Genomic DNA, 143,822 nt, shown 5'->3' with positions numbered 1-143,822 from the left:
TGTAATCCTATAAAACTGGACCAAGACTGTAATGTCCCCAGCCTTCGCTGAAATAGTTTAATCTGTCATTTCAAGATGTCAGTGCTAGAAGTTTCCCTCTAGATTTTTGCCAAGGCTTTTTCCTCTTTAAGGATAGTGGAAGCGTTGTTTTGAAATACAGTTTAAAAACAGGTTGTAAAATGTTTTCAAGTTCTGAACATAGATGAAGCACTTGCAATTTGGCAGATTCATTTTTCCCTCAAGATGAGTGTGCTACATCATCGAGATTAAATATAGTTAAGCTGTCATGGTTCTTAGCTTATTGCTTTGTTTCTCTAAGTTCTCACTTCTACAGGTAGTCTTTAAAAATGAATTAGCACAGAGTGTCAGTAAGAAATCCGAGTCTACTGGAATCCATTTTAAAAGATTAGCTCTGACTATTCTCAATTTCATCATCACATCTTAATGATCCATAAAGTGATAAGGGAATGGATTACTCAATTCACACAAATGCACATAAATAATCTCCACCTAGCAAGGACGAAGAAAGCTCTTCTCTGTACCAGAAACAAACCAATTCCCAGATAAAATTCTTGAAAGCCATCACTATGCTTACCTTCTAGCAGAAAAGCCGAAACAGAAGAGAAATTGTCATCCACCTTTAAAGACAAAATGATTGCTTTACTATTGACTCAAATGCCCACTATCCTCACTTTAACTTTGAAGCTTGACTTTGAAAAATGACCCTGCAGTTTGCTCATATGTTGGCATAGATGCCTGATTCGGTGTCATAATCTCACGGATCCTGCAGTTCTGAACAAGTAAATGCTCCTAGTTAGCATGAGAAATGGCTGACTTCTAAAATGTAGAGGCCAATGGACAGCAACCACTTGCCCAGAAACAGCCCTTTGAGCTTCACAAAATAATTCCACTGCTAGACAACTATATTTTTTCAAAATTCCTCATTCTTTTTACTGACCTGTAAAACCTATTCTGATTTGTCTTTATGTGTGCTTTTCCTTGGGCATCCACAGTTGACCCTTGTTTCTGACAAGTGTAGTCCCTGAGCTGTGGGGATTATGGGCAACCACCCAGGGCTCTCACCAGCACAGACAATCAGCCAAGACGCTGGCCGTGAGCTTTGCCTCCAACCAGTTCTCTCTGTTTATCTCCACTGAGATCTCCAAGCTGAAGATGCACACAGTGGCTAGCAGACTGTGAAGTATTCAGTTATGTTGATGCCATAATGTGCACTACAGAAGCTGTTGTCAATTGCTGGCTCTGGGAAGGGACAAAAGGTCTAGAGACCTTCCCAGACAAGAGTTTCATCTTTCTGGAGGAACTAGCTCAAATTCACAACCAACCATTGGATGACCTCTGCTCCACTTAGGGTCTATGCAGATCCCTCAGTGATCAATATCATGCACATTTTGGACCCCAGTGAGAGGAAATGTACAGAGACCTTGTCACGAAAATTAGAAAACTAACTTCTGTTCTTTGTAAAGCTTTTCTTAACCACACTAATCTCCATGACATGTGAGTGACTCTAAACAGAAGACTAGGCAACATGCTTCTCACCTTTTACATGTCTGCTCTGCATCTTCTCTTTGGATGAAAAGTGCAGCACAGAGTAGTAGATGGGATGCTTTTGATGAGCCTTAATTAATGATTTTTGGGTAAGCACCAAGCAACAAAGGTCCTGGTCATCTGTGCATGTGACATATGATGGCATGAGATGAAGAAACACACAAGAGCAAAGAAGTGAAGGAAAAGTTGTTTTGAGCAGTTAAAAATTAAACAGTCTATATTTAAATGGACATATGAAGAGAAGGAAGGTAGTATGGGATGCAAGAAGAGGTCAACCTTAAATATTCATTAAGCAGGGCTCCTGCTTAACACTCATGAAAAATAAATTCATGTGGGCATGCATGTGGACACTATTTGTTTTCTGTTTGGTGTTGTTCAGAGATTTGTGATGTGTACTCTGTTCACAAATTTCTAGTGCTTCTCTATAACCTTGACAGCTAGAGATAGGCCTTAAAAAAGGGAAGGAAAAGTGAGCAAAGGCAAGAAGAGGAGGGGAGAGAGAGGAGACAGATGAGGACAAGAGGGGGAGACGGAAGATTCCTTCTCTCTGGAAACTGGGGCTTTCCATCAAACATTAAGTAATAGTTTCAATAAAACTTAAGTCCTCATGACACTTTATGAATGAAAACAATAACATAAAAATAGCTTCATTAAACTCACAAAAGTCTTGTTTTGGTATTTTATATTACAGATACTGAAACATTCAGTTGTAGACGTAATGATTAAACAGTCTTGTTGGATGGAGACCCTAAAAGGATAATCTCTAGAAGGATTAACTAGTTTTCTTTATTAAAATCACAGTGAAGTTTGCTTCCCAGTGCTTACAAGCCTTTCTTTTTAATAGAACTTCATTTTAGTAATTAGTGTCAAAAGTGTCTATCAGCTGCTAAGTGATTTGGTTTAATTGTCATTCTATTCTCTATAACCTAGTTCTGGATAAAGCAGTATTTGTCAGAAGTATTTTAATGAAAACTGTTAAAACTGTTGTCTAAACAAACACTTGTGTTATTAAAACAGAATATAATAAAACAAACTTATGAAATATAAGCTGGTGAGACAAATATTTTACCCTAAAATAACCTCTTTAAACATAAATACTGGTATTTCTGTATTCCTCCTTCTCTCAGCAGTAGCTAAAGCTTTCTGGAGAAGTCTTATTTTGTTGAAAGTTAGTAACGTAATGCCTCAGGCCTAGATTCTAGTGTGGTTTATGCACAAAATATATTTAATTCATGTTCACTTGACCAATACAATACAACAGACATGAAGCATATGTGGGGTAACATCCTGGACACATTTAAGTCATTGTTCTCATTATTTACTGGCATTTACAAACTTGCAGTGTTTTTTTAAACGTGTGCAACTTCTATTAAATATTGAATATACTCCGATTTATGATAAAATAGACACTAGTCATTATCACATAGTTTATCATATGTCTAGCTAATAATATCAGATTATCAGTTCTTTTCAAAATTAAACAGTAAATCCCAGTAAGAATACCTAGGAAGTTAAGAGAAAGCAAGCTGATCCTTTTGCTTTAAAGTCATATTGGCTGTTTACTGCTAAGAGACTTGAGGAGTTATTCAGTGGTCTGTAGGCTTCTAAAGGAAACCAAAAGTTGATAAAACTACTTCTGTCACAGTAAATTATGTACTGTATACATTCTCCATACATGAAAGACCATTTATCCAAATGAAGAATCCTCCTGTACCCAAGGCAATAAAGTAGTGAATGTACTTAACATTAGAGCTGAATCCTGATAAATGCCCTTATCAAAATTAGAATGCCAAAAGTGTTCTTGTAATTAGGTAATTTTACCAGTCGTCAGCTACCCGTAAGGAGTCTTATCATGTATCCTAAAATAGACCAGTACATTCCTCCAGATGCCTGGCCAGTTTGTGAAAGACAAACAGCACCAGCTAATGTGCATATTCTGTGTCATTGGGACTGAGGCTTCTGGTCTCTGGCATGGGACAGCACAGAGCCTGATGCTCAGCCAGAGTCTGGCCTGATACCAAGTCAGGATTGGGCCAGTATGTGCACTTGGATATAGGCATTTCAAAGTCCCTTATGATCTGTCAGCCAGGACATAGCCAGAGAATGACAAGAAGGAAATGGCTAATGAAATGCTCTGCTTGATTCAAAAGAAGAAACAGATCCTTCCATCCACCACTATTTTGACAATGATGTAAAAATCAGTGGCTACTAGTCCCTAGATTTCCAAAGGTCTCTCAGGATAGTAACTTTGATTAACATGCGTTGCGGTTGCTTTAACTGAGTAGCATCTTATTCCACAAGGGATACTACTGAAGTCAACAGATAATCATGGAGTAAGATGTTACTGTGAGAGAAAGATGTCAGCATTTGGCCCCTGGTCAAAATCAACATATTTTCAAAAATATTGTCATGAGCAGGGGACTGGTGGAAGGGAATTGTTTAAAAAGAAGATCTGCATTCCTTTCTCTGAGGGAGTGGTGGAGACAGGTGGGCAGAGTATGATGTTCCTGCCTCCTTGCAGAGTGGGGAACTAAGGAAAAGAGTCTCCACAATTCCACCCAAGCACTCAACCAACCTCTGGAGATGAGGAACAGATAATCCCTCAAACTGAGTGTGAAGATCAAGGCAGGGCACCTTAACCGTCCTGTCTAATCAAGGCCACTGTGAGTTATGAAGCTTTCTGCTTGCTGTCTTCTGCTTGGCTTTCAAATTCCTGTGACATTCAAAGAGAGGAATGCAAATTCCCTCCCCCCTTGCTCCTCTTCCATCTTCTATCTGCTTTCTGGTCTGTTAGGAAACACAGGGGAAAGCTGTGAAAGAGGATATCTTCACCTTGGATTTGTGTCAACACTGTTGAGATACAGGAAGAAACAGGTGACCAGCTGCTTATGCCAGGAAGAAAAAAATCTAATTCTTAAAAGGCCTCCAACTAAAATCTAAAGCTACTGTAGAGCTGACAATGAGCCATGTTTATGGAGACAGCATTAGTGATACCTCTGGGCCCTAAATTTGTCGTGTTCACTGTAAAAAGTGTTGTTTTATGCTTAGGGAATATGACAAAAAGTTTAAGGAGGTTGAAAGGATGAATAAACCAATGAATGAAAGAAATATACCATTTGATGTAAATGCCAGGTTGAGTGCTTTATTTTCAACTTTTGAGGGAATAGTATTGATGATTTAATATCAGGAACTGATTATTTAATATTGCTGATTTAATACCTGGCATTAAAAACATATTCACCCATAGTAAAAGATGAAAGCCTTGTGTAGTCATTACCTTGAGCACTGAGTTTTTATATAAACTCACATCCTGGGACCATAATGTTACTGCCAATTATAATTCTTTTTCATTCATTACTCTGAGGAAAGTAAAACATGATGTGGATTTTTTTAGAGTTGTGGAATTATTTGGGAAACTAGAGTTAACAGTGAATCACCCTCCTCGATGGCTTTAACTGAAGATAGTTAATTAAGCAAGCAAGCATTGTCTTGATAACCGAGTAAGATAAAAGATTACATGTGCCATAATGGCCTTAGAATTTTCAAAATAGCATCTTAGAATATTTTTTCTAACTTTTTTTTTCGGAGATAACTTGTGTTGCAACTATTTTATTTATTTTTTCCTTTATAACTGTTCTGTGGCACAAATCTTTTGGAACAGTGTATACATTTACTGTTATTAACTGCTACTTTCCATAGTGACTTTAACTCATCTAGCCTACTGCGATGAAAGTTGCCCAAACTTGATCAAGTTAGAACAGCTAGAACCTTTCAAATCGTAATCCTTTGCAGCTACATAACGTGAAGTTCATGCTGGGCACATCTGTCTCACAACTTCAGGTTCCGTTCTTCTGGTCTTTCCCCTTGGTGGCCACTTGGATGGATTTGAAGGACAGGACCATATGCTGTTAGCAATGAATGCCCTGTATTGCTGCAAGTTATGTCATAGGCATGGGAAAAATGTTGGCTGTGTGACTTGATGAGCATTCCTTCAGAGAAGCCAGAAAGGATAGGGACAATACTTCTCCAAGGGAGCTTCCATCCACCCAGAAAGAGGACTGAGGGTAGTTGTAGCTCCCCTACTGAAGACTGGTAATGGGAGGCATGTGGCTTGGATGCAAATGATATCACATACAGGGGCTAAAGGTTGGCATAGAGCCAAATGAAGGAGTCCATAATGAACAGAGAGAAAAGTGGGACATAGAGTTTGTCTTTATTTGAAGGGTGCTGGGACTCTTTACATTGGCCACCCCGACCATGGCAGCAGTCCTAGGGGCTCTGACATGGCACTTGATTTCTGGTCTCTCCACACACAACAAAAGTGTGAGGGCATCAGTGGTGGACCTGACGGCATCAAAGAGGTTGAGAAATCACTGGAAACCACTGCCAGCCTGTGGAGATGCCAGAAGCTGTTAAGCAAGAGTTGCTGTCAGTAGAGCCAGGCAGATTACAGGAACTTGGTGCACTTGTGACAAAGATCTTTCCTCACACAATGATGAGCTGCACAGCAACAGGCTTCGTACCTGGCATATCGCTTCCTGGGCCACCACCACCGGGACCAACTTCTCCTAACAGCACTGACTGAAGACACAGGTACCTTACCTAAATCAATAAAAGGGAGTTCATTCAAAATCAAACATGGGAGAGGAAGATGTGCATTTTCTTCCAGACAGTCTGAAAAATCCCATGATCTTTTTTTTATAAGGAGTTTCCTTTCCAAATGTTGTTCTGGCTTTTTCTAGTACTTTTGAAAGTACAAGCCAATTCTTGGCAAAACGAGCCTTTGAATTATAAAGATTAAATCAAGTTTCAGGAGAAAAGGAGACCTATAAAAGTGCAGAAAAGCAGATATGAAGTTCTTTCACAGAGGAATAACTGAAGTTAAAATCCTGAAGACAACAGCTAAAGCTGAGAGCAGAGGTGCCCAGAGGGCTGAACTTGGCCTGCAAGAACACTGCATACAGAGCAGGATTAGAAACGAAAGCTGCATGATGCTTTTGCAAACTGAATTCATGAAAAAATATAGCAGTACTAAATACAAACCCTGCCAGTCATTGGGAGGTTTGCCATTTATTGCAAAAGCTTATTACACTTCATTATCTCTTCTTTATCAAGTGATTTGGCATGCTTTTCAGTCGTGAATGCCTTGGCTAGATAGGATCCAAGCTTGGTAATGCAAAAAACCCAGATTTTCCATGCACCAAAATGACAGGATGTAGCGGATCTCTGAAAGCTGTAAAATAGCATTAGTCAGAGATAATAAACAGAAATTTTCCTTTGTGTTCATTAATAACATGGGGAATGGGAATAGTGCTTGCTTTTTCAGAGCTGGAAAATATAAATCAGATGAAGCAAACTACCTTGAAATGCAAAATTTCTTGCCAGATTCCAGAGTGCTTGTGGTATCAGAAGAAAACTGACAGACAAAATACCAAGGTGTGTTTTCATTGCATACTCGTTAATCCGTGTCATGGACGCACTTCAGTGAATATTTAATGAGTTATTGGAAGTTATTCTACACAGCTATTTTGATAATGCAAAACAAGAGGTAATTATTTCACTGGTAAATCTTTTTGGCAGACATATTTGATAGCTTTGAGCAACAGCTGAGAGTAATGCATTTTCAACTTAAAAGAGCAAGATGGTGTCATGAAACACGATCTATAACAAAGATTTTGGGAGACGAGCTATGAGTGAAAAACTCTAGTATAAAGTGTTAAAATAAAAAGTAATTTAAAAGAGGAACACTTTTTTTTTTTTTTTGAAAAAAAAAAAAACAAAACACCAAAAAAACCAAACTCACAACCCATGCTTATTAAGGCTGTTAACAATATGACTTTTTGCCAACTGTTTCTTGTTTGTTCCTCCACTGAGAAATCTAGAAATAATAATAGCAAAGAAACAACTATATCTCAAAAGCAAATTTTAGAAAAGAACATGCATTTTATTATACCAAACTAAATTAATCTCTCAATGAAAATGCCTTATTCACTTTTCAGCAGAAAAACACAGTTTTGTACTTTTACAAGAAACACACCCTCCTTCTAAAAGACAAAGGCAAAAAATATACCTGAAAGATGGCTTCTACATCCAAAATTTGTTTGTTATTTTATCGGCTTGATTAAAGGTACTACTCCTCACTTCAGATCTTTCCTCATCTGCATGCTCAGAATACCATGGTAGCAAAAACTTGATCACTAACAGTACACCACACATCTTGAAGACCACTTTTCCAGTGCAAAACTGTAATTGACAGCTGTGACATTTATTTGTAGAAGAAAACTATATGCCTGCATACATGCCTGGATTTGCCTTTTAGTGTAGAGCATAGCTTAAATGGATTTTTCTATCTATAAATTATTTCTGTTAAAGAAAATCCAATCATTATTTGGTGCATTTTGCCCATAGCCACTACTGTGCTACTACTGTAATGATGCAAAACCATTCCTGGGTCCTTTAAATCACGGCCACAGAGCTAAAACTTTCCGTGACAGGGTGTGAATAGTGAGATTGAGAAGAGACTTGAAGCTTGTGTGACACCGGTATGGGCACAACATACTGGAAACTTACTGGTTTGAGTCATATAACTGAGACAGCTTTGACCACTTCTTAAGAGCCAATCCCTAAATGGTTATCACCAGATGCCTCCTTCTCCACATTAAACACAGTCATACATAAAGACCCATCTGCAAGGCAGGTGTCTGACCTAGGACAAATACATAGTCCTCCTCTGAGAGAGACCTTGATTTATCCCAGAGGTCTTAGTCCCCTGATTTCTGGAGGCGTTTATCCCTCATCAACATTAAAGAAAGGGCCTACCAACATGTCAAATACTGGCCCAGAGACATTTACCATGTAAAAGTTAGGTGAAATTAATCCCACCCATAGACAGTTGCATATACTAGGTACACGTGACCTGGGGAATCATGGCAGTAGTTAATCCGATTTTAGTCATTCACTTCAGAATGAAAAAAGAAAAAAAAAAAAAAGCAAACAACAAACAAGCAAACAAAAATCCCAACAGCCTCTATTAGCAAGGGAAGCTTGACACACACATAGAAAAATAAATTCCAGTGAAGAAAAGTGATGGAAAATACTACTAGGTGACAAAGTTCATTAAATTATTTTAATACTTTAAGCAAGATATTTCAGTCATCTCTACTAGCACAAAAATTACATAAAAAGAATGCAAATAACCAGCCAGTATTGCGTACATGTTACATTAGTAGAGCAGCTGGATGCAACATTAAAGCCCTCATAAACGAGAGGAATTATTGTTGTTATGCTACAGTATGAGACTTGAATAAGAGTTTAAAAGTAGCATTAATTTTCTTGATTAAAGTTTAACAAGGTTAAGTGCTTAATTGGTATTTTGACTGGATAGCAAGGAAAGAAATTCTGAAAGGATTTTGTGGAACATGCGAACACAGTTCTTTGTCTAACTTTAAACAGCTAACTCGAATTTGTTTAGGAACATATTGGTCCAGATTTAGGGAAATGAGGGGATCTGATAAAACTGTATTTTGATTCGTATGCTTTGTTTCTGTCTCAACTGTTTTTCTGCTTCACAGACAGTAAATCTTGTTTAACTAATCTCAGAAGTTTAATGACCTTTCAAGTTTGACTCAAGAAGTTAATGATGCTGATATAACATTATTTCATCCATGCAATGGTGTCCTCTTAAGAACCCTAAAATATCTCTTCACTTGACAACTGTCCTTCTCTCAATGCAGCAACAAATTTCTGGACCTAGATTTTTGTTCATATAATTACAAGAATTTTTTTCTTCTGTTTATGATATAGGTTTTATCCCTTTCCATAGACTTACGCTGCTCCATCTGTAACTTTTTTTAAAATAGGTTTTTCCTTCTTTAGCTGTAGTTTCCTTCTAATTTAGGTGTTTCATTTTGCCTAGATCATAAACAAACAAACAAACAAAAAAAAAAAAAGAAACAAGTAAAAACCAAACCAAACCAAAAAAAAAAAAAAAAACAAAAAAACCAACGCAAAACCTTGTCCATCTCTGAGCTGGATGCCATGCTTCCTCTGGCTTCCTTGTGCAGTGTCTGCTAATTTTACCCTGTTCCATAATTCAGCTTAGTCCAGAAAGTAGCTAACAGGCTTGTTCATTGTCCTGAGGTGTTTCTGTCGCCACCTTTGCTCATTATATTGGAATGAGATGTTAAAAAATTTCTGGCTACGTGAGTGGGAAATACAGTGGCAGTGATTCTTGAGAAACATTTTTTATAACAGCAAGATAAGCATTTCCCTAATCTCAACAATAATTCATACTTTGTATGAATTCATACTTTGTATGAATTATTGCAGATAATTGTCCAGATTTTCATTCCTGCTATCCAAGTAAGATTAGACGAACACAGCTGTGTTTTTCTGACTCACTGGTTTGTGACTATTTAAATCTGTGAAACATGCTAATATTTGGTATTTGTCAAAAGGCTGTTTAATGCAATATCTATTGATTGATAATGTCACTATGTTTAGAGAAGTTGCCTGATTTTCAAACTTTACTGCATAGTAAGAATGATTTGAAAGATGAGGCTATGCAATACATGTCATAATGTATAGGGACTGGCTAAAATTCAGCTGTTGGATAAAGACAAACCAAACAAAACTCATAGGCAACAGTAAGAACCTTCCATTTTTAGTATCAGCATCTGCAGTAGCAGATGCTGATCAAACAACATGTCTTAATAACTTGACTATGAAATGTTATTGGATGCAGACCAGATTCTCACTCCCAAATCTATTTAAGGTAGATCCTTCTTGGTAAGCTCAGAGTTCACTTTCAGTAATGAGTGGAACAGAGAGAGCTACTTTCCTTGGAATAGGTGAATCCAGATTATGTTCCCACACTACTTTTGTGTGTTCAGAGACATCCAGCACAACTCAGACTTTTTCCAGACGAGTCAAGAGAAGAAAAACAAGGGAATTCCATTGTTGAAAATATGTATCTCCTTCTGAAGGTTGTTTTAAAAGTCCTCAGATTTGCAGTGGTACCATCAGCTCCTCTTTAAACAAAACAAAACTGTAAGAGGGCAGAAGGAGTAGAATTGTTTGACTTAGTTTTTGATACTGCAGTAGTGTTCAAATGAGTAAACCTCATAAGAGTCACCTTTAGCAATACAGAGTGATGATGTATAGAGCATTGGCAGCTGTGGTGGCATGCTGACTAGAGCTAAAACCATTTTGGCCCATCTGGGTTTTTAAACCATGCACTGGAGAAAAGGAGATGTCTTTCTCCAAAGGGAAATGCATTACTCCACGTGATGTGTACAAGACACATCTGTCATATGTGCATAACCAGCATACCTATGCAGATGGGTACGCAGTGGGACCAACAGATACAAACAGACCATCTACCATAATTAAATCTTGTTCAACTCCAATAAAGATGTTTGGCAGCAACTAGGACCATAAAGAGTAAGGAACGGGTGGTTTCAAGTGAAACATTCCTTTAGCTACAGAAACTGTAGGTAGCCTGCAAACTTTTTCATATGCAATGACAGCGATAACATTATGTGTTACAAAATAATTTTTTAAAGACTTACTGAGAAGCTGCATGCAGTTTTATTTAATAAACATAAAAGCAATATTTACAAATCATGTGACTTAGCAGAGATTCTAAAATCATCACAATCTGAATTCAGTTTCTGTAAAATGTGTTCTATGGACATCCAGGAAAAAACGCTCCAAGTAGTCCTGATTGTAAAGGGAAATCAAAAAAGTCCAGAAGATAACAAGAGCACTTATCTTTACCTGTCTTGATACACTTCTCTTTGATCCTTGGTAGCTCAGTTATTTTGCTTTGTTGAAGGTGTTTGTGGGATCTCCGTGCAATACAAGAAAACTTTCCAGTCTGGCATTTCAAGTGGGAAAGAACTGCTGCTGGAAAAAATAAATAAACAAATAAATTTTAAAATAGCCATTCTCTATAAACTTTATAATAATACCTTATTAATAATTATATTAACCTATATAATAATATCCTCTATAAACTTTATAACTTCACCCAGAACCTCGTGATAGTATTTTAATATTTTATTTGCAATATACTAAGAGGTACCTTTATCTTTTGCATTAAAACTTAATTGGCTGTTTACATTTGCTGTCTCAACTGGACAGGAAGAAAGATTTCTCCTTGGATTAGATTTTCTTCCAGAAGTTGGACATGCACTCACATCTAGCTAAAAATGTTGATCCTTTGTGGAACTGCAAACTTCAACATGGTCACAACTGTGATAATGGTCATGATATTAATGGTCCCTAATCTCTTATGTCACTTTGATATATCCAAAAATATCAAGTTGTCTCCCATTTAATTTCCTGGTTTTTCTCTACCTTTTCCAACAGACTAAAAATTGACAAATACTGTTTTATGGGAATATACTTTTCAGTGGACATCTTCTTCTTGCAAAACCCAAATCTAAAAACTGACTGACTAATTCATTCTTTGCAACCATCTCATTTAAAATGCACTGACAAAAGGCCAGCTGCAAAAGCAACTACATTAAACTGCTTCTTTCACACAGTAAAGAAACCAGATATTTATTATTCAGATTTGATTGTTCACATCTGGTGCTTTCATCGGCCAAGCATAAATATTGGTTGTTGGACCCATGCCACAAAATTTGTCTTCAAATTGTAATGCCCTAAAACAAATTTTGTGGGGTTCAGATGTAGAAATTTTTTTTCTTAATAAAATAAAAAGGACGATTTGTAAATTGGGCTCTGAGGTCAAACTCCAGCCTTTCCCAGATCTGTAATTAGTTATAGTGACTTAATCTGAGCATTTCTGTAGTCAGTACACTTACAGGCTAACAATGCAAGAAAGGTTAACCTCATCAACTTAGAATCATAGAATAGTTTGAGTTAGAAGTGACTTGAAGCATTTGTTTTTTAAACATACATATGGAGCTATTGAGTGAAATATTTACATAGTCACCTGCTTCATCTCTGAAAGAACCATCTCTCTAAATCTATCCCCTAGTCTGAACCTTTAGGTGTACAGCACAACACAGAAGCAGCCACAGAGATTTTAAGAAGAAAAAAATATTTCACTTAGGAACCTATAAAAATCTGGTTCCTCATTTAAGTCACACTTCATTGAGGTTAATTATCTCTATTTCCATTTTTTTTGTGTATGTGAAAGGGCACTGACGTAAAAAACAATATAGGTCAGAATTCATTTAATCAACATTTTGGCAAAGGAAAAGGCCAATCTATATTGTAGTACTGGCTGTTTGCCTTATGTTATCAATCTTTTCAAACATGGGAATTCAAGCTAAAGCAATAAAATATGAACTTCCAATCTTTTTATTTTTTTCCAAAAGAATACTGAAAAGGCCACATTAGTCAGAAGAAACACTGAATAAACTGAAAGGTAGGATGAATATGAGTTTCTACCTGTGTACCCTCCATCTTTTTTTAATTTAATGTGATAAAAAATTTCAAAGGAAAGTATCTGGTCTCATACCAGTTTGGGTAATCTCCAGAGATGTATTCTGCTATGTACAAGTTCTAGTCAACTTAGCAGTACCTTTGAGCTGGTCAAATCAAAAAGTAGTGTTTATCCAGGCCAGCAAATATATTACTTACAGCATAGCACTTTCAGCATGAAAGATCCCCAGCTGCTTTTACAAACTGTATGTTTACTCATGTTTAGTCATATTATTTTCTAGTGAAATACATCCACTGTTTTGATGGATCATATCATCAACTTAAGAGCACATTGACAACACAACAGTAGAGGATGGGAACTGAAGTATTCTGGATTTACATCAAATGACAGAAAGATTTCAGTAGATTTGCTACATATCAAGAAAGTGGGTATGAGCTGAAAGAACAGTGCCAGTCTTGACAACCATCCAAACAAAATTGCTCTGATTAAAGTTGACATGTGAAGAAGGGTACATTCAAATTTTAATATTCAGTCATGTTTCTAATTACAGTTATTTCTGGCTGTTGTGTGCAACTCATTGTTGATCTAGATGATGTGAGCCTCCATGAAAAGTCAAAAACATTGTAGCATGTCTTTAAACACTAAAGGCAACCTACACCATTGCACATAACAAGGACCAGCTTTTGTCTCTGAGAGAACCACTGTTTCTCTTGGAGAGTCAACTCAGACAAGAACAATCCTGGAGCTTTCCAGGCATGGCAGAGTGACATCTGCAACACACCAGCAAGTATCTTCACAAAACATATGGGATTTTTTTGCGCTGAAGCATGAGACTTGAAATCAAGACCAAAGATGGGGGAGAATCTGAGTGATATTCATCTATACGTTGTTTCACATCAATTTCATGCTGACACTTGTTAAAAGAGAGGATACCAGAGTGAATAGAAAAATTAAAATAAAAAATAATATTTTTTTCCTTGTCATTGTTGTCCTATTCTTTGATCAATTCACTGATTTTTAGACAGCAATATGTCTAATAAATATGTATGCTTTTCCTTAAAATGTATCTACAAACACTTTTACAGCTCTAAAATACTTGTTAAACTATCACCATCTGATATTATGAATGAGTTACCTAGAAAAAGGAAGTTAGATGTGTGATGCAAAACTGAATTTAGCTGTTATTCATAATGAAATGTAAACATGTGATGTGCTTTGAAATTATGACTACAGTTTTATCATATTTGAACTTTAATGTGGGAAGGATTTTGCCCTTACTTGAACAGGTTTAAAGAATATATATGTATATGTAAGCAAATTCTTGGTATTCGATTGATGTGATGTTATAAATACAATAGCTTTGATTTCTCACCATATAAAACAGTTGATATAATTGCCTTTCACTTATTGCTGGAGTTTGATGCTGAATTTACCAATCTTTTACTCTTCCTATCATAATTGTACCAAATGTAATGTATCTATCTTCCCTAGGTGTCATTCCACTGGGAGAAAACTCCTTGACTTACAGGAAAAAAAAAAATATATGAAGTCCAGGAGTCAGCATCATCACAAGTGAAATAAGAATCTGGCCAAACTCATGAAAAGAAAATCATATAATCTGCTGCTTCTATCATATTCACATTTTCACATAAATTCCACCCCAAGCCCACAATCTTTTTTAACACTTATGTTTGCTGAATCCAGTCTTTTGCTCTGGATAATGATACTGTAGATGAATCCAAGAAAAGCATTGCAATTACAGTTATTCTTGCAAAAAAAGATTAGAACCACTTAGGTATGAAATAGACAATTTGAGAGCAGAAAGTCTTTATAATTGCAAACAGAAGTAGATAGAGTATGTGGCTGCCAAAGAAATTCAAAAACCTGAGGAGGGCAGGGTCCCTTGCTGCCTGCACAACCTCTACTACTGCCCACCCTGGGTGTAGGGGCTCCTTTGGGAGATGAAGAAGGGCAGGTCCCAGCCCTGCCCTCCCCTTGCAGTGGGGGAATGAACTGCCTGCTGCCAAGGCTCAGTGGAGAAGGTAATGTCTTAGTGAGGGGAGACACAAAGACCTCCTTCCTCCCTGGGGATCTGCAAGTGCAGCCCACCTCCACGCTCTGCCACTTTACGGTTGCCACCCACCACCCCCCAAATACCCCCCTTGCCATCCTGTCCTCCCTCCCGCAGCCCCTCCTGCGATTCGCTCTCTGCTTCCACACCCTGAGCGGTGCTGTCCGCAGAGGTGAAGGACAAGGTCACTAACACCATCATCTTCAGGCAGAACTTCCATTCGGTCTGTGCCACTACAAAACCGTGAGCTGGCTCAGGGGAGAAAGCCTGCTTTGAAGTTGAAATCGCTTTGAGCATTGTGGTTTCTAAAGGCCCATGTTGGCCAGCTTTTCCTCTTGCTTAAACTTACAGTTAATTTAAATGAATCCTGCTTAAATTGCAGTGACACAAGTGAACGATTAATCAAACTTAATGGTTCCCTATTTGAAGTTGTTTCTGAAGAGGTTTCACAGTGCATCAAGTGGCAAATCTTTTTTATTCACACAGTTTTTGTGTTAAGTAAAGAATACCGAATGGCATGCTGTGCAATCCTCGGACCTTGTGAATTTACTGCCAAAAGAGAAGGAACAGGAATTTTCAGACTAAAATGATAAAAAAAAAAAAAAAAAATCTAGGCATGTATACCTTATCTAGCTTGCATTACTGCAGCTTTGAATTTTGAACATGGAGTGTTCATATGGAATTAGACTAGAAAATAAACCCAAGCTTCAAAGTTTTTGTCTGCATGAAAAAAATAGCATTACCAAGAATACAGTTATTATTTCCTCCTTGGTCATTGCTGGCATTGTGCAACAGAGTTTACTAATGCATATTTCAGAGAGGCACAGTGGATATGGCATACTGAGAGTCTTTGTGCTTACTTTGAACTCAAGGCTATGCAATGAGTATGAACCCACCATTCCTCAGCTCCTTTTATTTACATCCAGCTTTGGAAACTTTCTCCTCTCCCGCTTCTCTAAAGGAGGCATCCTAGACAGAAGTAAGGTATGAATTTGCACCACAAAACCTGACCACAGCTTTGCCATCTGTGCAGTACAGAAACATGTTTTCTTCTTAGGAAGTCAGAAATTGATAGGAAATGCACAGGACTCTTAATGCACTATTTCCACATCCTACTAATTTATCTCTGAAAACATTCAAAGCAGTTTCCTCTTGTGCCTAGTAATAGAAATTCATTGTCTCTCTGAGAATTCTGCCTTTGTTCAGATACTCCTATCACGAGTCACCATGTTCTCTAAAACTGGTTATGTATTCACAGTTTTATAACGAGATAAATTGCTTTTGGTTGTTCTGTCTTCTTATTAAGGTCAGAGATTATATAGGAGATTACATATTTGTCCCCAAAGAGAAAGTGATTTATAGCCTTTGCCAGAGAGGTGTAAAAAGCTGAAATATATTTTCTTTATTCTTTCCAATCCAAAGTATTAGAGGAAAGTTTTAAAAAGTGATATTGAATGTGTGGATGTGAACAATATTTAAGCACTAACAGCAGTATAATAATATTACTACACTACAGATCTTCTATATGACAGGTTCAGGTTTGCACAGCTGAAATTCAAAGTTTAATAATGTCTTTTCTGCTCTTCACTGTTTTTTTTTTCTTTTTATTTTTCAATGGTAGTTATAAGAGCCCAGGATTGCATTTTAAAAACAAAACATCTGTTCTTCAAGTAGTTATGGATAGGTTGCTGTCAATTTTTTTCTTTAAATTCTAGCACCATTCCAAAGTCCGTGTTGCATGGTGACAGCGCTGAGCAAGCACACATGTGGGCGTATTCAGTGGGGAGGGCATGATCTGCAAACAGACTGCTTGAGGATGAGGGAGCCAAAGCTGTAGAACACTAACCAACCCATCCATACGAACAACCCTGCAAGACCTAAGAGATGGCTCTCTCCACCTGGGTCTCTCTGGACCGACACCCCCACACAGCAGCAGCACTGTGAAGCTCGGCGCCGGCACTGGAGACGCGGCAGGCTGGATTTCACCCCATGGCCCAGCAGCTCGAGGTCTGGAAAGACTCATCCATGATGCTCAGCAGTGGTTGTTCCAGGCACGTTAACTGCTGCATTTAGATGGGTCTGGCCAGCCCAGGAAGGCACAAAGTCACGGTAGTTCCCATCTGCCTTGGAAGCCAAATACATGAAACTAAGAAGCACCCATTAGCAAAAAGGTTAAAACTTCTGCATTAAAAGCATGCTCATGGAAGAGCAAGAGCTGTGAACACCCACACACATGACAGAAGCTGCAAAATGGGCTAAAAGTGCATTTCACTGATTCTAGAGGGCTTAATTTCATCCCACAATTAGTTTGGATACAAAGTCCTTTGACGTTAAATAGGCAGTTCCTCAAGAACTTCAGTGGCTTTTGATCCTGGCCACAGAAAGGAAAAAACTATGGGACTCTCTAAATCCTGATTCAGCTTTTGTTTAGTATTCTCTAAGAGTATGGCTTCATATGCGTAAGTTAATTGAAAGCACAGTGTTTGCATAATGTCTTCAAGTTGCCTTTTCAAACTGCCTCTGGTACTTTTATTTAGTAGTTTTCACAGAAAGGCAAGGGAAAAACTGTCTTGCCATTGTATTGATAGCACAAAAGAAATCACTTTCATAGTATTGAAGGGGACTATGGGTGATGTAAAAATTGAAGCATGTATTGACCTTTAGGAAGAACACTGTCATTTTCAGAATCAGAAACACAGTGTCCCCAGAAAGTCTTTTCCAGCCCCAGAAAAGCTGTCACCAGCTATTTTGAAGCCTTTCTTCTAAGTTGATAGAGCTCATAAGTTAAAAGTCTGTATGTGGAAGGGGAAACTTTTGCTAATTGAGAACAACAATACTCATAGCACAAAGGCTAGAGAGCTTTTTTAATAATTATTATACTTCCCTACAGAAGAGGTTTCAGGGGGATTAAGATATGACAAATATTTGCAGGGTAGTGAATTCCTTTTCCAAATCACCTGTTTCTCACTTAGCATATCCCCACTGGACTTTATAATAAAGTCAGCTCACATCTTTCCATTCACACCACTGGACTTATGAGGTGGACTGGTGTTAACAGGACAGAAGTGCTGTTTCTGTGGATGATTTTAAAACCTATGTATTGTGGTCTTTTCAATTTAATAAAAAAAATAATATTGTAAATATGATTTTTATAAGAACACAAGACATACATATCAAACAGCTGTACTGGATCACCAAAGGATATTCTATGTCCTAGCATCCTCCAACACTAGCCAGTGGCAAATGCTTAATAAAAGTATAGGGCAAGCACATTGTGAATATTTTCCCAGTCTACTTTCTTAGCTTCTAGCAATATGTAGCACTAATGCTTACTAAACTAGAGATACAATTTCTAATAATACACAGTGGATTTTCCTTTGTTGATTTCTCCAGATTTTTTTGAATCATGGCAAAATTCCAGCATTCACAGCTTCTAGTGATAAGAAATTCCACAGATTAACTATTAATCATGTGAAAAACATCTTCACTTTTCCTTTTGCTGCCAACTGGTAATATAATTTGATATCTACTAGTTATCATCTTGAAAAATACAGAGAAAAAAAAATTTCCCTCTTCACTTTGTCTATGCCATTCACAATTTTACAAACATCTTTTTGCATTTTCACTCAGTTGTCTCTTTTCCAGTCTAAACTGCTTATTATCTATGACTACTAAGGAGCCAGTCTTTCTTCACCCTTGCAACCCTGGTATCTTCTCTGCTTTTAGCATGTACTTCTGAAATTGAAGTGAAACTGCACATACTGGTTTTAACTTACAAAAGGGTATGGTGCTGTGCTCTGTTTTTTTCTCTGTTCCTTTTCTGATCGTTCCTCTGGAATGGTATTTGCTTCATTCTGTTACTTCTACTGGGCTCGGAGTGGATATTTTCATCAAAAGGACCTGCTTTAACCCCAAGGTCACCTTCTGGAGCCTGCTCATATCCCATTGTTTCCCAACATTTTAAAATAAGGATAATTTTTTTCAAGTGCGCACCATTTTATTATTCTCATCATATATAAGGCAAGCTGCATACTGGACTCCTTTATGAAGACCATGGCCAGAAGATCAAGGAAAGTTGCTGTGCTCCTCAGCACCAGGATCTAGTTTGGGGCTCTCAGTTTCAGAGTGCTGAGAAAGGGACAAGGCAGGGGAGATCTGCCAAGGGACCAAGAACACCATGGGAAGGGGCTGCAGGAGCTGGGCAATGAGAAGACATTGCAAGAGCAACCAGCACAATTACTTGAAGAGTAGTTGCAAAGGTGACAAAGCCAATAGCTCCTCAGTAGTGGCAAATGATGTAACAAGGGGCCACACACTGCAGCAAGGGAGACAGTTCTAACATCAGGAAAAAACTTTTCACTGGGAACAGTGCAAGTTTCCCAGAAAGTCCATGAAATCTCCATCCTTGGAAGCTTTTAAGATTTGTGCCCTGACATCAGCACAGATGACTTAGTCTAGTGTTGGTGACAGTCCCGCTTTGAGCAGCAGATTGGACTGGATGACTGCCAGAGGTTCTCCCACCAGTGTTCCTGTGAATATGCGAATGAATGACTTTACAGTTTTTACACTGGGTACGATATTTGCTGATCTGTTTCTTGCATTAATGATGTAGCAAAGCTATCTGAATACCTTAATGAGTATTCAGCTTAATTAGATGTTTGTAGTTGTGCATCTTGGTTTTAAAAAGACAAATCCCTGATCTTTAGAGGATGGTAGATGCAGAAGTGAAAATCTCAGTGAAATACCATATTACTTCATAGAGCTTGTATAGTTGCAGTAAAAATTTGTTTGAATTGACGGTGATTAATCCCTAAGGTTTTATATCTTTTAAAAATATTAATGTAAAAGCATTTGTGATTTTGCACCTTCAAAAAGGAGAGCTCTTAAAAGAAAGTGTCTTTAGCACTTAACCACTGGGATTGATCAACGTAATTCATACAATGTGATTTAGGCAGCCAACCAGGCAGATCAAGGGATCTTGATCCCCTTCATTTCCTGTTTCAGTGAATTACAAGCATGGGAGACACTAAAGACTTTGAAACCTTCAGAGAGAGATGAAATGGAAGTAAGCAGGTCTCAAATGTTTTATATATTAGAATATTTTTCCAACACCTCTTTCCCAAGAGTTTACATTGCATTTATTAAGGTTCACGGACCCATGATTTTAAAACAGCTGTTTTCTCTCAGTACTAAAGAAAAGAGACAGTAATATATCAGGTTTATTGCCAGTAATCAGACTTCACAATCAGTTTTATTTTGTCTTATTCACAAAATAAAATTTACTAATTTACTTTTCTGTCTTCTCCTTAATGCTTTTATTCTAATTCCCATTGCAGTAAAGAAGTGACTAGAAAAGCATTTCTAGCATAAATTCAACTGTGAATGCAAAAAAATCTTTGTTCTGGTTTATAATAGTGAAAAATAACTTCTCTAAACATCGGTATGAAGAAAGGAAATTTTACAGAAAATACTGCAAAGTGTATATTTGAAGATAACTACATTTAAGTGTGTAAGACAAATTTAATGTGTGCAGCTTTATTAATATGCAATCAAAAGTGTTTCATAAGTATAAAAATGTTTATATTATGTTAAGGAAAAAATAAATATTGTACTGACTGGGACAGATAAATATTTTTCAAGAAAAATAACCACAGTATAGGCCATGTGCCTGTTTGCACTGAGTAACACTTCACTCTTAGGAATAGAATTCATTGTTAATAACACAGGATGTAAGTTTTGCTTTCTTATTGTTGAATTTTTTCTTGGCTTCTTTTTTCACACTAGTTTCCAAAGTTTTTGCAAATATTGCTCTTTAACCTGCTCTTCAGGGAGAGTAAAAAATTGACCATACTAATGCTTTGATTGCGCACAGTATATTGTTGATACTGACTTGATTATTGTAACCTTTAAAATTAGGTTCATGGTGTGAACAGCAGTAGAAAATTCAAAATTCATTTATTGAATGAATGTATCAAATACTGCAATGTTTGCTTAAAATTAGATGTTTACCAGATAGTTCACTTGCCAGATATACATAGGAAATGCAAAAGAGGTACAGATAGGAACAAGACAAAATAATTTCAAGTTAAAATATTTGATGCTATTCTGTTTTGACCTTGGACTCTTAGACTTTTTTCAAATAAAAGCAAATACTTCAGCAAGTATATAATCATAGAATCATAAAATCCCAGATTTGAAGGGACCTTGAGGATCATCTGGTCCAACCTTTCTCGGCAAAAGCATGGTCTAGACAAGATGTCACAGCACCCTGTCCAGCTGAGTCTTAAAAGTGTCCAGTTGAGGAATCCACCACTTCCATGAGGAGATTACTGCAATGACTGATTGTTCCCATTGTGAAAAATTTTTCTCTTTTGCCCAGTCGGAATCTCCCCAGGAGTAACTTGTACCCATTACACCTTGTATTTTCCATGTGACTCCCTGTAAAAAGGGAGTCTTCATCTTCCTTGTAGCCACCCTTTAAAATAATAGGTGGCACTGGCAAGAATGAATATTTTACTGACATGTTATGCTTTCATACTTCTGAAAAATGGAGGAAAGTTATTGCAAAAAGATGCATCTGAATGATAAATTCTACCATTTCTCATGTAATAGGGGTTGAAATGGCCCTCAGCATAATTTTCACTAGTTTAAGCTTTACTGTAACTGCATTATCTCACATAGTTGTGAGATTATGTGGAAGCCCATGTCAGCATACTTCGGCAGCCAATGATTTGATTAAGGCGGGAGCAACACTTCTCCATCTCTACACACATTGAAAGAGAAATGAGTGATTCCCTGCTTTGTTTCTTGTCAAGTCGATGAGCCAGAAATGTGGAGATTTAACAGGCCAGTCATCTCGCTCTGAGTCCTTGGATGTGTCATTTTCTCCACCTCCTCTACCCCTTAAAAAAAAACATTCTCTTAGGCATCAGTTACCAGCGACACAAATCAAGCCTGGACCCTGTTAGAGGACACCACTACAGCTTCAAGGGTGACACTGATAAAGGGGATGGGGATAAAGCTTTGGAAGCTAGGAAAAGCTAGGAAAGCTTTGACAAATGTGTTGCAAGTATTTCTGGAAGAGCTCCAGTGTCGGGCATCCCCAGGGCAGCAGCCTTGGGACTGACCTAGGAGTGTGTATGGGGCCATCAGAGCCACACCAAAGCTTTCTGCTCCACTCTCTCCTCCAGAATACCCTGTACACAGAGACAGCGGGTGAATGACACAAAACTAGTGAAGTTGGATTTTTCACCAGAGGCTCCCTGAATGTCAGTAGAAGTGGCAGCTGCCTTAGCAGTAGATTTCCAGCTGGCTTCCAGCAACAAAGCGGTGCAATGTGCCTGCAATGGGCAGTTAAAGGGCTAAAGGGACACCAAATTCCGGGAGAAAGGAAATCTCAGTTAAAGCTGCTGCTCCATCTCAGGCTGCTGAAACAGTAAGAGAGGCCACATGGAAAAAAGGGGCTCATTCCTGTGTTGATCAATGTGTTTGTGTCACAGGCTTTCAGTCTGTCTTTCTGAGAATCCTACACTGTCATGTATTTCCTTTGTTTTGGGAACACATGCAGAATGTTTGCAAACTCCCAGTATTTACCCAGAAGAGCAGATTACAGCAGCTACCAATTGCATGAGGATGTGCAAGAACAGTGGTGGAGTACTAAATACTCCAGCAGTTACTATGGGTCTTCAGTGCACAAAGGGACTGTAAAGAAGAGATGTTACATGCAAGTACACTAAGAGTCCTAAGAAAAATTTCAAGAGACAAATTCTGGTGTCAAAAGAGACTACTGCAATAGATTAATTTTAAACAATGTCATTTGGATTACTGCAATATGAGGGGCAAATTATCCTTTTTAATATATGAAAATGTTCTAAGAGATGCATTTTAATAAATTTAATGAGAATGTTTTAGAAACTTAAGAAAACATCCTCAAAGGGTCTTCAAGGAGTTCAAATGTAGGCAGGGAGTTATTAAATGCATTAACATTTATGTGGAATGAAAGTTCAAACAAGATCCTTCCATTCTATATACAATTCTAGCCAATAAAGAAATAAAACCCTGCTGTGTTAATGGGAGACTATCCATTGGTTTCACTGGGATTTCACCCCAGCAAGCCTCAGATACAGTATAATTTAAAGTTGGATTTGCAAACTCAGATCACTACTTTTTATTTGAGGAAGATTTCTTAAACTGTATTAGAACACAGCAGACAAAGATAAATGCTGCTTTCCTGCCTGTCTCCCAGTTTCTTGCTTTTTACGTGCTTCAGATCAGCTCACAGCCAGCTGCTCACTGATCAACATCACTCTCTGGTTGCCTGCAGGTTTATTTCTGCCCGTTTCTCTGCCAGAACACTGATCTCTGTTTTGTAGTGTTAGCTTACACTAAATTCACCTTACCCCAGCTTGGATCTGTAGCAGAAAAGCCTTCTGGCTCTGAGGCCATTTGTCAACCTGTTTGACCACCTCAGCTGGTGTTAGATCACAAACAGGGAAATTGTGCTTCTGTGCTGGCTTTGGCTGGGATAGAGTCCATTTCTTCACAGCAACTGTTATGGGGCTATATTTTGAATTTGTGACGAAAACAGTGTTGATAATGCAGAGATGTTTTTGTCATTGCTGAGCAGTGCTTACACAGAGTCAAGGCCTTTCCTGCTTCTCACGCCACCCCAGCACAACAGCTTCTTGTAACTGCACGGACGATGGGGTCAGACACTGTGGCTGTGGTGAGGGCTGATGGTTCCTGACACCTCCACTGGTCCCAGAAAACCTCCTCTCAGAGGCCTTCACTGCCATGTCAGTGCAGATGAAGGCTGACTGGCCCTCACACAAAGTCTCAGACAAGGAAGGTGCAAGTACCGATATCCACCCAGCCTACAGCTGAAGTGGTTGGAAAGGTTTGGAGAGGCTGGAGAAGTAGTACATTTGTCCTTTAACTCTATATTAAGTAAATTCACTGGCTTTAAGGATATATACGTGTTTTTCTAATTACTGTCTAGAGCACTTGGAAAGCACAGCTAAAATCTGCAACACTAATATATAAATCAGTGAGCTTTCCAACCAGTCAAGTAATGGATCAGAGAGGGACAGAGGCTCCTCTGTCTCCAGTGCTGCTTAAAAGGGCTTTTCTGCCCTCACCTTGCGGTTAATGGATTTCACTGATGAAAGACCTTCATCATTTAACTGAAGACTGTTATGTTAACCCTGGGTGAAGGGAGATGCTTCCACTAGACCAGACAAAGGGAACTGAGATCTGACCCTTGTCTTCGAGGGTTGCTGCTGACATCTCCTACCTGATAGTGCTGGTTTATGTGGCTCTTAGTCCAAGATGGCTAAGTTGCACAATTGGCCATAGAGAAATCATGGTGGCATGTAAAACTTTTTCAGACATCACCAAATGATGCTGAGATCTCAACATACCTTTCCAAAAACTCACTCCCAGCTCTGCATTACCTGATCAAGATTTTCAGAAGAAATATTATGACATGATCAAGGACTGGATGCATTTAAACTAGGTCCCAGTTAAGGTTATGAACCTGGTATCACCTTTATACCGGCCCTGCCACATACTTGATCACAGGAATATTTTTTTATGACTTACTGAAATATCTAGCCAGTATTGTTATATACGTAAGTTCTGAAAACAAAGAACAAAATCAAAATGAGTCCTTAATTTAGGCTTCAAATTACGTGTCTGATTTAGAATAGTTGAGTAGGAACCACAAGTTGCCAGGCATTTTAGGAAATGAGGATTTATGAGACTAAATGATCAGTTTAAAAGCTGGTGTTTAGGTTCTTTTTTTAACCTTAAGGAAAAGCCTCATTTCTAGGGGTTAATGTTGGTATTGATTATATGTAAAATCCCAAAGATCAATTATGCTCATAGTGATGATGCCCCAAATATTGATTCTTCCACTTGTGCAGTTTTTTGAAAGGCTGTAAGGCTAAAGTTATCAAGGCTGAAGTTAGTACTAAGCAGGGAATGTGTCTGTGGGTTTCAGCTCCAGAAAATATTTAGTGTTTCAACCAACTAAAACGGAGGCAATATCTGGATTACAGGAAGAAGGCTAAAAAAAGCCCATATCAAAGTATCTGGATGACACTAAGAGAATCAAGAAGAAGCAGAGTTTTTCTCCAAAATATATAAAGTCAGATTATTGCAACCATGATCAGGTACCACAAATGCAGAGTACTCTTCTGTTGAATTGGGAAAGTGATCATGAACTATGCTAAATGTACTAATGACAATGAAATAACATTTTAATTTTTTAAGGTATTTGGCTTGGTCTTACTTTACTTTTTGGTATTTAAATACCAAAACCAGGAATTACACAAAACTAACACACCATATGTTAAATGGATTAAAACCCAGAAAATCACAAAATGTAATCATGAACAAGAATGCATTGTGGTGGTGCAACTCCCCCCACTCCTGGGCCACTTGATGCATGGTGAGACTCTCCCTCTCTGGGCCACATATCAACATTAAATGGATTGTGCAAGGCAGTTTCAGATTGCGAATGGGAACGGTAATGACAATCAATCACCTCCTGACAGGCCAGTACGTCCATACCCAGGTCGTGGCTCAAAAGTGGTGATACCAGAACTTCAAAGTCTAGCAACTTCTGGGCCTGCGCAACTGGTGGAAGGCACTAGAGTATTTCATCATCTGCGCTGGGCGTAAATGGAAGCGTACCTGTCACAAGTCAATCATCTCAGACCCTATCAATAGCAATCCCAAGCGAGGCCCTTTGAGATCTCCTGGATCTCAGCTGGGATGCCACTCAAGCATAGGCTCCTCGAGGTTTAAAGACCATCTGCTGACAAAGGGCCAGGGTGAACTCAGACTTCTCGAGTCTCAATTACCATCCGTTAAGGAATGCCAATGTTTTGTGAGTATTTACTCTAAACTCAGGAGGACAGAAATTTTAACTATAGTCTAGCCTCTTCCATCCACCTCTCTACCTACCTATGTGTTTGAATACACACGTTTGCCTTCATGAACGTTCAAGTCTACATATTCCACTGGATCCAAATATTTCTATTAGTGTCTATGTATGTTTTGTGTTTACAGATACATACATATACACACTTTGATTTAGGGTACCTTGTAGTAAGTTATTGTGAGTCTCATCATTCTCAAATCTGTAATTAAGTCACTGTTTTAATTATAACATGTTCTACCAAATCACCTTGTTAATCTTTAAATTGGTCAATCATTCAGTGCTGCTAAAATTCCACCTTTTGATCCACCTCATGCCATTAATAAATCCTGAATTGCTGCTAAATCATAACCATCTAAAATATTTTGTCTGCAACATGCATCCTCCACCAGTCATATTCCATGTGGAATCTCTTATTATCACCTTTTGTCCTTAAACTACCTTATTCAAACTAGAGAAAACCCACAAAGCTATCCCTGACATGCTGTGGGTTTGATAGAGCTCAGGAAAATCATAGGTAATGAAATGGCAAGCTACTGCTACAAGGCATGCTGACCAATCTGGACACAGACACTGAAATAAGAATTTCTCTATCACCCATCCAAAAAAGAAATACAAGTCATGTTTCCAGGACATGGGAGCCACTCCTTGGAATGACTGCTTCGGAGCAGACATTAGAAGCCTTGGCAAATATCTCACTAAGAATAACTCCTTAAAATGAAACTGTGCTCAGACTTGGAATATAATTTATACAGTCCAAGTGAAAGTTCCTCTGTTTCACCCTACAAGAACTCCACATTACATCATTTATGGGAGTTCTTCTCAGACACTAAGCCTAGTTTTAGTGTCCTCAGAGTATGTTGATCAAGTTCACTTGAGAGAAAATGAAGAAAGAATCACATAATCAATCTCATTAAATAAACTGAAATCCCCCCTAATTTTAGTGAAGATTTCCTCCTGTGAACAGGGAAAGTTCTGTAATGACTTGGTCAGTCTAATAAAATCTATACAGTGAACAGAAATTCAATAACAGCAAAGAGCTAAAATCAAACCAGAAAGTCAAAGGAGACAAATTCAGAAGGAAAATACGTTCAGCAATGCATTTTTTTACACATCAGAACAATTACCCACGCTTGAGCATTGTTGGAACCAAAAACTTAATCAACCAGCAAGTCTAAGATAAAAGGCAGTAAACTTGCATGGCAATGAATGCACAGAGGAGATGCCATATCTAACAACGAATTTAAAATCTTCTTATGCTGGAGACAAAGTTCAAGACCACTATTCAATGTCCTGCATGTTTTCACATTTAGGTGACTTTTTGAGTATTTCACATGCACTTGCTGCAGCAGTTCTGCCAAACTAGTTCAACCACTGCAACGAGGATAAACTGCAGATCAGAAAGGTGTCTTTTACAAAGACTGAAATACTTATGATCAAATTCAGCTGACATGTTTTGGCAGATGTCATGTTTATCCTCGGCAGCTTTTGAAAGTAAATTCAAAACAATGCCATAGCCTTTTTGACTTAGAATGAGCTCAAGACCACAAAGTGAAATGATTAGACAATTTAGGAAAAAAAAAAAAAATAGAGCTGTCAAAATGTGCTGCATAAGAGAAACTTCTAAACATTGATAGGAATGGTTTTGACAGAAATTTCTGCTGGAAAGTATGTCAAAGGCTGCAACTTAATTGTTGCAAAAAGGGATTAAGAAGAAATAGGAGAAATAAAAATTATTCTCATGTTTCCTGCATATGTTTTTAAACAAGGTCTGAATGAACATATTGAGCCCAGCAAAATAATGTATACATGTACTTCAAATTTAGTCTACATTGCTTCAACTTTCAGGTCCAGGATCTTGCTCTATCTTTATCTGCTAAATTGAAAAGCAAATTAGTAATATTTTGCTCTGCATCAAGTCAAACAATTTTTATTTGGCTAAGCTAAAATATCCAAGTTCCAGCTATTGTTCATGGCTGGTTGTGTGTCATTAACTGCCTGCTGTTGAAAAGGATTTGGGGAGAAATCACAGACTCATCTCCCATTGTGGTGGGAGAACTGGAACCAGTTCTTCAGAGGAGATCTAAGCATTGCTGCCAATGCAACACAAAGAAGCAGGATCTTACTGAAGGTCAGTTCAGTTGACCTTTCACGACTGTGGACCACTTCTCATAGATATGGACAACAAAACTGATCTAATTGTGTGTTGCCACCAGAAAGGGGGCAGTGGTTTTGGCTATTACACATATTACCGTAACTTTTTCAGAGCACATTGTTCGCTTCTGCCCAGCTGATCACAGAATCCTGATATTTTTGGCTCTGTGCTCTCTCCTTTTTTTTTTTTTTTTTTTTTTTTTTTTTTTTCATTTTCCATTTCAGTCACATACAAACTTTTTCAGCAATAGTTCCATTTTTACAGACCACTGACAGGCACATGAAAGAGGGTAGAATCAAGGTCTGATCTCTGTGGGGCTGCTTTGGAGACTTCTTTTCACAGCTTAAACTGAGACCTCATTTGCCAGTTTCTAAAGCATTTAATGTGTGTCATGTTGATTTTCTCATCTTCCAGATATTTCATAAGACTTTTCTCATCTCATTGCAAGTAAAGAAGTTTGAGTATTATACATCAATATTATTACCCTTTAATCAACCAAAAATACAGAAAATATAATGTGAAGCTGGTTTGATAGGATTATTTTCCATAAACACAAATGAACTAGCATTAATTATGCTACTCTCTTTTAATTCTTTATTAATTCAGATCATATTAGCTGTTCCATTATTTTTCCAAGGATTTATGTCACACTGACAAGCCTATAATTACTTGGGTCATCTCTTTTATTCTTTTTAAATATTGGCATGTTAACTTTCTTTTGCTCTCCTGAAACTTCCCCTGTGTTGCAAGAGTTATTGAAAATCGACATAAATAGTCAAGCTCCTCAACAGTGCCTTTAAACCTGTCGGATACAGGTTATCCAAACCTGCTAATGTAGAAATGTTTAATTTCCTGTTCCAAAGCAGAATAGAAACAGCTTTAAAGTTCCTGGAGCACATACAGCTCTTACCCCTCCAAATCAAGCCAGCAAGAATTGGGAATGCTCAGGGTCCCCCACCACTTGGAATAAGACATAGAGGGCAATGACAAGAATAATTTCTAACCATGATCCAGAAGAGAAGGTGACAAGTGAATACTCTTTCATTCTTACTCTGTAAGTTGTTAAAACACAATTGTTTCTGGTTTAGCAGATGTGGAAACTGAGACGGGTGGAACCTTAGCAATGCCCACAGTGCACATACCAAACCTAATACTAGAAGTCAGAAGGTCTGAGACCCTCCATGCCTAAAGCTATAGGCACCTCCTCACACATCCTCCCCTGTGTAAACCAGAGGTTTCAACCAAAAATCACCACGTCAAAGCACAAACAAAAATGTACAACTCTTTATTATCTTTTTATTGGAATCACAGTTAACAGCAACTATGAAAAAGGAAGTAAATAAATTCTGATTTTTTAATTTATTCTGTGTAATCGCTGGTTTTTGCCTCAGAGTGAAATGGTTTTGTAAAGCAATCAGCACACATGGAATTAGCATGGTGTATAACTACAAGTAATTTTTAAAATAAGGCTGATTATCAATTAATTTTTTACATTGTCTTTTTACGGAGATAATGGCCAAAACAAAAGTAATGCAGACATACAAATACTGTGTTAGGAACCTAGAAAAACAGTGAGGGATGTTACATGTCAAACTGGACCAGCACAGAATTGAAAAACAAATACCACATTTTATTTGTTGTGAGGCTGAACTTCTGAAACACACAAGTATGCATGAGCTTAAAAGAATTATGAAGTCAAAGGTAAAAAAATAAATTAAAGATTTAAATAAATATCTGATAGAGTCTAGTACTAAAACAGTCACACTTCTTTATAGCATTTTCTGAGGTATGTTCAAGTAGGAAAGCAGCTGAGACCAACTAGTGTCACTGAAAACAAGCTATAATGTTAAAATATTGAATTGCTTTTGGCCAGAGTAGCTAATACGGGTAATAAATTTGAATTCTGCTCCTTTATGCTTAGTGCTTGGAAATGTGGAATTAACCAGCAACAATAAGAAATCTATATAAATTGAATACTGTATTTGCTTCTTTGTGATTTAGCATTCTAAAATACTCAGGCAAAAGAAAGGCTGCATTAAGAGAACATCAAGTGACTCATACTCAGAAGATAGGCAATACCATATCTGAGATTGCTTTTATAATGTTAATTCAGCTCAGCTGTACGAGTCCCTTTCCAAACAGCAGGTCATTTAATGTAAGCATTCTTTTTCAGAAGACCTCTGTCTCATTCAGATCTGGAAATAAGTCAACAGTTTGTTTTGAAGAAGATGCTAAATGTGAGATAGCAAATCCCTCATTTGCTGTAGAAATGGAATTTGATGTAGTGAGAGAGGTGGCACTTGCAGAAGGGTTGCTGGATTAAAGAATGTGAATATAGCCCAGAAGAATTCAAACTTCTCTTTCCCTATAAAATTCCAAGGTTATACCGAAATCATTTAAACCACTATTTTTAAAAAATGTCATTAATTCTGTTTTCCTCATTTTCTATACCCCATCTTAAATCCACATGGCTTGATTTGGTGGAATTTTAAACTCTCATAGTTGTAATTTAACATTTCATAGACTGTATGTCTTAAAAGAATTGCAGCTACCCACCGTTAGTCAGAAGTTGAGTTATAGGATACCTGCTATTCATCTAAACCAAAGTGACTGGGATAATTTGTCCTTCTTTCCTTTTTCACTATCCTTGGAACTTAAATCCAGGAGATGATAGGCACTCTGAACTTACTAATTACTATGAAAAATCAGGTCAAAGGTACCTCAGTTTAGGCATCCAAAGTTAGTGAATAATTTTGGCCATACTTCCTTCATCTCCATCTAAAAGATGTGGAAGAACTGAAATCTGTATACAGTGGCGGAATATCCATACAAGGTTCATCAACAATTCCCCAGCTCTTTGCCCTGATTCCTAAGATAAAGCAACATCCATAGTTGAATCTGAATCTCCATCAGACGTTCTCCATCAAGGTGCTTTATCTGAATTGAAGGATCTCAGGGAACATCACAAAATGCATTTGTTCTGCAACCTACACATCAGCTTAATTCATTTTCCGCAAAGCAAAGATGATACCAGTGATGCAGCTCATGAGAGTAAAGATAAATTAGTGGTTGTTTGTGAAGTGCTCAGATGCTGTCATGAGGAACACCATAGAAAAGTCTGTAAGAAATTAATAATGTCTATCAAGAACAGCATCTAGGCAGATAGTGATAAATAAAGTGCAAGGTCACACACTGAAATGGGAAGAAAATAATGGTGAATTACCTGAGCACCATCCTTTCTATCCAATAAATTAGGTAAGGGTATAGTGAAAGAATAGTTTATGATCTGATAATATATTATTATCATCTGATATAATCTGGTAAGAATAGTTTATGATCTGATAATCAATCTGCCTTCATAGAGGGGACAGGTTAAGTTTGCATGGGCAGTTTTAATTCTGACCTTTTCTAACTGTTCTCATCTTTGCTGATCCTTTGGCAACAACGACTGAAACTGTGGGGTATGTACGTGCCTGCTTATGTGCCATTTCCTAGAATTTTGTTAAAAGTATCTACTTTGTATTACAAAAAGATACATAGATGTAATTTATTTCATATTACATTTTGTTGGGACTTTTGAGTTCCCTAATTTGTTGAAACTGCCAAACTTCTAAATTTGAAGTCTGTATCATTAACAGATACATGCTCCAACTACCCAGACATATCTTGACATAGGTACTCACTAAATACCCAACTCCTCATGGATTTCAAGTGTATAAATCAAGTAGATCTACTGACAAGAAATTACATAGAAATTATGCATCCAATTGAGCAATATCCCCCTGATGCCTACTTTTTCTAACCATGCAGTCTACAATACAGTATTACTGCCCCACACACTCATGATTTCCATTTTTATTTACATAAGAAAACATGGGTTTGAATAAGTGACTTGATCAAGATCAGCTGAAAACCTGTGGCACTGCCAGGCACTACACCTGCAATTAGAAATACCTGGTTGGTGCTTAGTCACAGTAAAATCCTTCCTTGCTTTTAAAACTCACAAGAACTCAGTTCTTAAAGTATTACTCCTATAAAATTTTGTCAGGTCTTGTGATTTTTTAAATTTAAATTGCAAGAGAAATGTTTTTCCGATAGCACTGGTGAGATAAATTAACATTGATTCCTGTCTTGCTTTCAGCAGGATCCAGCCTCCAGCTCAACTATATTTACTTCACTGCTCACTTGCACAGACTCTTCTTCCTACAGCATTTGAAAAGGTCTAATTTTAATTAAAAATATCTTACTTTAAGTTTTCATTCTGTGTACATCACCATCTGTGAGAAAAGTCACTTTCTTTATGTACTTGTTTTCATTTGGGGGCTGTTCCAGTGTAATGTCAAATCCTCTTAAACATTTAATTGGTTCCCAGCATTGTTGATGGGTACCCTGTACTTTGGGTAGCTATGTAGAAAGTATCTATCATTCTGACCTCTAAATTTTTGATATATCAGAGAATTGAATCTTCTAGCAGGAAATTTTTCATTCCACTGTGTTATAAAACAATGCTCTCTAAAACTGTTTCTCTCACCAATACAACATCCAGCAGCCCAGAGTATCACGCTGTAAGAGAGATGTTAGTCTGGAGCCATCTACTGGTTGGATCGCTGAGCTCTAATAGATTTGAAAAGACACTTTACGCATGTAATTTTATCGTAATTATAAAAATAACAGCATATGTATTAATAGATTAATCACCTAAGTATGTGACATTTCTTGTGCACTGGTTCTTTGTTTTTAATTTTAAATACACAGTAAGCTTAATATGGCCCAATTATCAAAATTAAAAAATAATTTATTTATCTTGCTTTGATTAAATAAGTAATAATGGAGGGGAGGGGGGCCTAAAAAAGCTCTTATTTCTCAATAACACTGAAAAGAAACCAAAGAATAAGGTAATATTAATGCTAAAATGCAAAAAAATTAGTAAAATAATCCACGTATCTGTAGTTTTATTGCTGTGATAAAAAGGAGAGATAATTCTTATTGCCTTATCTCATGCTTTCTAAGATTGTACCCTGAATTTGTATGCGCTGTTCTAAACCTAAGATGCACCACGTACGGTTTTCTTTGGACTAAAAAAAAAGTCTTAGCCAGTTTTATGGCATTCTTCAAAGGTTTTTATTAAAAATAAATTCAGACAAAAAAAGGTAGCAGATGAACACAAGTATAAAGCCTTTAAAACCAGAAGTTCTAATTAACAAGCTACTAGTAACTAAAAATAATTCAAACAATTTAGTCTGGAGACCAAAACTATATATAATGATGCTGCTAAGTATGTACTTACTCATCTATTATATGATAATATCGATAACAATTTGTGCTGTAATTTAGTCTTATTTCTATTATTGCAAGAATATTTGAAACTTTAACTGTGTTTTCAAGGGGCAAGAGTGAGCATTTTACAGATTTTAACAGTTTAAGAGAGATTCTTTCCATTTATTAAATAAGTATACATACACATCTACATATACGTATGTATACACAGACACATATATATATAAACTCATGCTAACGTCTATATACACATATGCATATATGTATATATACATATAAGTGTATATATGTATATACATGTATATATGTATGCAATATAAGTATATTCATCTATGTATGTATATACATATACACATATGGATGCACATGAATGCATGCCTATATGTCACATCTAACATCTAACTTGTATCTTAAAAAAAAATTCTCTGTTGGCTGTTAGTTGTACTGGGATAAATATTTGCCATTATTCACATTTGCCCTCAGCAGATACATCAGCAGGAGAGACTTCCAACAGCAGTTGTAAGTGGCAAGTAATTTTATCAAGAAATGCAAAATGCAATTTAAAATGTATAAAAGGCAGATAAACAATAAGACTTCCCAGTATAAACAGAAAAGCATAAACATATTGCAGGTTTGGAGACCAGACTATGGGAGCTAGAACTAAGAAGAAAGACATTGCCACCATCACAAATGGAACTGGTAGAAACACCTGCAAGAGAAAGAAAAAAAAAAGTTGCTTTAGGAAATAAACTGAGCAACTATGATTTTAGGCCTCATTCATAAGAGTAATAATGTGTTCTTTGCCACACTACAGTACCATTTCTCACACTACCGCATCTCATCCAGGATGAGATTCATCTGACCTCAAATTGCTTACAAAATAGGCATCTTTTCTAAAATACTCATTCAGGCTCCTTCTATCATCAAGGGGGAGAGATAGGCAGTACCCGAAAACCATTTGTCCACATATGAACTTATGGGCTCCTAAGAGAAACTCGGCGTTGGGTGCATAGAAGAAGCCTTCACAGTAATCATACACTTCTAGCTTCCAGCTTTCTGACAGCTAGATTGGAGGAAATTAAACCTATCCTTAATGTCTGTGGTTGTGTCAGGGAAGATGAGAGTAGATCAGGGTTTAATTAACTGTGAATTGCCAGCCTGGATCCCACACTGTTTGGGTTACTGCTCCACACTAGTATGGAGACATGTTGTTTGCACATCTCCCCTACTCTGCATACGTCCATCTCTTTCAAGTGCAAGCTCCCCAGGGCAGACACCATCTGCTTTTTTCTTTTCCTACTACAGTGAAGGAAAGTTTTTGAATAAGGCTCTAAACATTGTGATTATTATTTGTATTTTTTTAGTGACTGCGCACTTCTGACTTGCACTTGTTCTGCAAGTTCTGCATGCTATCAATGACTCAAAAAAAATTGTAAAAATATATTGCAACTTATTTCCATTTACTTTATATGGCCGATGTAGATGAGGTTCACGGTATCGAAGTACAATCAGGCTTGCACAAGTCAATCCAATCATAAGCCAGGCAGAAAATCCGAAGTAATTTGTTAACGTAATAAGGTCAGAGGGGATGATAAAAATGGATGCAATGGTGGTTGAAAAAATCATGGCTGGTGCTGGAGTACAGGAGTGGACATTAAGCATGGATATTAAAACAGGTAAATGTCCTGATTGACTTCCAGCATAGCTTAATCGACCTAGAGTGAACATGCTGCTGTTGAGGGCACCAAATATTGAGATAGCAACAGAGAGAGGAATGATCCAGGCAACAGAGGGGATCACTCGATCAGCCCACGTGACTGCCACAGCAACTGCAAGAAAGCAAAGCATTAGGGTAGTGTCAGTACCATGTTCTGAGTTACTGACAGACTCAACAGAAACAAAGCTTAAAATAGAATAAACACCTATTATTTACCAGCAACACGTTTTTTTGTTACATTAGTCAAACATGACTAATTTAATCCTAAGAGCATTTAATTCAGGAGCTAAATTTTTCAGTGGGGGCATGACAGCAGGAAGGAGTGCTGCCTGCCAGAGCAAGCCAGCTAAACCTGCTGGGGCCAATACAGCAGTAATGGACTGCCTGGCAGGAGAAAGCTGCATCTCACCTCCATAAATCAAACGTACTTGCATGGGCAAGGCCGTGCGGGAAAAGAAAATGAATGCATTAGTCCCCAGCATGACCACAGTGGTGACATGATCTACTGTTATGAGCAAACTGCCAACATGAGCACACGTATGTGCAGAGATGAGTCAGCGAGCGTGTTATTAATGAGGTTTTGCTTTGGGTGGAACTGGGAAAGGGGAGAGATTAATTCTGAATAAGAGATATTCAATATTGCTTGGAAATTAGCTATAGCCCATACTGTAGCAAGGAGTAATATTTAGTGGGTCTATAACCAGCTGCCATGAGGAATATAGGACTTACAGTGACCTGCACAGCATAGGAAGTTATCAGAGATGGGAAAACAACCCCACCACCCTAAAAAAAATGTAGTGAAAGAACAAGAACCACAGGAATGCATAGCAAAGTTTGAAACAAGAGCTATAGTTTTAAGGCCATCTCCTCAGCTGACATAGATAAGCACAGCTCCCCTCGTATATTTGAAGCTGGTCATGCCAGCTGGGCAGCTGTTATCCATGGATACTCGTATTCGCTGACTCTTTCACTGCAGGGTGGATCTGCAAATGTATGCATCTCTCCCAGCAGACAGCTGGACAATGGTTAAGTGATAATACAAGGTTGCTGAGTGACAGCTACACCACTCCCATTTAAGTTATTGAGGTTTTTTTACAGGACAAAAAAAAAAAAAATGATCCATCCAAACAAGGTATGGCTTTTTGTCAATCCAGGAGACAAGGTCTGACATCTCAGTCTCATTAGACTGATATTTAAAAGGTGCTGTTTGGACAATCAAAAATTGGACTTTTCATGGACAGCTTATTGGTACAGAATTTAAGAGAGGCTTTACATACATTGGACTTCTGTATATGCTCATCTAAGGAACCACAATATTTACCATGAATAACCCCCTCACACGCACACAAAATAGCAACATTTTTGTGTCCGTAGTTCTTTCGATATTACTTATCATGGTAGACTTGTCCACCTCCTAAACAGTAATGGCTTTAGCCTGAGACACCATGAGGTTGAGAAGGAAGGAAAAGATACCCGATCTTCACCCGGTTTTCCGGGTTTTAATACACTTCTGATTTCTTTTTAGACAGTGCAGGTATGAGCCAATATTTTCAATACCTAATAATAGCTGTCTGCATTCAGTCCAACTTGTGTCATACAGTAAAATTAATCAAGAATTCTCTATTAAAACTTAGAATGAAACCCAAACTTCCTATCTGTGAAGTTAGATGAGCAGAAGTAACACAGTAAATTGACATCAGATGGGTATGCAGATGGACCACACATTTTTAACAAAAAAAAAAATCAAATCCATACCTGAAGAGACAATTTCCTTAGGTGTCAGGACAGTCAGATATGAGATGTTCACCAGCAAATAAAAAACAATTACTGCAGGAACAGCAGTCATCACAGTTAAGGGGATATTTCTGCTAGGGTTTTTGAGCTCTTCTGAAAAATACAATTTAAAAAGACTAATAAAGCAAGCAGTGTAGCTTCTGCAAGTGTGTTTCAGTAGTGAATCCGCACAGAGCTCGACAAGTCTGATACCAAAGTCCTGGCCCAACCCCTAATCACGGCTGCTAAGCTACGTTGTTTTGAGGTCCTACAGTGGTTCATAGTTTATTATCAAAGAAGCCCATACAACTGTTTTTTTAGTTATTTAGCTATTTTTTTAACTATCTTGGTAAGGAGGTCTGATTGACTGATAAAAAAAAACTACAAAAGGACTGATAATTTTGATTTGATTAAACATACATTTGACTTACATTAGAAAATTGATTTGGTAAGAACTTTTCAGTTACACATAGCCATTTTAAATCACTAGCTTAAACATAAAGACTCTAAAGTCAGGTTATTTACTCTTACATCACCTCATGAGCCCTGATCTGAAACTTTCTGAGTGTATTTTCCTATTCCTGCACAAAATCTTTTTCTTTGCCCATACATCAGGAAATACAAAAAAAAAAAAAAAAACCAAAAAACTAACAGGAGAGACTGAAGGTATTGGCAGAAGAACAATAATGTAGTGGCTTTAAAGGAGAGCCATTTCCAGCTGGATTCTGCTGTTGAGTATCTTTTCCAGGGCAAACCTGGCAGAGAAAAACTGTTTAGTGCTAAGCCTGGCATCTTAGCTTAAAACTACTCTTACCAAGTAAGAAAAAACTCCAAATTTTGCAGCTGAACAACTGAGGCACTGGCACACATTCCTGACCACGTGACAGTCCCAGTGAAAGATGGAGGTGGCATCCAGAACCCTAATAATTCATCCTCATCTCAGTCAAAAAGGGTCTTTTTCATCTCTTTCACTCCTTCATTCCTTCCCTCTCACTCCCTCTCCCCTTTCTGGTTCCCTCAGCATTTACAGAAGACTTCCTGAGTATTACCAACCAGCAACTCACAGGGGGAAGAAATTAAATGTGCAGCTCACTTAAGCTCTTTTTAGGAGACAGAGTTCCCTTTCCTCCCTCAAATATAATTTCTGTCTCCTGCCCAGAACACCAGCTTTGAGCCTGCCCCAGTGCTGGCTGTAGTACACAGAGCCAGAGGGACTGAATGAGCACAACAGCAGAATTCAGACACCAACTATCAGAGCATTTGGGATTTATTTCAAATGTAAGAAATACATGTGGTAATTTTGAGCCCAGAAAAGGACAATCACCAAAACAGCCAATTTAAATTTATCTTTCAGTTTGTTTTGTTGCTCGTTACAGTCCTGTCATCCAGCTGGCACCTGATGCCTTATCTGAATGAAGGAATGAAGTTATTGTTGAAGAATAGGAAATTCAGTTCAGAAGGGGACTACTGCATAGGTTGCAGCTGTCTAAACAGTTGTTCTGCCCAGTGCATGGTATTGATTACTACTGCTAACTGATCAGAAAATAAATTCACATATTACCAATAATTTTGTATTTTCTCAGGCTTACAAAGGTAAACGCTTGCCTCTAAGGAAATCCTAAAATTATGCTTTGCTGATTTCTATCACCTTTTTTATTGTAGCATATTGTTAATGATGAATAGCTGGATTGTAATAATAACAGTAATTTTTTTAAACATTAACCCAATTTTCACACTGTTCTCACCTTTGAACTTTGTGTTACGCATTTCACACATTCAGTTTATTTAATGTTTTACATGTGATAGAGGTCAGATAAATAGGGTTAAAGATATAAGAAAAACATCCACTTGCTTATAACGTAATTCTATAAATCTGATGATACTATAAAACACTATTAACTCATTTTGTGTATAACATTATGAAAATTACCTCTGCAGCTTTCATAAAAAAACTGCTTTATTACTGGCACATGTGTCATCAGGTACAGAATAAGTAAATAGATACTCAAACAGGTTTTGAATGTTTAAAATTGGGCACAACTTAAATGAAAATATTTATATCACTTTCCTTACATTCTTCATCACCTTCTGTGCAAAATTATTTTCCCAATAAAGTGACTACTGATCACTCTATATATTGCATAAAATTACTATATTTTAACACACTTCAAAATTAATTTGTCCATGTACAAACCAACAGCAAAACCTCAGAGAAGGTACAGATATTTAAATACTAATTAACCTTTTTTATTTATTTATTTGGTCCTTACTCTGCACATAGTTTGGCATGGATATCTTAATACTTTTCTAAAAGTGCACTGACACTGAGAAAGACAAAATGCAACTTTTTCAGGTATGAAAAAAATCTCTTTATGCATGAGATTTTCAGGGAACTATTTGGATTTCTCTTGTACTCCTCTGTAAATGCCAGTCTGATTCTAGAGACTCCACAATCAGCGAGAAAATTCCCTAGAAAGGAACAATGACTCTTCTACCAGCCCCAACAAACACAAGACTTGGATAAAATGTAAGAGACCCTATGGTCTTGAAGGACAGACAAGTTCTACCAAGGTGAGCTGAGGAACGTAAGAAAGGCAACTACAGAAACAAATCTGAAGAGGGAGATACCTGCCATATAATTGAGGGACCACCAGCCACCGTACGCGTACAGTCCCTGGAAGAAGGCTTCGGCAACCTGTGACGCGTTGGGGATCTCTGAGCTGAACGCGTCCTCAAACCTGGCCAGACTCTCCTTTCTCCCGCCAACGAGGAGAACTATGCCACCGACAGCGATTACAGACAAGGCCATCATCTTCAGGAGAGTGAAAACTGTCTGCACCCACGCAGCCATTTTGACACTGCGGCCATTCAAAATCCCCAGGGACCAGAGAGTGGCCAAGGCCAAGCATTTCTTCAGCACTTCTGGTGCCGGGCAAATGCCGTAGAAGGGCTGGGTGGCATATTCAGCAAACAGCAAGGCTCGAGCAGCATTTGATGCTGGCTTGGTAAACGTTGACGTCCAGATAAACATGAAGGCGGGTAGGGATCCAAGGCCTCTTTTAATATGGCTGTATTCTCCTCCAGAGAAGGGCAGGGCGGTTCCCAGCTCCGCATAGCAGAGGGCACCCATCAGAGAAACCAGCCCAGACGCAGTCCAGATCGTTAGTGCGACACCGACGTTGAGTAAGGAATGCTTTAACACCCCCATGGGAGACACAAAGATCCCTGCCCCAACAATTGATCCTATAATAAAACTTACCCCATCAAAATAACCTATATTTCTTTTGAGTTGCATCTTGGCCTTTTCTTTTCTTTTCACATCTTTGGGATCATCGCTTTTTCCTTTTCCCATTTTTTTCTGTTTTTTCACAGCAGATTATATGACTTCAGAGGCTGGATTGCATGTATTTGCCTTTCACTTTGTTGTTAGCACACTGTCATGGCTCTACTTGCTAGTGAAATGTTATGGGAAGTCTGGCTTAATCATTCAGAAAAGAGAGCACACTTTGGGCTTTGATGTCTTCTGTGTGAAGATGATTAACCAAATACTTCAAGAAACACTGGCAAATCATGTACATGTTGGTTTAATATGTAGTTCAGAAATCATTAAGGTCTGGAAGTATTTTTAAAGAAAACAGCATAACAAATACTGGACAATAAATGCTCGTTTCTCAGCCGATTTTCATCAACAGATTACAATTTTTTTTACCTATGTCTTCAGAGACAACCGCAAGAGGTGGGTAAATGTGACCTCTTCACCAGACCTAGGGAAAGGGAAAAGGTATGGCAGCATGAAGAAAGAAATCAGCCCTCTTTATGCTACTGACAGTGACATGGGCATTTCTTGAGCAGCCAGGTACTATTTGTCCACAATCAATACATAAAATGCACAGTGATAACCGGTGATCACCAGTATGTTTTGCCAAATCCTCATCAGTCACTGGGTATACTAGAAGTTGTTTATACTTCACCCGTTAAACACTGCCCTAGAAAGAAAATTACCAGTTTATTCCCAGTTCTCCTTGAGCACTCATCACTATAGTGGTACCCAAGCACTTCCTAAGCAGGTATTAAGCTGTGGATGCTGCTGTGAGGGGAAGGGGCTGTATCACCATTTCCCCTGTCTGTATGGGGGCTGTAGAAAAGAAAGATAAAGGCTGAAATTCCCACCAGTTTGGCATGTGTCTTTTAAGGTGTGGCTGCTGATTTTTCTACCTATTTAACAATCAGTGGTATATCTTATGATCTAAAAACAGAAAAGGAGCTTCTCTTCAATCAGATGTGGATATACCATTGCTATAGACTTTTGCCCCAAGAAAAATGCATTTATTCTTTTTAAGTGATGTAGAGAAAAATGGGCTGGAAGTGGGAAACTAACTGAAAAAGAAGCTCGGCATATACCTTAAGGGCCGTTAAGCACCCATACTAGCACCTGCAAAGCTCTTACTTTTTGACAGTCAAGTTGAAGAACCAGTTTTGTCCCAAAGCTCAGTAACTCCGTGAACAAAACCCACAGCTTTTACAGGACTAAACCTGAATGACCTGGGGGGTGCTTCAGATGGGTCCTGAACAGCCGGATTTTCGCTCAAGTACAAAACAAATTAGTCTGAAGAATTAGGTTTATGCAATATGCCATCTAAAAGACCTTTAGTTAAAATAGGCATGCAGAGAGGCGGTCATTTTCTACTTTTTTTAATGACTTGGTTAAAGTGGGTTTCCATCACCACACAGAAATTATCCAGCATGGTCAGTGACAGAATCCACAGCTCGAGAGCAGCTTTTAACCATAAGACAATTCTTCTATCTTCTGCTAATCCCTGCAGCAGTCACTATATACTTCCACCTTCAAAAAACACCAGGTCCTACAGACTACAAAACTTTTAGTTCTACACAAAACACACCTCTATTTATAAAAATTTGCATGCACTTTAAATTGCATTTATTCATTTTATAAATTGCAATATGTATTTAAGGAATTTGCCACATATTATGAATAATTCATAATAATTCGAATATTTATTCACCAGTATTCTTGAATTGGAAATTAAGTATGACAAATGGTTTATATGGTTAAAATATCTAATTTCCTGTTTTATTTCAGTGCCTTTTCTGAGTCTCCCTCTCCATGACTGCATGCATATTTCATATACAGCAATCTTCCAACTCTTTATTTTGGGTGTTTGGCAATGTACAGCTGGATATGGATTATTATTTTAAAACAAATCAATATTACCCTAAATGGTGGCTTAAAGTACAGATGCAATTGATTTTGTTTTGCTGTTCATCCTAAAGTACATTAATTTCTAGTATAACAAAAGCATTTCCAAAATCTCCCAAGCAGCAGATTAATAAGGATTTTTTACTTCTGACAAAGCTGCCTGATTTCAGAAAACCCCACTGAGATTATTATTGTGTATGCTTTCTCCCTACCTCAGATAAATGTTTCTAGACTTTCAGTGAAATGCTTCAGAGATTTATGCGAAGTATACTTTTCATTTTGGTGTGTTGTTGCCAGAGTAGGAAGAGGTAAAACCAGAGATAATGACAGCGCTCCTACAAATCCAACAAAAACTGACATTCTGGAAACAGTACACTAACATGATCATTACCAGGGCAGAACTCAGTGAAACACAGCTGGTTACACGACAACAGGTAGTTTTCAGCCAAACTGCTTTCTTTTTCAATATGCAAGGGCAGAGTCTTCTGAAGCACACCATAAATATTCACTTCTCAGGATTTCTGTAAGATGTCCAACTTCTCCCTCTGTCTGAGAGGATAAATTTCCAGTCTATATGATTATCTCAAGGTCTCATATGTCCATGTCCCCCACGTAACACCCAACTATGTACTCAATACTTGGTCATATTCACTTTGACATTATCCAGAGACTCAGCCACTGAATATAGGGCAAAGATAAATGATTAAAATAACCCAGATACGTTTGTAAGACAAGCCTAAGATTCCCCTGATATGTGGAGTAGACTGAAAGGTTATATCATCACCAAAATAAAATGTCAAAGTACTGCAATTTTATAGTCAACAGGGAACGATGACATTTGAGTGCCAACTACTGAGTTCTCTTTGACAGTAAAATGAGGTTGAGAGTGCTATGTAAGAGCTATGGTTGAATGCTGAAACTTCAGCTGATCATTTCTAGTTCTCCTAGAATTTAGGATTTTCCCTTTTAATTTGCTTTCTAAATTTTTTTACCTTTCAATGTCAAGTTTTTCATTATCAACTAATGCTTATCATGACTGATACCTTCGCTAGATTTAAGAGGAAAACCAACAGAGGAAAGTAATGGAAGAATATTTTTGTTCCTTAAAATGGGTATGTATTATCTCCTAATTAACTGAATTTCAATGTATTTGGATAAGGAGTCTCAATTTCAATCTTGCCAAGAATTTTCTATGTGTACTCAATAGGTCTTTCCTTTGATCCACTCACTGATTAGATGGACTAGAAAGAAGCCCATCTGTCTAAAGAATGTCTGATTTTAAAACATTTATTTAATTCCAATTAGCTACACAGAGTTTCAAGCATGGTATTGACTTATCTCTGCATCATCCCAAATCCTTCAAGGGGAGAAGATGTAGCAAAAATGAAAAACTAATTTGTCTTGCAAAGTTTCAATAAGTACTCTTCTGTGTTGTCTCTGAAGAAGCTTCCTGCTACTGACATTCACTAAGAACAAAGGAAAAACCTGAAGAGACCTTCCAGAAAAAAAAAAAAAAACCAGAACAGTCACAGTTAATCTTCTTTGGCATACGTCAAGGAATATACTGTATTTAGTGTGACTGACAAATTTTATTTATAATATTTTTTTCCTCCTCTTCTTTAGCTCACTTTTTGTTGGGAATATGACATTTCAAAGTAGTTTTCTTTGCCTTCTGTTCTGAAAGGAGCTCAACAGCTATTCAAGGATTTCCATGAGTCCCATTAGCTAGAAGCCATTTGCCACAGTAGACCCCATGAGGCATTAACAAACTGTTATTCAGAAAATGAGTCTGCACATTGAAGCACATGACAATCTGCTGCCTCGGCAATACTCTTTTTTTCTTGGTACTCTGCCAAACTTATTATACATCTGCCTTTTATTAGAAGTCACATGGATCTATTAGTTTCCCTGGCAGGTACATCATTCTCCTTTTACTACTGATCAAGAAACAGACCTCACATAGTAGTCAGCTAATGGCAAATGGAAAAACATGGGGACAGTCAGTTTTGTGACATGCTACGATGCTTGCTCTTGCATCCTATACAGCTTTTCATACTAACCATAGTTTACTTAAGTATTTCTCTTTGATAAAATACCAATGTAAGTCTGCTTGCATGAGCTCCTATATACATTCTTTTCTGGGCTGTAATGTGTGAAGTATGATGGATTTTTCACAGTAACACATTAATAATTAGTCACTGGTGAGCATGTCCAACAACAGCACCCATCTGTGTAAATGCAGACATTTAAAAACTGCCTAGACTTTGCTAGGGTCCCCCTGTAGTAAATTTCAAGAGATGGGTTGAGATTCATCCAATCCCAACAACAGCTGTATGAACTGCCCACTGGAAATTATTCCCCTTCTACTTTTAGGTGGTTAGATGAATCTATCCCTCCTCATATTGGCATGGGTTTGTATCTTCTACATCAGATGCTCAGCATTGCACTGAAAGCTTATACAGTGATCCTATAGTGCCCTGAAAAATAAAGCCATTCATGAAGAAATGTCAGTATGGTATTGTAAAGGGGTACTACAATAGCACTGGTATTAAAAAGCATGTAGAGTGCCCAGTCCAAGTAGGAAGTCTCTCAGGACATCTAGTCCAGCTTTACTGAAATTGTTTAACCAGAATTCACCTTTAGCTCCATTTCTCTTCAAAATCCTAGTTGTAGTGTAACAGCCAGCGCCTTGTCACTGGTCAGTCCCCCAGAGGCTCTCCCCGGCCACACAAGCAGGCCGCGCTGAGCAAGATGCCCCAGGCGCGGCCAGCAAACCCGCCCCGGCAGCTCAACACAGCCCCGCGATTTTCCTGCTCTCCGGCTGCACCGGGAGCCATGCCACGCACGAACACCGGGCTGGGAGCCCCAGATTTCAGCACACTGACCCTGGGCGGGCAGGCCCGTGGGCAAGTTCATGTGTTGTCAGGGGCCTCGGTGCACCAGAAACCGCCTCATCTGCGGAGCGAGCCTGAGGCTGCTACTGAGGCGAGGCCAGGCCTGCCCGAGCCCGTGGAGAAGCTTGAGCCACGACTGAAGCAAACTCTTAATACTGTATTAGCCCTAAAAAAAAACCCCAAACCAATCCGAAAGCCGCCGAACAGCTCCCTGAGGAGACGCAAAGCCAGCCCGCTTTACAAGCCCACCGGGCCGGCCCCGCGGCTGCCCGGCGACGGGCTGCGCAGCGGCCTCGCTGGCGGCTGTGCGCATGCTCCCGAGCGCCCCGCCTCCCCCTCCCGGCGCGCAGCGTGCTGCTTTGCGGCGGGGTTGTCGTGTGAGCGCGTGTGTTCCGGCCGTAAAGTACGGGGCGTCGCCGTTAGGGAGGCGGGGGAAGTTCGGAGGGGAGCGGGTGGCGTTTGGGCGGGGGTAACCCAGCGGTATGGAGGGGGATCCCGCCGTCCCCGGCGAGCTCAGCCTCATGGATAAAGGCGTTAAGAGGTGAGGAGCTCACCGGAGGGACAGGCCGCGGGGCGCTGCGCCCGCGGGGTGAGGGGCGGCGGCGGGGCGGGGGGGGGGGGTGTGAGGGAAGGGAGGGAGGGAGGTGAGGGGAGGGAGGGAGGGAGGGAGGGAGGTGAGGAAGCGAGGGAGGAGGGGAAGGAGGGAGGTGAGGGAGGAAGGAGGGGAGGGAGGGAGGTGAGGGAGGGAGGTGAGGTGAGGGAGGGAGGAAGGAAGGAGGTGCATCCCGCCCGGTGGAGCGGCCCGGGAATGAAGGAGCCCGGCTGATGGCAGGTACCTCTCCTTCGCAGCTTGCTGGAGGTCTCCCTGAGCTCGGACCTGCACACGCTCAACGTACACTGTAACCGCATCGCCAGAATTGAAGGGCTCGGCCACCTCCGGAATCTGCGGCATTTGGATCTGTCCTCAAACCAAATCCGCCGGATCGAGGGGCTAAGTGCCCTGGCCAGTCTGCGCACCCTGAGCCTGTCCTGTAACCTGATAACGAAAGTGGAGGGTCTGCAATATTTGTTTCTGTCTATTTAGCAACTCGTGAAGCTTTTCTAAGGGTTGTGGCAAAGCTTGCTTCTGGAAAGTATGCATATAATTAAGGTTATACGAAGTTAGTATGAGCTACTAAGCATGTTATGCAAATTTTTAACAGAGTGTATAGTCTCTGTAAACTCTATCATAGCAAAATGCCTTCATTTAGAAGGAAAAAAATATTTTTATATTATGATTATAGTTTATTGTCATAATTTGTAGTTGTGATTTTTAAAGGCTTGCTTTGAAAGCTTTGATTTGATGAAAGCAGGCATACTCAAATCTTACGTTCTCTTCTTTTTTCCTCATTTTGTTTAGGACTGGATAAACTCTTTAATTTAACAATACTGGATTTGTCATATAATCGCATACATGATCTCTCTGGTAAGTGACTTCAGCATATGCAGTGCAATAAAAAGCACTTGCCTTACTGTCATTTTTAAAAACTTGACTGAGTGTATTTTTATAAGTTTCTTGTAATTCACCTGATTGAGTAATGCTACTAAAGGTGGCAATTGCTGCTACTCTCAGCTTTCAAATTTCTAACATCAAGGGTTGCTTTGAACTGGAATTTATTTTCCTGTATTTGGTGAGGATGAGCTTGTACACAAAGTCGTACAGTAAACATTTCAAATGTATTTCCAAAGTGAAAAATGCGATAGTCTCTGAAGATACTTCCAAAAGATTCATACTTTTCCTTTTTATAGGACAGAAATGCAACTTTGGATATGATACAGAAGTTCTCTTCTAAATCCATTTGTTGAAATGATCAACTGTTGCTTCTAAGATTGTAAACTACAGAATTAAAAGAGATTGTAATAGAAAATTTAAAAGAACATTGGTAACAATTTTGTTAATGAATTGAGTTATAAAAAGGAACTTCAAGCAAAATGTGTGTTTTTTACATGTTTCTTAACAGCTAGAAACGAATTTGTTTCTTTAAAGTTAGCTCTTATAACTACTTTACGTGTTGTATTGTGTGGCAGTGTACTGCAGCTAATTAATATATGGAGCAAAACTTCTTACATGATTTCCAGTTATAATTTACTGAATATTTTTCAAGAAGATGCCATTTTTTCTAAACTCTATAGGATTGTAGCAGAAATCATTGTTTTGTGTTTTTTCTCATATTTTCAGGATTTCAGTGCCTTCATGGAACCAGTTATAAGATTAGCCATATTGACCTTCACAGCAATTGTGTAAACAATATTAATCACTTAATTCAGTGCACAAAAGGGCTGCATTTTTTGAGGAATTTGACACTGCAAAAAAATGGAAATGCCAATCCAGTTTGTCACACAGCAGGTATGGATCTCATTTGAGCTTGTTAGTTCAGTGATTTCCCTTAAGATGTGAGCTAGGTTCTGAAACTTGCAAATTCATTCAGAAACCAGCCAGCCTGCAGAAACATAAATTCTGTGAACACTAATTTGTTTTTTCATTTAAAAATCTACTCTTTTTTTTTTTTTTTTCCCCAGGGCATATCTCAGTTGTAACTCGTATGCTTTAACAAGGCTCAACTTTTCACATATTATTTTGGGTTAAGGTGGAAAATAGACAAGGAGTGATGGGAAGGGAAAATATTGCAGAAATGGGAGGAAAGGAGTATTAATATTGTAAAGTGGGTGGGTAGAGAATTTGAAGAATGTAAATAGAGATATTGGACTATGGTGAAAGAGGGCAGGCATGGGAAGTGGATGGTCTTCTACTGATAAAGACCACAAGAGGAAGATCAGTAATAAGCACTGTTAACCTTGATCCTCCTTCTACCACAGCTTCAGTAAGCAGTGCCAGACTCTAAGATGCTCTGCAGTAATTAACATTTTAATCAAAATAGTGGGCAGGAGTTTTACTAGACAGCATGGAGACAAGTTGGAGGAATGTGTGTGGACACATCATTTTCAGTTGCGTTGCTTAGAGCTTCTAGTTTGGGAGTGGGTTTTTCACACTGTTTAAATGTTATACCCCTTGTTCAAACCACTTAAATTGTAGCATCCTGTTCTGGTGCAGGTTTTGTTTGTTTTCTTCCTTTGTGTTTAAGAGGGGAAAAATTTCCTATGGGAAGGTAGAGGATTGATACTTTTGGAACAGCTCGAAGATAATTTTATTACAATCATACAAAATAACAACTGTATCATGAGCATGTAACTGATACGGATGTAGTATGTGTACAGTTCTTGGAAAGAAACCTCAGAGATAATTGAAGGAAGCCAAATAAGGTCTTGGGTAATGTTTTCAAAAGCACCCATGAACACGTTTTACAAATGCATTCAGGCACCACAGAAGCAGTAACAGGACTATTAAAGTTATCTGGGTAACTTAAAAAATTCTGCTAGTTTTCTTCAGTGTTTGCATACGTCTTCATATCTACTTTTCTGATGGCACGTGCTTTAGAAACGGCAATGTTCAGAAGCCCAAATTCTATTAATTTAAGGAAACTTAATTTCAATGCTATACAGTTTCATAACTCCTTATTTCATTCACTATGAAAGGATAAAGTTACCTAATCCCTTTCAGAACGTGCCTTTCCACTATGTTTGTCAGTCCTTGCACTTGATAGAACTGCATTGGTGCAGGAGGCCATATTAAAAGGTTGTCTGTGCAACTGCAGCATGCTGATGGTGCGGGGAAATCCCCATGTAGACCAGGACTAGGCAGGCAGCTTCTCGGTTAATTTGTTTTGTAATCTCTGTTGAAAGCCTTATAGGTGGGGAAAGGTGAGACAGTTGTAGGTAACTCACTTTTTTTTTTTTTCTTCTGTTAAAAATGCAATGAATAATGTGAGATGACAGGGTACCTAAAATGCACTGGGCATCTCCTTCAGAGATTAACTTCAATTTAAATGTGGTCTTTTCCTCAAGGTTATAGAGAAACTGTTCTTCAGATGTTGCCCCAGCTAACAGCTCTAGATGGAAGAAATATTTCTGGTGAACCAGTGGACCCAGCAGGAGAAACCAATTCAGATTTACAGTGTTTAGAAGACATTTTGGGCTGTTTGGTTTCATCTGGGTGCCCCTCGTCCAGAGATCAGGTGCCACAGTTTGTGTGTACTGATTTTAAAATTGATACATTTTATTTTTATATTGCATGCAACTCATTAATGTTCCAAGGGTTGTCTTTCCTTTGGATAGAACTATGCTACTTTACCTGTGGTGACACCACATATTGACCAGGCGTTAGCTCGTTTTCGTCAGCGTACAAGAAGAGCATTACAAAGCGCCATCAGCTCCTCTACAGAAGTTGTTTCATCTTCAGAACCAGAGAAGGCTGAACTTGATAAAATATACAGCGAGATGAGGATTAAAAAAATAGAAGATCAGATTTCACAGATACTGCAAAAGGTGAAGTTTTTTTCTGTGATTGCACAGAAAGTTTTTGTAAAATTAGGTGTACCTTTTGATAATGCAAAAGTTTGCTGGGACAGACTGGAGTATTTCTACTGCTATATATATGCTGACTTTGTGCTAACGTGTTCTTAATAATGTTGAGAAACTGGGAATAAAATAAAAACAAGCCTTTAAAACTGAAGATTGCATTTTGGATCATGAAAACTTTCATACTGAATAAAACCCATAGTGTATGAGACTAGGAGAGCTACCTGGTCACATTATATTACCAAATTGTTTTCTGTTTTTTACACTGAAGCCGTCACTATCGTAACTATCTGGGTTATACAGCTGGTGAAAATTAATTTTGCTAATAGGTCAAGTTAGTCTGATGTGTTTGTTAGGTATGTTTTTGTAACAGTTTGTGGTGTACCTTGCATATTTACAAGGCTTTTTTTGTTTTAAGTGCTGTAGTTGTTTTGCCTTTTGCACCAAGCTCCTATGCCTAAGGATTTAACCAAACTTTGGGTATTTCAAAAAGATACAACTATATGCTCTCAAGCATATTGTTCTGTTGGGTTTATTTTATCTTTAAAACAACAAAATGTTTTAGCAAGGAGGGATGGGGTTGTTTAGAAGCAATTACTTTCTTTTCTATCAAAATAATTTTGTGTGAACTTTTTAAAAATAGCACCTGAATAGGTGTTAGAAAATAGCCATTTAGAAATTGTAAAATGTATAGCTAAAACTTCAATCTGTTCTTAGGTATCTGATACCTCAAGAAGGGAAGGTCCTCCAAATGTTCTCAAAGCTAAGAGAGACACAGATCCAACTTCTGAGAGCGAAAATGAGAGTGGGAAAGAGAACAGAAAGGTTGTGAAAAGAAGCAAGATCCCTACTTACCGTAGAACTACCTTATCTACTAGGTGTCATACAAATCATCATAGGAACAAAATAACTGACAGGTATTCCCATGTTTGCCATATAAAGCCAAAATGAATTAAGCTGATTATTGTCTGAGTTAACATAGTTTGACTTCAAACATTTTGCTGAAATTGGTAGGTTGGGTAAATTAGCTCTGTTAATAATGCTCTAAACATTACTAGCCACTGAGGTTCACTCAGTCATTTCCTTATGTGAGCATTTTCTGTCTTTAGGTGAAAATAAAATTGAACTGAATATTCCAAAATGAACACTTTCAGAATTCTAATGGCTTATATTTTCACCTTTGTTTTAAATTTTGGTGACAAGAATTCTCCACTTAAAGAAGAACTGAGTCATTAAAAATAAAAGAATCATGCTGTTAGAACAGTGGGCAAAAATATAACTTCATATTTTGTGATGAGACTGAGGATGCCATAGTAATTTGTTTGATTTATATAACAAATATCAGAAGTGATGAATATCAGAAGATGATATAAATTGGAACATATTAGTTTAGTCAGCTACTGGAGCCCTACAGCTACTCTGCTCTAAAATTGTTTCATATCTGTGATCATAAACTGTTTTTCAGATAGCATCTACAAGTACTATTTTTTTTTTTACAGCTGAAGATCTGAGTTTAGCTGTTTGTCTTATCATCTGCTTGCAAATTATTTTCTACGTGGCTTTGAACACTGTACAACTTCACTTCTGCACAGAACTGTAAAATTTTGTCCTGTAAAAGTGACTGAATCCTCTGTTACTGTTTAAACTCTGCATATTCTTAAATATGACTTGATGTCCTGCTATTACAGGGAGGCAAAGAAGAGTCCCTCAAAGTGTCCACAGTCCCATCAGACAGACTGTCATCTCAATTCATCGTTGGATACTCGAGACTTGGAAGTAGTGGGAAGAAAAGCTGAAATATTAACTGGAAGACAGAGTAATATAGAAAAAGTAGAAGAAATTAATTCACATGCCACAGAGGAATCAACATACAGAGTACGTTTTATATCATGTCAAGTTAAATAGGGGTATGTCTCCACCTGAAGCCAAGCATATGTCTCCTGGTGAAACTTTAAAATTGAAGGTGACAAAAATAATTGTATGTAGATAGTATCAAAAATAGTGTATTTCTTGTAGTGTCAGCTGAAAGAGAATTTATTTTATTTCACCTTTATGGGAGTTTTTGGCCTGGTTGCTTACACTTTCCTCTATTGTCCATGAATTTCAGAAACACAAATCTTGTTCTACATTTATTAATATTTGTCATTTTGGGCTACATTTGAATGCTTCCTAGTAGTTGATGCTTACCACATTCTTGCTAAGGCGCTGATTCAGGAACTGGATCAGGAGAAAGAGAGGCGGTGGAAAGCAGAGCAAGAAGAGAAGAAATTAATAGAGCGTGTCAGAGAGCTACAGAAACATGCAAAAGAAGAAAAGAGTATTCAGAGTATGGCTGTATACACTACAGACAGGTAGGGAAACAGAGTGCTGTAGTATAAGTTTTTGTGGTTTTTTTTTAATTCAAGACAATTCAATTTATAGGCTTAAGAAATTAGAACAGCTTTAAACAATATACTTGGAAAATAATGCATCAAGAAGTAGTGTTAGAATTTCTCTTGGTATTACCTAATGAAATTCTTTGCTGCAGCTCTGCAGCTTGCTTTCTGTTCATGTCTCAGAACAGTATCAGTATGTCACTTACCGCCATTTCTAGCCATTACTTTCCAAGCAATCATAATTGTACTTGGTCTTTCAGCTCAAGCTCTAGTAGCTGTCTCATACCATACTTTCCTCCTCTAATTCTCAACCTGACTTTCCACCTATACATACAGCATTCTTTTTTTTCCTGCACGGTGCACTTGAACAAAGATGTTTCTGTCAGGCCAGAGTTGGCCAATAGGCAGTGTGCTGTGCAGGTCAGGCCTCGTACATCTTCCTGTAGACTGCTGTCATCATCCTGGTAAGTTCTGAGTAGTGTCTTTTTTTTTTTTTTCAGAAGTTCTCCCTTCTAACAAAGAATTGTTTGTTGTCAGCTGATTGGAGAGGTCTGCTCTATTTGTCATTTTAACTGCATTGTATTTCTCAAAGACACATTTTCTTTCTTCAAAGGAAGAAACAAGCCAAGTGCTTCTGAGTTACCATCCATGACTGACTACTTCCCCCTTTTTGTTTTAGGTTCACTTCCCACCTTTATTTGTTACCACCTTGGATAAGAGGCTTATTACGTTCCTTTTCATTTGAGATAGATATTACATCAAAAGTATTAGAATATTTAAGGATATTTCCAAGTTTTCTGAAGAAAATTATTGAATTACAAATTAATACTATATGGTCAACTTCTGTATGAAGCAAAATGATACTGGAATGTTAGTTCCTTAAAGACCTATCTATGAAGTTGTCTCCAGCTTAGTTGCTTTTAAAATGAAGCTCCATATGATAATTCTACACAACTTCAGTAATATTTTACATATTTTTAAACAGTTTTGCATGACAGTGCTGTAAATAGTAAAACTCATCAAAGAACAAATACAGTGCTATGACGCTTCCTAATCATTTCTCTCAATGTATTTGGCATCGAATGAAATACTAAAATGTTTTTAAAACAACTTTATTGCATTTATTCTTAGGTTAAAGGAATTGATATTGAAAGAGAGAGAGGTTAAAGTAAGACTGCAAGCAGATGTCCAACAGTTGAAAGGTGAAACTGAAAGACTTACGAATGAGTTAAATCAGGCAAGAAATAAAGAAGCAGAACATCAGAAGGCCATGCAAGCTTTAGAAGATACACTATCCAAGATGGAGACACAGAGATTGCAGCAACGAACAATAGAGGTAAATCTTTTTAATAAGTAAATAATACAGTGGCAGTAGGATGGCGACTGTAGTCCTAGATATTAAGAAACACTAGATTTTTACAAACCTTAAGTCTGAGTTTTCCACTATAAAAGCTGGGTTATTCTTTCTTGTCTAAATAGTAGTAGTTAATAACAGGTATTCATATTAATTGTCAATTAATGTCTCTTATAAATAGAAGTATGTCATGTGATGTGGTCTTAAGATAAAGGAGAACAAGTCCTCTGTGCTTAATGCTTGAGAGTTGATACTTTCTGAAAATACACAGTAACAAAGACAAGTTTCTTAAAATGTTGCTGAAATCAGTAAAGATCTTACTAGCAGAATGGAAAACTGGTGGTTCTGTCTGTTTTGCTGATCTAAAGAATTGGATGCTTTTAATTGTGATCAGAACAAAACAGTAATTGCCAAGAACTTTAAAGATTCTGGTTGTTTGGGGTTTTTTGGTTTTTGGTTTTTTTTGCTTGGGACTTTTTGGTTTTGTTTTTTACACCTGGAGAAGATAATGATTCTTTTGTTGTCAGAGGCACTTTGTTCAGTATATAAAGATGCTGGACCAGATGCTGCCACTATTTCTGATTGAAGAATTACTTGGTGAATTTTCAGTGGCCAAATGCTGCATCCTCCAATATCTATTCTTATTGTTTGATTATATTTCTGTATCTGCCCGTTCCCGTGTCACTGAATGCATCTACTTACAGAAACTTAATCCTAATATAAACATCCTGAAAAGCCTCTGAACTGCTAGTATGGTGCCTTAGGATGTGTTGTCACTCAGATACCCTGAAAGGAAACAGAATTGGGGAGTGTGCTGATAGCCAGAACTGCAAGTGCCATTCCAGTTGTGGATTAGCCACTCTCCAGTTTAGATACCCGAGTGGCTCTTCTATTTTCTTCCTTACCTGTAAATACCCTGGAGCTATTATGGATCTGGAAGTGACCTTCAGTTTAGATCAGGTATCTGCTTGTCAGTCACTTTGAAAAGTACTAGATTTAGTGATACAAAGAAACAGAGTGGTTGTTTTTTTTTGTTTGTTATCTTCTTTTCCTATAAGAAAACAAATACCTTATTGGTGCATGAGGTTTTTATTTTTCTTTTAATGAGTTTGTCGAAATAAGTCATCTCTTCTGATTGTAGTAGCATCGCTTTTATTAACTGCAGAATGTTATTAAGGGAAGATCTTTGTTCCTGTCTAAAATCCTGTAGCAAATACTCTTTAATAATTATGTTTCAAAGAATAATCATGATGCTCTAGAGACTAAATTATCTTTTTGAGTGTTCATATTAATATACCTTTGGCCTATTTTATCAACTCAGATTAAAAAATTCTAGATTATTTTATAGTGCTTTCTGATAGTACTCATTGGCAGTTAGCCTCAATGGTAAATGATGGTTACTCTAGGTAGTCACTGCTAAGGATTTCAGTCAAAATTACTGGATGATTTCTTTAAGGGATTCAAGATAAATAAGTTACTGTGCATCCAGATCTGTGCCCTATTTTATTGGAGTCTTTAAATTTTCATGTGTACTCACTCGAAAACAAAAATTTCAAGTACTTCAGTTTAGCAGAGAATTGCTTCACTTCATCCACAAAACAACAGGAATGCAGTGGGGTGTATCTAAATGTTACTCATGAAGAGGCATACCATGTGGAACATGAGAATTTAGCTTCATACTCAAGCCTCACCACAGTTTTCATACAACTGAAGTTACTGTATGAACTTGAGGTACCTCTGGCATTCCCGAGCTGGAACTCATAACATGCAGTAGCACTTACATATCCTAAGGGACATTGCAGGAGATGATAAACATTGGAAACAATGTTTTATTTGTCAGTGCAGGACACTTCATACAGCTGTTCCTTAATTTTTTATTTTTCATTTTGATTGATTGTTCAAAAATCAAGTGCGGGGACAGTTGTGATAGAATTCTGAAAGAAAACAGATTTGTGTTGGTTTTATGTTTTTGTTCTTTTTTGTATTGTGGGTGTTGGGCAGTTTTGGTTTGTTTTCTTGTGAGAGTTGGAAAGTAAAGTGGGTTGTATCAGTTGCATTCTAGCTCTGCCATTAGATAACTGACAGTAATCTTGAGTAGTCTGTTACCCATTCACAGACTTGATACTCTGAAAAGCAAAGAGTTTAGAATTGTGCAAATACAGAATGTGGAGACCCTTTGCTTTGCTTAGGAGGACAGGTTGACAAGACAGTTGTTACTGCTCGCTGCTTGAGCACACAAGAACTAAGATGAATGCTACGAATAACGATTAGGAGTAAGAGTATCTCCATTTACATCACCTCTGCTGTTTTTGTTGCATGTTCTAACTTGCAGTCTCCTGAAGTGTCTTGATTCTGAATTACCATTTCATGCGTAATTAAAACCTTTTCTTATAACTTTTTTCATATTTTTTTCTTACTTGTTGAGCCATAAAAGACAGCTTTGTATGTAAAACAGCTAAGATTATAAAATTGAATTATTTATAAATGCTCTCATCAAATGGAAAAAATGGAGTACATCATGTGGTGTTTATACTGATTCTCCATTTTTCATAAAACCATTAGAAAGCAGCTCTGTTCAACTGTAAAGCTTGGAAAGATAACTCAGATTTGTTAAAAAGTTACCTTGAATACATGTAAAAATGTTTTGCTTGTAGCTAATACAAGTATTACAATATGAGAGTTTGTAATTGAGGAAATCATTCTGCCAATACACTTGTTCCACTTCAGCAGGACACTTTCAAGTTCTTTATAAATTAAGTGAATGTCCTTGGTTCTTCACGAAAGTTGCTTTTTTTGTGTTTTAGTAAGTTAAGCTAACACTTAAACATCTTGTGTCGAATTTCTGCAAGTGTAACAAAATATATTAAGTTAAAAATAAAAAAAGAGGCAAACTAAAAAAAAAACGCCACCCAAACCCCCCTTCCTTTGTCTTGGGCTAGGTAACGTAATAAAATTCAATAAAATTTTGTGAAAAATACTGGCAGTTGTGGAGCATGCTGTAAACATAGTGGCCCAGGTAGACATGTATAAAACTTTTTAATAAAGCACCCTTGAATTCTAGTATAAGACATGAAGAATAGATTACAGTTTTTAATAAGCAGAGGAACAAGATTTTTTTAATTCTACACAGATGAAACGAGTGCAAGAAGCAGAACTTAAAACATCAGCAAATGAAAGAGAAGTACAGTTACTTCGAGTATCCCTTCGACAGCAGAAGGAGAAGGTAAATCAACTACGTGAACTTCTCATATTAAGAGAACAAGAACAAAGGTATGAGGTCTTTATGTTTTCCTCACAAGAGATGCTAGTGTTGCAATCGTGTTTTGTTTAAACGTGTTCTGCAAAGTGTGGGTGTGGTTTTGTTTGTTTGTTTTTAATGGGAGGGATGGTCTTTGTAAAAATGTAGATGTCTTCCCACCCATTTTCTTGCTCATTTAAGAATGTCTTTGTATCTTGTAGATCCCAGTCTCCTAAGTCCATGTAGGCAACTGTGTTCTTTTGGCCTTTCATTTGATAGGCTCTTGTCTTATTCTGTGGCTGAACTTTTTATTTTTAATATTTGATCTTTTAATCTGGGAAATAAACAGATAAAAATAAAATCACATTTGAATTATTGTCTGAAGATCTGCATATATTACAATAACACAGTGTTCCAAAAAAATACAGTTTCTACAGTATCTTGCTTCAGGGTGGGTGGGTGGCTTCCCTGGCTGTTTTCCTCTTTCTTCAAAATTTCCTTTTTTTGGAGAGTACTTGAACATAAGTTCTATACTATTTAGCTAATATAATCAAGTATGTGTACAAAGCAACAGGTGGTGTGTGTTATAATAATATGCGAGGGAGGTTATTAATAAAATAAGCTGGTTATACTTGCTAAATTTTACAAGGATAAATTCATTCAGGTACTAAGATAACTGCAAGTTTAGGTGGGAAGAATCCAATAGCTGTGTTTTGAGAACTTCCAATTCTTAGCTCATAAATTGCCAAAAGATGTAACGCGAAGGACAGTGGATACGTTTTGTGTCTGCACTTTGAAGCAGATGAACAGAATACTCTTAAAGTACAAGATACTTTTGCTTCAGCATTCCCCTATAGGGATGCTTCCAGACAGGAAGGAGGCTTATCCTGGAACCCTTTAGGTCCCCACGGCTGCTGCTTTTCAGGTTTGGGGTCTGATAAGAAGTAACAGTTGTTGAGTGAGGATGAAAAGAATGGCTGCAAAAGAGGATATCCAGCTGCACAGTGTGTCTCCCTGATTCCAGTGTTTCTTCCAGATCTTTAACAGCAAAGCAAACAAATGCTAACTAATGGCAAAAGAGTAACAAAAGTTGGAACTGAAAAGTAAGGTTATTCCTTCGGGTGTGTAACACTAGTCAACACACTTTTCCTCATCCCAGGACCACTGTCATAGAAGACTGAAATCTGGCTGTGAAAGCAAGGAGTTTAGCCCATTTATTATGTAATTTAATTTCCTTAGTGTTTCTTAAAAAGGATAATAATTGAAAGAGCATTGTAAGATACAGCAGTTCTTGTCTCAAGTATATGTTTGGTAACTTCAGGAAAGAACTTGAAACCCGAGTTCCTTTAAATGGACCTGAATTTCAAGATGCATTGTCAAAAGCAGTGGCTAAAGAGGAGCAGAGACATGAACAGCGTGTTAAAGAATTTCAGGAGAAAATTAATATGTTAAACCAAAAATACAAAGAGTTAGAAGATGAATTTCGTTTAGCTTTAACTATTGAAGCAAAAAGGTTTAAAGAGGTAAGACTAAGAGAACTTTTCATCTCAAACTAGGTGGAGTTTTAGTTCTCTTAAATATGTTGGGTTTGGGTTTGGGTTTTGTTTTTTTTTTTTTTTTTGTTTGTTTTTTGTTTGTTTGTTTTATCATTAAGGTCTTTGCTCCAAGGATTCATCTAAAAATACTGGTAATAAGCTTTGAAAAATCAATTATTAGAACTTAGACATGAAATGCCAAGTCAGCACTCAAAAACCCCAACGTTTTTATTCATAGGTAAAAGTTAATCGAAAGAAATTAGAAAAACTATCTGGTGGTATTAATTCCTTTTAAAAGATGTTGACCTTCTATTAGAATATATTAAATTATTGTAAAAACTCTCATGGTGTTTTGATAAGGTTATGGTCACGTATGTGCTATTTATACTATCTGTATAGTATGTATATATATGTGGGGCTTTTTCCAGAGTTTGGTTGGTTGTTTTTTTTTTACAAATCTGTAGCTGAGGAAAACCAGTTTTTTGAGTTGAAATATCACCAACAAACTGGTAGAAACCCAGTTTCAGATATTCACTAATTTCACATTCTGTCAATGAAATTCTATTTTTTCCTTTATTTGAAATCCGAATGTCATTTGTGTGCATGTATACACACTTTTTCCAAACGTTAGCAGTTTTCAAGTCTTACCTTCTAAAACTTTAGGTAAAAGAGGGTTTTGAAAATGTTGCTGCTGATCTAGTTGAACATAAACGAGTCCTCTTTGAGTTTGAACAAAAGGAAAAAGAGATGGCAAGTCTGATCCAAGACCTGACAAGTATAGTGAAAGAACAGAAAGCAAAGATTGCAGAATTAACAAAATCAAATGAAGAAGCTACAGCAAACCTGAAGGTACTTGTTTCAAAACATTGCAACTACATACATGATTTTTTGGGTAATATTTTATCTATAAAAAAAACAATTTCATACAAGGTATATTGACAGAAAGACATGTTGTCTATTGCACTAAAACCTAGTACTCCACATCAGCCTTTATTCTTGCATCTTGCGCTTCTATTTCTCACAAACACTGCTCCCCATACAGCAAAATCTAGACTGTCATGTCTTCAGAAGTCCTCATTGCCTTGTAAGCACTAACAGCTTTTATATCAAGTGGTCACTCTAAGACACTGAGATTGAAAAACCTACGTTAATAGCCCTCCCTGACTCTTTGTAAATTCCAAGTAATGGGATATGGTTCTGCAGTGGTCACTGTACATGAATTAAAAATGAAATTGAACAAATAATCAAGTGTAGTTATTACCAGCTTAATATCTCCAAAGGTTGCAAAAAAATTAGCAGTATTAGTCATTGTCTACTAATTGTCTCATTTTAATGGTAAGTACTGTGGGCACAGTTGCTTTATCTTACACTACTGATGACTGTATGGTAACATATTATAGTAATATATTGTCCATAATTAATTCTTAAAAATCTTAGGAACATAACTTTTTAACTGTTGTGTGATCCAGTCCACCTATGTATCCAGTCCATCTTTATGTTCAAATTTCTGTGCAGTACAAGCCCTGCACTGCTGTTTCTAATCTTCTCCCTACATCTTACTGTTGGGGTGTCTAACCATTGTGTTGCTATACAGAATAGGATTCTGCCAGTCAGTGATGCTGCTAAAAACAAAATTTTAAAATAGCTATATAAAACAGCTGTAATATGTAAAACAACAAGTAGCCTGCGTAACTGCAGGTAAATCTTTATCATGGGAAGTAGAAGTTCATCCCAACTTCTGCCTGTTTTCTTTTAGTTTGTTTTTCAATATCTTGACTTTTTGTTTCTCTCTTTTTTTGATTTGTGCACTTATTATTCTAAACAGATGTTTGTAATGGCATTAATAATTTAAGGCGACTATTTAGAAATCAGCTTTACAGTTGTCTGGGATTGAAATATGCCTATTTGAAGCAAATATTTCTGTTTTCTTACTGGGAAGAGGTGCAGAGAGAACCCTCTTTGCAAGCAGAATATTGCTCAGTTAACTTAATTTGCTGTATGTAAGTATTAATTTCCTAGCCACTTAGTATTGGTTTGAAATTTTGAATGCTTACTTTAAAGGATCTTACTGTCTCTTTTCAATGTCCATTCATACAGTGTCGAACTGGAGAACTTGCAACTGTGATTGAGGAGGACAAACAGAAGGCTGTTCAAGTTGAACTTCTGAAAAAGGAAAATGGAAAACTTATTTCTCAGCTGACAGCCCAGGAATCTCTGATTGACGGGTTAAAAATGGAAAGAAAAATATGGGGGCAGGAGTTGGCACAACAGGGTAAAATAACTTTTTTTGGGGAAGGGGGCAGCAAAAATGGTGATGTTCAATATCATACCTTTCAAATAAACAGTGCAATATAATTGTAATCATGTCAGGGCTTCTGGATGCCTTGTTGATCTTACCCAGTTGTAAAGCTTATGTGTAAAAGTAGATCTTCTGCAGTACACAGGACATTATAGGATCTGAAACAGAAGTTATGGGAGTTAGTTTTCCAATACGTTTTATCTATTTCCCCAAAATGTCAAAATACCATAATGTTGTACAAAGAACTTTTAAATACGAAACTAAGAAAACAATGATTTGTAAATGGTGTTATGCAGTGTTCTATCAGCTAAGTCTCATGTGAAAATTTCAGTATATGTATCTTTAAAAAAAAACAACCAAACAAACAAAAAAAACAACTGTTAAGTACTGGGTGGAAAAAAAGCTTATGCTTTTTTAATTTTCCCCCGATTCATGTGACTCATCACCACCTTGTGGGCTCTGTGAGACTGGCTGGGTCTGTAAGAATTACTGTTGACTTTTATCAGAGAAGTTTTCAATGGATAAAATACAGACCTTCAGTTCTGCGTTTCCTCTTCAGTGTTACCTACGTACAGATTAAAGCCCTGCAGTGTTTCCAGTGGTGAAACGGTCATGGTTTGGTTTTTTTTTTTAAGGTGGTTCTTACCTTTGCCTCCCCACCTTCCCTGACTTTATTGATCTTGAAGTCATCTGTGAAATGAGTGCTGTAGTATGAATATCCTGTTTTATCTAGGAGCTCATCTTGCTCAAGATCGGGGAAAACTGGAGGCAAAAATTGAAGTTTTAATGAACGAGATTGAGACGTTAAAAAAGCAGAAGGAACAGGACAGTGATACTATAAGAATTAAAAACAAAATAGTGGATGATCAGACAGAAACAATTAGGAGATTAAAAGAAGTAAGTGCCATGTGTGACAACTTGTGTGCTTAGCTGTAATTAAGACTTGCAATGAAAGTTATTGTAAAGGCTGTAAGGAGAAGTGGCTCTGCACGCTTAGTTTACCAACTGGGAAAGCACAGTCGGGCTGTCAGTGGCAGCTGATTTCACGGAGAGCAGAAGAGGGCCTTGTATTAACTTGATGTATAGAGATGCTACCTTGAATCTCTCATTGAATCATATTTATATAAAGACTTTCTTCTCTTTGTCTTGCTTCAAGTTATTCTTGATAATGATTTTGAGAGAAGAAAAACTAGGATAGCATAATTATTCCTGTGTGTTCAAAAGAAAGGGAAAAAAATATTTTTAAAAACTTTGTGTCAGGTTTATTCTCAAATATTTTTTTTTTATTCTGTTCTTGTAAATTGGCATTTTAACAGCAGAGCTACTATGCTTTCTTCTATTTATTCATCTTATTTACAGACTTAAGACTTTAGCTTATTAATCAGAGTAAAGTTTTATAGCATATTGTGTCAGGCAAGGTCAGATGCGTTACTCTTTAAACTATACAGCTACATAACAGAATGAGCTCAGTGGTTTGTATATGTAGAATAAGTTGTATGAGAGTTCTAAATAACTTTTTCCTTAACTAGCTTTCAATTTCAGATTTATGTTCTGGTTCTTTTTTTTAATTTGGACTTCTTTCAGATGAAGATTATTTAACTGGCTATCACTCTACTAAGTATTTTTCATATAATAATACATTTAGAAAACTTTCACATGTCTGTCTCTGCTTTATTCCAGCATAGACTAAACAGATACTCTTAAAGGGTAACAATAAACTTAAAATGAAGGGCGTTTATGTGTTCTAAAATATTTATCTTCTAAAGCACTTACAAGAAAAAGACAAACAAATCAGAAAACAACATGACGAAAATCTGGAAGCTCAGAAACTTTTTCAAGTACGGTTGGATGAAAAAGCTGCTGAATTTGAAGAGCTAATGGAAAAATTAGGAAGGCAAAATGAAAGAAAAGAGGAATTAAAGCAACTGCTAGAAGAAAAAGAAGTGGAACTTACTGATGTTAAGAATGCACACAGGTGATGCATACAAGTGGCAATAATTCTTTGGGATTACAATAGTGTGCAACACTTTTCTGAAGTTATTCTATGTTCAGAGAGTACTTGCTTGCTATTAAAACCCACAGAAATGTGGAAAAATGGAAGCATGGAAAACTTCTTTGGCAAAACTTTTTCTGCCTTCCGAAGAAGTGATATCTACATTCATTGTAAATATGTGCGGTTTTTTTTCAGTGCACTGAAAAAGAAGTGGCAAGGTAAAGGAGAGCTATTAACCCAGCTGGAGGTGCAGGTTAAGCAAATGAAGGAGAGCTTTGATATCAAAGAGAAGAAGCTGATTGAAGAGAGAAATAAAAGTCTTCAAACTCAGAGGTGAACACATAATGTAACTTACTTTGTGACTGCTCAGTTAAAGAGTTGCACTGTTAATAAGTGTACAAAAATGTTTGATTATATGGTGAAAGAACACGTAATACCCAGTTGCTGCAAATTCTGTGCGCACTGGAGGTGATTCTTGCTATACAGGTGACTTTGTGGTACTAGCATTCAGTTACAGCATTCATCCTCTAAACTTCTTAGCTATGTTCCTGCTTTCTTTGAAAATAAGTGGAGCCTACACTTGTTCCTGCCTAATATGCCCATTCCTCAACCACAGTGGTTTTGGTTTACCTCTGTGAGGAAACTCCATGTCACGCTCACATGACAGGGGCTCTTCTACAGTCATCCCACATGCTGGCTGGAGTTGTGCAGTGAAGATGCTTGTGCACGTGAGGCACAGTCTGCAGCAAGGTTTCTTTGAACATGAGCCTGTCGGCCTTCTAGCTCACAAGCAGGATACATGGGACAAACTGGTTGCAAATCACAGGTCAAGGCCAAGCAACTGTGACTGGCATTTGGGCTTACAAGAGGCCACAGTGCTTCACTAACGGCTGTTGAGGAGGATGAAAATACCTTATGTGCTGTGTAGGAAACTTGAGGACAGATCCTCAGTACTTATCCCAACAATACTAATAAATCATGGACTCATTTAGGTTGGAAAAGACCTTTAAGATCAAGTCCAACCATTAACCTAGTGCTAACAAATCCACCACTAAACCATATCCCTAAACACCACATCTACATGTCTTTTAAATACCTCCAGGGATGGTGACTCAGCTACTTCCCTGGGCAGCCTGTTCCAACTTAACAACCCTTTCAGTGAAGAAGCTTTTCCTAATAGCCAGTCTAAACCTCCCCTGGCACAACCTGAGGCCATTTTCTATTGTCCTATCGCTTGTTACTTGTGAGGTGGGTGTCAGTCTCTTCTCCCTACAACCTCCTTTCAGGTAGCTGTAGAGACCTCCAGCACCTCACTGTCTTTCTCGTAGTGAGGGGCCCAAAACTGAACACAGTATTTGAGGTGCAGCCTCACCGGTGCTGAGTACAGGGGGACGATCTCTCCCCGAGTTCTGCTGTCCACACTACTTCTGACACAAGCCAGGATGCTACTGGCCTTCTTGGCCACCTGGGCACACTGCTGGCTCATATTCAGCTGGCTGTTGACCAACACCCCCAGGTCCTTTTCCGCCAGGCAGTTCTCCAGCCACTCTTCCCCCAGCCTGCAGCATTGTGTGGGGTTGTTGTGACCCAAGTGCAGGACCCGGCACTGAGCCTTGTTGCACCTCATACAATCAGCCTTGGCCCATCGATCCAGCCTGTCCAGGTCCCTCTGTAGAGCCTTCCTACCCTCAAGCAGATCAACACTCCCACCCAGCTTGGTGTCTATTGATTAATATTTGTCTGTGACAGACTATTTGTAAGTTGTCACTCACATAGAAGTAGCAACAGGTTTTTAATTTCCTTTATTATTCCTCTTGTACTGTTAATTTTTTTGAGCAGTTAATAGTAGGAGATGATACAGAAACAAATACTCATAACCCAGAAAATAGTCAGGGGCTCAGATGATGCATAGTTATTTCATATGCTTTTGGCATTATGAAGTATGGTAGACTGCTGCCTGTGATAAGCTTAGATTGTTAGTATTGTTTTTACTTTATTTTTCGGTCCCTTTCTCTTATTTTTCTTCCTTCCTCCCAACTATTCTTAAGAAAAGATTTGCTAGTTAATAAGACTGAATATTTATCTAGTAGTGATAACCACACTGTTCCTGAAGGAATAGGCCATTACAACTAAGGTTTTCTGCTCTACATTTTTAAGTTAAATACTTTAATTAATTACAGTTTTGCTATTATTTTAAGGGAGGTCATCTGATTAATAAATGAAAGAAAATACTTTCATGGTCAAGTTTGATTGAAAAACAAAAAAAAAAAAAGAAAACAAGCCCAAACGAAAACCAACTACCTCCAATAGTCAATAGCACTACCTTATGGAATTGTTGGAAGATCAGTAGTGAAACTGAAATTTTGTTCTAAATAATTCTGGTTTGTTTCAAAATTTTGTTGTAAATTGATTGTAGAGTGGAATAATTTGCCTTGCTTTCTGTTGTTGCATATTTTAGAATTATCCCCTAAAAGCAGAATTTTCTTGGAGTCAAGGAAATGCTTCACTACTGTGAAGCAGACATTTTTCTGTTTCTGTGAGACTCAGGGGTTTACAGGTTGTTTACAGGATTGTGTAGCTCAGTCATTCCTCAGGATGTAAAGGCGTAATAAGTAGATGTTTGCAAGCAGGTGGAATTCTTATCCATGTTAACAGTAGCAAGCCCGAAGCTTCATATTCTTTGCTAGTGAGTAAATGCTTCTGCTAAAAGGCATGCCTGAAGCCTTAAACACAGTGCATAAAACTAGAACATGCACTTGAGAAAACAGGACATCTTCTGATGTTGAAATAATTGCCTTCATGCCTACCTTACTAAAACCATATCAAAGGCAGAATTAGGCAAAGCAATACTTCAGCTGTTTGCAAAAGTGTGATTTTTTTGGTTTTGTTTTTTAATATATCATTTTTTAGGATTGCTGTGGAAAAGCTTCATGAAATGGATGATGCTTTTAGAAAACAACTTGAGTCAATGTTGGCAGCTCATCAGGAAGAACTATTGCAGCTGGCAACTGAGAAGGAAAAACAAATTGAAGCAGCAAATGAAAAAGTAATTTTAATAATAAATTTATATATTTATTTGCATTTTTATTCTACAGTTGCTGCAACGGTGGTGCTTGGGAGTCACCTGTTTGTATCTATCTGGCTAAGCTCTGGATGGAAACAGCCCTGGTTTAGTACTCAATCTTTGCACAGCAAGAAAATCTCTAGAACTGTATCATCATGAGGTTCTGTGTTCAAGCCAAGTAAAGTTGCATGCTGTGTAACCGTTGATAGCTAAACATTTCCTTAACTATACAGGCAAGAATAATGAGTATGCCAGATAATCGATATATCTCACCTAAGCCAGTGTTAACAGTTACTGTTCCTGTCATATACTGCATTATTCCTTAGTGTGGTTCCTGTCATATACTGCATTATTCCTTAGTGTGACAGCTGGTGATTTTTCTTCATAGTAGGTATTTTGGTTTTGATACATTACTCACTATCTGCTAGCAAATTAATACTTTTAAAGCAAAATTCTGCAACTGCATCCATTGTCAAAAGTAGTGCGTTGCTTAGTTAAACATATAATTCATGCACTGTTTATCAATGTTAAAAATTGCCAAGATGATATAATTTTAGGTATATTAAGGAAAAGCAAGAATTCTGTTTGATCTGCATGTGCTTTTTCAGGTTTACTCTGTTGAAGAAGAAATGCGGCAGCTTCTGCAGGAAATGGCAAACAATAAAAAAGCCATGGAAAATAAAATAAGACGACTTACACATGCACTGAATGATATTAAACAAGATCTTTGAAGTTGATTAATATATACACTTATTACCCAAACTTAAGCAAATTCATCCACTACAGTGCACTTTTTCTTGTTTTCTAAATTCTTTGTGGTATATTTTGATGGTTAAGGAATCAGATAAATATTTTTACGTTCTTTTCATAATAAATAGTTATTTCTAACCTTTGGTTATTTTCAACTGTTTTGTCAAAATGGGTGAAAACACATATATAGATTAAAAGCATGACATGAGATTAGGAATTAGCATGTTTAATAAGAGAAAGGAAGGCTGGGCATTTGTTTCTAAGACAAGAGCTTGAAGCTTTGCTTCACTGGGGTAAAGATTCTTGTAATGAGAGATCCAGTAATTTACATGAAACTGCATTTAATCTGCCACTGCTGTTGAATACCCAATTTGTGTAACTTTGAGTGGCTTTTTTGGCAGCGTAGTTTGGTTCTCTACAGCAAGAGCTTTCCTATCAGGCTTTTGAAAAATAGGACATCATAAACTACTAGTAACTGCTTCTGGAAGCCAATTCTAAGCCTTACATTAATATGTTTGTTATACTTCTTTCATAATGGAGACTTTACCCACTGTATTTGGGCATTTATTTAGTTTGCTCATTCTCAGAAGATTCTAAACTGTTACTGTACTATGCCATACTCTGAATTGTTTAATGCTGCAGTACTATGTAAAATAGTAAGTAGTGAAGTCAGTTATTTGTCGGTATACCAGGTAGAGCTATTTCTTCCCACTCAGCACCTCTCAGGAGCTAAAAGCAGCATCTCCTTGCTCCAAGGAGGATAGACGCCACTAAGCCAGCTTTACCATCAGTTTGTTCAGAACCCAGGTGTAGGCACACGGACAGGGTATAACGGTGTATGCATTATTGTGCCCAGTAACAACACTAGTGCTAGTACAAGGCCCTTGCCTTTGGCTAACAGTGCAAGGCTGGTGTTGGGCTTGTTGTGAGAACTTACTGTGAGAACCAGAGCTTGATACCTCTTGTTATGAGGTGCAGCTTAAGCATGGGATGTAACAAAGGCCTTGAAAACAGTGGCACGAACTGAAAACAAAGGCTGAGGCAGCAAAAACAACTTGCTGATGGTCAGTGACCAGTCTTTGACAAAGGACAACCTTGAGAGCTGGGAACAGACTGCTTTTGCTTTAAGAAAGGAAGCAGCAGCAAAGCAAAACAAAAGAAACAGCCCAACAACTGACTAAGACACCTGCAGTGGCCTGGGAAAACAAGCTGCCTGCCCCGCTTTGCACAGTAAGGTGGTGGAAGGCTGGGAACTGTCTAGAGATTACATGGTCATATAAAAGGGTAAGATCCCAAATTTGTGGAAGGCAGCAGAAAGCAGACACCAGCTTTGGCTCTGGTTCCCTGCATCCAGAGTTCCCACACCTGGTCCCCGAGGCCACCACGGACCAGAGGCATCAGCCCTGTGGTACGGAGTGCTCCCAGCTCAGGTGGGTTATAGCCGTTACGCACCAACTGCTCGGAATCCGAGCTTACAGCTGATAATACGTAAAAATTAATGCACAGTGGTAATGGTTAGCAAGGTGTAAGAACCAACTCTTAGCACAACTGGGTTAATGAAGGTCAGTCCAGTGGATTTGGCTGCAAAGTTTAAAATTAGCCTAATTTATTGGTCTGCTATCCCAGTGATCTCGATTCCCTGACACAAATATATCCATGTTACCTAAGTGCAGAAGAAAATTACTTCTCACTCTTGCCTTGTGCTCTGCACACCTGTTTCTTCAGAAGCCACATTATGTGAGGAAATGCCCACCTGGAAACCTGTTCTGTAGTATTTAAATGGGTATCACTGGCGCAGAAAAGTTGCACCATTTTGGAGTGCTTTTCTGCCGTGTTTTATCAAGAATTTCCTTGGGCACTTTATTACTTGACCAAGTTACACTTTGGATCAAGTAACTGAATACCTGGAATGTACCAGGAAGGTTAAAGAACTTACTCTGATTCGATTTGTAAATATCAGCTCAGAGTTTTTCCTCCAAAATTTTTGTTCTGAAACTATTTTCTGATTTCATCATAGAGAATTGTTACAGTTTTTAACAAAAGTTCTTTCTCTTCATTGCTCTTGGCTCAGAAATCTCGTAGAGTTCTCAGGTACATGCATGCATTAATAATGTTTGTTTTTCTTGCAGCTAATTCTAACTTTGGCATAGTTTCCCTCTTTATGCTTAGAGCCCCTTAGAGCTTTTAAATAAATTTTTAAATTATTTTTACCTTCAGAAGGATAAAATAAAAATACGATGTAGGTCAAAGCTGTGCCAAATTTACCTATTTGCAAGGATAAATTTCAGCCTGACATCAATGAAAGGTATAAAATAATAACTAAGTAAAAAATATAAATTAAATGTAAACTCTGGCCTTGTCAGATGCAAGACATGTTCTCCTGCATTTAATCACAATAATTTAAAACAGATGCTGTTACTAGATTGTTTTCATTCCCAGACAAGATAACAGCACTATTTAAATCAGGAAATTTTTGTGTTAGCCAAGACTCAGAGGGATGTGATTCAAGGTCCAGAGAGCCTGCATAAGTGCTTGCTCCTATACATGTATCGCCCTGAACACGCCACTGTCAGCGAAGGTGCGGCCCCTCTGTGGCACAGCACATTCAGAGCAACGTCCCTTCATAACGTGCTCCACTGCTCTGCGTGCTGGGGTACCTGAGGGTCTTTTCCCAACAGCATTTCTTTCTTGAAGTGCACCTCTTGAATTCTCAGGCTCTGGGGACTCTGGAGCTTCTCTCCTTTTACACGCAGGTGACTGAAGGAAGGGAAGAGGCGCGCCTGAGCGAAGGTTAAGGCCGAGTCTGTCTGGACACCCGGGCGAGGGGCTGGGTGAACACCCGAAATTCTCAGTGCCCCCCCGCAGCGCGTCCCGCGTGCAGGCTCGGGAGCTGTGGGCACATCGCTTATAACTCATCTCAGTCTTTATTTGTATCAGATGCAAACGGTGAAACGGGCGACGAGGAGCTAGGGGCTGCTAGGGGAAGGGCAGGCCGGTGGGGTCCCTTCAGGCCCGCCGGTTGCTCGCCGCCGCCCCGGTGCTCCCCCGGCCTGGAAGCCGGGGCGAAGGCCCGGCCCGCCTCAGCGCGGCGCGGGTACGGCCTCTCCCCGTGCCGCGGGGCTGCCCGGAGGGGCGGCAGGGCCGAGGAGGGGCCCCGTCCCCAAACCCCGGGCGGGGCGGGCGCGGCCCCGGTGCCCGACCGGCAGCCCCATCTCGCCCCCCGCGGCCGAAACATGCCGGTGTCCAGGCAACGGCGGCGGCGTCACTTCCTGCGGCGCCGCCCCTCCCGCCCCGCAGCCCTCGGGCCGGGGCTCCGTTCCGGGCTCGGGCCGTTGCAGCGGCCGCGACACGTGGCGCGGCGGGGCGGCCCCGCTGGCGGCATGGCCGCGGCGGCCGAGGCGGCGGCGGGCGGCGGCGGGAGCAGCCGCCACGAGAAGAGCCTGGGGCTGCTGACCACCAAGTTCGTGTCGCTGCTGCAGGAGGCCAAGGACGGCGTGCTGGACCTCAAAGCGGTGCGAGGGCGGGGCGGGGGCGGCAGCGGCCAGCCATGGCGGCGGCCTGCCCGCGGCGGAGGGACGGCGCAGCGCGGGGGCCGGCCCGCTCCCCCCTTCCCTCCCTCCCTCCCTCCCTCCCTGGGCGGCGGTGGGGCGGGGGGGGGCGCTCCGCCCGCTGCCGAGCTGCGGCTGCCCGGCGATGGCTGACAGCCGCCGCGGTCGGCTGGAAATACGCGTCACGACTCTCTTAGAGGAGAGTGAAATGGTTACTGTGCGTGAAACGTGGGTCACTAGGGGCTTTTTATTTATTTCTTTACTCTCCCGCGGCGCTCTCTGCGCTGGCTCAGCGTGCGGGCCGTTATTTAAACCTGTTTCTCAGCCGTCCCCCCTCGATGTCCTTTTAGCAAGGGAAAACGATGCTGAAAAACAGACCATCACCCTCTGAGAACTCTGTCTCTCTCTGTTTGCATATATATATATGTATGTATATATATAAAAGACGTTTAATAGGCAGAGCGGGTGGCATATCGTCTTCCCCCACCGCCGCAGCCTGCCGCCTCTCAGCCGCCGAGGTGCTGGACGGCCGCCGCGGGGGGACCTGCCCGGTGAAGCTCCGGGATGAGCCCGTTCTGCACCGGGCCCTCGTCCCGGGAGGTCGCGGGGCCCCAGGAGGGACCCTTGGCGCGGTGTCCCCCTCGCCGGTGCCCTGGAGCGCGCTGCCGTGCCGGCCCGGGGGCCGGGGCGCTGTATGTCCAGGCGAAAGCGTATTTCTCCTGGCTGGCTAAGGTCCTCCGCAAAATGCTGAGGAGTCAAGCAAAGGGCACTAAGAGGCTGGCTTGGCACTTGGGTTACTCGAAGTCCGTTTTGGAAAACAGACCTTATTTGTTGATTATTCTTAGTGGGCTACAGGAGGTGAGCGGCGCTGTCAGAGCTTTTTGTGCATCCCCGTTCAGAGAGCAAGCACTTCAGTGGTTTTACAGTGGCTAGTGAAACTTCAGGGTGAACTAGCAAGGATACTGGAAAGGTTTTATAATCCTCCTTTAGTTATGTTGGCATCTGTCCATGTTGATTAACGTTTTTGTGTTTAACTGCCTCTTTCTTCAGTAAAAAGGAGCTAAGCTGTCAGCATCTCTGGAATCGTCTAGCTTACTTTATTATATGGTTATGTGCTGCAAGGTGTTCCAGGTCAGTTTGAGAAGCAAAACGTACCCAATATGTAAGACATCAGGCCAAAAAGCTTAGCTTAAAGAGCCAGAGAGGTTGGATTTGAACAATAACATTGGGCTCTGTAAAGGGATAGGACAGTGTTTTTCATACTCTTCTGTGAGGATGGTAACCACTCGGCGGGAATGGAAGGGTTGAGAGCCAGGGAAAGATAAGTGAGCACTGCAACAAGTCATAGACATTTCTGCTCAAGACCTTTATCGGAGACTGGTTTCTGAGTTACAGGATACCGTTTGTTGGAAGTAAATACTAACTGAAGTAAATCGTTGGTACTTTCATAAACAGTGAGTCAGAATGTACATTTTTGTAACGGGTATTTCTCATAAATAAACCACATATCTAAGGAAAAATGAAAACTAGCACGCGCATTATGTCGGTGTGCTCAGGGAACTGAAGAACCAGGACAGTCTTGAAACAGAACAGAGCATTCCAAGAAATGATTGATGCAGTGAACATCTCCAGACGTCTCCGTACTGACCATCTCATGTTGTGCTACTGATTAGTATTTCTGCAACAAAACTGGCAGTGCACTATGAAGATAATACAATTTGGAAATGTTAAGTGTACTTCTGGCTTTGTGATTTAGTGGTTGAGACTGGAAAGCTGTTCTGCAGCACACTTCCTGGTGATTTTTGGATGCATCTATAATTATAGTTGAGCGGCGGTCTGTAAGAGGATACTCTGGGACATGTGTGCTGACCCATCATGAAGCAGTAGTAATGCATTGTCCTATGTGTGGGCACATTCTTTGCTTTAGGAACAGGGAGCCCTACAAGTTCAGTATGCTGAGTTGGTTTTGGAGATGTTTTAGCACTGTACACTTCTCTGCTAACATCTGACAACTCGTGGGAGTGGAAGGGAGGATTTTCTTGGAATTTGAATTCTACAGTGCTTGCTTTAAAATCAAACAGCTATTTTCCAATAGTTGTATAGCCATCCCTGAATAGTCCTGTATAAACAAATCTACTTATGGAAACATAGACTAAAACGTATTAAGGGATGAGATGGAAGGGAAAGAAAACAAAGTTCCTGTATGCAACAACCCGTGGATTGCAGGAAAGGCAGAAAAAGAGTGAGATGAGTAAATAAGGGATAAGCCTCCTGAAATGACTCTCAAAACTTTGTACGTTCTTTCTCTTCAGCAGCATATAATAGCTGTTGTTTTGATTTCTCTACATGGGCTTGGTTTATAGCAGAATGCCATCCCTGCTATACTCAGGGTTAAGTAGGTTTCTCAGCATCAGTGCAAAACATCAGTAGCTCTAAATTTTACTTGTTTGCTACTAGCTTTAGAAATTTATTATCAGCAAATCACAACTGCCTTACACTTGACTTATTCCCCAGACAAAGAAAAAGCCTATCGGTTAAGTTTTACATTCCCTTAACCTTTATGCATGCAGGCAGTGATATTCATTAGTTTTACGTACAGGTTGCCAAGCACGCTGTTAAGTTTAAAACTCCCACCGAGCTGCCGATGGTCCTCTCGGGGAGATGTCGTCATCTGCTAATGGAGACAGTCCTGAAGATGCAGGACCTATTTCCTCTGACACATGGAGAGCAAGCAGGCATTGCTGGCCCTTCTGCTCTGTTAAGCTTCTCAGTAATGACTCTGTCATGGTGCTCTAGCGAATTCATCTGCTCTTCAGTCCTAATGCAGCGAATGTGCAGCTGATGATTCCCGCTGCTTTTTGTCAGCTCCTGGGCAGCAAGGAAGTTGTGTGAGAGTGCACCCAAATTATCCTTTTTCTGGTTGGTTGATTTATTTCTGGGCAGGGGTGTGTGTCTGTGTGTCTGTGTGTCTGTGTGTCTGTGTGTCTGTGTGTCTGTGTGTCTGTGTGTCTGTGTGTCTGTGTGTCTGTGTGTCTGTCTGTCTGTGTGTCTGTCTGTCTGTGTGTCTGTCTGTCTGTGTGTCTGTCTGTCTGTGTGTCTGTCTGTGTGTGTCTCTGTGTGTGTCTCTGTGTGTGTCTCTGTGTGTGTCTCTGTGTGTGTCTCTGTGTGTGTCTCTGTGTGTGTCTCTGTGTCTCTGTGTGTGTGTGTCTCTGTGTCTCTCTGTGTCTCTGTGTGTCTCTGTGTGTCTCTGTGTGTCTCTGTGTGTGTCTCTGTGTGTGTCTCTGTGTGTGTCTCTGTGTGTGTCTCTGTGTGTGTCTCTGTGTGTGTCTCTGTGTGTGTCTCTGTGTCTCTGTGTCTCTGTGTCTCTGTGTGTCTGTGTCTCTGTGTGTCTGTGTGTCTGTGTCTCTGTGTGTCTGTGTGTCTGTGTCTGTGTGTGTGTCCCTGCCTGCCTGCAGCTGAAACTGTGATGAACAGTGCATTTTCTGTATTCCAGAAGTTGCACGATCTGAATGCACACAGAACTGAAGCCCTGTGCTTCAGATGTTTCTCTTTCAGTTCTCACCCAGACACACCCATATAGCACTTGTCTTGGATATGTACTTACAGTATGAAGAGATACTGGGAGGAATGACTAGAGTGCATCAGCTTTACATTAAAAAGATGTTAAGAAGGAACTCCAAATACAAACAATTCAGAGGAAGGAGTGTGGAAGCTATCTCCAACCATCTCAGCAGGGCCATTGTGGCTTTCTTGTACTGTTGGATCTGCTTCCATCATCGGACATAGGCTGAGAAATTATGGGTTTTAAAAGTGTTTTTTGACAACAGATTTGTCTTAGGAGGTTCTTTTAATTACTGAAGTCACTAGTGTGTGGTTTGTGTAGCCATGTGCATAGTAGGTGTCAAATTGGTAACTGCTAGAGTGTTGAAAAGGAACTTTTCAATTGGTTTTTAAAACATCTGTGAAACACGCCATAAAATTCTGCGAAGATAATTCGGTTACAAGACCAGCACCAGAAAGCTAATGAATGTCTAGATTAAACTTCCTAGACAGGCCTCAGTTTGATTTTTTTGTTGGTATTCTTGTTGTAATTAGTTGGACTTCGTAGCTGTGATTGTGTTTAGCTTTACTAGTACTGTAAATAATTCATATGTAACTGTCCTTCATTTTCTCAGTTCCTAACCTGGCGTTCTGGAGCCTGGTTTGCAGCAGTAGTGAATCTCCACTGCTGGTGTTAATGGGGGCTCTGCTTTGGGCATATGAAGTGCAGTAGAATTTAGAGTACTGAGACCACTCCAACTTTGAAACATCTGAAGATGGGCGCTCAAAATTAGTGATTTTTTTTTTTTTTGTCTTAGACTTTGGTTTGAAAATACGTTAGGATTAGTAAAGCATTTATATATTCTACAGATAGGCATTTTAGAAAATCTCATGAGGTAATGAAATCTGTCTCCAGAGCGGTTTCTCCATCATTCAAGCCGTGAGTGGTAGACTAAGTCCTAGGTCCATGTGTTGAGTGATGGGGAAAAAAAGCAGAAAGTAATTAATCGGAATAGCAGCTGATTACATGTGTGCTGTCCATTCCTTGCACTGAATAATGTAGAGAGCTTGTAGAAATTGTGCCTCTGAAGACTGTGAGATATACAGGGTGTTGATTAAACGTTGCGCAGACAGCATCAATTTTGTCACATCCTAGATTTTGAAGGCTTCTCTTCCAATCGTTGTAAGCAGTGTGTATGCATGTAGCAAAAATAGCAGGTTAATATAGCAGGTGCATACCTGCTGATACAAGTGATTGAAGAGCCTCTTTCCTTGGAGAGAACTTGAAGTGTGCACTTTGTATGTATTTGTATGTATTTTGTTTTGTTAAATAGGAAAAGATTTTAACAGACTGCTACAGAAGCATGTACAAAAGATAAATGTTGATAACTGTTTAGTAGGTACATCACTGTCAAGGAGGAAGAGCGGTGTTTATATTTCATGGCTATAAGAGTATTTATTTTAGTCTCTTGAATTTTACTTCACTAGCAGAGCATTCACCAATATAAATTGGACTACTAAGTCCTAGTAATTAACTTTAATAGGAAAGTGTCATTTCTTTGGAAGCTTAGTGAGTTTGTTTATGGTTCAGAAAATACTGTAAAAGGAGGGATATGGACTTTGCTGTAAAATTGATTTGGTTTTCCTTCCTGTTTGTGGTTGTCTCAGGTTGTACTCTGCATATAGACTACTTTACTAAAAGCATTAATTTAATAGATGGTTGGACAAACTGAAATAAATCGTTAAGTGCCTACAGTGGAAATTAATTGGTTTTATGGATTAGTTCAAATTTGGGTTGCAGAAGACTTCGCAAGCTATCCTTCCCTTCATGTTTCTTCTTTTTTCCTTTTAATATGTTTAATGCGTATAATTCCTTGTAATCGTTGTATCTGTGTCCTGAGTGGTTGCAGAGTCAGACTCCTCTTTGCTTTCTCTCGTTTTAGCTCATAGTCTTTGAACTTGAGCTGCTTTACAGCATCAAAGAGCTGAGGTTGTGGAAGGCATGACTAGCTCAAGTTTGCTTATTTTATCCTAAGTCTTTGCATCAGGTACATAAAAGTCACCATGGAGAGAATTATGGCATGAAGCAGACTGTTTCCTCTGCCTGACACTCTGCTTTGCTTTGAATGACGAGCTGTGACAGCACGCAGACACATGGCCAAGCTAGCTGGAACATAAAAGTGACAGCGGCGAGCATCCCTGTGAGCTGTACCAGGGTCCTCGTGGCTGTGAAACGGTCCTCAGTGTGACAGAGTGAGCGAGCCCAGGGACACCGTGAGGTGGATTCATGCGGTGAAATGTTAGAGGCGTTGCTGACCTGAAGTATTGCAGCTCTCCTTCAGCCACTTTGTGAAATTGCAGCCCTGTCATTTCGTATCCTGGCGCAGTTTAATCCAAACAAAGACTGCAATACCTCGAGTGTCAGTGGAAGGGATGATAAACTCAGTATGTCGTTGACTTCAGAGGCTTACTCCACAGCAGGGCATTGCTGTCTGCCTTCCCTGCTTTTTCCTACCTTCCCAAAAGAGCATTGCAAGCTCCTCCATGCGCTTGAATAGCACATGCTCCAAATACCGCACACGGTCTTCGCAACACACGTGAGCTCTCCTCTCTGTCAGGGGTAGGCCTGCTCGCCTTCGAAGAGGTGACTCCTGTCACCGTGCTTTGTAGCACTACATGCAGGTGCTGAACTTCTGAATTCATGGTTGAGCATCTGGCTCTTGAAGAGCTGAACGTTCTCCCTTCGGAATGACATTGGTTGGCATTTTCCCAGGGGAATGGCTTAACTGCCTTTAGCCCTCAGCATGCAAGCTGCTGATACTCGTTCTTCTCTTGGCAGGCTGCCGATACCCTTGCTGTGAGGCAGAAGAGAAGGATCTATGATATCACCAATGTTTTAGAGGGGATTGATCTCATTGAGAAGAAGTCAAAAAACAGCATTCAGTGGAAGTAAGCCATGTCAATTATTCACATGCTCAGGAACAACAAAAATTGCCTCTTTCCCCTTCTGACTAGATATGACACCGTAAAATCAATGTTATGCTCATCGTTGAGCAATACGACATTTTAGAATTACATCAAAGTTGCAAATGAACTTTGTCTTCCCTTTAACTTGCATCTTTGAAACATAAAATCAAATTTAAAGCATACAGGAGATAAATTTTGGGAAAACTTTTGCTACTTTATAACTAGCACTTGTAGTTGAAAAATTTGCTCTAGACGAATCTGGGGAGGGGTATTGGGACACACTGTCTTCACCTACCTACCCTCCAGTAATCTGTGCCTGTTTTCTCTTAGGTCACTGAAGGTGAAAGCTCAAGCTAAGTTAGAAGGGAAGGAGAAAGTGTCTGCAAACCAGCTCCAATGCAGAAAAAAAACACATTCCAAAAGAAAATAAATTTCACTAGAGGGGAATTCTAAATTTGATCTGATGTTAATAATTTTAATTTTTCTGTTAAAACACTGCTGGGAGGATAAATGCTCATTTGCTTCATAGTGAATATTAATAGATTTTGAAAATGTTGAAAGTAGTCTTAAGAAATTATCTTTGCCTGTTTGCTTTAGATTTTTACTTGAGGTTTCATGAACCCTTATGCCTTTTTTAAGAGGAGTAGGTGCTGGCTGCAATACAAAAGAAGTCATAGACAGGCTGAGGTATCTGGAAGCTGAAATTGAAGATCTAGAGCTAAAAGAAAAAGAACTGGATCAGCAGAAACTGTGGCTTCAGCAAAGTATCAAGAATGTCATGGATGATTCTACAAACCACCAATATCCTTTTAAATTAATTGTGTGTATCTTGCATCTAGAAATCAAGCAACAGCTAAAGTGTGGGTAACGGATAAAGCATAATGTAGTCCATTTTATCCAGAAGCAAGAAAAGGCAAGTATTTTTTCTGGTTTTGGTTCAGAAAGAAAGGAAATATAAATCTTATTTACATGGCTTTTTAACTTCTGTGACTGTGTGATTGATAACCTGAAAATAATTTAGCACAATATATATACATATATAATGTAATTTTTAAGTCCATGTGTCTTATTTTAAATGAGTTGTATTGCTTTCTGGCACCCGAATTTATACTTTCTTACCAGTGCTTTATGTGAATCTTTTTTTGTGTTGCTTCCTTCTCTTGAAAAGGTTAAGCTATCATTCAAAGATAAATTGAGTTGACAAAGTCCTGAAGCTTGTTGGGTTTGAAACTGGAAGAAAATCCTGCATGTAAAGACCCCATGAGCAGGGAGTTCCAGCTACATTGCTCGTAACCTTGTGTTTAGCTGTCTTGCAAGAGATACCTGAGATTAGGAGCAGGAAGGTGCTTTTCTTATCTGTAGCACCAGTACTTAAAAATTGCTTGAGTTGCTCTTCAGAAACTGTTGCTGTAATACGGATTTTGTAGCAAAGGAGATTTGAATTAGATGTTAGGAGAGGTTTTCCTTTGGGAGAGCAAGCACTGGAATTGACACCCCAGGGGGGTGGTGGAATATCCATCACTGGAGGTTTTCCAGAAGAGGGGAGGCAAATGTCTGTCTGGAGTGTCTTCACCGTTGATCCTACCTTGAGGCAGGGGAATGGGACAGCAGGTGAACTCTCAAGTCAACCTCTGGCAGTATTTTTGTGTGATTCTGGGAAGTCCTGATATGTACTTGAATTCTGTAGTGTCAAGTTAGTAAGGTAAATGGTATTCTTCAAAATAAAATTTTACATGTTTTCCTTTTTTAGAAGAATCTCTTCTCACTCAAGCTACGCAGCTTTTTTCTTTTTGTATTTTCTTCACAGATACAGGTTGTTTTTTTCCTTTAAAATACAGAACTCTCCTGTTTTTAACTAGCCATTCTGAAAGCAAAAAATCATGCCTTGGTTACAACTCTGAGTAACAGCAATAAGTTTGTAGTTTAAGCTCGGTTTGGACAAACTTCTTTTAAAGGGCAACAAATACCAGTTTCATGTTGTTTTCAGAATAATGTTCCTTGACATAAATTACATTTTCATATGTCACCCATGAAGATATCTGCAACTGCTTCAATGGTAAGTTGCTACTAGGCTGCATTTCCTATTGAGAGACTTCCTGATCTTCCTCTAGAAAACTAACCTGCTTTTTCCCTGCAAGTATTTTGAATTTAGAAGTATTCAGTAGCAATCAGTACTAAGTAGATGTGTCTCATAATGTTCATGACTAGCAAATTCTGGCATTTTCTAGTTGTAGTCACAGATTATACAGAATGGCAGTTCAGCTGGTTTTGGAGTACTGGTTTCAGATGTCTTTTTTTATATTCATACTTGGTAGCAGCTTGCCTTAGGCCATTAATGGAACCAGGGACAGGACATGTTGGTCCAACCCACCAGAAGGACCAGAGAAGTACAAATTTTGTAACATTTTCTGGTGGCAGCTGTGGCCAGAGGGAGCTCCTGATGATGCTGTAGAAATGGAGCCAGTTGAAGTTCAGTGAGGGGGGCATTGCTACTGAATCAAAAGGATTCCTCCTGTACAGGAGGTTTGAAGAAATTGCCAAGAATTTCTGGCAGAAGTTACTTCCCTGGATATCCTCTCCTGATTCTGGGGCACCCAAGGGAAGATTGTTGTTCAGCCTCCAGCTAGACTCATAACCGTCTCTTCTTTGCCACCAGGAAGGTTGGGTTTGCTTTTGAACAAAAATGCGCAAGATTAGACAACTATTGCAGAGTTTTAACAAAAATGAGCTGTTACTAAAAAAAGTTAAGTCATTACAAAATGTGGAGGCACGTAGTACGCCAGTCACATAGTACTTCATGTAAGTGTCTCTTAGGAGGCAGAGAAAGAAAAGCATTATTTCGAGTTACGGACAAAGAGGAAATGATGTGCAGGTGGTGGGTGAGTGACCTGCAGCGTAAGACAGGTTGTGCCAGTGCTCTTGGTGTAACTGTGATCTCTTGACTTCAACCAATGCATTTTAATGCACATAGTAAGCCACAGGTGAGTTTGATAGCCATCTCTTACATCCCGGTTGTATGTGCTGCAGAAGCTGTGAGCTTAGACACTTGGAAGTGCTGGCACTAAAGATGATCATTAATACCTTTTCTTCCTTCTGTTAAATCTCTCTGTACTACCACCGTTCTTCAAAGCCATAAAGTGAGCTGGACCAGAGAGCTGTTTTAGCTGAAAAAGAAGCTAGTTAAATATTTTCACCTCACGTTACGTATACAACTAGGAGATCTGGGGACAGTAACAAACAGGTAAAGGAAGTGATAAATCTTGTACTGCTACGAGAAAAGGTTCTTGCAACTATGGTCTAAGTATTGGAATTCTGTGTTTCATATTATGCGATACACTTGGATCATATAGGGACTATGCAAGTCCCACCATGAGTTTGTTTATGCTAGAATTATGCAGAATTTTAAGTGACCTTAGAGAATTACCATATCTCATTTGAGTGGATACCATGCAAGACTTAAGAAAAATATGCACACTTAACACTTTCTTAAAAATTGCTGTTTAACCAGGAGACACACTTCTAGCAATTCAAGCACCTTGTGGTACACAGTTAGAAGTACCTATACCCGAAATGGTATGTACTGGTTTCTTGTTTACCTAAGTGTTCTAGAGTGACAGTGGAAAAGAAGAGCTACATTAAAGCAGATAAATTATCTCTGTGTGCAAGAGGGGGAAAAGAATTGTTTCATCTGAGAAGGGAGAGGCCGGGTGGGAAAAAATGTTTTTTATACAACTAGATAGACTAATGGTAACTTCGTCTTCTATTAAAAACAAGGTATAATAGCATGTTTCTTTGCCCTCTCTTCTTCTCTCTTGCTTTTAAACGTTACAACTTTCCAAACTAGCATAATTTTCATAAATTCCCTTGAGAACTCATTAGCAGTGACTTTTATGTGTCAAATTTCTCTGTTGTATTTTTAAAACAGATCTCCTGCAAAAAAAGCCTTTCCGGTTTAGTTGTAGATTCGATTTAGATTTAGTTCATGTTTAGCCTCATGGTGTTAGGCTGGTTAGAGAAACAGACTGCAGTCTCACTTTAGCCAAGAGGCTTAAATGGGCAAGATTAAAGTAGGAGGCCAAATTGCTTATCTCTGCCCATCTTTAATTTTTTTGTTGTTTTTGCAGTGCTGTGTTTCAAATAGGGTTTACATAACTGGGAGAGAGCATTGTATGAATGAAGCATGATGCTTGTAGAAGGCTGAAATTCACCTGAGAAGTTTCACAAGCTATTTGTAGTGAGGCTAAGCACAGTCTAGTATCATAAGAGCATCCAAAGCTAAAACCATGAAGCTGATTGGTGGTGCTATCTTTGTCTGCCTCTGCTGAAATCAGTTCAGGCGATGGTAAGGTTCTCTGTGGGACCAAAGGTAGCAGCTGTGATGTTGGGGGTGGGGTTTTTTTGGCTTTTTGTTGAGGACTAAAACAGCTGATCTTAGTCTTCATCACCAAATTAAAATTGGATGGTTTTGCTTTGGTTCCCCTTCCCCGAGGCTCCTTTCCCACTTTTCTCATCCTAATTTTTTTAGAACATACGTGCTGAAAACCTGTTTGCTGAATTAGCCACGGCGGAGTCAGCTGTCTCACTGAGACTGTACCAGAGGAAGCTAGTCCTAGCTGTATTGCTTAGGTAACTTGCCAAAAGAAGGCCTGGCAAATCAGCTAAGAAATTGTTTCTACTGTCTCATGATCCTCTGTTCACTCAGTCTGGGTGAGATACCCACCTGTTTTAGGATGCTTGGTCCCAACCAGGATTATTCTGAAGCTCCATTTAAAGGGAAGAAATGTAAATGTACAGAAATCACTGTTTATCATTGCTGTTATCGATAAGATGTAGCCCTGCTATATATTAGTCTCATGAGATTTGAATTCAAGACTTAGTTAAGTATTTCAAAGAATTGTATATTCCGTGTCCTCTGTGACTGTGTTCTGGTCAGGTAAGTACATCACAGGTTTGTAATCTGGTTTCGTTTGGGGTTTTTTTATTAGATCATATGTATTAGTTTTAAGTATTTTCTCCTGAGTGTGATTTGGGCAGTTTGTGCCAATTCTCAGCTCTTCCTAGAAAAGCACTGTATTTGTCTTCTGCATCAGTCTGAGAATTCTGGTTGAATATCTTCATTACTTTCTGTGGTAAATAACTTTATGCAGTTACTGTTAAGTTTCATAAAGTTCCAAGTTCCCAAGGAATGGTAACTGTTATAATATACCACCTTTACAGGGACAGAATGGACAGAAGAAGTACCAGATCAATCTTAAAAGTAGTTCAGGACCTATCCATGTGCTGCTTATAAATAAAGAATCGAGCTCCTCCAAGCCCATGGTGTTTCCCGTTCCTCCACCTGATGACCTTGCACAGCCCCCATCTCAACCTGCAGCTCCAGCGACTCCCCTTAAACCTGCTACAGCTCCTCAAAATCCACCAGAACACCATGATCTGAGCCAAGGGCAGGAGCTACCACAAACATCAGTTGCAGACACGCCATCAGGTGGGTCCACGGTTTTTCCTACCTCAGGTGGGTGGGGGAGGATGGGAACTGGAAGGAAGGAAGGAAGGAACTGTTAGAAAAGATGGTAGATAAAGGAAAGATCAAGAATTTGCATAAGGTAGCATAAAGATCAAGAATTTGCTGTCTGTTAAGAAACTACCCCAAGGGCTTACTAACAGCTCTCAGGTTACAGAGAAGCCTCTTCCTTTTCTGTCTTCTGTCTGGTGTAACAGATTCTTCCCTCATAGCTTATCATCTTACACTGAACAGGTTTTAGATGTGATCCTGTTAATTATTTTGAGGTGCTTCTCCAGAGTGCAGTATGGAATGAAATTGCCAACCTCTGACGGAGGACATGATTTGAACATGTACCTTTTAATGAGACAGATAATACAGGCACCAGTTCCAGCCTTTGTGCCACAAGGTCACTTACCTTCTTCCACATAGCCACAGTGAGAGACTGCCTGAATATCAGGTATTCTTTTTTCATAATAATAGTAGGGTAATAGGAAAATATTTAAGAAAATGCTGCCAGTGTTACACACTGCATTTCTGAGGGGTCCTGATTAAATTGTGCCTGTGACTTTGGTAGAGAGAGAGACTCCTCTTGCCTCATCCCAGACACGGGCCATGTTCTCCTCACAAGGCAAAGCCAGGTGCAGGCATTTTGCATTCCCTTTTACCGTAACAGACTTCCTAAGATGCCTTTCTCTCTTTGTAGATGGGAGTGTGCAGCAGAACAGTACAACCCCAGCAGCTCCTTACTCCAACCTTCCAGAGTCAGTGCTGTACCCCAGCCTTTCAGGAGATGTCGCCCAAGCTACAGCTAGCTCAAATGACTACCAGAGCTTGTTGCCCCTGGACGTTAACTGTATTCTCAAGCCAAACTCATTCGACATAGCAAAGATGGAGGAGCCCACAGGTAGGAAGCAGCAGTGACTGTTTAAATGCTTTTGTTAGTTTCCTGAGCCCTTCTATGTGACCAAGTTACCGATGAGTTACACAGTGGAAATGACAGGCCTCTGTTTATCTCCTAATGAAGCCCCTGAGCCAGCTCTAAGTATTAAACTCACTTTGAGTGCAATACCTTTCTCTGCCACCAGATCAGCTTTATGGTGTACACAGCTCTAGGGTTACAAGGGATCAGTGGGATAAATGTATCGGGGAAAAACTGAGGGATACAAAGATTAATGTATTTTATAAATACATAGCATGCTATCTCTACCACTCTTGCACAGTATACGAGCCATACTGTACTTTACAATTCAGTGTTTTAATGAGTCTCTGTTGACTTCCATAAACACGTGCTCCTGTCTTTCACAGGAAATATCAGTGGGGATATTATTGATGAACTCATGTCTTCTGATGGTAAGTATCTAGCATCTTTACTTTTCTAATAAGCACAAGTAGCAGCATGGTTTTTGTGTGAACAGCACTCTTGGTAGGTGTCTGTTAAATCTGATGCCAAGAGCCAGTATGAAACTACTTCTTTCCCCTGTACTGCGTCCTCTATCTTTGTCATTCTTGTCTTTGCTCCCCTTTCCATTCCCTGCAAGTTTGATTTAACAATCAAAATATGAAAGCCTTAATCCAGCAAGCACTTACATGCATGAGTAACCCAACAGTCCTTAATTCAGGAACAAAGAACAGACTGATGAGCAGTCTGAAAGATGATGAGCAATGAAAGAACAGCACTATAGAGTGCTGCCTTTAAAAAAAAAAAAAAAAATCCATTTTAATTCTGTTCTGCCTCAGGCTTTCTGCAGGAGCTTTGAGTAAACATTTCAGAACATACTTACATGCCTTCATGCAGGCTGATACAGGGGCAGCTGTGGTACACTGAAGGAACAGGCAAACGTCACCCATTTCTGCTTTTGTACCGTGGTGGCCATATGAGTGCAAACTAAACCACTGCTAATAATTCATACACTCCCTGCCTTGCTGATGTGTCTCACTGAGGTGCCAGGCAAAGAGGTGAACTCAGCTGCCATTGTTCCTCTTGCCCTGTAAATATGCTGCTGTGAGGAGTCTGTGCTAATACCTGCCCTTCAAGCAGACAGCCTTGGGGCTTATCTAGAAAAAAGCATGCAACTGTAAGATCTGAGGGGCAAGATGGCATTATGTGGATGTGCCAGTACAGGGCTAAAATGGAAATAGTCTCCACTTTCAGAGCACGCCCAGCTCATCTGCACTAGGTTAGTGTTCCTGAGGTGCAGCACGAGGCCTGAGGCTTCTCTTCTTGCATTCCCTCCCCAAAGACAACTTCAAGCCCATGCTTGAAATGCAGTGCACAGAGAAACTGCTAGCCACCATTTTTCACAAGTAAAATAGGGATAATGGTAAATTCCTTACTTAAAATGATAAATATTGGAAGGCCAATACATGCAATACTGCAATGAGACAAAGGAATTATTAATGATGACTTTGATGAAAGTTTCAAAAGCTGCTCAGGAGTTCCTTTGCTGCAGAAGAATTTAAGTCCGTATTTCACAGCTATCACTCCATTCCTGCAAATTCACTTCCAATACAAAGCAAATGTAGACATGTCGCTTACTGCCTTAGTTTGAAGGCAGTACAGGTTATTCAGTATGTAGCTTAGCATGTTTCTCAGATTATCAACACTTATTTTAATTATTAAGACTAACCCTGATAACTGCTCATGACAAACACTGATTTATGAGATAGGGCTGATATTCCAACAGTGTTTTAATTTAAACTAAACTATTCCTGCTTTACAGTTTTCCCTCTCTTACGACTCTCTCCTACTCCCGGAGATGACTACAACTTTAACCTGGATGATAATGAAGGAGTCTGTGATCTCTTTGATGTGCAGATACTAAATTATTAGATATTGTGTCAACCAGACTACTTATCTACCTCTAACTATAACATTCTAGACTTCTTCATAACCTAAGTATTTGAATAATGAATGTATAACTTCTTAGTTCACTGACTCTGGGAGTATATTTCCTTTTGCTTCCTTTAACTACTTCACAAAACAAATTCAGCAACCAGAAGAAAGGGCTTTGATCAAAAATTCTGGCACATTTTTCTTCACCTGAGTATCCTCTGTGTAATGCAATTATTTGGTTTTCTTTAGTAAGAAAAGTAAAAATGCTCTATAGCCTTTTGATCATTTTATAAGAAATGATTAGGCTTCTTGCTTACAGTTAACAGCATTTTTTTTGAAGCTTTACTGCCAAGAAGCTTTTTTTTTTTAACCTTTCAATCGATTTTGAAGCTTTCACTGCCATGCTGAAAAGTGAAGGATGTCAACTTGAGTTATGCTAAATTGTTTCAGTGAACCAATTTTGTGAAGTGCCTTCTGTTTTAGCACTTTAAGTTTCTCACACTGACTTCTGACATTCCACTTTCCTAGATGATAGGAAAGGTCTGTTTGTAGTTTGTATTAAAATGTGCCAATACTTGTATATTAACAAGATTTTTTTAATAAAATTGTACAAACAAAGCCATCAGTATTTGTGATCTTCATTCCTTGCAATCCCTTCATTGTCCATTATGCATTACAACTGAGACAATAGGCTTGTGGCATCATCCACATTTGCTGGTTCCTCTTCCAGATTTGTGGACACCTGAAAAAAATGAGTTTCAGTTTAAAGTAGAAGGCAATTTCTTTTTACTCTGCTTGGCAAAAAAAAAAACACTAATAAATAACCCCTTGTCTGTAAGATGAGTTTGTGTCTATATATTTCATTTAGGCTAATTTTGCAGTCATCATTCTGTAATTTGGGGGATTACAGGATTCACTAAACTTGACAGATACACAGCCAATACTTTATGCTGCAGGAGAAAGACAAACCATCATGCCAGTGAAGTAACATACATGGCCAAATGGAAACAGGCTCAACTTTCAGTTCAGAAATGCTCTTGACAACACTTACGCAACTTTAAAGAAAATATTATTACAGCCTGAGTGATCTAATTCAACATTATGTCACGTATATCCCTGCTATCACAGGAGCAGTGGTACAGTCTGAACCCCTGGCTGGGTGCAGTAACAAACCAGCAGGGACAGGGCCCCTGGCACCAACTGCCTTGAAACCCTTCCTCGGCCTCATCCTATGCTGGCAGCACTGTCGTCTACGTTTCATTTTTCCCTCAGCCTCTCCTTAAGGTATTTGACACTTGTTGCTTCCAGCCATACAGAAACTTGATCACCCCAGGCCCAGCAAATAACACTCATGTCCACTTCTCCCAACTCCCTCTGCTTCCTGCAGCAGCCAGGGTCGATTCATCTGTACCTCCTCGTGGCCCACTGCTTTTTCTCTCCCCCGAACCATTCTCATGCTCTGGGAAAGAGTCAGCACTAAGAGTTTATACAGAGAAGCTTGTCAGCAATTAATTTCTGTGAGTTATTTCTTGCACAAGGCTGCATGTAGCCCTGTTTAAAAGACTACACAAAGGAAGACAAGTGAAACAGTGTCTTGAACCTTAAGCGCCACAGGCAAGAGCTGTGGTACAGAAATTTCTGTTTCAGGTGTTGGTACATCCGATAAAGGAATATAAAGGCTTAGGAATTGGGAACAGAAAGAGGCAGAGCTGTTTGTTTTGTTGAAAGCACTATCAGGTGCTTCAGATAGGGAACAGCAAGGTTCATCCTTACTTTCTGTGTCTATTCATGTTATGACATAAGTCTCAAATCAAGGGGCTGGAGCTGGAATTAACTATGTTCTAGCTGGTTTTTAATTTTTTTTATTATTTAAAAATATGCTTTGGAAGCATGCTATGGTTTGGCTGCCCACCCTCTTCTCTCTTTACTTTAGTAGTTAAACAGCATTTGAATATGCTAAGCAGATTTTGATATTACCACACAACTGAAATTAATAAATCTGGGTTTATAGCTTTAAACTAACTGCATGATTTGCCTGCAGTCTTAGAGCCAGAATACAATGCTTTGAACATGCACATCCCTTTCATTTTCCCCCTCAGATTTTTACAAAGGGAAATTACCTGATGACTCTCCTGAGGTTCTGCTGCAGTGCCTTTTGATAGCTGCTGTACTTCTTTCTGAACTTCAGCAAATGCTTTATTTATTGTTCTAACTTTCTCAGCATTTCTAATGTTTATCTGAGAAGAAAAAAATACATACACAGGCATTTTTAACAGAAATTCCATTGGCATGTAAAATTTTACTACTTTCGTACAACTATTATACAGCCAGTGCTATATGCATATCTTCCAAAATTCCTTTTTTAGTAGGTTGATCTGTTACTAATTATATCATCTAGTCATGTTGCTACTAATGTTCTAATAAACTGGAAATTATGAAAGCAGTTAAACTTGTTCTATTGGAAAGGGAGTGCTTAGTGATCCAGAAACAGAACACACAGAAAACAAGACCTGGGCTGCTGACAGGCCCTGCTACACCGCCCTCAGCTCCTCTGAGCTGCAGTGGAGTTCCAGGAAGGGCTCCTTCCTTCCTTCCTTCTTTCCTTCCTTCCTTCGTGTGTGGGGGTGGCAGGTGCTCACCAAAGCTGCTCTATCACTCACTCCCCTCCTCAGCTGCACAGGGGAGAGAAAATATAACAAAAAGCTCGTGGGTTGAGACAAGACAGGGACAGGACATCACTCACCAATTACTGTCACAGGCAAAACAGCCTTGATGAAAATGAATTTATTACCAATCAAATCAGAGCGGGGTAGTGAGAAATAAACACAAATCTTAAAATACCCTCTCCCCAACCCCCCCTTCTTCCCAGGCTCAAATTCACTCCCTATTTTCTCTGCCTCCTGCCCCCCCTCCAGCAGTACAGGGCAACAGGGAATGGGGATTGCAGTCAGTTCATCACACATTGTCTCTGCCACTCCTCCCTCATTTTGAATTTCTTCCAGTAGTTTGCCTGTCAGCATCACACCTTGCATTCCTACTTGTTCATACTATAGGTCTGGCCAACAATGTCTACCAGATTTTGCTATGGTATTTAAAGAAACTTCTATGACTGTAGCAGACCAGGATGTGTACCAGGTCCCTGGACACCTCAGCCTCACGTACCAGCCCAAGTCTACCTTCAGAAGTTATTTCAGCAGAGATGCTTGCTTTCAAAGAAGAGTGAAGACATGGACATGTGCCATGCTCTGGGGACAGTAATCTGTGGTAGAGGAGCAGGATGGATGCAAGGGGGCATAAACTCTTTCACCGCTGCAAAGAAGTAAGATTTAGTTGATCTCAGCCCTAACACCTGTTGTTTCTGAAGTACCAAGTCTGGAACAGGATCACAGCCAGACAATGGCCTATTACATTGCAAGTGTTCCAGAAGCACGCTCATGCGTCTTCAGGCAACCCCAAATTTCAGGATAACTACTGCTGTTCCACAGGCTACCCCTGTAATTCACCTCTCAGCAATTTACACAGGCAAAAGCAAACTGTGAAGTTACACGTATTAGTTTTGCTTTCAAAGCTTACATAATTTCAGAGCATGTACACACTAACAATAATTCCATTTATTCTGAGTGACCAAGAGAACCAGCAGCGGCAAGAGGCTGATATAACAAGCCTACTCAGATTAGCACTTCAACCCATAATAAACTGGATGGTGACTCCAGAAATACAGACTCGGCTCCTAGCTCAAATCAGAGTGGATGGGACTATGGGCATCACTATTTACAAAGATATTTGGCTTCCCATCAGGGCTCGTTACCGTTTTCCAGCTTCACAAGAGTGCTGAAAGGATCCAGCCAGTTTTACTACCTGATCTCCTCAGCTACTCTGGCAAGACTCCTTCAGAGAAAGAGGCTCTGTAGCTGGCATGTGTATCTATATCAAAAGTTGTTTGAGTAGTTAAAATGGGCTTTTATCTATTAAAGAATAAACTTATTTTAACAAATTTTTCTGAGCATCTTCCTATACTCCTTAATGATAAGTAAATTCCCAAAGACTTAATGAATTAAGTAATACAGCTTCAAACATACAGAATAAAATTTTACTCCTAATAAGCTACTGACTTTTCATGAGTAAGTTTTTTAAACCTGTTTCTCTCTTTATTATACAGAACCCTCTAGACTTAAGTGGAGATGTGACGCCAGCAACATGAAATTGCTTATTTCCAAAGTTTGTTACGTTTCTGTCTGTCTACCAGATTAACTTGTCAAGTGGCTTTAGCCTGTTGGGGAAGATTTGAAAGGGCCTTTTTTTAGAGCTGCTACTTAACTCTGTTTGCCCAGCAGACTGCAACCAAATCTAATGGGAACAATAAGTCACTAACTTCATGCTTTTATTATCAGATGCCTTTCTAGAGGGACCAGCTGAACTCTCAGCAGATCACACAGCTCAAGCTGAAGGCAGGGTTTGACAAGAATATGACTTGCTGCTAACAAGAGGAAAACTCTTGCTTATATCACCCCCATCCCTCTTTCCCTGCATCACTGCCAGACATACAACCTACTCTCTCCCTCCCCTGGGCTGAGGTGCGCTCTGGACACAAAAATGGCAGAACGTTAGTTTTGCTTGTTTCCTTTTGCATTGCTTTAGTGTTAATCCAGCTCACAGAAGGGTCTGCAGAATAAAATAGCCCATCTAAGGGGCGCAAAGGGGGAAGAGGGGAATTAAGAGTAAAACATAGGGCAGTGTGTGCTCTTAGATCTGTTCACTGCATCTCACTGATGTGGTTTTACTTGACAGCTGAGATGAATGAACAGTTACTGGCTCAGAAAAGGCTCCCTCCTTTCTGGTTCTTCCCCCCCTAAAATGTTTCCCTTTGAACTCATCCATAATTAAGTTTGTTCAACTCGCCAACCCATCACAGAAAAATGCAAAATACAATTTTAATTGCTTCTGCTGCTGATTTAGCAAGTCGAATTGCCTAGTATGCAATGCGCTCCCGAGCCAGCATCGAGGAGAGCTGTGGGAACAAACAGAGCCCAGGCCTGGAGAAGGGGGCTGGGGTCGGGAACACGACGGAGAGGAGCAGGACTTCCCCTTGCAGTATCTGTGCCTGGCGGTTTGGGCCAAGCCATTTTGTTAGGCCATACCCCGAATGACACCAGCAGCGACGCTGCCAAGTGTGGTCTAGCAAAGGGACACGCGCTGAACCCCCGGCGCTGTCCCCAGCGTCGCGTTCCCCGGGCCGCCCTGAGGTGCCATCGGAGACTTTCCAAACGGCCCCCGCTCCAGGGGAACAGCTCGCGGGCTTACGTGGCGGGTGCTTGCGGGAGATCAGTCAAATAAACTTCCTGCGCTTCTCTGTTTGAAGATGACGACATCCGCAGCCAAGCCTGCCTCTGAGGCGGGAATCGCGCGTCCTTTGCCGATGTGGTGCCCAGAAGGAATCTGCCCACCCAACAGCTCTGCTGCGCCGGCCGGGCGCGCTCACCCCGCCCCGCAGGAGCGCCCTGACCGGAGGAAACCCCCGCGGTCTCGCGTGGGGCCGAGCGGCCACGCAGCTGGACCGAGACCCTCCCGTGGGACGCTCCCGTGCCCGCTCCCCCCCCCCCGCCAAACCGCCCACCTGCTTCAGCGCGGAGGTGACGGGCCGCGCCTTGCCCTTGGCCTTGACGGCGCCGCTGCGGGCGATGCGGAAGACGCTGGCCGCCTTCGCCGCGCGCGACCGGCTCTTCCCCATGGCGGCGGCGGGCGCTCGGGCGGCTGCCTGACGTCACGCCCGCGCGCCGGGGAAGCCGCCGATCTCCACCCCCCCAGCGCTGCCGTTGGGCAGCGGGGCCGGCAGGGGGCGCTCCGCCTCCGCGGAGCGGGGCGTGGCCGGGCTAAATCCGGGGCGCGGTTGATGGGGTAGGGGGCGTGGCCTAGCCGGACGGGGGCGTGGCTGATCGGGGTCCCGCCCTCCCCCGCCAGTTTCCCGCGGGGGAAAGATGAGGTGGTCAGGGAGGCAAAGCGCGTGCCTGGCCGTCCCAGAAACGCTGGGTTTTATTGGTTTGGTTTGGCTTGGTTTGGTTTGCTTTTGAATAAAAGTAAAGAGATTTTCGAGTGGGTTGTGGGAAAGAAACCCTCCTGTCTGAAAAGCGTGACTCTTTCTAGGGCCGATTCCAAGGGGAATCAGCTTCCCTCCCCCGGCAGCGCGGCGGGAGGGGGGCGCAGGGGCGGCGGGCTGTGGGGCTCGCTGTGCTTTGCCTTTGGGGGTGCAGGGCGGGGAGGGTGACACCAGGAACGGGCACTTATTTCCCCGACTTTCCCTGCCGCGCAACTCGTGCCCCTTGCGGGACGGCGGCGGGCAGCACCTTCGCTCTGGCTGGAGCGGTCCCGGCACCGCTGCTCCCCCCCGGGCCGCCCCCCGCGGCTGTGGGGATGCGGGGGGGGGGGGGGGGCGGGGGAGTGGGGGTGAGAACCGGCACGGATGGGCCGGGGGGCCGGGGCAGGGCTGCGCGGGCGCGGAGCGCTGCAGGCTCCTTATCGGCGCCCGAGAATCGGGGCGTCGCCGCCCGTCGCCTTCAAAGCGGGCGGCGGTGACGGCGCGGCCGCCTCTCCCGTCCCGTCCCGTCCCGTCCGGTCCCGTCCCGTCCCGTCAGGAGCCAAGAGCCATGCTGCACTGGGGATACGACGAGCACAACGGTAGGGCGGCGGCGGGCGGCGGGCCGGGGGCGGCCGCGGCGCTTCCTGGGGTGGCAGCCGGGACCCCCCCCCGCCACCTCCCGCAGCTGTCTGCGGCAGCCCCCCCAGCCCGCGGGGAAGCTGAGCGAGCTGAAAAGCTGTCGGAGCTTGGCAACCCTGAGACCGAGCAGATTTTTTTTTTTTGGCTGGGCACGATGCGAGGCTGGCGGCTCAGAGGTGTTTCATGCGCGCAGCATCGCGGGCCGGGGGCGGGCCGGGGGTTGGCTCCGAGTCGGGTCTCTCTCGTTCCCCGCAGGGATTTCGTTTGCTCCTTTAGCTGCTCGGTTGCGTGTGCACATCGAGTCTTTATCAGGCGGTGACACCGATCAGAGCTGCTGGATCGGCAGCGCCTTTCTGATCCCGGCTGTGTCCTGCTCCCGTTGTGCGGTGGGAACTGCCAGGCGCTGGGATCGGTCATTTGAATGTGTAACTAGGCACCCAAGAGGAGATGCTTTTGGATTTGGGTTGTTTCATGGTTTCCTTAATCTTGTTGGTCTTTGAAGTCCCAAGATGTGCTCATCAACAGCCTTAAAGACTTACCTCTGTTTTGCATCGTAAGTCATGCAAACGCTGCTCCCAGTGTGCAGACCGGCTCACAAGTCATGCAGGTAGAAATGAAAGCGCTTTTGTAAATTGGGGACTCGGCTCTGATAAAATACATGGAATAACTTACGTTGTCTGTTATAGTACACAGAGAAGTAAGACACCATGATGGTAAACGGAGAAAGCTATATATTTGCATATACTAATGCCTATAGGAGTGTGCTTTGTGTATATTATTACATAGAGTTTGGAATACTGTTTGCACAAGTACTACCTCTCCTTCCTGGTCCTTTTGTTCCATCTTTTCTGGATGGATACACTTTTCCTGAAAAACTGGGTGGTGGTGGATCGCAGCGATGTTGCAACGATTAGGCGTGTTATCTACTGTTGTGCAGTCTGCTCTACCCCTCCCCTGAAGACGTAAATGGGTCTTGTTTTTCAATTTTGTTTCTCCATGTTTTCCAAGAGTGCCGTGCTCTTCACCTGCACCGTCCAGATAAGAAGCCCACTTTCCCTCCCTTATCCTATTTTGCTATTCTAAACTTCTGAGAAGGGGAGGACACCAGAATTTGTATCGGTGTGGCACTGGACCTTGCTTGAGGCCCCATTTCTCCTGCAAAACTCTGTTTACTGACTGATAACATAGTTGGGGTGACGTTTGGCTTTCTCTTCTTTCTTTGAGCCCCCAGCAGCTGCGCGGGGGGGGGGTGGGGGGGGGGTGGGGGGGTGGAGATAGTTCCTCATCAGTCCATCTGCTTCGCCCCACCTCACAGGAGACTAAAGGAGAGAGTCATGGATATCTAACACTTCACTGGTCTTCCCTAGCATCAGTTTTATTTCGCTGTTTATTCTCTTTTTGTGTATTTATTTTATTGGTCTTGCTTATTTCTTGTTTGACTGAATAGCAGATGCAGGAGATTGCTCTGATTCTCGAAAAATTTTATTGCCCTGCATAACCCTGAAAATAGTTTCCCTGAAACTAAGATTAACTTTTGCAACTAATGCGGCAGAAACAAATTAATTAAATCTGGTGCAGTCGTATATTAAAGTTGACTTCCTGAAGAGTTGGAAAGACATCTGCATTCACTCTGAGTTCTGCATTTGTTACTTGCAGTGATAAAGGCACTGGTTTTTTTAAACCAGGGGAAAACTCAGTTCCCCCTTAGCAATAATAACCACAACATAAATCATTATGTGCATAAACTGTCGAATATTACACAGACATGTTTACATATATGGTATATCTGTGTATAAGGACATGGTCTGACTGTTACATACAGAATTAAATGTTCTCCTCTGCTTTGATGCATATATTTCTGAAGTGCAAAGAGGCATTATTTTATTTCTATGCAAACCCTGGTCTTTGCTTTCTTGCCACTGTCCTTGACTCACAGTTCTGATGGTGCTGATGTATGGAGGCACAATACTGAGATCCTGAAAACTGGCTTCAGTGTGGCATCATGCATGCATTTCTCTGCTGCTCAGGGCTCCTGTGAGGAGGTGAATGTTCTCGCCCCTGCACAGAAACAGACCTTTTAGATAACTGGGGAATTGGCTTAGTTAAGAGACTCAATAAAAGATTCGATTGCCTTCAGTTTACTATTTGTTTAATAAAATAAATGGAAAGTACTTACATGTATTCTGTTTTGCTGCAAAAACATCTCTTGATCTACTTACTACTATAACAGTGAAGCATTTTATAAATAAAAAGGGATATGAATTCACAGAATCATAGAAGAATTTAAGTTGGAAAAGACCTTTAAAATATCTGAGTCCAATTGTAGTTCCTGATACTATTTTTTCTCCCTGAGAATAATTACATAATTTTGATGTCTTCTTTTACTTTTACCCATTATGAATCTCCAATCGTTTTTATTTGAGCTAATCTTATCATAACCTAATACGCAAATAAATTACTTACAAACCCAACTTTATAAATTTAAGATTTTTGTATAGGATAAACTGGGCAATGTATTCTTTTTAGGAATAAATAAGGATGTGATCCTGCAAAGGTCGGACCATACCAAACTGATGAACTTTCTGCATATAATAGCAAACTGTCAAAAAACAGATCCCCTTTTTCACCTGTACGTGCTCTATTTATGCACTGCGTTGCATTTGCATTGCAACCGAACCGTACCCTGCAATGTCTCCACCAGGCTTGTTTCACGTTAGTCTGTCTTTCTAGTGGAACTCATAATCTTTAAATCCAGCTGGATGAAAAAGCACCACTCTCAGGGGCTATAGCAAGTTCAGTTTCCTGACAAACTCATAACTGTTTTCCCTTTGAGATCTATTTGATGAACTGAATGTGTGCAATGCTGGTGGGTACCATAAGTAACAATAGTCTAATCTAAAAGTGACAGAGGTGTGCATCACATTTGGTAATTTTGCTTCCAAAATAAAGGCATGCAATCTTCAGACCTTATGGTTCAGTTTTTTTTTCCTAAATATTGGTCACAATGGCTTTGATTGTTAAGAGCTACTAGGTAATGTTCTCTAGCAGCAGAACATTTTCTCATCAACAGAAGGGGATTTAATAAATTCAAAATTTTGCATATTTAATCACGCTCCTTCAGTAAATTAAAAAATGAAGGGAGGTGAATCGATGAGTTACGCTTTCCCGGGTGTATTTTAAAGTACATAGCTAGAAAACTAAAGTGTACATTATGTTGAGATGGAAGCATATAATTCAGGTCCAAATTCTGAATAAATTTTCACCTTGGAGATCCCATTGGCTTAAATCTGATTGTATGACATGCATTTGAGTATCTCTTCCAACTGCAATGACTTATTTTCCAACAGCCATAGACAAAGTTTGCTTTGGGGTGGGGTCTGTAGTAATGAATCGAGTCACAGTTTTTCTAGAGTGGCAAGAGTAATTGTATTAGATTGCTGGTAGGTAATCTAGCAAAGAATATCACTTGCTATAACCTAGTGGTACAAAATGAACTGAAGTTTCTTGATACCTTCCTGTATATTTTGAAAGATCAGACTTCTGGCAGTCTTATGTTATTGATAGATGTTTAATCACCGTAGCAAAACATGATTTTGGTCATCCAAGCCGAGGACAAGTACCAAAGCAGGTACAATGTCTTTTTAGAACCAAAGTTTATTGTTGAGTAATTAGCTAGCGGCAGAATCACAGCCTTGGGTCCTCATTTTGGCATATTCATATTCTTTCTGAATGCAAATAATTCATATTCTTAAGGTACAATAACTATAGTTATTTCTGAGATGGAGCAACAGGACCAAGTAGTTAAGCGCATAAATGTATTTTGCCTTTCCTCAGCTAAGTAATATCTGAAACATTAAAATTAAGTAGCAATAAGCTTTCCCTAAGAATCCCAAATCATAGTAGTTAGGTATAAATGATGGAGTGGTGGTTCTTATGAATAAAACTGTGCATTGCATCTTTAACTACAGGGTACTAAGATCTAAACACAAGTAAAATTATAGCATATGCTAAACTGTAAGTAATTAAAATGTTGAATAGCTTTGATGACCATTTCTGAAGTGAGAAGAATTAAGTTTAAACAGCTTTATATTTCAAACCAGTGGGATTTTTATCTTCTGCCTTAAAAGCGGTTTCCTGAATGAGTTTAGTTAATGAAATAATTATCAAAAGAACTCTTTAACAAACTCAGGACTGAAGGCCTTTGCCTTTGTTCTACCTGAGGTTTAAGTCTTAGGCTGGTCTTTACAAGCTACTCCCTCCCTCTTCCATTTTTCAGTGCTGCTCAAAGGAGAGTCAGTCTCTGCCCAGGTGGCTGCTCAAGCTGCTTCCCCTCGGCGCCCTGGGACGCTTCCCATCCTGATTTACTGTCGGGACGCTTGGGCTGTTTTAGCACCTGTGAATTTCTGAGCTATGTTCACTTCTATTGAAGTTGGAGAGAGAAAACTACCTGACACCTTTTGATGTTAGGCTATTCATCACAGCATAATACATTTTAAACCTTTGTTGTCATCGTGTTTATTTAAGTACTAAGCCATCCAGAAAGACCCAAACCAAAAGGCTGATTTTCAGACTGAGATCAGTTACCTTCAGTATAGGAAGTTATGAGGGTTTCCAGTGATACAGATTTTACAAGATCAGTTTCTGATGCACATATTCAAGTTTTTCTTATATCCAGTCTCTTTGAGTTATTATGTTTCTTACTCATGACAATCCTGGAGGAAAACAAGTGCTATGCTCTTTATAATACTGAAAGATCATTAGCCCTCCAGACTTTTCCCTTTTCCCTTACCTTACCTTCTTTTCCATCCTAAACCTTATTTGCTATCTTTATGTTATAGAACATATTCCTTGAGCAACTCTACTGTTCCTATTTTTTTTTCCCTATGGCCTCTTTCCACATTGTTTATTATTCAAATATGGTTCAACAATGGCACATATACTCTTATTGAGGACTCTTTGATGTTTAGTAGATAAAAACAGACACCTCACATCTCATCTGTGAAACTTTTCTTCCTATTTTAGAATGACATTTGCCATTTTTCTGATACCCGTATTGTTGATTTACAGAGACAGTGCTTTTCAGCTGACTTTTGGCTTAGCTTGCATAGAGAGGGGAAGGTTAACTTGAGATCACTAATATTTGTAAACAGCTTCTTCGGTGTTTTAATTTCTAGCTAACTCTGGTGCGTGGGGGTGCAAGTCTGTGTCTGGAAGATTTACTCCTGTTTATCAGCAGGAGGTGGTAGAAATCCAAACCTCGTGCAGGCAGCACTGTCTTGAGTGTTCCTGTTCTTTGCTGATTTTGTCAGCACTGTACTAGCACGTGTGTATATATGTGCATGTGTGTGCGTGTAGACTTTAAGGTTAGAGGGTGACTCCCTTGTGTTGTGACAGCTGCTTTGCAGGGTTGATGGGTTGGGAGGAGGTGATGGTTGTGCAGTGAAGCCTAGGTTACAGGCACTTCCATCAGGCTCCAGGAGAGTCCACGCACCACTCAGACTTTTTATCTTTTTTGACATCTCCCCATCTCATTCACCGTAGTCAGTAGGAGATTTGTTCTCAGATCTTCTGCAGCCAATGACTAAGGTATAAAAAACCTAAGGTAGTCCTTAAAAACATAATGAGACATGGTATTAGGCAAAAATGTCATGTCAAAAATTTATTGGGGCACAGTGCCTGTTGGATATATGGATGCTTGATTTGAATGAGCATTTGTTGGATATATCTTGTGCATAGTTGAGTCTTAACTGTGAAAGGGCCAAATACAGATACACTGCAAGGTAGATAACAGGGTCCGTAGAGCAGCTGTTGCAATGAGGTGCAGCAAAATTAGCTGAATATTTTGATCTGTGTTTTTCTGATGTGCCCTTTTTGAATTTAAAAGGTGCAAACAGCAACAATTCAAACAGAGTCTTCTTTCATATGAAGCAGGGTGCTGCCATCAACTTAAACTTCTTCTACAATGCGTTGCAGGGCCTGCCCACTGGAAGGAGGTTTTTCCTGTCGCTAATGGAGACCGTCAGTCACCCATCGACATCAAAACTGAGGAAACCAAGTATGATCCCTCTCTCCGTCCTCTAAATCCCAATTACGATCCAGCTTCTGCTAAAATCATCCTTAACAACGGGCACTCCACCAGTGTTGAGTTTGATGACACCGTCAACAAATCAGGTTTGTTCCCTTCCTGTTGCACCGTGTCTTCTTCCACTGTTTCCTGAATAGATTACAAACAGCCTGAGCATGTCTCACTGCTGGGCACGAACTCCTCATAAGCAGTAAAGCTTTACTCCTCTGGACGAGAGATTCCTTTTTTCCCTGTCTTTCAGCATGATACAATGTGAGAACATATTTGGACACAAGCTTAAGGTTGCATTTCTCAGAAAGTGCTAGGATTCCCTTTTCACATGGATGGCTTTATCCGCCCCAAACAGCTAGATAGTGCCAGCCCCCCTGTTTGAACAGTGTTGTGTACAATTTTTCAAATGCTGCTCTCTCTCACTGCAGATGAATCCTTTGTGTCTCATTACAGGTTCATTCCAACCGAATCACTCAAGTCTCTTATCTGACTTTAGCTGCAGGTTTGGTTATATATTTTTCCCCTTTTTACAATCCATGCCTGGACTTCTTGTGTCAGGAAAGAGCCAATACAGAAGAATGAAATATATCCCAAGTGATCCCCTTTCTTCTCTGAAAAGAGTTATTGTCCCAGTCTTTTCTAGGAGTATGTAGCTTCCGTTTTTGCATAATTCTTATTTAGAAGGTCTCTGATTTAGTATAGTCTTTATAATATTAGTGCCCTCATCTTTAAAACCTTCTCTTGGATGGTAGGCAAGCTAGCACACCTTGACTTGACACCGTAGGAGTGCAGTTTCTACAAGCAATAAAATCCTGTTGTGGTTGCGTGAGGCTTAGCTGAGGCTCCAGGCCCATTCACAGGGCTGTGCATTCACAGGAGTCAAAGCCAGAGGAGGACTAATTTGTGATCACCCTGTCTATTAGTCCTGAGGAACTATTGGCTTACAGTGGCAACAGGGAGAGACCTAGATGGAGACAACACCGTACTTCGCTTTCCCTGTCTTGTTTTAATTCTTAAAATTCCTGTCGATACAAGCAACATTGGATGTTGCCTGAAAGCCATCAGCTGACCGTCAGTGATCTGGTCTGACCTCGTGTGTGTCAGATGCCACAGGACTTCCCAGAATTAATCTCTGCTTCAAGCCTAGTAGGCGTGGGTGAACTAAAGCACATCTCTTAGAAAAAAATACAATCTTGATTTCAAAATTTCCAGCGATGACGAACGTACCACAGATTTTGGTAAGTTGTTCTAATTGTTAATTACCCTCACAATTAAAGTTGAAATCACACTTTATTTCTGGTGTGAGTTAGATCAACAGTCTTTAAACTCCTTTTTTAAAAAAGAAAGTAATAAATGTCAATGTGAACACACCAAGAACCTCTTCCACTTTCTAACTTCATCCATGAAGTGACAGGGCCTGAATATAGTATTTCTGTAGGCTTACGATGGTACTAGAGCAGTGGTAATGTGATCCTCCTCTTGTTGCTTTCCTCAGGCCATATCTCCAAGAATATAGTTCATGTTGTGGCAAAGCACTGACAGACGTTGATCAGATAATTAACAAATGTAATCTCCAGTCTCCTTTAGGAGACTCCATATCTTCTGTGTACGGACTAGATTCTTCAGTCCACATACATCATGCCATACTTATCAAAGAATTCAAATCCTCCTGTATCCATAAACTGAGTTATTCACTATTTTCCCTAATATTTGTCATGGACAAACTGTATCAGTAATGTTTTTGTTTTCTTTCAGGTCATTGATCAAAAAATACTGAATTTTCTAGGGCCAAAATTTGGCCTCTGGGGCATCCCTGTGAAGTAAGCGCTCCTGCCATATGGTGGTTTTATGAACAAAAAAACCCCCAAAACATTAATTGGTACTAAATACATTCACATCTTTTAATACATTATTAACTGACTTCCATATGAACTACTTTTTTCACTTTGGCCAGCATTGAAACTGGGCTATCAAGTCTGTAACCATTTGTGTAATTCTGTTTATCCTCTTGGGTACAACATTGACTCCATTCTCTGAAACCGGTCTATTGATGTTTCAAAGACCTCTTCTTCCAGCTCTTTTCAAAGTTTGTGCTGCTAATACTTGCCTTAAATAGCTTCTGAATGACCTCTTCCTTAATTACTGTTGGAATGGAAGGGTTTTACCATCACTGTATGATGTGGCACAAATACATCAGCAGGCCATTTTCCACATTTTCCAGCAGAAGTATTTAATTGAATGCCGATGCATTTCTACATAATTGTTTTCCCTCAGCCAGTTAGAACACCGATCTTTATACATTTTTAGGATCATTTGCCTCCAAGTTTTCAGTCCTTGAAAGAAGGAATTTGTTTTAGGAGTGCCACTTCCCCATACTCTTTGTTCACTAGGTTTATAGGCTCTGTAAAAGCATGGGTTTGAGTTGAAGTTTTAAGGAGGTCAAATATTTCTCCCCACAGATGCACAGTTCCACTTCCTTTTCATTAGCCAGGCTACTTGTGTTAGCAGATAGGCAACTTCAGAAATTCTTCTTTTATCCTTATTTGGTGGCATTTTGTTCCTAACAAAGTTTAGGTTTTGGACTAAACCTAGAAGAGAGAAAAAATTACTATCGTCCTCCCCAGTGCTCTTAATTTAAAAACCATCTCATTAAAGCTCCCATCCTTTCCCCTTAAGTTTTCTAAAATAAGCCAGTAAACCAGCCCAGACTAATTCCCAAACCCTCAGAGGAGATATGGAGCCGGGAGAGTGAGGTGATTTATTTTGTGGTGAATAAGGAAGCTTTCTGAATGTGATTAAGATTCAAGTCTCAGTATAGAGATGGTTTGGTTCCAACTCCGATTAGCAAAAGATGAGCACTTGCAAAAGCAAAACAATGAAAAGCCCACCCATATGTGTGTTAAGTTGAAATAAATGGCTAATGAAGTGTCAGTAATATTGCAGTTGTAAAACGCATTATAGTGTTGGCTTAATTTTATTTATGTTAATGTATGCTCCTTTTTCTCTGACTTTAATCTGATGTAACTGGACCTAGTTGCAGATGAAGGAAAGAGCCTTGCAAATTTTTTTAAGTTCCACCTACTTTCCTCCAAATTTTAAAGAGAAGAAATTCTGTTCACATTATATTTTTCTGATCCTCCCATTAACTCATAAAACCTGTATTTTAAGCATAATTTCTCAGTGATTCTTTTAAATACATTTAAGAGAGGAAACCACTTGCAAAATAGCACTATTTTCCCATCTTCTGAGAATTATCCAGTCCATAGCAAGACAAACCTGGTGATAACAGCATGCCCTATATGTGGGCCATAACCCACTAATCTACACATAAATGCAATTTTGAAAGTCATACCCTGGACCAGTGAGGGTTTCTATAGTACTTCAAAGAAATGGGAAGCTTTTGAGAAGGAGTAGGGGACTGTCCAAAGACTCAAATCTGGTTAGAGGATATGGGTAGCAGCTCCCGTTCCTGCAGTGAAACCTCTTCCTCTGCTTGGGTTTCCAGTGCTGACCGGGGGGCCGCTCAGCGGGACCTACAGGCTGCGCCAGATTCACTTCCATTGGGGGTCCAACGACGAAGCCGGCTCCGAGCATGCAGTGGATGGGATGAAGTACGCGGCAGAGGTAAGGCTTTGCACAGAGTCGTCTCTACCTCTGAGCTTGTGACTAGTTTTCCACTGTAAGAATAATGTTGCCCCTCCCCTTCCCGCTTTTCATACTCCCCCCTCATTTTACTGAAAGACAAGCGGTCTCCGTGAAGTGTTGCATGTTCATTTCTCAAAAGAGAACGTATTTGAAAGCTTTGGAGAGGATTAAGAAAGGAGTACAGAAGACAAGAGCTTGATAAGAGCAAGATTTAATGTTCAAGAGTTATTCTAAACTTTGTCTTTCACTGTCTCTTCCTTGGAGAATATTTTCAAAGTCAGCTTCAGTTACAAACCGCAGCATTACTTGATTTGGGGCCTGTGCAGTGTAAAACGTATGCAAGACGTAGGAGCGTTGCATTTTGTGGTGCATTTAGCAATGTGATGCTTATAACTTTCTCTGAGAACCGCACCTTATTACCTGGGGGGTGCCTGCTGTCTGTGCAGGTACTGCGTTTCAGTGGCGACAGCGTGCCACAGGGGGAGGTGCACCGCCTGCTCTGGCACGGAGAGCTCGCTCCTGCTCTGTCTCCCTCGGTGCATTTGAGCGGGCTGCAGTAAAAAGTGTTCAGTACTTGATTCCTCTTTGCAAATGGAGGTAACATGGAGTGTTTTGATGAGGCCGAGATCTTTAATAACAAATAGTGCAGACAGTGAAGAGTTTTCTGGGGTTAAAAAGAAGTAAAAAGTATAAAAATAAATGGTAATGGACAAATAAAAGACATAATACTACAGAAGAAAAAAAAAATGAAATGTATGCACAGTTGTGTGATCAGATTTTACTGGATATGCTATAAGAGACAGTGGTCAGAAAAAAAAATCAGTTTTCTAACACTAATGGGGAAAAGTGACATTTGCAGTGTTTAAAGGCTTATGTTTTCCACAGGAACCAGGTGAGATGGAATATAAAGAATTAATAGAGGTGCTTTAAATCCATTAAGTACCAAAACCAAATTTCTAGCTGAGAAAATATATATATGTTTCCCATCTAAGAAAACAAATGGAAGGAGAAAATATCTCTGAATTTCTAGCCAGTCTAAAAACCTTTCTGTTACCTGTTGGTTGGGTAACCCTCCACAAGAAGCTCTCTAGATGGCACTTTGGCTTTGGGATAAGAATTAAGATCAAGGCTTCTGAGCACTGTTCGCATGAAAGAAAATACCTCAGAAGGAAACATGAAGATGTTTTCAGTGCTCACCTTCATAAGGAAGATGTGTAAGATATCAAGAAGAAGCATCAACCAGGTCGAAGAAAGAATTAGTGTACAGGTAAAGAAGACTGCAAGGTTCAGCCCCCTAGTCCCACCAGGAAGCAGAAGGGATCCATGGCTCCATTCTTTGTGACAACGTATGGTCTGATCAAGGTCTCTTCACAAGCTGCAGTGACAGAGCGGTGGTAAGACGGGATATATTCCTTAAAGAGAAGTCACAAGACATTGAGAATGGGGCTGTACCCAAAAGTGTTCCACAGCTTTGTTTGTTTGGGGGTTTTGGTTTTTAGGGGTTGGTTTGGGGTTTTTTTTGGCAAAGCTATGAGGGAGTGGGAGTGGGCTTTATTTAGTTGTGGGAATTTTGCTTTTTATTCTTTGTTGGTTTTGTTTTTTTTTTTTTTTCTTTTTTTAAAACCCACAATAAAAGTCGATTCTGACTGAGAGTATCTGTTTCATTTTTGTGTATGTAAAAATGTAATTGTTTAAAAGTTGTTCAATGTAGCTTTTGTGAACTTAAAATAGTGAGTGGTGCAGGTGCTATGAGCTCCAGGATACTAATGCATATGAGAATGGTCTAGTGGACTGTGTTCTCCTCCCAGTTTAATTTATACTATTTTTAGCAACTTTCCTTCAAGGATCTCTGAAGCTGTGAGCCAGAATGTGTTTCATCATGAGCATACTTGTATTTTCATCGATTTCAATGGGATTACTTACTTGCTGGAAGTAACATTTCAGCACTTTAGTATCCAAGTGCTTAACATTAGTTATGCCCTGTAACATCACGTAATGGCTCAGGTTTACAGATACGGAAAATTAAAACTGATAGAAATTAGGCAAGGATTGACATTTAAAGTCAAAATCTTCACACTCCTAGATTCCCATTTCAACCACACAGCTATGTTGCTTCCCATAGAAAGTCTTTAAAGCAACTTCCAGCTTTCTTACATTGCTCTTATTTTTGAGGTCTTGACGTGCTATATTCCAAAAGCAAGCCTTTTTTTTTCAGGGGTTCATCCCAGTTTAAGTAATTCTTAAAGAATAAAGTTCAAAGTCTGAAAAGATGGTGACCAATTTCAGAAAAGCTGATCCCATGCCCTGTTTCTGACCCTCTGTTTCCTTATCTAAAAACTATGGGTCGTAAGATGTACTAATCCACTGAGAACTTCAGAGAGTAATTAATGTTTGTGAAGTACTTAGTCTTAATCTCTGTGTGAGTGTTTGTGCTCTCTCCAGTTTGGCAGACGGACCATTGCCCAAGGCTGGAATGACCTGGCGCTTCTCGGGAACCAGAAGCTCCCACTGTAGAGTGTGGCCAGGATTTAGAAAACCTGGCTTAGCAGGAGGGACTGAGGTGGTATGGGGGTAGACATCATGGGCTTTTCCCTTCCCCACCTGACTAGGTGGGGTCTTTAAACTGCTTAAGCAACTACCACAGGACAGTTCCAGAATAATATGTGTTGGCAATGCAAATGCTCAAACCTGAGATAATCAAGCTGCTTGTAAGGGCCTAACTACTGGTAATCATAGAAAATGACTTTTGGGAAGTATTAACAATGAAATTCTGATGTACCGCTTAAACTAAACAAGAGAAAAGGGGTCAGTGCAAGTTTAATGTGTGTTCCTCTGCCTGCTTTCTAGCTATTCATGTGCTGATTAACTTTACGGAAAGCTTGATTAAGGAAAATAGGAGCAACTAATAACATTCTCATGATTTTCAATCACTTTTAAAAATCAGCTGTACTAAAAATGGATTTAAAAGCTTTAGTTGTATAACCATGGGATATCTTGTCTTAGCTTCTCTGCTCAAAATCTGGGGACCCAACAGCAGTTTGCTAGGCACTGTAGCATGTTGATTGCTGCTAAATTTTGAATAATCCCAGCCACTGGAAATTCATTTTGCCATTTGTGTGAACTGTATGTTTACCAGTTTCAATAAATAATTGCATTTAGAAAACTGAATGACTGAATACAAAAGAGAAAAGCAGAGTATCAAAACCAGTAAAGTTGTAGTATTAATTTGTGACTATTTGAGTTCAGCGGGAGTTGATGCTGTCTGTGTCTCTTATTTTTCAGCTTCATGTGGTCCACTGGAATTCAGAAAAGTATTCCAGTTTTGTTGAGGCAGCTCGTCAATCAGATGGATTAGCAGTCATGGCTGTATTTCTGAAGGTAAGAATAAAATGACTCAGCCCTACTAATAGATCTGCATTATGATCCCAAAGGGTCATAATGGTGATGGTTGGTACAATTATTGCTAAAGAGGTACTTGTTTTATATGAGCATTAATTTATTGTGTTTCATTCATACTGTTCCCTTTCCCTTGAAGATAAAAATATCAGATGGATAGATTTTTCAAGACAGTGAGACTGCAGTTTGCCTAGTCTGTACTCCTGTACAACATAAGATATGGAACTTAATTCAGCTGCCCCTATATGGATGCCCCATCCCCATAGGGAGCCCCATCAAGGCCAGGTTGGACGGGGCTTTGGGCAACCTGGTCTAGTGGAAGGTGACCCTGCCCGTGGCAGGGGGTTGGAACTAAATGATCTTTAAGGTCCCTTCCAGCCCAAACTATTCTGTCATTCGATATGGATCCCAATAACTTGTACCTGACTAACAGGTTTCTTTAGGAGGGCAATCTGATTTGAATCAAAATGATTCTTTAATGGTTTGTTTCTAGGCTGGTGTGTTTTTCTGAAAAATAACTTTAAAACCAGAAACTGGAGAATTTCCTTATTGTATACCTCTGTGCCTTCTGTACCTATTCTAAAATTAAATTGAACTCTTGCAACAGCTTCATTGACATCTGTATGAAGAAGCAGATGGAGAATTCACACAGTCCATGACAAAGGATAGGGCTTTGGTCAAATCTGTGGTTTCTGCCTGGCTGCCACAGCTTCCTGAGCACAGCTGGTGCTGATGCTGGCACAGTCAGGGAGCCACTACACGCAGCAGTTGCAAAGAACTGCTTCAACGATTCCATCTTTCGAGTTTACATTACAGTGTTTCAAGGAAGGTTTCACTGGATTTCTTAGCACACAAATTCTGCTTGGGATACATAGGAATGATGTTTTCAGTGTTTCAAGCAATTTAAATTTCAGATGTAAGCCTGCAATTTTTAACACCCTGCATATAGAACATGAAAAATAAATTGCTTTTATTCCCCTGCAGTATAAAGTTTATGGGTCTCTTGTAGCTGAAATAATTACTATGGGTAGCTAAAATAAATAGTGTCAGCGAGGGAGTGGATCTTCTTAACAACCAGTACTATTTCTAAGGACCAGAAATTCACAGCCTCGTACTCACAAAATCCATCAGATCTCACAGTCACTTAAGTAAAGTTATTTAAAACATTTTCATTATGCATTTGCTTTTTGATTATTTATCTTTGCTGGTTTTCCCTGGAACTCAACTATTTCTTTTTTTCTCCGGTGTTAATAGATTGGTGAATGCAACCCTCAGCTGAAAAAGATTACTGACCGCTTGGACACCATCAGAATCAAGGTGAACAAATGCTTCTAAAAGAGTATTAATATTGGTAGTTGCTTTTGTTGTTTTGGTTTTTTTGGTAACCTGGCTGCTCCTCCCTCCACCTTTATGTTCCCTAGTTTCATAGCTACCCGTCACAAGAGTTATCTTGGCCTCTTGCTTTTAAAAAATATTACCCTGTTTTTTCTTTTTTTTTTAACTTTCTGTAAGAAAAAAATTTCTAAATATATTTAATCTAGAACCAACTTGAGCTTTTTTTTTTTTTTTTTTTTTTTTTTTCCCAGGGTAAAAGAGCTCTATTCACAAACTTCGATCCTAGCTGTCTGCTTCCCAAGTCCCTGGACTACTGGACTTACTTTGGCTCTCTCACTGTTCCACCTCTCCTTGAGAGTGTCATCTGGATTGTACTGAGAGAGCCCATAAGTGTTTGTTCTGAACAGGTATTTTTTTGATTTTTCACTGCTGTAGAAATGTTGCTTTTGTAAGACTTGAAATTGTAAATGCCAACCAAAAATATATCTTTCTGCAGACCTTGGCATTTCATACCTTACCAAATTTTCAAAAGACAAAATATGTCTATCAAATTTATCCTGACTTCTTGTTGCCTTTCTGTGTATAACAGCTATTTATTATCCATTCTTAAAAAAGAATCTGCATACTCTAAAAATTAACGATCAAAAATAACCCACAAGGTACTCATGGAAAAAAAAAAGGATCTGGTGACACTTCAGAGTCCTAGAATTACACTCGATTTGGTTATTTGCATATCCTGCTCAAACCTCTTATCTGGCATTTTATTTGACAAATCAATAGTGAATTTTTTCTTGCATTCCAAATGTGTGAGACGTGGTGAATTTACTAGAATAATAAAAAGCAAATACAATTGGAGTAAGTTGAGTTTTATGTTAGGCTATCTTAGGAAAAATGTGATACCACATAAGAGTCTACCTACATTTCTTGTTAAATTAAGCTTCATGCTGTATGTTCATGTTGCAACAGTGACACCCAGTGGGCTGATCACCTTAGGTATGAAGAGTTTTTCCCACTGGAGACACTGAAATATGTTAGATTATAGCTTCTAATATTGGATGTTGAAAAGTACATCACCTGAAATATATTACAATATTCTGGGCACAGTGTAAACATTAAGATTTTTGTACGACAGCATTTGTTTCATTCATGGTCAATATTACAAACACCTCAGAAAATTCAGTTCCCTGGGGCACATACTCAGCAGAAATGGTGACTTCAGTCTTTGCGCAAAATGTTAAGACACTTCACTGAATGGGGTGCTTGTTAGTCAGGAGACCTCAAATTCTGTTTGTAACTGATATGAAGTCATGTACTTGCTCAGTGTGTGCATTTTTCTCATCTGTATCTCTTCCCCACTCCCCTCAATCTGACTTTGTAAGACTCACTGCAACGCATATGGATCTAGGATTTAAAATTTGTGTTAAGATACCAACTTCCCACAGACAAGCCATTGTTCAGGTTAAAAGGTTCTTGTTTTGGCTAATCTGTAATTAATACATTAAAAAATGTGAAGTACTAAAAGCAAACACTCATGTGTAACAGGTTCAGAGGACATGGTATCGGAAACAATGTCAAATACAGTGATTCTTTACTAGTCATTTTTCACAGACTGTAGCTATATCTTATATATTAACATATAAATGTGCTATATTCTTATAAATATAAGCATGCATGTAGCTAAAAATATTTGCTTCCTGTAATGTCCAGCATTGTGATTGATCAGACATCACCGTGACTGATATTGTTTTGTCATTTAATCTTATTCCTCAAGTTTGTATTTCTTCAGGGCTTTACAGTTCACTACCTACTTTTTGGTCCACTTTTCAGGTTGGAAGAAATTAAAAATAAGTTTTACATTTTTAGAAACTCACAGGGAGCCTGAATTACAAATGTTAGCTTTATAATGGGGTGAAGTAAGATAATACTGACTTTTTTTGCTCTTAATTCAATTAAGATGCAATGTGCCGTACAATTAAATGCTCTAATGGAATGACTTTTGTGCTGTCCTACCTTTGTTAATGTAGAAAGGAAGTTTGGTGGTATACAGAAGTAGTAAATATTGAAAATATTAGAAGTTAGACAAAATAACTAAACTTCTGGTGAGAAATCAGACTTGGATTTCCTAAGGTTTAGACATGGACCTCTGATCTGGGTTTCTGCTGAGATCCGCTTAAGCAGAGAAGGTTATGCTGAGGTACAAATAACTGCTTGTTCTGTGTCTTCACAAGGGAAAAATTTCTAATCTCTCCTGGCTTGAGTACATGTTTAGTATATGAAAAGTGATAATTACAGAAGCTTCCTATAGCACCACATATACTATTCCAGGATAGTTGTGAATATAATCTTTGAACAAGATGATGTACACAGTTGCACATAAGAAATCTAATTTTGGCACAAAACATTCCAGAATCTCCAAGATATAAAATGAAACAAAAAATATAAAACCCCCTGGTTTAGATCAGGTTGTGGAAGACAAAGTGTGAATATAGGAAACAAATATTCCTTATGCACAGTTTCATTCTGACACATATTTTGGGAGATTTCCTCTGTAGTTGTCATTATTCATTTGCAAGGACAGAAATGGTGAAATTGCCACTCGCCACATGCCATAGAAAAATACAGTACCGTTCTTCCTGGTGGAAAAAAAGGTGACAAGTGTCTTTAAAATTTACTACAGGCTTTTTCGTTAGTATGAGTGCGAGGGTTTTCTCCTGAACCTTATGTCTCTCTTGATTGCAGCTAGCCAAATTCCGCAGCCTCCTGAGCACTGCTGAGGATGAGGTCGCCTGCTGCTTGCTGAGGAACTACCGGCCTCCCCAGCCTTTAAAGGGACGAGAAGTCAGAAGGAATTAAAGGAGCAAAGCCAGAGTAGTCCCTCTGAAACCAAAGGCTGAATTAATTTTACTAGTTAATATACTTTGTGATTTTATTTTTTTTTTTGTGAGTTGTTTTAACAAATATGTGTTGTTTTATTACTGGTTACCATGCAGTCATTTCTCACAGACGAGTGTGTCCTGAGTTGTTGCAGGTTCATCAGTGTTAACAGGTCTGACTGTGTTTGAGTGCGTTGGTTTGGGAGCACTGAGGCGTTAGCGTTGCATGCACAGAGGGCAGTGCTAATCGTAAGGGTCAGATGTGGTGAAGGAATTTGCCACCAAATTACTGAACAGGATCCCTGATACTAATAACAGTAGAGGATGTTATGGGATTATTCTTATGGTTTTTAACATAACATTTAGCTTCTACATAAGACTTCACACTGTAATTCTCAAGAAAAAAATATTTTGAGGCTGATTTTCATTGCTAACTTCTGCAATACCATGCTTACCTTCCTACAAAAAGCAGTAATGACTAACAGCATTTAAGCAAAACAGATATTTATATGATCCTGTTATTCTGACTGCTTCATAGCAGTAATGATGTACTGACTGATTTTTTTTCTTTTTTAAAGCAAAAAGTAAGGATTTTGTATATTGCAGGGTCATTCCAGGTGGATTAGGTATTCCTGAACTCCACCATGTATGGTGATGATCATCCTGACACCTGAAAATTGCAAGTTGGAAGGGCATAGAGGCATCTGTTCATTCTTAAGTCCAGTCTGTTGCATTTGGTGAACAACAAGGGACCGTAACACTATATCCATGTGGCATCAGAATCCTACCACTTAAAATCAGGGTGCAGGGGTGGCTGTTGCTCCAGTCTGTTTTATACTAGACACGATGCACACTGCGGTGTAAAACACCTGCTGCATACCTCACATCTTGCAGTGGAGCAGAGCACTACTCAGGAATCTAATGTCTCCTAGGTACTGGCTGATGTTCTGCTGTCATAGCTGAACTTGAGTGGTTGCACTTATATTTCAAGACCAAAGATAGCAGTTAGAGCAAGCCAAAGAAGTCAGAATCAAGTCAGTATCTAATAAAAGTCAGCCCTCGAGAGCAATGTTTTGAAATGTCTGTCTTTATGAATTGACTTGAGCCTGTGTTTCTCTCAGGAGCTTTTGTTATCTTAATAGAATTGTTTGTTTTACAACAAATTTATTTTTAGTATTTTTAATGAACTTGCCATAGGATGTAGCTTAGTATAGGATTAGATTTACCCTTAGACTGTGAGACCTACATGGTGAAAACCAGTGATACCTGAAAGGGGCAGCTAGAGGTTTCATGGGCAGCAACTACCACCAATCTCTGCAGTAATTCTGACCAACTCATCTTCCATGACTGCTCTCCCTGAATGTGTTTTTTCTATAGGTTTTATAGGCTGTGCCTTTTACCTCAACAGGTCTTTTGATCTTAGGTGGACAAACATGATGGAAATTGCAATCAGGATAGACTTTATATACCTTCTTATAACTGAATAAATTAGACATAGAGACACAGATATTTTAGCTTAGTTTAAGATAGGTGGATTTTTTTGTCTTCTTCTCCCCAGAATATAGCTACTATTGCTGCAAGGCCTCTCAATGCCTTCTGAATGTTTTCTGAAAGAAAGAACACAAGTAGACCATGGGAGAAATGAAAGGTGTTTGGCAGTGGCATGAGGTACAAGTGTTAACCACAGAGGAAAAACCTGCAGGCACTTGTTTTCTGACACAGGGAGAGGAATGCAGCTGAAAAGACCTCAGGTTGGTTCTTTCTGAATGAGGACATCTGGAAAGTGTGTATGGAGAGAGCGGGAGTGTGTTGTGTGCTTTCCACACCCTTTTACAGACTTAGTGTTGAATCTGATATGTTTCCCTGCCATGTGAGTAGCTGCAGAATATGAACAAGATGTTTACAAATTGCACGAAGGTTATAAAGTTTGTTTGCCTCAGAAGGGAAAATAATAAGGCTACTGCTTCATATCAGAAACTAAAGTTTTACATGTTTTTAACCTATTGAAAACAGTGAAGTTGATCCAGTGCTTTGATATTTATAAGGATTTTATCAAAATAAAAAAGTGGATTTTATGAATGTGTCTTGTATTTTCTGTTGGAGAGATGGAAGCTTTACAGAGAAGGCTGCAGTTTTATAACTAACTCCAGCAACTCTAGTTTTGGAAAAAATCGTCACCCCTCATTTGAAGTCTATCTCTGGACCATGTAGTATTAGGGATCTTTTTTATGTTCCATGTAAAATGTCTTTGGCAGTGGTAAGATATGCAATCAATTGTATGTAAAGTTTCTGATAGTGCTTTTTTGAGCTACCTAATATTTTTATAGAGTTATGCAAATAAGTATTAGAAGAAGACATCATTCATACTAAGTATCCTGTTGTGGAGATGGCTGTGTTCACATTAGATTGACCTATCATGGTACTGCACCTGGGCTGAATGGGTGGCATCTGAAAAAAAAAAGTGCCTGAAATCCTTTGGGAAAAGCTTCCCGGGTTATCCATCTGCTGCAACTATAAGGTGAGAGCATGGACCCAGTCTCTTCACTGAGAGCTTGGTTGAATTCTCAGTCACTAACTTACTCCCTGCCCAAGCTGCGCTGAATCTCCATCAGACTACATGACATGCTGCCAGGGAATTAAATCTTGAGTGTGGGCTCCATGCTGTACTAAAATGACTCTCGAACAAACAAAGCTAAGATATGTCCTCACCCCCTCAGCTTCAGGTCTCTTTGATCTATTGTTTACCCTCTGACACTTGAAGCCTTTGTACTAAGAAGAATGAAATGCTCAGTGACCAAAAAACATATAGGGTATTTGCTGAAAACTGTAGCTGTCAGGAATTGTATATGACTGGATGGTTGGTCACCAATAAACATATTCTCAGAATTAAACAAACTGCAGTAGAGCCTTGGGGTCAGCTCTGCTGTTTCTGGCATAGAAGGGAAGCAGTGCACTCTGCTGTGTTTATAGCCTTTGTCAGTCATGCTCATGATAACTTGCATGTCGCAAAGACAGAGTTTAACGTCAGCTGGGAATTTTCTTTATCTCAAAGAGAAAACCTGGGAAGCAGCTGTCTTTCATTCTGGAGTACAGTGGGCTGAAGATCAGGCAGACATCTGTTTGCTGCCATATACCCACTTGCTACCTGTCTGTACTTTCTCTGGCCCTGCAGAGATTTGTCTTTCTGTTGCTTCAGCAAACAGCACTATTCTTGCCTTCCAGACATGAAATGGGACCTAAAAGAATTCAAGGAGTCAACTCCAGGAAAAAACCCCAAGTATTCCAAGTAATCAATTTCAAAATAATTTTACTGAAAAAAGTAGAATATGGCATATGAATAAAATAACAATAGAAATAAATATGTAATAGATTTTTGTAAATGGAAGGGAAATTTGGGATTTAGATTTGCGTAGCTTTAGGTAGGCAAGCAGCAGATTGCTGCAGATAAGTCTTGCATAGCCTTGAGAGGTTGGAAGTTGCAAATTAAGAGAGGACCCTCAGGTTGCAGCCTCAGCATGAAGGTATGAATGCCAGAGAAATGCTGCTCTAGAATTGTTTTTTCCTTTTATTATCTATTAACTAGTATAAAAAAGCATTGTGACAATCTCTGTTATCACTGTGCTACTAGACAAACCACATCTAACTTCTGAGCTGTTACACTGCTGTCCCCCCCACCCCAGTCTGATCTTGCTTCTACAGTTTTAGCCGTAGAGTAAAAAGTTCGTTCCATTTTTGTTTTTAATCACCGTTGATTGCCTGTGTTCATTTTTCTTTGATTCTTCTTCCCTGACATCTCTTTAGGACTTAGGATAAAACCTTTAACTTATAAAGCATCCTACAAAAATACAATAGTGTTGTATTTCCACCTGTGTTATGCACATATAGCTAGCCTGCTTGTTTTTCACATCAAGTCTTGCTATTGATTGTTCATACAGATCTAGCCGTGACTTAACCTCTTAAATATTGTTATTTCCACACCTTTAATTTGTGAAGTACTTACTCTGTGGACAGATGGCCTTTTCTGGGTGTCTGCTGTCTTTGTGAGACAGGAGATAATGCTGAAGTGCTTAAACAAAAATGTTTCTAAATTAATGCTTTGTTTCCTATTTCTGTCAACTTCTCCATCATTCATGCCAAGTACAAGTTTTCACTGTTGTGAAACATTGCATGTGTGATCTGTGTTGGCTTCTCTTGTGCAGCAGAATTTGAGGAAAGGCAATGTCTGTGACAGGACTGTATGTGATTGTTGTGTGAAAACAAAGATTCTCTGTCTCAGCTTAACAGAACTGATGTGATACACAGTCAATTCCAGTGTCACTTCTATTTTATCAAATTTTACCCACATACTTGGGTACATAAATTTGAATAATTTGTAGATGTTCCTGACAGTTTCATTATTCAGATGTAAATCATATAGGTTACATGCAACAGATAGATGAAATGTATTTTTTTATGAAGATCTGATTTAATTTTCTTTCTATCTCTGATTTAAAAATATTCTGAATAAAGCATCATCCATTTAAATGTCAACAGTTTGCTTCCAGTTATTCTCTTTTCTACAGTTGTATGAACAACAGAAAGAAATATGCTCTAATTTTTTTAAAAAACAGCACTTTGGCATTTTTGAGGGGAAAAAAAAGGAAACCAGTCATCCTTGGTATTTTTCAAGGAGTTTGTTCTTGATTTCTGTTTTCCCTTTTCTGCAGATTCATATGTACATTGTGATTTCATGAATAAACAGTTTACCTGGAAATCACTAAGAGTCTTCAGCAACCAAACATATTCCAAACTTGTTTTAAAATTCTTATGATTATATAGAAAGCATAGGTAGCTATGTATGAATAGCTGAAAGAATGCAGGTCTGCAGATGGCAGTGGCAATCCAAAAATTACTGAAGATTATTTAAATAGTATTTGTTACCTAATTCATTACAAATAGTTATAAATAAGAGCAGTATCTTACAGTTTTAAGTAATTGTTATAAGTAACATTAATTTTGAAGTCTAATAACAATGTCTGAAATGATTATCCAAAGAAGTTCCAGCCTGTTGGCCTAATGCCCAAAAGAAACCTTGTCTCTCTCAATGTAGTTTGGCTCATCTCATGACTGGTTCAGGAAACCTTCATCAGAAGAACAAAGCCAGAAGCAAAGCCCAGAACAAAGCCCCTCACGAATGCCTGCTGCAGTAAACCCGTTTGACTGAATTAGTTTTGAACTGGCTGATACATAGCAATAACTATATATGTCAAAATAAGAGCAAAACACTACTTATTAACGTTATTCGAGTAGCTGTAACACGGTGTGTAGTATTTCAGGAGGTATCCTGAGCAAATCCTTGAAATATTCTCTTTTGTACTCGCAGTTTGATGGTGTTAATATACTTACTACTCCTACATACTGTTCCTAAAATGTTTAGCAAGTAAATTAAGCCATCCATATATATTCTCTCAGTATATGTGTTTATCAGTAGATACATGATATTAGATACACGATATACCGTATAAATGTTATGTATGTGTATATATACACACATACACTGTAGAATATACAGGAAGAGCTGGAGGATGACTCTGGAGCACAGCAGATTCTGCTGAGTACCATGGAACTGAGCTGACACTGGACTCCACCAGCCTCCTGAAGTCTGCATGCAAGGTCCTGTGGCCAGAGGGGCTTCAGTTTTGGTGTATGGATGGTGTCAGTGATAACTACATTCAATATGTAGCTATGTGGGAATGCTAAATATACAATGTTGAGATGATGCTACTTCAGCACAAGCTGTGTCTCCTGGATTTTGGAGATGCTCAGCACTCTAACACGCACTGGTAAACAGAGCCGATGATACAAAATCTTCTGTTTTCACATATACTCTGGAGATAGATGGGTGATTGAGGACAGGAATATTGGGTTTGAAAAGATGCTAAGAGACTAAACTATATTCAGTGATCTAAAATGTTGAACTGGCTGCGAACAACTGAGTGGTGAGAAGTGAAGATGAAGAAAAATGCCAAAGGTAGGCGAACAGCCTCAAAACCTTCTAATAGAAAAAGATTGGTTTTGCCGGTAGATGTCACTGTAAATAAGGCAATGGTCTAGGTGTCACCTTCACACTGAGACAGCTGGAATAACACCCACGATGTTCTGAAGTCACAGTCTGTAGAAGAGTATGCAACATAACTCATGTATTAAGGATATGCTGTTGATTGTGACTTACTCTCTTTTTAAAAAGTGAAACAAGGACTGTGGAAAAAAGGATTACTTTCAGATACATAACAAAAGACATTCATATTTAAAATAACATACTTAGGTGAATCTGTACATTTAAATGCTCCCCTGTTTTCCATCAGCAATTGCCATCACATAGCTCTACACATGCCTAAAAGCCACATGCTGGAAACAACCACTGTAGGAGCAAGGTAAGTTTTTCTGTGGTTTTTTTTTTTTTTTTCCTAGCTGGAATTTTCCCCAGGCATTAAAAAAAGAGTATCTAAGTCATTTGTGTGCAGAGAACCCAGACTGTGCATGGCCACATCAGTGCTACCAAGCAGGCTCTGTATGACCTGCATGTTCTGGGTTAGCTGGACTTCTCTGAGCATATGGAAAGTCACTGGGCAGAGCATGGAAGAAAATCTTTCCTGTGAGGGTGGTGAGGCGCTGGCCCAGGGTGCCCAGAGAAGCTGTGGGTGCCCCCTCCCTGGAAGGGTTCAAGGCCGGGTTGGACAGGGCTTTGAGCAACTTGCTGGAGCGGAAGGTGTCCCTGCCCATGGCAGGGGGGTTGGAAATAGATGAGCTTTAAGATTACTTCCAACTCAAACAAGTCTATGATTCTATGGGCAGCAGGTCAGACTGGGCTGGCACCTGAAGCTCTGGGAGCAAGCTCTGTGCAAGAACAGATTCACAAATGCAGTAAATACAACTGAGCATAAGCGATCATCATTGAGCAGGGTTTTTGCAAAGAGAACAGTAAAGATTCATATAGAAAATCTGATCAATTACTTGAAAGCAGTTTCTGCTTCAGTTTTCTGACTGATTCAGATGAATGGTGTTTCTCTCTTCTGCCATAGCACCACTCTCACCTCATTGCGTGAGGTTCGTGTTTGCCTACCTGTCTCTCTCAGTTATGAGATATCTAACTATCACTGCTAGGACTCAACGCAGGCTTCTTGGTTCACACAAGTGCACTGTAGCTGTGTGTTAACTGGAAAAAGATCTTTATGATTACAGAAAAAGGAGAGTTGTAATTATGGACAGGAAAATGCACTACCAAAATGTTATTTTCTGGCCTGCTGATTCTTTTTTTGTTGTTTTGGTTTTGTTTGTTTGTTTGTTTGTTTGTTTGTTTGTTTTAATTTATTTGATGTCATTTGCTGATCTGGATTTCATTGTCTGTGCCAGTGTAGAGAGGAGACAATTTACTCTCCCCCCACCTCTGCATTATTGTAACTGGGAAGCAATCTAGTAATCTAGCCCTGCAGCACGGCCGTCTAATAGTGGAGTGGGAACACTCAGGATATCAGAGCTGAACAGCACTCGGGTACGCACATTGCTTAGGTGTGATATTGCTTAAATAATACAGAAGTCTCATGATTGTACTTCACTTTTCACTAGTGACTGGTGCAGGTGTGTTGCATCATGACAATGTGTTCAGGGGTGTTTGTAGTTACTTGCACTAAGTGCCTACTAAAATGTATTGATATTTAAAAAAAAAAAAAGATTAAACTAAAAAATTTTATCTTGCATCTTGCATCCAGTAATTCATGCAAGAGGAAATTGTGGCTGACTGAACTGCTTTGTATTGAAATAGAGAAAGCTCCATTCCGTTTTCTGAAAAGTGTGTATTGCCATTTAGTTGTTCTTTACACGCTGTTACTTCTATGTCTGTACTGGACTTTTCTGTTATGCCTTAAGACTATATTCAGCCTCTTCAGGGTCAGTAGTTGTCCCAATCTGGGCACTGGGCCAACTATTCAGCATGCAGGTCTTTGAGTGCTAAAATGTGCTTCACTTCTAGTACTTAGCACGCTTGCACTGGTAGGCACTGTACAAACATTAGCTACTGCTTCTTACTGGCACTAAGAGTTACCTTTCTCATCTGGCAGGGGAAAAGCTGCTCAGCAAAAGTATAAAACCACTAACCTAATGAATAGCCAGATAGTTAGAAATAAATAACTTAGTTGCATATTCTTGATGCTATCACTTTATTTTCTGAGTTTACAGAGAGGCGTAATATCACACCCACAATGTAAATACTTCCTAATTACAGCAGTGAAGAGTTCATGTTAAAAACCAGTGTAGCTGTTTCAAAGCCTGCCCATCAGGGCACTTGCAGGGGCAACAGGGATCTCTCAGGCTGAGCAGGGAAAAGCCACCTACTTCTTGAATGAGTGTGTTAACTACCAACACCCCCTGATTTTCCAGAGGGAAAGCAAGAGTATCTGCTGTGCTTTGTAGCAAACTTAATACCTGTGCCTACGGTGGTAAATAAAACTAGCCAGGGCCCACTTTTTCGTCCTGGAACAAAGGCTATAACATGTGCTGGGCCTGTACGGCTGAACTTTCCTGCGTACCTTCATCCATATGGTCTACCAGGAACCATCATTTCACCTGGTCTGGGTCCTCTCACAGAGAGCTCTAGCTGACATTTGCCAAAACCACCCTGGGGAGCTTTCGTTTGACAATGGCCAAGTTCTGACCATCTCCAGCTGCTAATGCGGGCATGGCTGGCACTTCTGGTGTGTGTTAGGCATGCCAAGCACAGCAGTGTCACCCAGGGCTCCACCAGCACCTCTCTCCTTTCTGAATCCCACTGGAGCAGCTGTGTGACATCTTGTCCCCACTTGGTCTGGACACTTAAGTCTCCATAAGCTGGCTGCTGCGTGGGCACCGCTGCACGCAGCATTCCTGCGTGACAGTGGTATTTAGATGTCTCTGTAAATGAGAGAGGCAGGCTGGCATCCACTTTCTGGAGTTCTCTACTGAATTTAGCCACTGGCATTCACCCTAAGTTTCATTATAGGTGCCAAAATGCATCTTCTGAATCCTATTGTAAGCCTTTCTTGTGCCTCTCCTTATTTGCAAAATGAGTGAATCAATGCTTGTCCCATTCATTAGTCTGTTGTCTTTCATCAGAAATTCAAGATTTTTGTGACTTCTGTGTCACAGAAGCCAGGACATTAGTGAATGCTGATTTAACTATGGAAACAGCCACCATTTTTGTTAGGTATGTGGTCAAACTAGAACCAGCTGGTGCTGTGGTCAAAGTCAGAAGCATGCAGGTGAGATTAAGGAGGATATGAGCATATAGAAATTGAGCACCCTCTTCTTTCTGTGAGGAAAGAGGGACCTTCTGTTTTGCAGCCTCGAAAACTGGATGTGTAGAAGGAATTGACTTTAGGCCAGGGGCAGGTCATGTATCTGTCTCAGGGAGAGCAGTGGAAAGTGTTTTTAGAAAGCAGTCTTTTAATGGTAGGTCTGCTCTAGGGGAGTGAGCTACCTCTAGCACAAGAGCCCTGTGCAGAAACTCTGTTCTGTTCCTAATTTTGCACTATTTTTCTTTGTGGCCTTGCAGTAGTCATGTCACATCAGTATTTTCAAACTGGTACTTAACTCCTTGTTTAGCCATTTAAAAAGAAGCATTTAATTTCCTTGGAGTACACTACCTAAGAGATCTCCTAGTTCATGGAAGCTCCAGCCCAGCAAGCTGGGTCACTTCTGTTGCGATATTCAGAGATCTCATATCATAACCTTTGGGAACAAAGGCTCAGGAATAGCTGCTGAATTGTATCATTAGTCTAACCATCCCGCTGGAATAGCTATATTCCTGTATGTTTGGAGGTCTACAGAAGAACATGAATATGAACACTGTGTATGCCATGGCCTTGAACAAAATTAGGTTTTAATATATACTCCTTCATACTTGCAATATTGTTCTGTTGAATATTTATTTTAATTTATTCTATGCTTCTTTCACAACTGGCCCAACTTGCTGTAATATCAAATAAACTAGATTTCAGAAACAAGACTAGAGCTTGATCTCCTGTACGTAAGTGTCTGGTCTTGCAACTGCTTGAGCCAAATATCTGTTCTCCACCTTGCTCTCATCAATCAGATATGCTCAAATGAGTTAAAATGTCACTTGAAGAAAGAAATATGCATACAACAAATACTTGGAAGGAGGGCTAAAGCTTCACAGGATAGGTCAGCAATGTTTATACCAGGGAAACCTAGGAGGCCAGAAGCAGGGCACAATGAGTGAAATAGGAAACAATTCTGTAGGTCTTGGCAGAGCTTTGTTTTGTAATAATTATCTAAAACTCACTGGAGGTTTTCCCTGAAGCCTTTCTCTCCCTTGACCCAATAACAAAAGAATCCGTGTTACAAACTTTGCTGTGGGATATGTAATGGAAATGCAAAATGCAACTTTGTTAGCTGGCATCCTTGTATAATCCTGCCTAATGTTAATCCTGCAGGACTTGTTCAAGGGCTAAAAGCACTCTGAATAGTTGGAGTGTGACCATTTCAGACATTCCTCTTGCACAGGTGCATTTTTACAGACAGAAGACACAATGGCTCCATTGGACCATGCCTCCAAAGTATGTTGCCACTGCAGAAATGGCCTGTATGGTTCCATGAAGATAATTAAGAAATACAGTTCTGTGAAAGGATATTAGACCACACTTCCCGACAGCGAGAATAAATTGAAGAGTGCACAGTTTGGTGAGGGAAGGGGAATGTGCAGATCTGGCCTCTCCCAGAGGACTGCAGGAAAGCCCGACTGCTTACACAAGCGGCTGTGGATGTCCCCCTCCTTGCTTTTCCTCATGGGGTTCCTCCTGATAAGACAGGGGTGGTTCTATTGCATCAGTTGCTGACAGCGTTTTGTGCCACTACTACCAAATCTGTCCTAACACATTTTTCAAGGGTAAATCTAAACGTTTCCTGACAGCATGTTGTTGGTGTGCCAAGGGTTAGTATCTCCTTATCATGAGGAAGCAGTTTGGTTTCAAGGGGTGGCCCAGATGACCAGATTGCCCCGGCTCTCAGCTCTCTCCTGATTAACACTCCTCCAGCTGAAGGAGTGAGTTTACAGCAGGGCAGGAGAGAGTATGTTCAGAGGTATCATTTATAAAAGTATTGGCAGTGCGTGACTCAGTCTTTTATATTGATTTATGTTATTACATTGCTCTGGTAATCGAATGTCCCAGATAGACATGAGGTTTCATTGCATTAGATTTTGTCATGTCAGACACTATTTTTTTTCCAGTCTTTTGGCCTCATTCACTGCTTTATCCTGTTCAACTACAGTGAAGGGGCAGTTTGCTAAAGATTGCAGTGAGAATAAGATCAGGCCAAATCATCACCACAAATCAAATTTGTGGTGCCTCAAAAAAGTACGTCCTTGTGCTGCCAGGATTCCTGTGAAGATCTGAAGTTTTTTTTTGTGACCAAAAGGTCAAAAAATCTGCTTAGGAAACTCTTACCTGCTGCTAACAAAGTCGGCGCTCGCCTGCACGGGGGTGAGCCCGGGTGGCCGGCGGGCTCAGCCGGGGCTGGGTCCAGCGATGCGGCTGCAGCCGGGGCCTGGCGCGGGTTGCACACAGCCGCGCTGCAGGCCCGTCCCCCGGCCACGCTCTGCGGCAGCATTTTGGCGAACGCACGCTGCCCCTCTGCCCCACCATATCTGGTTACTGAGGCGTTGCTCCGCCAACCGTCATCCTGCTGAGTGACACGCGCCAAGAGCCGCCAGGCATGAGACACACTCGGTTGCCCCTCAGCCATCCTCAGGTTTCTCTTGCTTGGGTGGGATGGATTTAAGATCATGAGTGTCCTGAGGAGGGGTAAAAATGCCATTCAAAGGTGTGAGGAATGAAGCCAATTCCCCCCCTGGATGGGAAGAGTGAGGGAAGCTTGGGGCTTTCCCCAGCTTACTCTTAAATTTCCACCCTTAAGTGAGTGTGTGTATATTTACGAGAAAATTAAGCAGACGCTACACATTGCCCGATACAGTGAATTACAGGGATAAGATATTCCAGCCTCTTGATTTCACAGATTTATCCAAATGTGAGCAGTAGCCCTCCGCAGACAAAATAGGAAGTGAATGTAATGGATAGCTAAAAGGGGATCATCAGGTGGCAATAGTTTGGCGGTGAGGAAAGTGCTCGTTTCAGGCTGCAGGAACAGAAAGTGCTGCTGCTGTCACTGCTCCCAAAATGGCACAGCTTGGTCCTTCATCCACTCGGGCTCCGTGGAGCCGGGCAGGCCAGCGCCCCGTGGCAGCACCACCCTTTGCTGGTCTGCTGGAAGCCGCCGGGACGCCTCGGGGACAGAGGACACTTGGGCTCTCTGGGAAGCAGGTGCCTCATTGGCACCCAGGTTCCTTTAGCACCCTTCTGAGAGGAATCTTAAAACTTTGTCTGAATTAGTGCTGCAGCGGGTAGCCCTTAAGGAAATTAGTCACAGTATGTTGTACTGGCGTGAACACAATCCCGTGGGTGTATTTTTCCTACACGTATGCTATTTAACCTGACGTGGCTCTAGCTACACTATAGTGAACTTTGTGGCACAATTTAGTTTGTTGATTTTAAAGCTATTATGGTGTGATTTCTTGGTTACCTCAGAGCATTGCAAAAGACTTAATGGCTTAAGCAGTCAAAAACTAAATGCATTTTATTTGAGCTCTGTGTTAATGCACAAAATCTTGAATAAGACATGCAAGGAAGTTATAATGCATTACCATAACAAAAGCAGCAGTACACCATTAATCCTGGTGGGATTTTTTCAGTAATTTTAAAAATTTTTATGGAGCAGCAAATGAGAGAATTATTAATTCTGGCAAAAGGAAGAAATGGTATTCTTAAAATGAAACTCAAAATATATTTTTCTGTGTAATTTCCTCAAGTCTTTGGCACGGAGATACCATCCATTCAAACTACTACACTGGGTAATTTTCCTTCCCAGCTCTTTTATATTGCCAGCAAGTATCATTATATGTCAATATGGTGATAGATTTATGTACTAAAATAAAATCCTGTTTGGATTTTGTTCTCTTTCTTCGTTATAAAGATAAGAGCTCTTTTCTTCACTGGTAATCAAAGTCTAGAGATACTATGAAATGAGCTTGCCTTTCCTTGATCAAGTCAAGGACTTTTCCTTTGCCTTACCATTTCCTAGACTATGAATTGCTTAATCATTTTCTTGGTTGTCATAATCAGGTCCATTTGATTTTCACAGTTGTTCCTACTTGATGTTTTCACTTGTATTTTATTAAAGTAATTTTCCAAAGCAGCGACACAAAAAGAAGCAGGGTGAGGTCATTTATGTTGGAGACAAACTGGAGACAAACCAGTAACTCCAGCTGCCCACTTCCTGTCACCCTTGTGCACACATGCAAAGGTCTCCAACTGATTGAACCCACAGCTCTGCAGCTCAGGCCCTCTCTAAATCTGAGAAATTACAACATACATCTCAGGACACTAGTTAGAGAGCTTTTTAAAGAGATTCTGATTGAAATAGCTCTGTATAGGAAGCTGTATTCTGCCCAGCAGATTTGTTCCCATTTCTCAAATGTGTGGCCATTTTGATCTCTTCGTGAAATTTAATTTTTTTGCCATCACAAGCAAGATGCCTCCTCTGAAACCAGTCAAGCTGATATAGCTGTGTCTCTGTTCTCACTTTTCCCACAAGTACCATCAGATTGTTTTTCTGGAGAACTGAGCAGAGTGAAAATTTTTATCTTCCCGTTCATGGCAGTTAAAGGGATGATGCAGTTCTTGCACTCAGGCAGAGACAAGTGGTGTGGTTTTCAGGATCACTCATTAAGAAGGTATCAGTTACCTGAGGGAATTATTGGCCTCTGTAATTCTTTCTGTAAGCTTATGAACAGAAAGAGACATTTTACTAGCTTTGCTTAATAGGTAATAGGAATAGGTATTGTTGATGACGATGGTAGGAATATCTGACTGAACGTTGATTTGTCTGCTTTTTAATTAACACAGAAGTGGAGACTGCTTTCAAATACTGAGCTCCTCATTCCCATGTTCATGGGTGAGCTCCTATTTTCTTCATGATTCTGCATCAGGGATTGATGTTATTAGGAAAATAAGCTTTTATGACAAAAAGATTCTTGTTCATAAAGGTGGAGGTCTAAGACTAAGCTGAAATATTATATTTTAGTTGTTGTGCTTATCTGTAGTTTGTGCTCCCTCTTCTACACTTTCAATTAACAATTTTTCCTTCAGTTCCAAGTTAGGAGAATAAGACTAAATGACATCTCATTTTTTTTCAGGTATAAATTGCTTGCAATATCTCAAAACTTATTTCATATGGAAAGTTAGACATAAATGTGGCACCTGTTTTGGAACAGAATAAAGAAAGGTCTTGGTATGATTTTATTGTGCTTCTTATAAATGCACTGCATCGAACTAAGTTGAGTCTTGACTTCTGTCAGTGTGCTTAGCAGGTTAGTGACATGAGGCGACAAGAGTACACAAGCTAACCAGGTATAAGATCATTTGATTGTGGCAAGTGATTAGTTATTCATTTCACATCTTCTGGTATGATGATTGTTGCCATTGCATTATGGTGGTGAGTCACAGACCAAGATGTTGGATACACACTCTGTTTAGCTGAAAAGGCAGACCTAAGAGTATGTCCCACTGAATGCAGCTGACTGCAGCAGACGTGGTATTTTGCATTAAAGCAATTCAGCTTTTGAGTATGTTGGGAACATGGATTTGAAAATTTTCTGTTCTTTACAGAGGAAGTGTGAGGAACTGTAAGTGTTTAGAGCACTGCTTTTACTGTACAGTCAAAGGCATGCAAATGTCAAAGAAGAAACTATATCTGTAGCAAGATGTGCTGCAAAACCCCAACAGATGATGGTCATTTATGTAATTTAATGAAGACACTTCATCATTTCAGTCAAATAACATTTAACTTACATAGTGGGGTCAACTGGAAACCTAATTTCTGTTCTAATGCTTTATGTTGTTCCTTGTAGAGTCTGACTTTATCTTCTTCAGACCTTTTCCACCGCTGACTATTATTCAGTTGTCACTGCTAGAGCCATTTGCAAAGCTGAGTACTGCTCTGCTGGAGAAATAGTGAAACTGGTGCCACAAGTGTGTGACTTAAATGTACAGCCAGACCAAAGTGCTTTATTTTTCTGTGCATATATGTCTAATAATTCTCTATTAGATCTGCAGGTGAAACAAAAGATCAATTATCACATAATTTATTTTGAAACACTGATAGCATAGCACTGTTACAATACTGTTTCAATTCAAAATATTTCATTTATTAATTTAAATCAGGCATATATCAGCTAAACTAGACAAATAAACCATATTTATTAGCCAAATCAACAGTAACCAATTAATAATTGCCATTAACAGTAGTGATTTTGTTGCAAAAAACAACAGAAATTTCATACAATTCTTTGTGGGAAGCTGAGTACTGATTAATTTCACTCTGTACAATTACTTTCCTTATCACAGTTTACTTAATACATCAGAAGGAATGTGAAGATTCATTAAAAATTTTAAAGTACATTTCACTGTTAGAAGTCATGTATTAAAGTGGTTTAGTTGCCTACCACAGAAAGAATATAGATTAATTCCACTAAAAGCACTAGTTGAATGCCACAGTAAATTACAACAGCTTCTGGCAGGACAAGAATACTGTATCTAAGAGCACATGCGTGTTCTCATTTCTTTGGTAGATTTTTCTATAGTCTTTAGATGTGTTGTTCTTGATGGGTAGACTGTGCTCCGGATTTGCTCCATTTGTCTGGAATTAGTCTCTCACCACTCTGCCTTTCAGCAGTTGGGGTTGCCGGTGATTGCTCAGTATGGGACAAGGTCCTTCCCCTTCAGCAGAAGACAGAATTGTGCGGAATTGAGACAACTAAATGGGACAAGGAAGGAAGAGATACATTTAGCTTTTCATTTTTATATTGTGTGTCTGAGAAACTGTTATACTTCCCAACTAAATTTCTATTTTTCAGAAAAATTAAGCTTTATAATATTGAATTAATCCAGTGGGGAGTCAGGATTTATGCTGCCACAGAAGTACTGGAATGAACAACCATCTCTGAATATCCTACTGGCCCCTATATTCAACTACCACAGAAATTTTCAGACACTGGTACTACTGTGTTATCACTTATGTTAAAAGAAATTTAGTTTGATAAATTAAAAATATCAATCACCATTTCTGAAAGTAAAAAGCAAGGCTTTAGAATAATTCAACTTTGCTCTAAACATTGCTTTTTATGTCAAACTATTTGTAATTAATTTGTACATTGAATAGCCCAATGAATAACACCTTGAACAAATATTAAGGATCTTCATAATAACCAATTTATTTCTACATGCATGCTTTTTATTTTAAAAGATTCAAAGTACTTAACTAGCCTTATCTGGAAAAAATATTAATTCAAACACCTTTGGAAGGACAAGTAGCAATAACTCCATAAGACAGTTTCGTAAGAGTTTAGAACAGAAAGAATACCTGCCTCGATAAGGCCAGTGATGGATATTTAGCTTATCCTACAGACATTGTTAGGAAATAATGCAATAATAAACCAATCGGTACAGCTTCTAACCACTCTACAATAGCACTGGAGAACTATACCGTGGCTATTTGATCTTGTGGCACATCACAAAACTCCCTACTCAGGCAGGTTTATGACTGAGATTTGATGAAAATATGAATTTCTTTTGGGGAGTCTTCTGAGAATGAAGATGGGAAGAATTCAGCTTTCTGCCCAGCTTCTGCTTTGGGAGACACAGCACTGTAAGGAAGTTTATATAAGCAAATTGCCTTTCCTGAAGTAATGGAAGTAACTCCACCAATCTGAAGTCTTCTTATCTCAATTCCCACAAGACTTTGTAAGATGTGAGTAGCCTAACCTGGCTAAGGCAGAATCATAAGTGTTGATTAAAAGCAACAATGTGGTGTAAAGGTAGTACTCATTTAACAGTAAAAATTAGACAAATAGACCTAATAAAATGCAGTAGTACTGTGTGAAGTGATAATGTCCCTGAAGCTGAAAGACAAGAAAGGTCTTGTTCCTTGTAAGAACATACCTGCTTTGAGTTGATAGTAATTGGCTCTTTAAGGATAACCCAGATGACACTTTCATGGAGGGGAGGATGAGTCAGAGAGCCATTGTAGGTCCAGTAATCCATGGATTTAGGCAGTAGGCTTGAAGGATCAAAATCAGAAAAGAGAGATTTCTTACCCTGTGGAAGATACGTTGGGTTAATGAAACCCATGAGTAAAATAGGATTTACATCCCAGGCCACAAAGGAGTGTGTTCCTAAATCAGAGGAAGTAATTTGAAAACACTAATGTTTTCTCATAGCATCAGAGGTGAGTTGCTCACAGAGGTGATGTTTGACACTGAGCTACATCTAGGCTGGCACCACTGACAATGAGCAGTGTTACTCAAAAAAAAACAAACACGAAACAATTTCCTCCCCCCAGTAGGATCAGATAACAAAGAGTTCAATCATCACTGACTAAAGGGGTTTTTATTTGAGTTTTGTTTTGTTGTTTTTTTTTTTTTTTTTTTTCAAAATACTGAACTCTGTGTTCCTGAACAGGCAAAACACTTCAGTGTATAATTAATTTTCAGCTGTCTGTTGAGGCTAAAGGAATGATTCACACATGTCAATAATGTTTTCATGTTCAGGGTCAAAGTCTACATTCCTTTTTAAAAATCCTGTGGGACATACTGTATTTTATTTTTAACATGCTTCAATAAAATTCATATATTCAGATTTTATCTCTGCTTACCTTGTGTCTTTATGAGAGGCTTAGTGGAAATAGTCACTGTTACAAGACAGTTTAAGAAACGTGTAGTTCTGGCGTTATTTCTTCTCCCTTTTTTTCCTTCCTTTAACTGAGAGAAACCTCAGTTTGGTTACTCTGAGGCTGTGCTGGTGATGGACACCGGGGTAATTTTAAACAGACAGATGGATGGAAGCATAGGATTAAGTAGGAATCAGGAACTGTGTACTCTTAAACAAAGAACCCATAGCTGCCTACAGGGTGGAGCCTCAGCAATACAAAATATCTTATGGGATCCTACAAACTCATGTCTAGGATCATGCTTTCAGCTCCCACTTCTCTACAGCCTCCTTCAGCTGAACTCCTGCATTATTCTGAAGTCTTCAAAAAGGCAGATGAGAGACTGCATAGATTTTAATTTAACTCCTCTATATATTATCATGATCAGACTATGATGATGTTTACCTTAGTCTTTATTGAATCCAAGGGCTTCAGGATGTCCTTCAGGTTTTCATTGCATAAGCCAAGCTGTAAATTAAAAAATACTTTAAAATCCTAAATATGTAACAATAGTTTTATTCTGAATCAAGAATAAGAATATGCTTTATAAATGTTGATTAGCTTAACTTTTCAAACCCACTATGAATGAGACAAAATTTAGAACTTTTGATGAAATAGCAGGAAGTTTTGTTTCTGCTTTGCAGAGTAATGCAAATAGTAGTGCAAAAATAATCTATGGTTCAGAAGTATATGATTGCTTTAATCATATGTGCTTACTCTTGAAATTCACTTTGAAAGCATTCAGAGAGGTGGTTTTGCTGGTACCTTTTTTGCAATGTGAACTATGAGTAATTGTATTTTAGCAGTATATAATAATATATATTATTGTTTAATGGTATTTTGTTAATGTAACAAAGTTCTTAATAATAAGGAATTCTTTTTCCTGCCTTGGTTTTGAAAGGCTAAATATATTATGTGCATACATTCAAGATTTCTTGTAGGGCTGACTTAGAATTTTCTTTTCTGGTTGATAGACAGTAATAGCACAAGTGACTCAAACTGTCTTTCTGTGAAACTTTGCATCGCTGTAAATGGAGTGCAAGGCAAAGATAGAAGGTGTGAGCATTGCCTCTTACAAAGGTGGATGAAACACCCACCACAAGCTCACTAGCACCCATGCTTTAAAGCACAGCTCTTCTTGAAGGGTCTGTGGATGAAATGGGGATTTGGTAAAACGCTGACGTGGAAGCATGAACAAAGTTGGCAATAGGGGCTAAATCAGGATAAGAGACAGTCAACTCCACTCATTTAACACAAAGTTGTGTTTTTCCTAGTTCCCGTCACTGACTGCAGTTTTGATAAGGAAAGGGAAGAAAGACACATGTATTTTCAGTACGTCAGTAACTGACCTTCAGGAAAACAGCGACAATTGCCAAGCCATCCGGTTTGTCGAAAGCCTCAGCTACATTTGAATACTTGTCTGCGTTCCAGTGAATAAGATGAGGCTAAAGATCAATTGAAAGGATCACTTTTGTTGGTTCTATTACAGAGAAATGCCACAAGTAGAGTAAAATAGTTAGAAATACCACTCTGCACTTAGGGTCTGACTGTGAAACTGAGAACATGCTTGTGAACGCCTGCAGATTTATGATGTTCGGCTGAATTGCCCTGGCATTGTCAGCACTCGTACCCAGGCTTTATCTTGGGGTAGGCAGAACTGCACCTATCCCTGAAAGCAATTTGGGGGTAAGTACACAGAGATGTGGAAAATCACAACTTACAAGAGGCATATATTTTTCTAACTCTATTGCTAACAGCCTCTTGTGCATGCCTTTATTTCCATGTCTTTAAAAATGTAATACCTTAAAAGCATTTTGAGGAGTGTAACCACTTTGTTACACATGGTGCAATATTTATTCACAATAGTCCCATTTACTGTGACTGATGGTATGACCATGAACATCATGGCTGTGGATGCTTTATATTCAACATAAATCTTTCAACAAGTATTTGACAGTATTTGCTTTAATAGAGTTTTAAGGAACTTTTGTTCAGCCTAATATGTTGCATATTATATCTTGAGCTATTTTTGATGAAATATAAATTTCAAAAACTCACAGAACTTGGAAATCATAAGAATTTCTTTATATGCCTTCTTACCTATTAATATGCTTAGCAATTCCTTAGCAAGTATGAACTCTATGGTGATAGTCTAGTCCTGGATTATTTGTATGCTGTTTCAGCAACGTGGTCATAAAAAATATCAAAACTTCTTAAAACGCAAGGAGGAGATTCTAAAATATAGAGACAGAACATGGAAATTATCATATAATGCACATAATCTTAAAATTCTGATTTATATCATTTTTTTGGGTTTTAATTTGTGGTATTTTTTTGAAGCTGAATTGTTGTCTTTTCAACTTAATATCTTTACTGTTTCAACATATTTTAAACTATTGATTCAAAGCAAACTAATAAACACTTAATCATATGCTGCTTAAACACGATTGAAGCGCACTATCTCTTTACAGCAGAAAGCAATTCTAAAGGGACGCCCCTTTCTTATCTTGGCTGTATCAAATGAGATAGCTTTAGCACTCTCAACAGCGGAAAATTTCCTATTAGGAGCACACTTCTGGCTGCGTGTTCCTAATGCCTACATTAAAAATGTATAATCCATCTCATTAGTGTGTCATGTTGTAATGTTCTTAAAATCTAAAAAGCTGCCAAAGATAACATTACATGGATCAAACATTAATTGTTTGCTGGCATGTTGCTGACCATCAGCAGGACACTAAGGCACCAGAAAACAAACAAAATCTGTTACTTTAGAAGTAGTTTTTAATTTTTGTAAAACAGATCTTGCCTCATTATTTGAAAACATTTAATGTACTTGACAGCTGCTGAGGCCCTTACTAGATAACTTTTTTACCTCTTCCTTTTCACTAATTTCTTCTGGGTTTCCTTTTTATTTGCTGCTCTTGAAAAGCCAGAAAAAAAACAAACAAACAAACAAACAAAAAAAAAAAACAACCAAACAAACAAAAAAACAAACAAACAAACAAACAAAACACCTTACAGTGATCAGCATGCTTGTAACTTTGAGAAGTTCCAGATACAATTATAGTGGGGTACTGGGTGATTAGACTCTGAAAAGCAGCTGATTTAGTATTAAGCTGAATGTACTTGCACAGCTGACCTTTTTAACATTTAACGGATGTTACTTTTCTATCTGCACATTTTATCTCTATTTAATTGTTTTAATATGGATTTAGATTATCTAAATTTAAATGTAAAAGTACTGGCCACAAAATCCAATTTGCTCTTGCAAAGTCAACTTTGCACACATAGAGATAGTACTGCTTTTGCAAAATAAAATAACTACCAAGGCTACCTACATATGCTTTTTTTTTTTTTTTTTTTTTAATCTAGGGGTGATATAAGTGTAGAGACTTTGAAAACTTGACTTCAACTTTTCTTTCATTGGCTCTACCTCTGAGGCATATTTCTTTCCATCAGCTGTGTGCTCTGAGCCTTGCTCATCAGTTTGGCCCCAATGGAAATGAAACCGCCGCAATCTATACGTTCCAGTGAGAGGTCTGCCATTGAGCACTGCAAACGTATGAAGTATGGTAAAAGCACCAATCAATAAAGTCTTCCTGACAGGCAAGTTATAGATTTCAAAGATTTTATAAAATGCAGCAGTTTACTCCATGTTAACGTGTTTTGATACTAGAATATTTTTAAACAACTGGAGAAAAAAAGTCCCAACAGTTTGTGCAGTTCAGCCAAAGTTATTGAAGGTTTTAATTGTAGATATGTGTATGAGTCCATTGGTTATAGTAAATCTGCATGTCTCCTTGATACAGCTCCAAAATTCAGGTGGAATATGTGAATACACCTTCTAACCCAGAGAGAAAACAAAAGGAAAAATAATGCAGAAAACCAGCAGTTTTCCAGAAACAGTAACTGGATTTTAATAACTGCAGAACAAACCATCCAATTCACTTCTCACTAAAATTTGCATTATTTATGACAGTATTTAAAAGGTCTCTTTCTCCACAGAGGTAACAGTTATAGTTACTTGATGTTGCCTGAATTTAGATTATGAGATGCCACAGGTGTACTTGGGTGTTAATGACTCTGTTTATTGGTTTATTGGTCATTATCATCAATTCCTTGCTTACAAGCCCATAAATGTGTATTGATTCCCACTGTGGTGATAGGCACCTGTAATTGTGCATGATGCTTGGAAATACGTGCCTGTAGTTCTCGCAGCTCTTGAAATATTATACATCAGCACAAAAAAATCTCCTCCTTTGCTATCAAGGTAGTAAGACACTGAGGAAAAAAACCTATTCCAGAGTGATTTCCTATGGAGTTATACTGTGAGTAACTTTTACATATGTATAAATCTCCCACAGAATGTTGATTTAAAATAAAAGCACAACCAAGTAACTGTGTTTAGAAACTCTACTCCTACTTTCCCTGACCCTAATCAGTGAATTTCCTGGAGGTTTCCTACTGGAAAATTACCAATCCTTTTGCCATTAACACAAGAACACTTGCCAACAAGTCCTAATTTTAAAGAACATAATTTGGACCTTCTGTGACACTTAAAGGGTGTTGCCAACTGGTGTAACAAAATTAGTAAGCATACCCTAATCTATATAAATACTCCTGAAAGGCAACTAGTCTTATTTTCTATATAAAGAAAAAAAGAATGAAGAAAAATAAAGTGTCTCACATCTCCCCCTCCAGATCCCCTTTTTACTAACCCGATTGATTGTCCTTATCCTCAAAATTCACATGGAATGAATGACTGACATTGATGATCTCTTTGCATGTGGAAGGTTTCCAAGTGATCCAGAGAAGCCCCAGAGATGCATCTTTTTTGACTTCCTTGGGTTTAATATCAACAGGAGATTGATGGTCTCCATTGGCAATAGGGCAATAACTTGTGCCAGTGGTCAGGTCCTAGGTAAAATAAATAAATAATTGAAGTTTTCTACTTCTAAATCTGTACCAATACCGAATTCACGACCCTTGGAACCAATTGTATACATAATACAGACACCTGATATGTTAATAATCCATGTAATTCTGAAGAATTTTAATAAGGAAAAGAAATAGATATTCAGTATATTATAAATAAATCTGATTTTCTATTAAAGATAATTTTACCACTGTTGCCTTGATAACTCCAGTTCAAGCTTGCCATTTTTTTACTATTGCAAGGCACTGTCTTATTTAAAAAGAAACTACTGGTGCTGATGAAAGCTGTTAAGATCTCTGCTTTGATTTTCTTCTGAATTTACAACTTATGCCTGGGCTTTTATATACCTGCTTAAACAGTAAAACCAGTAATATTTTCTAATCAACCTTTATTGATTTCAAATGATTTCAGAATGGCATGAGAAACTGTGACAAGAGAAAGGATTGTAATAAGGAAACAGTGTGGTTTGAGATCTGTTTACTTTTTGATTCAGTACATATATTAAGACAGATATAAGTTAGATGCCAAATTAAAATATACATAATTCTAACTGTTCAAATGTTGTCCAAAGACCTTTACACTGAATCTTCACAATCCAAAGGAAAATTATGGTATAAAAGTGCAGACTACACAGAAAGCAATGGATGCTGAGCCTTTTTGAAAATCCATATCAAAGAGTTAAGACATCTACGTGTGGGTTTTAGAATATTAATTTTGACAATCCCTAAAAAATAGTAAAGCTCAGTACCTTTTAGTGGTGGAAAAGAAGTAACAATGTCAGTGTGCGAAAAAATGGTCAATTTATTATTAAATGCTACATTAACATGACTAGCAATGCTCTCATTAATGAAAGAGGAGGTCCACAGCTTACTAAATCCTACCAGCTTCAGATATTTTGGGAATGATCTCAAACCATTTTTGTACTGCTGGGAATCTTCAAGGCAATCTTCTTGGTGACTGATACCTGATTAAGTGCATGGTTGAAATCTAACTTCCGAAGTTTTCTCCTGAAGTAGGTCCTATCTGGCAGTTCAAGAATATTTACACACAATCACCTGTTTCTTCAGTAGTAAGATACCATGCCCTATACTCTGTTTTAAAGCTAAGTCCTACCAACACATATGGCATTTTGTCTGGGTTAAACTCTATCTCATACGTGTTTAAAAGCAGGATTGTATTTTTAGGACCATATGCTTAACAACTACTGCAGCATAGTTAAATAATTGTGGTATTATCTATATTTGTAACCATTTGAGCTGAGTTTATGGAGTAATTATTTCTGTATAAAATAAGGTTTATCATAGACTGTGTAAGCATTGCCTTGTCATCCTGAGTTGCAAAAATGGAACCTGTTGACATTTTCCTGTTTTTCTTACAGACTATTCTCAGTAATAGGAAACTACTGATATCTGTCTTTGCAGATGTCCACAGCTGACGTCAGGAATTTCAGATACCATTGTGCAAGTAATGTTATAACCTGTAAAAGCTGTCACATTTGATGCCTAGGAATAAGACGGCTTTTAGATGCATCTCAGTTATAGGTGGATTGAAATTTTCTGTTAATTTTTTGTTGTTGTTCAGAGATGATATTTTATCAGAATGGAAAGTGTTCAAAGGAAAATTACCACCACAAACTTCTGCTGAAAGAGAGACAGCTTCACCTACTTAGTCCCTGACCAATTTCCTAGTCAGATTACTAAAATGATATCAGTGTTTCGCTACATCATGAAATTTCTGTTTGAAATGAAGTGTGCACAATTTATGGTCCTTGGGGAACCTTGCTATGTAAACTACGTGAGAAACGAAGATAGCAGAACTAATAGATCAGCTGGAAATACTAGGTATGCTGGATGTGGCCAGTTATTAACTTGTAATTCTCCATCAGGGAGTTTGAAGACCTCAGTAGCCAGGCTTGCGTCAAGCCGTCAGCACCCTGTTGGGGTGAGGGGAACCAGGCCTGCTGCTGTCTTGGCTGCTATGGTCTGGAATGGCGGCGATAAATTACTGCCATGTTTAGTGCTGAAACAAACTCAGGCTGGTGTCAGTGGCTGTGTTTTGAGGATTCAGAAACCAAACCTGGCACCAGACACTAAAAAGATTCAATACAGCGCTCTGGAGAGCTGAGCTGTGCAGCAGGCAGCCCAGAAGCCCCCAAAAGGCCACCTTCATCCCAGGCACTCAGGACTGGCAGCCTCTCTGCTGCTGCAGGGGAAGATTTGGGGTTTTAGTCCTAGTTACAAGGTTATTAGTGACAGGTGAGCCTCCCAGCTGCCCGCCTGTCCCCTATTTTTTTTGTTAGGAGTCCTGGAAGGATGGATAGACCTGGTATACTGGGGGAAAGGTGTTCACGGCCCAAGAGTTTATCATTCTGAGAATCAGAGCTCTTTTGAATATATTTGCAGGGGGATTTAGCAGCCATCAGGAAAATTAATAAATTCCTTAAAGAACAGTTTTGAAACAGAATGTGTTTCTCGCAGAACAGATATACCAACTTTTCACCAAATCTAATGTCAATTACCATTGTTCCTTTGGGACAACGTAGGATAAGTTCCTTCACTCCTTGGAGAGGCACAGCACCAAATCGCCTGCAACTGTTCACACTCACTGTGGTGTGAAAGAGCCAGTCACCCCTCAATTCCTTGTCTCCTATGAGTCATCTGTAAACAGTGTTGGTCACTTTGAGTTAGTTGCACAGATAATACCAAAGACTTTCCGTCAGTGGTCAAGAACTATCAGCTGGATCACTGAAAAAAACAAGTGACTAGTTAGATAGGTCTAATCCAGAGGGATGTGAAATTGTGTGAAATTGTGAAACAGATTGTGTGTTCCAGCACGATATAGGGACAATATAATATAAAGAAATTCAGTGAAAGAATACAGAAGAGTGAGGCAAGATAATTTTGAATTTTCTAAAGAATAAAGGAATGAAGTTTTAGGAATAATAGCCAAAGGAAATATAAATCTTGTCTTGTTAGACAGATGCAATGTGAATATAAGGTGGAAAAATTGCCATAGTGTCTTTTGCTTGATCAGATAATCAATGTCAATTTTCTGACTATGAAAAATATTCTTTCTGTGCGAGGTGAGCATGGCAGAGATTCAGTAAAACGATCTCTTGGAAGAGGAGCCAAGATTTCAGAATTTTGACCTTTTTACTGTCTCATCAGCAAGGCTCTAAAGTAATTCTAGACCTCCAATTTAAATGCAGTGTGACTGACACAACAACTGGTTTGCCTCTTGAAACCCAAAACAACTGGTTTATGATTCCTCCCATTACACCCTTTTATACCTCTCTAAGTGCACTTCAGCTTTTAGCTATAACCCTAAATACTTAATTATTAGTATTTTCTGCATGAATGTAAAGAATAGGGTTAATGTTATGAAGGAGCTCTTGAACTTATGAAGAGCTCACGAACCAGGATTCAAAAGAAAATAATCCAGTATTTGTTTTAATAGACGTACCACTTTATTTAATTTCTGAAGTTATAATGTGACTGTACAATCAGCCTTTCTCCAGATAACAAAGAAATTAGGTTCGACTTTAAACAAAGTCTGAGGAACTAAGGTGACACAATTTAGGAAGGGTGGCAGATATTTTACTACTTGTTGCACAGCACTTGCCATTTCAGCAACTTCTTCCAGTTCCCTCTTCTACCTGAAAAACAAAACAAAACAAAACAAAACAAAACATTTCAAGGCTTTTTACAACTTTATGCTAGGAGGAAAGACTTCTGAACTCAAGGGGCACTGAACATTTTTCCAAAATAAAGATTTTTACAAATTGCAGTAGGGATTGAAGTAAATTATTTATAAATGTAGGTTAAAATAATATGATTTGAAGCATTTTATAATTATTTTTGTAACTCTTGTGCATTCCTCCAGAGTACTTGTAGTCCAGATGTTGTCACATACTAATGCATTAGAACTATGGGACTAAATTGCTGAGACAGCATCCACAAAAATGTCCCAGCAGCACAGGGCAAAAGAAGGCTGAGGATCATGGATGGTAATAAGCTTCTTAAAACACAAGCCTGTATTCCATCAACCACTGATTGTTGCCTCCACATTTTAGGCTATCCACACTCTGCAGGGCAAGTGTTAGCACCTTTCCAGGAAAGTGGAATTAAGGAAATGTGATATCCTTGGCAAAACCTTCACAGTATAAATAGAAGTGGATCTCTGGCTTTTCAGATGAGTGTGGACAAAGTTTTATGGCTAATGCTCTGAACCTGCAAACCACTATAGATGTATCTAGCTTTATGCATAGGAGGACGCTCATTGACCTTATTTGCAAGTATGAAAATAAAAATGAACACAGTTATAGAAATTAAGGTAAAATAGTCTTATTTTAAAGACATTGGCCAGAAAAAAACAGAAAACTCTTCTGAAAAATATTAAACTACAAGAACATTCAGAGGAAATTTTTCATTTTTTTAAGTGCCAAATGCTACATATCTTAATAGTGAAATGATTTGTGAAAAAATCCTACAAAAAGTTTAAAAAATATTTTACTAACTCTCACAGTGATCCTTTTTAGTTAGTGTTTACAGAGATTCCAGATATTTTCATTTGTAATGCTCTGGTCAAAATTAAATAAAATGCATTAGATAATCTTTCCTTGTAGTGATAGTAAGCAAACTAGTGGGAGGGACATTGCAAAGTTATGAGTTTTGGAGTGAACTAGAAGAAGGAGGGCACTTCCAAGCTATTGCGTATTGCTTGATCTGAGAAAGTTCTGGTCATCCTTGAGCAAAGGATTGCATAAGGTGCAAGAGATAAGGATCACCTTAAAAATAAAATAAGGCATAGTAAATATTAGCCTGTGGCATAAGGGCGGGAGATAATAGGACCCCAATGGTTGTGAAAGAGCTACTGTCTCACATTACTTCGCGCCTGTTTCCTGCACTGGGCTTTGCTAATGGGAGAGATACAGCTCAGTTTGTCTTTGCATGGCTGGTTATTGCGGATAGGATCAAACCCAGCCCCTCTTCGTGAGGGAAGAAGTGTCAGCTTAACTGGGGAGTTTTATCTGCTATCGGCTACAGTTTTAGTCTTTTAATACTAACTGAGCATTTAGCTTAAGCGATGAAAGGTAATACTTCTATTTTTATTTGCAGACAGACCTATAAAATATAAAACTGTCTGTCCTATAACTCCCTGTCCCAGTTATGAGAACAGCCAGAGTCTGAAGCAAGGAAAAAAGGTTGTGTCTAAATAATGAAGTACCCATAATCTTTTCTTGTTACCAGGTATTCTGTGAGCCTATGTAGTCCATATTTTCTAGCAAATACCAATAAAACTTTATAAATGTCATTATGTACCTCATATTCAGGGAATATAATGAATTGCAACAAATACATTTAGATACCAGAAAAGATTTGTAGGTGGACATGGCATGGTAATAAATATAAATTTTATTATTTGCAGTTTTACTGATTTAACATTAAACAATCTGTATCAGAAATTATGGGGTAGTTCTATGGGTTTTTTTTCCTTTTAATTCTGTACCTTAATATGAAAGAAGCATATATAGCTGCAACAGACTTTATCTGGTTTATAGGTATAACATATGCAAAAGAAAGACAGACTGCTATGGTGGTATGTTTTACTTGTTCTACGTTAGGGATTTTCAGCCTTTTGATTTCTGGATGCTTAAACATTTATCAGCAAAGACACAGAAAATCAAAGCCTACTGAAAACAGGCTTGGTCTCCTTGCTTGTCTTTCACCTTGAAAAGAATCCACAGACCCCACAGTTTGGGACCAGAAGTGAAAATCACATTTGTGCACCATGAGACTGATGAAAATCATTACCTGCATGATATATTTTCAGGTTTTCAGGATTTGGACCCTTCAGTTGGAGCTGCTATTCAGTTTGAGTATATCTTTGCCAAGTATTACTCCTAGTGCTTGTGAATGAATCTGAGCTGTATGTATGGAGCAGATATTTGTCCAATGTAACAAATCATATTCAATTTTTGGATTTCCGTATAAAACAGTATGTAAATAATTACTTCAGTAGTCTGTGATAACATCTGTATTCTGGAAGTTGCATTAGGCATAACTAGATCTCATGATTTTATACAGAATTGACTTGGATAATAGCAAAAGAGAAACACCTTCTTTCAAAGATATTACTGACTGCGGAAACTGCAGTGTTTTAATCAAAACATTGCTCCTGACTGAACAGATAGAGAACATTTTAAGCAGAGTGTGGCATAGTTACACAACCTCCTGCTTGGAAGGCTTTCAGCAGGGAGCTGTGCCCTCTGCTGCTCGCTTGAGCACAGTGTAGAAACAGAAACAGCCTGTATACCTTTGACTTGAAACACAGGTGAAATGGGACAATTCAAAGATATCTTTTAACATAACCATTTTTATAGGGTAAGATTGTTGTTCAAAAGCAATTTTTGATATTAATATTTTTGTCAAAATGCTACAGACAATTTAATTTATGTTTTATTGTAAACTGGATTGGACGGCTGAGAATATTTTTTTGTTTCCAGTCTTTTGAAAGACTAAACAGTAAAAAACACCAGCAGCAGAACTTTTGAGAAGTTGTTTTGTTTTTGTTTTTTTTTTTCTTTTGTTAGTGATAAAGTATTAAAGTTCATGCTTTTTTTTTTCAGAAAGGGTTGGTAAAAAAGTGCTAACTCTTCGATCAAAACAACAGTAGAAGAAAAAATGGCATATGGCTACCAAAAAGGTTATTGTTCTTTTTATTATTGTTGAACATTTTTTCATCAAATACTGCTTAAAAGTCAATTCAAGGTTTATTTGGCTATATTTTTGGTAGGCTATTCCGACTTTAATTTGCCATACCTTTTAATTTTACTGTCTACATCAGTGATAGTCACAAAAAATAATTTCTGTGAGACAGTTAGGGATGCAGTACTTCTGCCACAGTTTCTCAAAAAGAGTTGTTAATAACAAGGGGACATAAAAAAGATTGTAATCCCAGCGTCAGCTGTTTTGCAAAAGTATTTCTCTTTTTGACCTACTGAACTGCTGAAAAAAAAAACCTGCACAAGTAATATATGCAAGTTCTGTAACAAATGTAAAATGCAGATATGTACCTAAGCATATTTATGTCCCATACATGTAGTTTCACTGATTTCCATTCTAAACATATTATTATGCTAGCAATGTTCTCTCTTTTTATGCTCTGTGTTAAACTCCACAAGCACAGAGCAAGTTTAGAAGCAGTCAAATGTATCTGGCTGCTTGATGGCACATGGGCAGCCTGGCTGGAGTGCAGTGTGACTTCTCGGTACCTTTCCTTCTTCACTGGGGCATGTTTGAAACCTACTGCAACGAATAACTGCAATCTAAGAATCGTATTTGTTAAGAAATATAAATAGTTTCAGGAATGCTGCAGAATTCAGAAGTATCACAGAGCCATTAGACCAACTCTGCCACCAATAGAGACACTGTGTCTGTATTTGCACTAAAAAAAAAAAATGCCTTAGCCCTATGTAGAGTTCTTACAGAAGTAAAATTGGCAGGCATCCCAATTGGGACATCCCAGCGTGTAAACCAGAAGTACAGGAATGTGATGAATGATCAAGATTTAATGCAAATTGTACAGATATTGAGCAAGATTTTTGCAAGAACCTGCACCGATTTACTCCATAACCATCTTTGCTACTGGCTGTTCCACTGAGATGTAACTGAGCCCCATGATGCTGAGCAGGACTAAGAGGAATTAGTTGTTTTTAATAGATAAATCATGGTATTTTTTTCTATTCTCAAATGAACAGCAGCTTTCACAAATTTCTGATAAAAGCCTGATGTGCCTGAAAATGTCAAAAATAGGACCTGCCCGACCTGTTTCCCCTAGTTTCTGTTGCAGTTTACATTAACTGCATGTTCTGTGCTCCCTGCCACCATGAAATCACACTCTGTACTACTTAGTTAACCTACTCCTCTCACAAAGGCAACAAAAAAATAAACTCTGGTTTATTGGCAAAGGATCAGAGAACTGTGTGAGTCCCAGGTCAACAGAGCAGACTGCAGGTCTCCTCTCAGTTTAAAAAAAGAAAAGTTTTCCAGACCTTTTCTGTGCAGAGATGGCCTTGAAAACCTGAAACAATGTAAACAGACTGAGACGGAGGAAAGGAGCCAGTGAGTTGATCTCAGCTTGACAATAGACAGAAAGTAAGAGTGTTACTGATGAGAGACAAGTGCATGTTGGCACACCCGCACATTCAGGCTCTTACATCTTCAGAAAAGTTAAGAAATCCTGAAAAAATTTCCAAATCCCTTACCATCTCCTTGGCCATTGCCCATCCCGTTGCACAATGACAGAGCAGGGATGTGGGAGACCATGAAAGTGTTTCTTAGCTATTTTGCTTCAGCTCTGAAGAACACCTTTCCCTGGCAGGATAGATAGTAAAAAGTCAAAAGTATTACTTCTGTGAAAAATTCATATTCTGTGTGTTTCTTTGCAGTTTTTCCCAATTTCACACTTCCCAGTGTCATTGTCTTAAAAAATGCCTGCTCTTATTCAATATGACTATACCCTTGTGTTTCTTTAGTGGAAGATTAAAACCACTCAGATGATCTCAATAACAGCACTCTCTGACAGCTTTCTGAAGTGACAAGAAAACAGTTCTAAATAAAGATATTTTGGGTTCTGTGTTTTAGAAACTGAACAAGAAGTTGTGAAGAGTCTGGGGGGAGGCTGTAAGATGCCAATAGGAAATGGAGGACCTGCAGAAGTAGTAAGGATGCAGAAAAAAATCTGAGAGGTGCAGAATAACTTGGGGCCAGACTGGAGCAGAAGATGTGGGAAAATTGATAGGAAGACCTGGTGGGTTAAGAGCCTGTGGCTCCCTCACACACCTTGAGTACCTCTAATGAAAATACATAGAACAAGGCTGTCAGCACTGCTTGATGTTAGCAATAAAATATTTATGTCTTTCATAATTATTTTGTATTTGGATGGAGATACTAACATTAAGTGAAGGCTGGTCCTTCTTTTTTTCATCTTTGTATTGCTCTCTGCCAAATACAGCAACCATGGAATTTCTGTTCACTATTTTTCTTACAGAAGTAGTGCTCTGGATGCTTTCTTGATGGTCCATGTGATGCTGCTGTTTCCTTTGCACTAAAACCTGCTGTCCTTGTAAGAAGTTACCTCATCTAATGCAAGACTTTGGACTACAGATATATTGTTTTCCCCTATTGTTTCACTACTATCTTATTAAGCATGGTGTACCTCAATGGTTCTTGTATATTAACTTACACATTTCTTTTTACATGCCCAACAATTCTGGAAGTATATTTCTTTCATCCAGAGACTACTGAGACCACTAGTTCTTCTACTTCTTCCCCAAATTTGTAAGTGAAATGAAATTTTAGCAACCATTTTAAGAATAATTTTTGCAAGCAGGTCATATGCTAAGTGGAACCAATATATGTCATTTTAATACACGTTATGAAACATATGTGAAATATTTGGGAGTTGCTATTTGTGCAGGAGGTTGGACTAGATGAATATCTTGAGATACCTTTGAACCTGAGGGTTTTAATGGTTCTGTGACTGAAGTTTTGTCTGGAATGTTATAAGACATTTCCCTGTCACTATGAATATTGGAACACTAGATAAGAATTATATCGAGTTTCAGAAAAGCTGGTTTATTTTCTTTTTATTTTCTATGCTCAGATATAGGAATCAAATAATGTGTTGTATAAAGAATATTTCCGGAGTTAAAGATAAGAAGAATGAGTCAGAGATGCTGTCATCGCCTAGGGAATTTTGAACATTGTTATGCAATGATTTTTATAATTCATTACATTTGGATTAAGACACAGATAGATAATGGCTGTTCTCTGAATTTTTATCTGTGATGAAATTAATTATGTGAATAAAGTAAAACAGGAAACAGGCCAGAATCTATCACTTTGTAAAGATAAACTAATAGACTTGAGAGTTTGGAGATGCATATTTGTAAGAAAAACAGGGTATCCGGCAAACGACTGTGTGGGATGTTGCAAGATAGAGATGATCTCAGCTATTACAAACAGGAGACTAGCTCTAAATGAAGGGGATTATAAAAGCTATAATTAGCTAATGCTTCCTAAAAGCCTAACTAAACTGTTGGGTTTTTTCCATTCCAAAGTGCAATACCGTAGTGAGATCAAGTATCATGTAGTAAGTGCAGACAGAGAAACAAATGTTACAAACACAGTATCATCTGCCATTATTTCAGGACAATCTTGTAAACTTCCTAAAACAGATACTTTTCCTTTAATGATGCTGTGATTGCCGAAGGACCGTTTATTTATTATACTGGACTATAATAAACATATCACAATTAATTGTCACCATTTAATGTTCATTTTATTTACGTGTCCACATGTGACACTTCTTTAATCTTTAATCTGTGCTTTAATTCTGAAGAAAGCAGATGGATTGCTGAAGACAACAGAATCCCTTGTCTCTTAAAAGCAAGATTACTTTTCTCAGAAGTGGTTTCACTGCTGTTTTATTTACTGCTTACAAGTATTCATGGCATTAACCTGATGAAGGATGACTGTGTCTGTTCTGCATGAATCTTATTCTCTGTCCCTAGAGAGTTTTCAAAGTACACAAATATGCAACAGTTCAAACCCCGATGGAGAATAAGTGAAGGGGCATGGGAGATCCTTCCTCACATAGGGGACCCACAAATGTGGCTTGGCCTTTGCTGTCAACACGTGGGTGACAGAGGGAAGCACCAGAGAAGTAGGACAACTAGCAGTGTCGTTAATGCTGTCTTACAAAGGACAGGCAGTTTGTACCATCTGCTAGAGAAGCAGGAGAATACAAATAAAGTGCTTTGCTGAGGCATGCATTGACTAAATAAGGAAGCGCAGGCTTGATTCCTCCAAATCCACCCCAGCACACCCAAAGAATATCCGGTAATCTAATTTCATAACAAGTTCAAGTTACATTCATTTTTGAAACAAATTCATAGTTTCTTCAAAAGTGAAATTTTATGTGATTAAAACCAGACCATTGTTATTTAAAATAAAATTCCAATATCAGTGACAAAAACATGTTACTCACCTGAACTGTGTCTATAAAGTGTACAAGCATCTTTAAAGCATGAGGTCTCCAACTGACATCAAAAGAACTGGTTATAAACTTAATATTCTTCATGTGCTTAAATTCTCTGCTTAGGTTGGTCTTATGTGCTGGATGGCTTAGCTGCCCAGCAGCAGTCCTATCCTCTAGTTTTGGGGGCAGAGGAAGGTCTGAGACTATCTTGCAAGCATCTTGTCTTCCACAGCACAAATCTGTCACTGTGAGTGTATTAGTGGTCCATTGAACTCCGCTTTTCTTCCTCATCGTATTAAATAAATGAAAGCTTTAATTATTAGGCCATAGAAGCAAATGACTCACTGAATATTTAGGTGACCGTCTAGTAACAGCAGATCTCAGTCTTTCTGAGTCAATGTTAAGAGTTATGATCTGTTTGGATGGAAAATGATAATAGATAGAAACAGAGCAGATAAAAGACAGATGATTTTATGTGATCCATAAGGAGGTTTTCCACGCAGGGAGTGTGACTTGCCTTCACTGAGGCACAGGAGCTAAAATGGTGACCGTTGAAGGAGAGACATCAGTTTCTAATGCCTCTTCTCTCTGAAAACTAGCAAAACTCTCATAATACCGAATGACTCATGTTTAGTATCACTCCTGCAATTGAGTTCTGTATATAAGCATGACTGACTATTTAAATATGTATCTTCAGTGGAGAAACACTTTTGTATGTGACCTTGGACTTCCTGAACCGCAGCTTGAGGTGAGTACGTTCGTATGAGGACGACCATCAACACCAATAGCCTTCTAAGTTGACTGTGCAACTGGAAAACCCCTCAGCAGCAGGGTAAGGAGACAGTGGTTCCTTAGGCATTTGCACCCACTCCATGGGTGCAGGGCTTTAAGAAGTCGTTCCTAAAAGCAACCAACCCCGCCAAGAGCAAACCAACCTGCAGCGGGTCAGGAGCGAGCCTGGCGCAGCCCCGCGGGGTGCTGCCGCTGTGCGGCGGGCGGTGCAGAAGGGTGTCAGGCCTGCCGCACGCACCCTGCGCTGCTGGGCCCCCCGGGCACGGCCGCCTTGCTGCACCTCAAACGCAGCAGACAGGTCAGCTCGAAGGCGTGCAGGATGACAGGACGTTGTGCGGGTATCAAACTACGCTGCGCACCCAGAACGTCCGCTTTCTGGTATTTCAGGATGCTTAGTAGCCAGTGTTATGAAATGTTAGTCAGTAGACTACCACCAAAAAAACCCGAAAGCCATATATTATTACCAAATGCAAAAATGTCAAAGCTGATAAATTCAGCAGGGCTTAATGAAAGTGTTCTCCTGTGCATAATGAAACAAGGAGACTTAAAGATACCTTTAAAAAAAAAAAAAACAACTTTGAGGATTAGAGCACTGCTAGTCTATATGAGTTGGCTTAAGCCCTGATCTTTAGGGGCTGTGTTGAGTAAGGATTACTTGACTTCACAGACTACAAATTC

The 143,822-nt window shown here is 39.3% G+C and overlaps 6 protein-coding genes across 10 annotated transcripts; 3 read left to right on the top strand and 3 right to left on the bottom strand.

Moving 5' to 3' along the window:
- Positions 1-33,808: 33,808 nt before the first annotated feature.
- SLC7A13 (solute carrier family 7 member 13) lies at positions 33,809-40,394 on the bottom strand. The gene is made up of 4 exons (XM_009967570.3): positions 39,549-40,394; positions 36,903-37,034; positions 34,895-35,259; positions 33,809-34,139 (listed from the first exon to the last, which is right to left on the bottom strand). Exons 1-4 carry the CDS (start codon positions 40,270-40,272, stop codon positions 33,894-33,896), a joined length of 1,467 nt encoding a protein of 488 aa, XP_009965872.2. The 5' UTR covers positions 40,273-40,394; the 3' UTR covers positions 33,809-33,893.
- Positions 40,395-45,461: 5,067 nt separating this feature from the next.
- On the top strand, positions 45,462-66,233 carry LRRCC1 (leucine rich repeat and coiled-coil centrosomal protein 1). Of its 4 annotated transcripts, none has more exons than XM_033005883.2 (19): positions 45,462-45,573; positions 45,882-46,087; positions 46,432-46,497; positions 47,251-47,418; positions 48,975-49,144; positions 49,245-49,454; positions 50,205-50,404; positions 51,176-51,362; positions 51,690-51,838; positions 52,994-53,198; positions 56,347-56,486; positions 57,776-57,977; positions 58,653-58,838; positions 60,087-60,261; positions 61,022-61,185; positions 62,055-62,263; positions 62,477-62,614; positions 65,192-65,327; positions 65,954-66,233. In XM_033005883.2, the coding sequence occupies exons 1-19, from the start codon at positions 45,515-45,517 to the stop codon at positions 66,074-66,076; spliced, it is 3,093 nt and encodes a 1,030-aa protein (XP_032861774.2). In that variant the 5' UTR covers positions 45,462-45,514; the 3' UTR covers positions 66,077-66,233. The 4 variants fall into 4 exon arrangements, with proteins under 4 accessions (XP_032861774.2, XP_042642016.1, XP_042642017.1 ...); XM_042786082.1 differs by having other exon boundaries at positions 51,167-51,362; XM_042786083.1 differs by lacking the exon at positions 65,192-65,327 and having other exon boundaries at positions 51,167-51,362; positions 65,377-66,029.
- A 3,136-nt stretch (positions 66,234-69,369) lies between these two features.
- E2F5 (E2F transcription factor 5) lies at positions 69,370-89,781 on the top strand. Of its 2 annotated transcripts, none has more exons than XM_042785921.1 (9): positions 69,370-69,607; positions 76,023-76,132; positions 76,790-76,951; positions 78,163-78,206; positions 79,659-79,723; positions 81,368-81,635; positions 82,357-82,557; positions 82,959-83,003; positions 87,540-89,781. In XM_042785921.1, the coding sequence occupies exons 1-9, from the start codon at positions 69,476-69,478 to the stop codon at positions 87,593-87,595; spliced, it is 1,083 nt and encodes a 360-aa protein (XP_042641855.1). In that variant the 5' UTR covers positions 69,370-69,475; the 3' UTR covers positions 87,596-89,781. The 2 variants fall into 2 exon arrangements, with proteins under 2 accessions (XP_042641855.1, XP_042641854.1); XM_042785920.1 differs by lacking the exon at positions 87,540-89,781 and adding an exon at positions 84,374-85,104.
- On the bottom strand, positions 85,065-90,263 carry RBIS (ribosomal biogenesis factor). The gene is made up of 3 exons (XM_042785922.1): positions 90,101-90,263; positions 86,607-86,723; positions 85,065-85,228 (listed from the first exon to the last, which is right to left on the bottom strand). The coding sequence occupies exons 1-3, from the start codon at positions 90,212-90,214 to the stop codon at positions 85,160-85,162; spliced, it is 300 nt and encodes a 99-aa protein (XP_042641856.1). The 5' UTR covers positions 90,215-90,263; the 3' UTR covers positions 85,065-85,159.
- Positions 90,264-91,028: 765 nt separating this feature from the next.
- LOC104355878 (carbonic anhydrase 13) lies at positions 91,029-110,598 on the top strand. Its single transcript, XM_042785894.1, has 7 exons — positions 91,029-91,158; positions 97,172-97,369; positions 100,780-100,898; positions 104,202-104,297; positions 105,570-105,632; positions 105,902-106,057; positions 108,390-110,598. The coding sequence occupies exons 1-7, from the start codon at positions 91,128-91,130 to the stop codon at positions 108,501-108,503; spliced, it is 777 nt and encodes a 258-aa protein (XP_042641828.1). The 5' UTR covers positions 91,029-91,127; the 3' UTR covers positions 108,504-110,598.
- Positions 110,599-123,891: 13,293 nt separating this feature from the next.
- LOC104358558 (carbonic anhydrase 1) lies at positions 123,892-139,590 on the bottom strand. The gene is made up of 7 exons (XM_042786301.1): positions 139,576-139,590; positions 131,092-131,290; positions 129,807-129,925; positions 127,723-127,818; positions 126,779-126,841; positions 125,608-125,763; positions 123,892-124,423 (listed from the first exon to the last, which is right to left on the bottom strand). The coding sequence occupies exons 1-7, from the start codon at positions 139,588-139,590 to the stop codon at positions 124,313-124,315; spliced, it is 759 nt and encodes a 252-aa protein (XP_042642235.1). The 3' UTR covers positions 123,892-124,312.
- Between the last annotated feature and the right edge of the window lie 4,232 nt (positions 139,591-143,822).

The sequence above is a fragment of the Tyto alba genome, unplaced genomic scaffold (assembly GCF_018691265.1).
Source record: "Tyto alba isolate M040663 unplaced genomic scaffold, T.alba_DEE_v4.0 Super-Scaffold_9, whole genome shotgun sequence".
Taxonomy (NCBI): domain Eukaryota; kingdom Metazoa; phylum Chordata; class Aves; order Strigiformes; family Tytonidae; genus Tyto; species Tyto alba.
The sequence above is the reverse complement of the archived record's forward strand: the minus strand, read 5'-3'. Positions and strand labels throughout refer to the sequence as shown.

Coding starts and splice junctions, on each gene's coding strand:
- LOC104358558 (XM_042786301.1), bottom strand. Junction 127,819..129,806: donor GAAAGAAATATGCCTCAGAG/GTAGAGCCAATG, acceptor ATTGATCTTTAG/CCTCATCTTATTCACTGGAA. Junction 124,424..125,607: donor TTACTATCAACTCAAAGCAG/GTATGTTCTTAC, acceptor TGTCCCATTTAG/TTGTCTCAATTCCGCACAAT.
- LOC104355878 (XM_042785894.1), top strand. CDS start 91,128: ATGCTGCACTGGGGATACGACGAGCACAACG. Junction 97,370..100,779: donor TGACACCGTCAACAAATCAG/GTTTGTTCCCTT, acceptor TTGGGTTTCCAG/TGCTGACCGGGGGGCCGCTC. Junction 104,298..105,569: donor TCATGGCTGTATTTCTGAAG/GTAAGAATAAAA, acceptor CGGTGTTAATAG/ATTGGTGAATGCAACCCTCA.
- SLC7A13 (XM_009967570.3), bottom strand. CDS start 40,272: ATGGGAAAAGGAAAAAGCGATGATCCCAAAGATGTGAAAAGAAAAGAA. Junction 37,035..39,548: donor GTCCCTCAATTATATGGCAG/GTATCTCCCTCT, acceptor TGTATTTTTCAG/AAGAGCTCAAAAACCCTAGC. Junction 35,260..36,902: donor TAAGGAAATTGTCTCTTCAG/GTATGGATTTGA, acceptor GCTTTCTTGCAG/TTGCTGTGGCAGTCACGTGG.
- LRRCC1 (XM_042786082.1), top strand. CDS start 45,515: ATGGAGGGGGATCCCGCCGTCCCCGGCGAGCTCAGCCTCATGGATAAA. Junction 53,199..56,346: donor TGCAGCAACGAACAATAGAG/GTAAATCTTTTT, acceptor AATTCTACACAG/ATGAAACGAGTGCAAGAAGC. Junction 65,328..65,953: donor TTGAAGCAGCAAATGAAAAA/GTAATTTTAATA, acceptor GTGCTTTTTCAG/GTTTACTCTGTTGAAGAAGA.
- E2F5 (XM_042785920.1), top strand. CDS start 69,476: ATGGCCGCGGCGGCCGAGGCGGCGGCGGGCGGCGGCGGGAGCAGCCGC. Junction 76,952..78,162: donor GATGATTCTACAAACCACCA/ATATCCTTTTAA, acceptor GACATAAATTAC/ATTTTCATATGTCACCCATG. Junction 81,636..82,356: donor AGTTGCAGACACGCCATCAG/GTGGGTCCACGG, acceptor CTCTCTTTGTAG/ATGGGAGTGTGCAGCAGAAC.
- RBIS (XM_042785922.1), bottom strand. CDS start 90,214: ATGGGGAAGAGCCGGTCGCGCGCGGCGAAGGCGGCCAGCGTCTTCCGC. Junction 86,724..90,100: donor TCACCTCCGCGCTGAAGCAG/GTGGGCGGTTTG, acceptor TTTTCTTCTCAG/ATAAACATTAGAAATGCTGA. Junction 85,229..86,606: donor AACCTCAGGAGAGTCATCAG/GTAATTTCCCTT, acceptor CATTTTTTTCAG/GTGTCCACAAATCTGGAAGA.